Here is a 144,179-nt window from a genome sequence, read left to right on the forward strand (position 1 = left end):
ATTGTAGCCGTTGATCATCTGACGAGGTATGCAGAAACCGCCGCACTTCCATCTGCCACAGCGTCTGAAGTAGCTTCCTTCATTTTACAGCGATTTGTTCTTCGGCACGGCGCACCTCGAGAGCTGCTGAGCGACAGAGGCCGCGTTTTCTTGAGTGACGTTGTGAAAGCCTTGCTCACCAAGTGCAACATTATTCATAGAACAACCTCCGCCTATCATCCCCAGACTAATGGCCTCACTGAGCGTTTCAATCGTACCCTTGGCGACATGCTCTCTATGTACGTCTCCTCTAACCACTCAAATTGGGACCTCGTCCTTCCGTATGACACGTACGCTTACAATACCGCAACGCAGTCTGCTACTGTCTTCTCACCATTTTTCTCCTCTACTGCCGTCACCCCTCTGCTACAATCGACACCATACTCCCGTATCAGCCAGACATATCAGAGTATACTCCTGCGTCTCAAGCAGCCCAGCATTCGGAAGACTGTGGACAAATTGCCCACGCATTCACGGTTAACACCCAATACCGCCATAAATCCAACCATGACAACCAACACTCGACACCGGATATCTCGTCTGGCGCTTTTGTGTGGCTGTGGATACCTTCCAATGCTCCTGGACTGTCTTCAAAATGTCTTGCTAAATACCATGGCCCGTATCGAGTTCTGGAGCGCACCTCTCCGGTTAATTATGTGATGGAACCTCTTACGCCGTCTCATGATCTACGCCGGCGCGGACGCGAGATTGTTCACGTCCAGCGCCTTAAACCCTATTACGACCCTGCCGTCTTGCTCATGCCGTAAGTCGCCAGGATGTCTCCTCTTCGTCCCGCGGGTAATTGTGAACAGGAAGAAGTACACGAGGAACATTCTAGGCAGTGGCATCGTGATTGCTGCGCCTGTTGGACCTGACGGTGTTCGCTGTTGCTGTGCTCGCCGCTGATCTGCTCAGCCCTGCTGATCGAGTCCTGCTGATCTGATCAATAAACCCCCATCTTACAACCTTTTTTTTTGCATTCACTAACGCTAGAATAAGGTCTGCTCAGATGTGTTTTCACCCTCCTGGTACTCTCTAGTCGTTTTATATTTGGGTTGAAATGTGTTTGTAATATTGCAGTGAGTTTTTCGTACTGCTAGCGGTTTGTTATTTTTCCGTGAATCATGCATGGGAGGGTCCAAACTTATAGGCCACATTTTATACGTTCCTCGTGTTTTTATGTGTGCTTCCTCTTAATAATGCCTTTTTGTCGTGTGAACTTTATTGCATGGTTCAAAGTTTCTCACATTTCCATCCAAATCGACCATCTGGAAAGAAGTATTTGAAATATTTCTTCATTTTTAAAACTATATCCTAGTCATTTGATGTCAACAGCTCCTTTTTTTCTTTGTGAAATCTTTAGAGCTCAAAGTTTACCACTTTTTTCTCTAGAATGCTAAGGCTTGTGACAAAAAAAAATGCAGACATATTTTGCATGTGTTCTCTTAGTCAGTTTGTTGTAGTCAATGTATACATGTACGTGAGCTTCCAGATGTCTTCATTTTCTCATAATAATACTTAGTTTAATGTCTAGGAAATGTTTCATTAAATCATTGAAATGAGAAGCATTATTAACGATGCTTTATGTTCGCTTCAGTCTAGCTTCTTCTAATCTATTCATGTTGCGTTTCAGGTATTATTTCTTCCAGTTCAATGTGTGCGCGTTTATATTTTATGATGTTTTTTTTAAAGATTTGGGACACCATTTTTAGAGGCTATAAAATATATAAAAGGTAAGGACCTATCTCCAAGTTACGATGCAGTGAACTTATTTACCCAGATTTTAATTGAGCTCCATAGAGTCTGTAAATGCGCGTTCCCCCGATCAAGACCCATCGCTAGCCCCTTAATTAGTTGTGTCGTAATCTCAAATACGAAGGGACGAGCGACCTCGACCAGCCGCTGCATGTGCGGTGCTGATGGCACACGCCATATAGCTTGTATACCGACATCGGCGCCCGAGCGAAGCCTTCTCGCCGATGAGACTACGACATGACAAGCTTTTCTTTGTGCTTTCCTTGAAATACAAATAAGTAAGAAGAGACTACATTGCATACATTGACGCTTCGACCTCAACGTAAGAGAGAAAAACAAAATATGCAGCATTTCGGCATGCTCAGCTATGTCAGTTGATTAAGCATTTATTGCGAAGCTTTTCAACTATACCTAAATTGAGCAAGCAAATATAAATAACGGCGAATAAAACATTGTTCTTTCGCCTTCTTTGTTTTTTTTTATTAGGAAGGAAAATGTGTTGATCTTAAGGATTAGCACAAATTTTCAAGTTTTTTCTCTTTCAAGGGCGCCATACTCTATGAATTTTCTTGCTTTCCTTGACTGGAGAAAAAATGAAAAGTTTTTCTTTTAAGGTTTCCTGTTTTATCTCCGAGCCCTCCCATCTCTAGATGTAGCCGACGAGACACGAGGACGCCGCCGGTAGGAGCCATGCCAGAGATGCCTCCGCAGGAACCAATAGATTTGAAAGGACGACGATGTTCGCCTCTTGCCGTAGCGCCAGCTCGGCATCAGCGTATCCCGGTGCGTGCCTCCCAAGCCGAAACGCAGTCCTGTTCTCTTCACTCGCTAGAGGCATCAGCAGTATCACTCTGTCGCTGCTATCTCTTCGCCGCGCAACGTTTCTATGAGCCCACGCACTACCTCCTACGACCTCCGGATAACTTAACTGCTCTCTTCGCTCCTCCTCCAATGCACCCATGTGAGGTGGCAATCAGATCGCCGGATCGGTGGCCACGGATCTCGATATGGGCCCCGCCCAAGCCGAAACGCATAGCCGCCGCCATTCGCCACTGTAAACGGCCTGCCTAAAAGTTATCTAATTGTACATACATATGTGGCACGTAATATTATTTACCTCAATCTATTGAAAAGCTGAAACAGCTTTTCAGCTGTGCTCAAATTTTGCATTAACAAGTAACGTAATCATCGGCACTTTTTTTTTATTCAACCTATTCATATTATTTGGTCTTTTTTCTTGTTTTGGAACTTATTACTCTGGTTAAAGGTAGGTGTATCATCCCCGTGCGGGATGACAAGAATGGGTAGGCAGGTTGTCAGGAGAACAATGAACATCGTGTTTTATTCATCTCTGATATTTATACCAGGAGGGGAAAAGGGGTTAGAGTTATAAGAGGCAAGGGCAAAACACGTGGCTACGTAGCACACAAGATAGCTGGCGTGCATCGATCTAATTTGATACATCCTCCTCGACAGCTGTTCACCATCAAGCTCCATAACGCTAGCTTGTCTGCTGGAAAGGCTGGTCGTAATCCAAACGTTCTGGTGGTCGCGTTTATCGTGTTGTCCTTCGTGTGGGCTGGACCGATGACTGAGCGGTCGTCGAGGTAGCCACAGTTACCACAGTGGAGGTTGGCCCCATCCCTTTCGGCTGAAGCAATGGCTGTTGCGCTGCCGTCGGTCGAAACGCTGTAGCGGTTGACTCCGCCGCTTGTGGCGAGGCACTATACCCGTCCGTATCTTCATCGTCTGATGAGTTTTAGATCAACTTGTTCTTTCGTAGCCAAATGGTGCCGATGATTGCGGCTAAGAAGGTATCGTGCTCTGTGCGCACGTGAAAGGCCCGTGGCCCGGCCGAACCAACTACTTCGGCTTTCCGCGACCAAGTCTTTCCATTCAGACGAACCACATCATTTTGGCTGATGGGAGGTAGAGCCTGCTCGTTCTGGGCCACCTGTCGGTGCTTCTTGACCGCAGGGGGTTGAAGTCCGGCACTGGTGTGTGCAGCCGCCTTCCCTGCAGCAGCTCGCCTAGAGAACGGCCATCTTCCATAAGGCTTGCCCGTATTTCAGTATACCCAGTCAAAATCTCTTGCAACTTGCGTTTTCTTTAAGATGAGCTTCACGATTTGTACTCCGTTTTTCGCGAGCCAGTTATATGGCGGGTATATCGGACTTGATGTCACATGTTTGAAGTCGTAAAGCTGCGCAGAACAGGCTAACTCGTGACTGCTAAACTGAGGCCGTTATCTGAGCAGACCTCGGCTGGGATACCGTACCTTGAAAATATCACACCCAACCTATCGATGACCTAAATGGATGTTGTGTCGGGAAGCCGTTCTGCGTCGGGGAAATTGTACATTGATTCATACGCGCACACAATGTCTCCCGGAGTATTCGAAGATATCGACACCCACTCGGTGGCAAACATAAACAATGTGTAATAGATCAAGCCTTCACGAATAATCCAAGAACCACTAACTAGGACAGACCAGCGGCTTAGCAAGGTACTTATTTACAGGTGCATATCAGCCTCGCCAGCGGATAATAAATTGCCATGCTCTAGCTTGCATTACCCACCAAATGTTAACTTTCCGTAGGATTGAACCACACTGTGCAGCGAGTGAAGCGCGCTAACGCCATCTCGGCGCGTGTCACCAATGCTAGCACACGATGGGCTGCTCAGTAAATAAAGTGCTTCCGAGTTCTTGCAGACGACACGAAACGCCATAGGTCGCTGTGCGTCTGCGGCACTTCGCTTCGATGCGCGGCGGATGCTCTGACGCCTCGCGGATAGCGGTCACGCTGAGCAGTGTTCGAACATATTTTGGACGGCCCTGTACATCATCTATGAACATCAGCTAGGGCCTGGAAGGCCATCAAAAACTTCTTTGAGGGCCTTCTGAACCACCTTCCTAACTAATGACATGCCTAAATAAAGTCGCGACAAGGGTAACGGTCGAAGGGAGTGAAAAATGTGCATATCTGGGAAAATGGTTCGCCTCGTGGTATTTATTAAAATCAAGATGCGAGAAGAACTTTGCGCCTGCCAAGTCTGCTTCAATGTCCCATCGGCGAGGCATTTGGTGATATTCCCTCTTCAAGTTTTCATTTATGCGTCTCGAGTCCACTTTGGGTCACACTTGGGTCCTCTCGGGTCGTTCCTCCTGGCTGTAACAGCATTCAGTTCCTGTTTCTTGCATAAATTACCCAAGAGTTCGTTTTCACGAGCTGAGGTCTACGGCGCATTGCATAAGGACGCCATCTTTCCTAAGGTCAGATTTTATCCCTGAGCATCTTGTCTCGAAGTTTCGGAGAATTGGTTCCTAACACCACTTGGTCGCGAATCATGAGGTTCCGAACACCACTTTGTAGCAAACCATGTCGTCTACCATGCCCGCCAAGTTGCTGTGCTGCATGTGTCTATCTAGGGCCCACAAGAACTCCTCGAACGATTCCCCGTCCCCCGGACGCTGTGAAGGGAAGACATACCTTTCATGAATTTCATTTTGTTGCTCTACGCAGTAGTCTTCACAGTTTGCTATCAAGGTGGCGTAGTCTTCTTTGTTTTCTTCCTCTGCGAAACCGACGTTGAACACTTCCAAGGCTTCCTCTCCTGCCACGCCGAGAATAGGGCCATTTTTGTCGCCTCCGATCTTGGCTTGTCGGTGCACGCTGTGGCTTGAAGAAAACATTCTTTAGCGGAAACGGCTTCCCGTTTCTTCTTCCATCAGCTGTCAAAAGTAATGGATCAGGCGGCCTTAGGTGCTCCACGGTGCCTGTCCTCAGTTTCGGCTGGCCCTGGAACTATCGTTTCCTATCTGGTTGACTGCATCCCACTTCAGAAATCATTTATTATTCCTATGCGGGACGACATGGGTATTCAGGGCGTCAGGAGAACAATGAAGATTGTCTTTTATTCAGCGCTCATAATTACAGCTTAAGGTGGAAAGGGGTTAGTGTCAAGGACAAAACACGTGGCGACGTAGCACACACAAATATGTGGCGTGCCTCGATCTGATATGATACAGCAGGCTGAGAAGACATTTAGCGTCAATTAGAATATTTCCCATCTGTTTTCCCGTGTGCCGTAAAATTGGCCAAGAGGCCATTTCGAATTTGATGCCAGTTGCTGATTAGTCTCCAGGTCGATGACATCACAGTCCTGCTTGATCAATCTCGAAATTTTGCGAAATAAACAGTCGCCCCACAACGCCGGCTTCTCGGCTTATGCAACGTGTAAAGCTTTCAGGAATAATTTACAGAACATATGTGACAACATTCATGTCAACACCATAAAGGTGGACGAGCAAGTACGATTTAGTGCAGTAAGAAGAAAAGCTATGTAACGGTTTGAGAGTGACTATGCAAATACGAGACCAAGCCTTGAAATGGTATATACAGCCGGAGTTGTCACATTGAGTGGTTTTCCGTGAAGGCAGAAATATAGAACAAGACGCGCAAAGTGATGAGATATTATCAGTGTTATTCACTCGCAATGATGTCGACAAAAATTCTGTCCTTTTAGACACCTTGCCCTGCAGGGTTTCCCACACTTCTTCCGGCCTTGGCATATTCGCCGAGACGAGTTTCTCGTCGCCGACGGAGCTGATCTAACAGAGAAAGAACAGAGAGAGACAAGCCACAACATCATGCACAGTTATCGTACATAACAAAAAAATTGGAATATGCAAATTAGAATGGCGAAAGGGAATTATAGGGGGAGAAATTAAAACAAAAACTGAGGCAATAAAGTTGACCCTAATTTTCGACCTTTACTGACCTCATAACTGCGGAAGCGCCGTCGCCCCGGCGAGAACTCATGAAGACTGGCGAAAATATCTTTCGCACCACGCCCCCGGTCTCCTGAAGAGTAAAATAAAAAAAAACAGAGAGGAAAAATTCAGTTTTTTAGTGATGCGCTCTTGCAGTTAAGGATACCACAACATCGATCCTCTTTCAGAACAAACGGGAATTTGAAACAAATTTAGCAAAGTAGGAATAATAATTGCGACTTCAGTGCGATAATTTTAGCAAAATATAAATTATGCTAAGGCTATCAGCATCCTATCATTACCGCAGAGAAATCGATTCGAATAAGTACGTTCGCTGGGGGAAGCACTGCGATAGAGCACGACTTCTAGGATACAACTATTAGTGCGCGACGACTGACGTTGTTTTAATATTAAGAAAATATTCCAGTATATTTACCCCTAATAGCTGATGCCAGGGGACTTGTGCGGTTGCAAAGAAGGGTGCACTATTTCTAATGGTGACATGTGATCACAGAATGCTGACAGATATTCGTGCAAATATCGACTACTTTAAAAAAATCAAATTTACAAAAGTATGAACCGTCAGCTATTTAAATGGGTTCTAGTATGAAATAGTACTTTGATGGAAGCACATATTGATTGAACAGCATTTGGTATGACTGTTTTGAGTTTTGAGAAAACTGCTGAAGTAGGTCAAGTCATTTCCAAAATGGAAATGCGAATGAGCTTGCCATTTCAGGAGTAAGCAGGGAGGATACGGGGGCGACAGCCATCGAAACTGACGTTGCTTGAACTGTTTCTGGCAAATCACAGCCGTCCAGTGGCGTGGGCAACCAGGAAGACGGGTCACCACCACATTCACCTTCCTCCTTGATGCTGACCAGCCTCTTCCATTCTGCGCATTCGCAACAGTTGCCCCCTTTCGCCACAGGTTAGAGGCATCACTTGATTGGGGTGACTTGATTATGAACTGTGGTGAACTAAGAAGGGCAATGAAAGCGGAAAGATGTGAGAAATGTTCCCAAAGTGATTGGTGAACGTAGACGTCTTTAAGGTGCTTTTCCTACTCCCATTAAGCCACTATATGCGTGCAGCAGGTGTCTGCAAGGAGTAAGGTCCTAACTGCCTCTCTTTAGGTGAACGTAGGCTTGGGATGGAGGTGTGCTTTACGAAGCAAGAAAACATTGAATAAAAATAAATCAAATGTAATACCACTAAAATCAATGTTCAAGGACAGAGAGCACCACCAATGACGTCTTACATGAGGCCCCAAAGTTTCAGCACAAGGTGTCTATGTTTCCACATTCACAAAACAAATAGGTTTGACCTCTAAAGAAATAGCAAGGGCTGATTTGTAATGGTTCTGGCCAAAGTTGAAAGAGCATACATGTATAAACCAGCTAAAGAAAACTATTCTTTTATAAAACGATGGCGCAACATCTCTAAAATTTTGGTTTAGAAATTGTCAGCATGTAGATTGCATGACTAGAAAAAGGATGGTGAATAGCAACGGCAGATTCGACTGTGCGTTTGTTTTAAGCCACTCTGCGTTGCCTTGGCCACTTTGCATATAAAGAACAGCGCGCAAGCGTCCTAATAGGCTTGAAGGCGCACCTTTCGTGCCAGTATCCTTGAAAGGGAATGTCTCGTCAGACCCAGCTTAACTGGGCCACTTCAATGGCCCCAGAAAGGTCTTGCGGCATGCATAGGGAATATGCGTTGCTCAGGCTGGGCTTAAATTATTCTACTTAAACACTGCTGCCCTAAGCCTCATTGGAAGCTGTCAAAGTGAGACCATATCATCAAGCCATTGCTGGAAACCGATTCGCTCATAACGTTTATTGCATAGAATCACTTGTTATTCGCCTTCACTTGGTGCAGTCTCATGCCTATACACAAGCGTCAGCCCCTGGCTTCAATAGAGATGCTGCAGCAATGGCGATATCAATGAGTTTCCTGGTGCAGGCAAAATCCTGGCTGTCTGCTTTGAATTGTGGTGCGCTTGCTGTGTTTTAGAGCATGCTTCCCAATATTCCACCAAGCAGTTGTGCAGTCGGTTGCGCCAGAGGCACAAAAAATAAACCAAGCCCTATTTTCAAATTTTCTTCTTTTGCAGTTGAAGAGAGGTGAAAGGGAAAAAGCTGCGGCGCGGAGCGTGACAAAGGACCCTTGGGCGACGGATCTCGTTTGCGGTTAAAGTGCTAAAGGCCGTTGCATTAAAATGTGATGAGCTTGTTTGCTGCTCCTAAAATTTCGTGGCTGTTATTCAGCGCTGCGAAGAATAGCGGCAGAACAAAGGCTTGAAGATTGTGCACGTTCTTTTTTTTTGTGCAAATTTAGAGGCGATACTTCGTGTGTGCATGCGTGATATTTTACGTCGATCGGAGAGAAGTCGCGCTGTCAGATGCCATTCACCTGCGCTACCGTAAGAGCACTGCAACAACTCTTCCCGCACGGAAAAGGAGACAAAAGCCACTGCTAGTTACCTTGAGCAGTCACACCGAACCACCCAGCCCGATGTCTCCGAAAGAGCACCGTACTTGTGAAGCAGCACGCTTTTCCCTATTTGCACTTGCACGAGTTTTAACAAATGACTTTGTCATCATCCGTCCTAGAAAGCGTGTAAACGTAGCTAGGATCTCCACATAGTCTCTCAGTGTTGTTTCCATGATTACTTGAATTTTATTTATGAAGGTCATCAAGAACCTGGTGCCTACACACAACGTCTCCGTGGCAAGCGCTTTAATTTATAAGGATAAAAAGGATTTATGGATAATAGAGTTTAAGGTTTTAAAGTTAAATCGGCTACAGGGGATGCAAAATAAGCAGAATAAAATGGCGCGCCAAAAGAAACTTTCAACGTATAAAAACCATCTAAGCACAGTGAGCGTAATATTTCGCTCTAAGCTCGAGGGAAACGTTTTCATTTGCGTTTTTTCAGCCTTCCCAAGAATACAAGAGAGTACAAACGAACGCATTCTTACGGACTTCCATGCATGTACATGACAATAGACACCTTGACCAGTACCTAGCTGAAACGTCTTTTTCATCAAGCAGAATAGAACAAGCTGGCAGCGTCATCGGCGAAAATACAAAAAGTAAGAAGTCGAGCTCTTATCGAAAAAAAAACTGTATAGCAGAAGTTTCGTTAACCTACTACGTTTAGTCCAGAGTGAAGGTGCTTGCAGACGCTTAAAATCCATCAAATGGTTTCTCCTCTGAAAAAAAGAAATGTTTCCAGTTGTGCATGGGGTTGTCCAACTCCTTATATCGCTTAGTAATCGGCCCAGAAGTCGAGTGTAGACGATTAGTATTTATCATACCTTGGGCTCTATCTTTTTCGTTTAATTTATTCAGTCACCCTACAGCCACCTACCTTAACCGCGCTGTTATTGCCATGGAGAATGAAGCTGATACAACACTTTCCCGGGTAACTGCGTCTGAGGAATTCGCTTAAGAACTGCAGAACTGTTGTCCATGCAGAAAAATGAATCCTTACATAGCGCATGAGACGCGTATTCTTAAAATGTTCGCATGCGCAAGCTGGTTTCGAAACAGAGTCGATTGGCGCAGTCTATAGGACACTACGGTTCTTCACCACCACTTCGCGCCAGTCGCAGCGACACCATTGTTTACAAACATGACTCCTGTCCACGAGGTTACCATGGCTCGCGGAAAACCACTAAAGGTGCGCCCAAAAGTGATTGCATTTCTTGCTGGGCGGTGTGCAACCGGCACGGTGCAACCGACACCGCAATCTTCAGCGAGGGTTACCTACACGATAGGAGCCTTAATTGAACGCCCATCTCGAGGCAGGTGCGAATACATTTTGGCTTAGTTATGACTGCAATCATTGTGCATTTAAAAGCTTCCATATATGACGTCTTATGGTGGCTTTTTCAGGAGAATTAAGCCATCCCAAACTCTGTCAAACGCTCCCACAATAGATTTCAGATTCAACACCCCTAGTACTTCGGACACTCGACTTCTCCGCCCAAGGATATCGGATCGGATCCCAGCCGCGGCAGCCGCATATCGAAGCTGCAGAAAAGCAAAGCGCCTGTGTACTCTGCGATCTCGGCCAAGTTAAAGAATCTTACGTGGTAGAAGTTTCCTGTACCATCCACTACGGCGTTTCTCTTAGCCTGAAGCGCTTTGGGATGTTACACCTGATAATAAAACCAAAGCTAATATTCGATAATAAAAATAAGCCTACATTTCAGCTCCGCCCTTGAAAGTATAGAATATGAAGCGACATCATAGCGTTAAAAACTCCCCTCTGCGGCTCTCCTTACGGTTACTCGTAGACGTATTTGCAATTTGCTGCTGCTGGCTCATTCCATTTCTTAGTTTCGCCATTCATTATCTGATACTCGCCAGATTACAGTCGTGAGATACCGTGGATACAACGCCCCCTTTTAGCGAAACTGTAAAAACGTGCATGCTTGGCCTACTCGTATATAGTGCGTCAAACTTGGAACCAAGGGTCAAGGAGGCGGCCGAGTTCCATCTCACCATACCACCTGGAAGGAACCACTTGAGAATCTGATGTGCAATCGTGACGTGGTTGGAAATCCTGTCGCCCAATCAATTCCCGCTCGTCTTATCCTATCGAGTACCTTCTGATTACAACGTTTGATCTTCTGCAGAATAAGCCTTTAACACTAAAAGGAAGAACACCAAACCTGCATTCCTTCAGAGCATTTTATGCTTTTATTCCCCTTGTATAGTCGACTTGTTTAGTTAGCTTTGCAGGGTTTAACGTCCGAAGCATTCAGGCTTTGAGGGATACCGTAGTGAAGGGCACCGGAAATTTGGTCCATGTGGGGTTCTTTAACGCGCACTGACGTCGCGCAACACACGGGAGCATTGCTTTTCGCCTCCATCGATAAGCAGCCGCCGCGGCCGGGATTATATCCCGCATCCTTGGGTGCAGCCCTCCAGCGCACTAACCAGAGCGCCCCAGCGTCAGGGGTCCTCTGTATAATGGAATCACAACGTATTGCTTTAATCTACTTCGTGTTTAACAATTCGATATCCATTTACAAGGAAGATGTTTACAAAGGAAGAACAAAGCTGCAATTCGGTGACCGCTTTCTGTCAACCTCGCAACAAATACATACCACAATGGTCTGAGTCATGTGCATGTTATTAACAGAGCAATATGTAATGACTCGGGCATGCAAAATGCATAAATAATGTGCTACTAGATAATTTGCAAAATAGACTCACTTTAACTACAACCAGAAATTTATCAGAACTCAGGCTTCACTTTTGTGAGCATGAACGGCATCAAAAATGCTGCCCTATAATAAGTAAGGGTTGCCCATATTTGAATCTCGAAAGAGTTTTCGAACAGTTCTCCATTTTCTCTTCCATTCTCACCACATTTTCAATATTCGAATCGTTCAAACTGTAAAAGCGGTAAAGGTCGCCGCAGAACACTTGTGTGTCAGAAAACTAAGAATTGGATCGACTGACATTATCATTGCGTTCTGCTACGAGACAACAAGGTACAGTCTACCCCTTGCTGTGCATCTGATTAGCGGCAATCATAAGAGGTGCGGCGCGCAGGTAAACGGCATCCTTGCAGAGGATATAGGAAGCAGCGAAGTTGGGACCCGCTTGAGCTTCCGGTATTGTTCCGCGGCGATCGCTATCATCGTTTTCTGTATTCGTGAATTAAAATGTAGAAAATGCGTACATTGGCCTTAAATCTAGCCCGAGAACTTGCCACCTAATGGCCTCATTTTGTGCCCGCGGCTTGTTTTGCAACAGCGTTTCAGTCGATAACCAGACATGAATAATGACAATCTTTAAGCTAAAGGAAAACTGAGCTAAATAGATTCAGGAACGCTGCGCTTTTGGTGATATTCCCCAGAAGCTGCTTTATCTACAAGCACCTGTAGGGAGCGTAGGAAAAAGGTCCCATCTGCGCTACAGGCCAGGATGCCTAGGTGCATGACCCTTCTCGTTGCGTGTTTGTAATCTTGACCAGCGCTTCATTTGCCTTTTCGATAACCGAGCGCGAACGTCATCCACTTAGTAAAGAGTCATCTTCATATACCTCACGTCACTGTATAAATGCAGTGCTACTAAGCAGCATTCATCAATCTTAATAGTAATAGAGATCAAATCAAACTGTGGAAACAGTCGTATAATTTTTCCATTCAATGCTGCATTATCCTATATATTGTAAACAAGACACAATTTATTTGGTTCTGTTTGGATTGGTTTCTCTTGGCTTGATTAACGGAGGTTAATATCTCAAAGTGGCCCAGCCTGTGAGGGAGACTGTAGTGGAGGGCATCATATAAATCCCCTACCTGTGGTTATTTTACGGGCAATGACATCGCACAGCGCACTACAGCACACTGGCGGCTGGTTTTTCGCCTCGATCGAAAAGCGGCCGTCACGCTCGGCATCTTACTGAGCCCTGGGACTCAAAGTATTCTTCTGGGGAACACAATTTAACTAAGGGTGTTTTTTTACCAGTAGGCATTACAGGCGTACTAAGTTATCATTATTCGGGTTGAAAAATATTTTTTACACTATATAGTTTTTTTTAAGGCTTGGCTTTGTGAGAAAGAATTCGCATTTAGTTTGAGCGAGTTGTATTTTATTCGAAACTAATCCAAGTTATTGGATTTGATTCGTAACCAATGCTTATTACTGGTGTTGAAGCGGTTCGCAAATGTAAATTTGGTTTGTTGGTTTGATTGGTTTGTGGGGTTTAACGTCCCAAAGCAACTTAGGCTATGAGAGACGCTGTAGTGGAAGACTCCGGAAATTTCGACCACCTTGGTTTCTCTAACGTGCACTGACATCGCACAGCACACGGGCGCCTTGCTTTTCGCCTCCATCGAAAAGCTGCCGCCGAGGCCGGGATTCGATCCCGCGTACTTAGGAACAGTAGTCGAGCGCCGTAACCACTTCGCCACCCCGGCGGGGCTGTAAATTTGATATTCACGCATCTCTAATTATAAAATATCAAATCTCTACTCCATTTATAAATGCCCGACCCGTATTCAATTCTTATAATGTATTCAGTCCCTTGTCGAAATTATTGGTAATTCCCATGGCAGGCCAAACTGAATGAGAATGAGGAAGTGCTGTTGAATTTCAGGCATTGTCAAAAGTTCTAACATTGTGATTGTATTAGAAACAGTAGCTGCTTCTCTTACCTAAATATAGGCATGTGTTCAAGAGAGTACGTTCAAAGAAAGATTTCTGAGGCACAATGTGCATTTAGCCTAAATGACAAAGCACCCATAAAAGACAAAAAGATCCAACAAGGCCACTCAAGTCGAGAACATAACGGCAACATGTATCAATATCGACAGAAAGGAAGCAAACCGTACAAGCTCTATTGTCCAGTTATGAGCAAATAGAAGAGCAAATATTGCATTAAACAAAAATATGGACACAGGCTGAAACTTGACCCAGCAGGGCAAATAGCTCAAAAAGAGCGCGAGGACACCGACTACTTTGCGCCCTTTCTCAGCCAATGAACAGTACGTCGCTGTGAGTACGTAATATAAGCCCCACGATTCTCGCCGAGCATGCGTGGTGGGGGCAGGTTTGTGCCGTTCCATAATGATGAGTATGTAGCTACTATCAATTTCCCCTCGCGCAGTTGCGGGGCTTACTGCTTGCACGGAGCAATGCAACAAAAGAGAAAAATCTTACATTCCGCTACGCTCTCGACTGAACGAGAAAAGTGGATGCAAAAACTGTTGTTTAAGAGATGGCCTCGATTCCAGATAACTTACTAGAGTCAAAGCAATCAACAGGAGGCACTTCTGGACCCGCCGCCACAGTGCCGTTTCCAGCTGATTCGTCATCGCCACTTTGTAAAATGCAACTGCAATAAGACGGGAAAAAAGCGCAATAAAAAAATGGCGTCAAACGTTTTTGATTTTTTTTTTTACCACAGTCATTGCGGATGTTACAATTCTTCAGGTTCATTACAAAGGAGGTAATAAATTCAGTAGATATTGGTACACTTGCCTCGATGAAGCAAAGCCTTTTGAGTCACTCAGCTGGCCACGGTGGGGCGATGTTTCCCTTATGGGGTACCCAGAACGCCTCCGCCGGCCTAGGGATCCCAATGCAGGCTCAGCAAACTTACCTGCTGAGCATATGACACCGCCTCATTTTCAGTGAACACAGAACAAATTTCGTACAAATAAAACTTCCCCTTACACTTCATTCGCACTTCAAAAATGTAATGGATGTTTTGAATAAACATTAAATTTATAGCACAGTTTTTATCTTGTTGAAATATGCTTACGCCGAACAGAAACATGCCCACTAGCCCAGGCGCTACTAGAGATGAGGAGAACCCGGCACAGTGGCGGCACCGGCAGCTGTCATGTTGGCGCCTTCTTTTGTGGCAATAAGAATCTAGGAAAGGATTGTGTGCCTGTTTCAGGGGTGCTGAGTGAGGAAATGTAGGACAGGGTCTAACTGCTCACATTTGGAATTACGTTTATTGAAATATTTGATCTAAGCATATCACAAAACTAAAATACCTCTAGACATTCAAATTTCGAAGTACCGAGTAGCTTATTTGCCGGCCAATATCCGCTACTATATTTTTTCAAGCGTTTCCTTTCTCTGTTGAGAAGCAGTATCACCGAAGGGTCATTTTACCTCAGGGGTTCCCAAGCTGGAGATGGGCACTCAACCCCCTTCGGGTTCCTTGGAAGCTTCTTAGATTTCTCGAGCATGGAAATATATGCATGCCTCCCTCCCACCCTTCCTCTACTTACTTTCCTTTCAAGACTGTTCGCAGTCGCAGGCATACCATTAGTATTGATAGTAATATTAAGAACAAGACCAAAAGTATTAGTAGTCTGAATAATACATACATAAAAGAATGAAGAATGAAAGGGGGGGTGATAGGGGGAGCGAAAAGCAAAAGCAAAAGAATGAAGTCTGAATAATACATACATAAAAGAATGAAGAATGAAAGGGGGGGTGATAGGGGGAGCGAAAAGCAAAAGCGAACATCCGCTTAAAGGCCGGCAAATTCAATGATCTGCAGCGCTACTTGCCATGAAGCAAAATCTCCCGTTACATTGCAATGATATTTTCTTGATGTATTCTATGTTTCACCATGAATCACTGAAGGTATGGTCATCGGCAAAATACATTAAGCAGAACTTGCGCACAAACCTAATCCGCACAGTCCAAGCAGAATGGCGAACAGCCCGAGCACAAATCTGCAACCCTCGCGGAATTCTGTAATTGTCACGGTGAGGAGCTTTGATGCCTTCCGCGCAATAGCCGATAGATGATCCCCGCAGAATAGTACGCACCGAAACAGCACGTCACCTGAAAAAGGAATCAGGGAATTCTGACTGTAGGCGGCATTGAAATTCGCCACACGTTTCGAGAACGCCACATACAGATATTCGGAAGAGCTGGATCAAGCCGATGAAGGTGGTCATTGCAGCACACATCTTAAGCGCTTCGTACTCTTCGACGGTATAGCTTTGCAGATTCAGCAAAAAGCTACATATCGCGCAGTGTAGCCCGCTTTGAAAAGACGTGGCTTCAAATGGCCATCAAGCACAAGCACTAGTGCAGAAAAGAATGATGGAGAGGAAAGCCTTTCCGACATTTTCTAACTTCGTTTCCCGGTGCCGTCACCATCTGATAAGAAAAATGGGTGAGTGTGAAAGTTACGGCTGCAAGTACGTAACCCAAGTTTCAACTCTGTCGATCGCTGAATGCTGGAAATGCATTCTTTCAAACTTTTTGCGCATTGATATCTGTAGGACTAGCCACTAGTCTGCCTCTGCCATCTAGGATAGTATTCAAACCTTGCGCTCGTCCTGTCGTTGCCTCTGTTTGTTTTTTTTTTTGTCTTTTTTGCGCATAGCCTTAATGGCATTACATGATTCAAGCCAACTAGCCCGACAACAACTCTTGTTGATATTCAAACCTTGTTTATTTGGAGAAGTGTGTGATACGCCTGTTCCTCCAAAACGTCGAGTTGCGATCTAGATCTGCTTTTGAATATATTAACGCGGCACATTTAAATACCTAGTACGCTGAAAATTGGCGTAGGCGACTTGGCATTCTCGACAAGGCTTTATTCTCGCGTGTGGTTCTCGTTAGCGCAGCCGCAGTAGAAAAACAAAATAACGCAAATATATGTCCTTTCAAATGAGATGTGTGTCTACCTACCGGCGGATTACACGGATTGTTCATGCGGTTGGGTTAACCTCTCAATTGTTATGAGCAGGATATTTATCACGCACCTGCCTGACGCTATATTATAAAGCGCGGTACAAAGAAAACTACTCATCGGTTATTTTAATGTCCCATTGGGGATGGAACTGTATACCGAGACCAAGAATATTTGGAGAATTTATTAAACCTGCATGACAAACACTAACTACAGCTTTACTGCCTTAATGCTGGGACCTCTTCTAAAGATCTGTAAATTGCACTTTTTCGAAATGGATTGAGCAAGAATAAGGGGAGATTCGCAATGGAATCTAATATGAATCGAAACGATCGTTTTTTACGGCGCGAATAATGAACAGCGAATGCCCAAAAGCGAAATATGCAGATGGCCTCGCTATATATCATCAAATTAAGGAGGAGTAATACACTCAGAATGGTTTTCGAAAATTGGCTGTAAGGCATTTGTAATAAAAGCTATGAAATCGAACAACAGCCTAATACTAGGGTGCACCATCGTCTACAGCTCAATACGAAACAGAGTTGACCTGGTATGTTTGTTTCTGCGATTACGCATTTTACAATCTCCTCTGCGCATTGCCAGGAAATGTTGCATGAGAGGAGAAATTGCACATCACTAAGGTACGAATAAATGTATGCGTTTGGAACAAAAGATACGTTTACATTCTTTTTTTTTTATTGAGATATAAAATTGCCACCTATGAAGGTTTCTGTATCGCCATAAAATTGGAAGCAAAGTTATTGCGTTCATTCTATTTCCAGCCACGTAAAATAAATTGAAATCCGAGATAAATATTGCATGCTTGAGCTTTTCTTGTTCCCGAAAAAAAAAATGGATAAATACCTCTCAGAATGATACTTTGAGCACACAAAGAGGGCGATAAAACCTCGGAAAACTCCTTACGTTTCGCTCGACATGATCACAAAAAAATGCATCATAAAAAGCATTTTTAAATACAAGATAATTAAAGTGCAATACATTTTCTGAACGATGAGAATATGCTGTATCAGAAGGTAGCAAAGCCTATTCGTTTTGACAAAGTGAAGTACAGGTTCATTACGCAAAGCGATGGGCAATATGTAGCCCTAATAATAACTATGTTGTGCGCAGAGGATAATGTCCTTCTGCTGATAATGACGACCGCTAACAGTGGTTCTCAGATGGCGAGAGTGGTGACCATCAGAGCCTTGACCTCCATTATGTCAGGTATACAGTACAAGGCTGGCTGAAGCTGGCAGAACCCAGTCGTGTCACCCAGACTGGAAGGACAAAAAGTCATATGATGAAAGAAGACATGCGTATAAAGCGCGCTGCGCCGCTAAACCACGTTTGTTGTGAAGTCGCTGAAATAACTGCGGCGTGCCGTATTAAAAATTCCGACTGCATTATTCAAAGAGTTTTGTGAAACTTTGCAAAGAATTCTATTCGTAACTTATATTTTGGAACTTGCACTACTTGACTGGATCACCGAGTCGAAAAGAAGCATATTGGATTCACAAATGCATAAAAAATTTCGAACAATAACATATCCCGACCTCTGTCATACTATGCAGGAATAAACGTTAAATGAAGAAATATAATCAAGTCAAAACCAACCTGTCTTTCGCAGGTACTTTACCATGCTGTTCTGCTTGTCGATGATGTCTTCCCTCACACAATTGATGAACTGAATCACGTAATATATAGCCCTTGTGCTGATCTTCTCAAGACTTTTTAGAAAATCAAAGAATCTGTCTGCTGAAGCCCCTTCGTGGACTTTATCTGAAATGCAAATACATCAAAGGCAGAAGCACATGAATAAATGCTTCGCGGGTAGCCAGTATACATTGCCAATATAGGCCACATGCCTGAAACCTCCGGTACTTAATTGAATAGCCCTGTACAAATGTCTCTAATTGCAACGCTTTTGCTTACAAAGCTTTTATTCCAGGTCCTACCTACGGGAACGGTTTCTGTGGTGAGTTAGAAATGTGGATATGGCATTTTTAGCATGCATGGCATTTCCTGAGAGCAACACTGCGAGATGCAAAATAAAAGGTGCGACGTGAAATGCCCAGATACGTCACCGGAGAGGATACAAAATAAAATCTCCTTTTTACAGCCTTATAACATTAACATGTGCATGTACGTTGAAATGAGCCGTCGGAAAACAACAATATTTATGTTTCTGAACGCAACGAGACTAGTTCATGGGGAAAGGAGCTATACGAAAAGCATACCTAGTACTTCAAGCAAATTCTTAAGATAACCGTGCATGTATAGCTGACTGCTCTTTCAGCAATTCCGGTAATCTCCCCAGCCATGCTGCTCGCAGACAACTATCCCTACTGTTGCGATATCAGAAAAGAAAGGTCAACGCATTAGGAGTGAAACCAAAAAGACGCTGTATTTTTTTAGTACAGATAAGCGAATGCAAGGTGAAAATTTCAGTGACTATTGAGGTGGGAAAGCCGGCTTGCCAGACGGAGTGTTTATCATATGTGGGGACGCGTATGTGTATAAAGTTGCGCTCCACTCATTGTGCGCCAGGGGCATGAGTTGAAAAGAATCCCTTTTCCTGACCGTTTTGAAAAATTTCAGTGACTATTGAGGTGGGGAAGCCGGCTTGCCAGACGGAGTGTTTATCATATGTGGGGACGCGTATGTGTATAAAGTTGCGCTCCACTCATTGTGCGCCAGGGGCATGAGTTGAAAAGAATCCCTTTTCCTGACCGTTTTAAAGTTAGCAGATAGAGCAACAAACAGGTCATGGGGTCGCGGTGTGCGCACGTCGACGGCTACGTCCTCAGATTATCATACGTGTTTTCGCAGCTGTACATTTGTAACTGCATTGCTTACAGTCTAATGGATGTGTTATTAGGATACATTTACCCTCACTGGATTCCGAAGAGGAGTGCACAGTAGGGGCAGACAGAGCACCTGGGAAACCCACGCCTCGCAGCACAGGGGTGGCCCGACACCTGCATGTGCAGCCTGCATCCAGAAGAAGAAAAACAGCAGTGACACTCCGAACGCTGCCAAGGGGACAGAAACTGAGCAGGCACATTTCAAAAACCAGTCTGAACTCAGGAGTGATATTATGAGCGTCCTGGTGCAGACCGACATTGCTATCATCTGCAACAAAAAAGTTCAACGCCGTTCTGTGCTTTGAAAAATCATGCGCATCGCATTTGGAAGAGGTTTTGCGCTCAAAGGCTAGACATTACAGTCTAAACAAAAAGATCAACACGGACAGAAACATTAATGCGATAAATTTTCTTTCCTTAAAATATGGCAGTAGTTTACCTCAATTATACTTATCTCTACGAACGGAACCCTTGTTTCCAAAGCTTACACATGATTTGGCTGCTTTCTGCTCACAACCTTTCTCTCTATAGGCCCGGCCTACATCGCTGTGCGGAGCGATTACTGGAAGCGAGTGTGCTTAGAGACACTTGTTTCAGCGTCACCGCCATTGCCAGCAGGTTGACTGAAACAAAATGGTAGGGAGAAGTTAGGAGAAATAAAGGCGCCGCGTGTTGCCGAAGTCACATGAGTGCTATCTTCCTACAGTAAGGCGTCCAGAGACGTTTCTTCTAAGAAGTATGGCAGGGGCTGAAAAGCCTGTGAAGGCTTGGGGCCGCGAGGGAGAGATAGTCTTTCGAGCTTCGGAAAGGGAGACCCGGCCGCTGGGAAGCCAACCGTGGGCAAATTGCTAAGTATTGAAAAAGGACACTTACCGAGAAAATGGCCGATGGTTTCTTCGGTGTGGGAGCAGTGGCCGCTTTCCACAGTGGGCGCCATACTACTTCTGTCAATGCCAGCTATGCTCCAGGAGCTGCCCACACGAAGGCAGAGACGTAGCGATCCTTCTTGCCTGGTGACATCTCTAGAAGGCAATAATTGTGGGGCGGTGCCCCTCGCCACCCATTCGCCAAGATGGTCCCGTAGAAGCTCTTGCAACAAGCTCCCTCTAGTGACGTCCAGGAGGCGCGCACTGGTGAAACATGGGATAAAGTCGCAGTGCGCAGCTTCAGCCTTGGTGTCGGCCTCCTCGTTCCAGGAAACTACTGCTGGCCCAGGTATCCAGCCCAGACAGACTAGATAGCCCTGGGAAGCCAGGTGTTTGACTCTGGCACCCAGCACGCGGGCTATGGGCAGGCGTGAACGTCGATTCCGGAGGAGCTGGAGGGTGGACTCCATTGAGATTACAGCCTCACAGACGGTTGGTTTGTCGTTTAAAATATTGGCTGTCAGGTTAAATTCCGTAAGATCAGCCCTTGTAGAGCTAGACGTGAAAGGGAGCTTTGCCTCTCTGCTGGTCCCGAGGTATGGTGCCGGGCAGGCTGCAGAAGCCAAGGGGCAGAGACCGCAGAGGACTGACCCATTTCTGTAAATATGGTAGTCGGGCAGTTCTTCCTTTAGGGTGGCAGACACGTTTTGTCTGAGAGCATCCTGTGGATTTTTGTTCTTACACTTGCGACCCAGGTGGAGTAGAGAGATCTGAAAGCGCTGTCCAAGGTTTGAGCGTGGAGGGAGCGGAATCTCCTCGGGAGAGGCACCCACGAGCTGGTCCAACTCATGGGCCGCCATTCCCATCTGAGAGTGCGGTAGCACCAAGAGCCACTCCATGAAGAAGCGCCTATCGGTGGCAATATGGTGACACTCTATGTGCCGGAGATCTGTTCGCCTGGCAAGGAATACCAGGGACCACGCTCCTTCCTGCGCCAGGGCAGCCGGGACATGGGGATCTTTCGGATTGCCCAGGCATAAGCGGATGGCAGCTCTCTGCCACTTCTCGATCGCGAGCTGCTGTCGGTTGGTGAGGTGCACCAAAGGGAGGAGTTCATAGCGGTATTCCGCCACCGCTATAGCGTCGAAGAGGCGCACCCCGATTTGCGGGATGAGGAGACTGCCACCCGCAACAGTTTCGTTCAGGTGCTTGGCCTGGCGGCAGAAGTGCTGGACAGGGGGCTGAAAGGACAGGTCGCGTTTAATGTGGAGGCCCAGGTAAGAGACTTGCCGGCAACAGTGAAGCTCGCTCCCCACAATAGGGAGAGCTTTCTTGCCTGGCATGACCCCCGGTTGTGTTTTTAGCAGCATGGCCTCGATCTTGGATAGTCTGTCTTGGACCCGATCCAGGTAGGCGATCACCCTATTTATGATGCGCTTAACGTTCCAGATGCCTTGATGGCGCTGTCGCCATGACCCATAGCACAAGACCATAAATCTGATTCCGATATTAATAAAAATTACTTTTAAAACTATCTACTGCATCAAATGAGCTCCAACGTCGAGAATGTATACTTTAACGTGTATAGAGTGAAATGCAATTATCACTTTGTGCTTAGTTTTTAGCTGTCACGATATCTTTATAGACCCGGAGGCATTACATAAGGAGGGGGGGGGGGGGCATACATATAGGTTTGGGGTAGTGGTGGAACAAAACGAAAATGCAGAGGTTGCAAAAAGAACAAAATAATATACAATCTCAGAACAAAAGTAAAGAGTGATACAAAAGCATGTTTTCAGAAACAGAAAAAAGAAAATGGCGCAGGAAATAGGTTTCAGCAATCTAATAAGGTTTTAACACGACTAGGCTTATAGCAATTCTCAGTGATGAACAATGTGTTTCTGTGGTTACGAAAAGAGAAATCCAGTTTGTCTCAGAATGGGTGGCGAGCAGTGCATGTGGTTATATTATCAGGAAGGCTGTTCCGAAGCTCTATGGCATCAGGAAAAAACGAACTCCTCATGGCGGAGGCGGGGGCAATAATGCGTATAATGGTGCGGCTGTGGTTTATGAGAGTTGATGTTCTAGAGGATGGTATGAGCAAAGAATGTCTTGGCGAACGATAGAAGATGGTTTGGTTTGCGGGGTTTAGCGTCCCAAACCGAGTCAGGTTATGCGAGACGCCGTAGCGGAGGACTACGAAAATTTGGTTAAATTTGGTTAAAAAGTTGGGTTGGGTAACCTGGCCTGACATCGCACAGCACGTGGACGTCTGCTTTTCGCCTCCATCGAAAAGCGGCCGCAAAGGCTGGGAATCAATCAAGCATTCTTGTGAACAGTATTCGAGCGCCGTAACCCAATGATAGAAGAATAGAAGTGTCAAAACGTATACGTGTGAAATTATGCGGCGGGATGCGAGTGTTGGCCGACGGAGAGGTCGTTTTAGTAAAGTGACGCTGGTATTTTTCAGTATTGTGATTTGACGAAACGGGCGGCGCTGTATTGAATTGCTTCGATGGCTGAGGTGACGTATGCTTGCGAAGGATGTCAAACAGACTAAACTTTTACTTCGGCTGATGCAGAGTTTAGATTGCGTCAGAGGAAAGCGAGTGTGCATGATGCCTCTGAACAGAAGGAATGAATGTAGTCCATGATAGCGATGATGCCATATGCAGTCCTAGGTATTTGTAAGACACATGTTAGCAATGGGCACCAATTTTATATTGTAAGTGCAGTCAATGACGGTTGGTTTGCAAGAAAATAATATGAATTTACATTTCATTAGATTAAGAAGCATGTGCCTTTGTCATACCGCGTTGGGATAGATGTTGAAGTCCTGTTGCTGCGTTGTGTACTCGTTAGCACTAAGGGTTGGGCTGTAAATAACGCAGTCATCTGAAAATACACGTAGCATGAATTTTGTGTAAGTTGGCAGGTCATTCATGCAATTGAGTAATAAAAGAGGCGACAAGCCTGCTCCTTGCGGTAAGCCGGATATTATGTTGCTAAGAACTGAGGTGCAGTTACAGATGAAGGAAAACTGCGCCCTTTAAGGAAAGGTTCTAGCCAGGACAGGATATTGTGCGGAATTCCGAGCGATGAATATTTTAAAAGATGATTATTGGGAACATAATGGAATGCTTCTCAGATTTCTATGAAGACGGCATCAATTTGGGCGAGGATTTCTGAGGGCTGCAAAATGTCATGGATGAATTCAGCAAGGTGGGTCTCGCATGATAGCTGCTTCTGAAGGCCGTGTTTTTACAGATAGAAAATGTTACTGATTTTGAGTAGGTCATTAGATTGTAATAAATATAATACTCAAGCAATTTGAATGGCATGCTAGTGACAGAGAGAGGGCGGTAGTTTATAAGATTGGTTTTAAGGATTCAACATCCCAAAACGACTACGGCCATGAGAGACGCCACAGTGGAGGATTCCGGAAATTTCGACCACCTGGGGTTCGTTAACTTGCATTGACATCACACAGCAAAGGGGAGCCTTGCTTTTAGCCTCCATCGAAAAGCGGCTGCCGAAGCCGGGATTTGATCCCGCACCCTTGGGAACAGCAGTCGAGCGCCGTAACCACTGTGCCACCTCGGCGGGTGGTAGTTAATAAGGCACCTACGATCGTCTGCCTTAAATGTGTGTTTGGTTTGAGCTTTTCTAAAATCATCTGAAAAAACATCGGTATCTAAGGTTCGCGTGAATATTAGATGTAATATCCGGCTAGAGAACAAAAAGGCATTTTTAAGTAACTTTCTTTTAATTCAATCGCAGCCGGCAGAGGTTGATAGTTTAAGTGGAGAAATTATCTCAGATATACCTTCAAGGCTAATTTAAATTTTAGACAATATGTCGGGGTGAGATTGCAAGAGTATGTTCATATCCTGTAGTATTAGAGGCAGAGAAACTGATGTAAATTACTGCTGAGATCAGTTGCGCATTCTTCGCTTTTGATTATTTCGCCCTCAGCATCCAGGAGCTGTATATTGCGAGTTCGTGATTTGCTAGATAACATGCACCAAAAATGCTTTCGGATTGGATTGAAGGGTGGATTGTAAATTTTGTGAATAAAACTTATCTTCGGCGTTTATAAGTTCTGTAACGTACAATTGGGCACACAGACGACATTTCTGAAATGCTTAGTGACTGTTGAGCAGTTTTCTGTTCGATATAGGCATTTTTTTTTCTTAATGAGGAGAGACTTAAGTTGCTTCTGTTGAACTATTGATTGTTAGAATCTGATTTACAAGTTTTGCTGGAACATGCTTACTTTCCAAATCCAGTAAGGTGCTCTTGTACAGATTCCAATTAGAATTCGCTGAGCGGTTTAAGTAATAGCAACGAAAGGCCTTCAAATATTTCCCAAGATCATTGTTAATTGCTATAAAATCAGCCCTTTTATAGTGTTTTATAGTTTTCTGATTGACAGTTTCTTTTGTAATGGAAGTGGCATGCAGATGGGAATAAGGTTGTGGTCGCTCAGGTCAGGAAAGATAGTTAGTTTTTACATCATCCGGGTGAGTTGTGAGTAAAAAGTCTAGGATGTTGTCGCCTCTGGTGGTTCTTCTTATCCTTTGCTGAAGGTTAAAGTCAAAATTTAGGTCTTAGAAATGTTTCTGATTATTTTTAGTGAGCTTTGTATTATAGAACAGACCATTTAACATGTGGGTAATTAAAATCGCCAAAAAAGTGCAGGTGCTTTCGGATACTCATTCCTTATGCTCTTTAGTTCTTGGCGTGAGTAGTGGGAGAACGATTGTTGTGCTTCTGGAGGTCTATAACATACACCAAAAACTAGCTTCTTGGAGGCATGCATGCTTGCCCAGATAATTTACAAATTATCTTCATTACGAATGTGTGAGGATGTGAACGTGTTACGAATGGCTAATAGAACTCCCCAACCTTTCTGGTTAGTGCGTTCCTTGCGGTATGTGATGAAGTGGAGGTCTGAAAGGGGCACTTCGCAGTCTTCTTTATCTTCCTTTGGCCATGTTTGTGTTTGCACGACTATATCGGAGTCTATGATTTCAATGAAGCTGTACTATGGGGGTGTTTAAACAGAACACTGCGCATATTCATGAAGGCGGTGTTGATGTGTGATGATGAAGGGCATCTGCGGGGCAAAATCTCTTTACGCAACTTAGCGACATCGTCTTACGCTGATGCATTCTCGGGTGTTTCATTTATCTTCGTGGGATGGCGTGTAGTTTTCCATTATGGTATCCTAAGCGTGATCGTAACTGTAGTACTTCTCGCCGGCGACATGTTTATCAAACCGTAGTTTAGAGCTGCGATTTTGGTGCATAATGAATTAAATTAATTTGGAGCAGGCGAGTCGAGTTTTTGTTGTAGTGGTTATTATTGTAGGAAAAGATGTTTGCCAGACCCCGTATCTGCTATCTGATATCAGAAGCACCTGAACTGGCGAATTCAAAATCTTCACTGATTACATCAAGTGTGTTTTTAAATTTATGGCCACATGAAAGCACGCTTTCTTTTGCCCTCAAGTGAGTCATTTGAACTATTATCGAGCGCTTTTTTCGCTTGAGAATCGGCCAATGCGGAAGGCGCACTTAATCGCGTTTGATTCCAGAATCAAATCTAGTTTGTCTTTGCATAACGCGAGAACATCTTCCTCGGACTCAGTCAACGTTTCTTTGTCGAAGTCATCTAAGCCGAAAAGGAACAGATTGTTTCGGAGCTTCCTGTTTTTCTAGTCTATGCTGGCAGCTTCCAGTTCAGCTATATCTTTCTTAATATGACTGGTTTCTATCTGCTTTGAATACGGGACCGTTTTATCTTCGTTTGATTTGAGCGCTGCTACTCGGTTTGACAGTGCTGTTGTGTTTCATGAAAAATTGGGGTTGTTTTCGCTGATTAAATTCGGTACGTAAGACTGCATGGCTTTCTTCTAAATGCTTAAGGGCATCTACAGTAGAGGAAAGGTCGGGGCCTGGATTCAGCTCCATGTCACCCGAGAGCAGCAGCATGAGTTCAGATAGTAATTTCAACGCTAGCCCGTCACGAAACACACCAAGCACTGTGCGCCAGTTCAAGTCGCAGGGGATGGTGGTGAAACATTTATTGTAGATTTGGAGGTTTGACGCGGAGTTTTAGGGCCTCGGCCTTGCAATACTGGGTGGATACCCTAGTCAGGGACCCCATTGGCGGTTGCCGCCGCCTGCGCACGCCGCGTTATGGCCCTTTGGGCCTGTAGGTCGCAGCAGCCGAGCAGGGTCGACGCCCAGTCCTCCCGGGAAGGTTTAGGGATGTGGAAAGGGATGGGTTTCTTTGCCAGGCCAATATTATGTCATAGGTGTCAGCTACCTCCCCACAGTACTGGCACTTACCAGTGAATTGGTAGTCAAATTGTTGAAGTGCATGATTGCAAATTACGAGCGCTTCGACGGAGAACAACAACGAGAGAGTAATGACAAGCACAGGCGCTACTATCAACTGAACGTTTATTCGAAGAACACAGATTAAATACTCGCAGAAGACAACCAAAGGCACATGCGCTTCGCAGATTTTTCCTAGGTATTCAGATAAACAATCTCACATTCTTGGATGCTTACAGATGGTGAGCTCACGCACGTGTCACTGTTCTTATGGATATGATATGACTCTGACAGTTCTCTAGTCATTTGATCTTTGTGTCTAAACTTAATATTGGTCTTGTTAAAAAGCGGTAGGCATTTTTTCCTACTAGGCACATTTGACCCACTAGGTTTATTCAAATGACAGTCCCTGTAATGAAGGGCCAAATTGGATGAGGGGGCACTATTCAAAGAAGTGTTATGCTGGCGCAGGCGCGTATTAATACATTTGCCGGTTTGCCCTATATAATTTTTCCCGCGCGCGCGTCAAGCCCGGAAAGAAGATCAACCCAGGTGCGTTGTAGAATGTGTTGATGCCCTCAAGAAGTGTGACGGAGGGCCTATCAGAAGGTGGGGCTATGCTCCATTGATCGAATTCCTGACGTCCGCAAAAATGCGTGTGGTTGTTTCGGATAAAGAAGGTTATTTTGTTACGCTCCCAGAGAATCTTTTCCGTGAGAAGGCTATGGATTCGATCACCAAGAATTTTAAGCCTGTGCGCACCAGTGCCGTGAAACAAAAAACTGAGGCGTTAAGGCTATTAGGAGAAATGAAGTTAGACAGATTGCACACCTCCATTAAAAAGACGAAGGGAATTTTTTTAGAAGTATTTTTTTCTGCTTAAACACATAAAATTGACATTCCCTTTCGTTCCGTTGTTACTGAACGGGAAACCTGGCAACATGTTGTCTCAAGTTTTTTGCAAAGTAATTTATGTTCGCTTTCCGTAGTAGATCCATTTCTCGTTCCTAATTCAGTGGCAGTTGTAGAATTTTTGAAACGCAGTAATCCTGGTGTGTGTGGCATGTTCAGTATTGATGTGCAGGATTTATTCTATTCATTATAGCATAGTAGGCTCCTCCAGTGTGTTAAAAAATGTATAGAAGAGGAAAATGATGAGGGGGCATTCATTTCAAAGTGCGGTGTATCGGTTGGCTCCTTTTTAGAGCTTTTGTCTTTTTATCTTAAATCCACATTTGTTGAATGGGAGGGCAGACTATTTATACAAAAATTTGGGGTGTGCATTGACTCAAAAGTGGCTCCAGTTCTTAGCAACATATTTCTTTCTTACGTGGACAGATCCATTAATGACAAATTAGGTAACTATGTAAAAAAAGTCTTCTGATATGTAGACGATTATCTGGTTTTTGTTGAAGCTCAGGACTTCAATAGTCAAGTGGAAATGGTTTTAAAAACATTTGTAGACTGTAGGTATGGATTGGAATTTACGTTTGAATTACCGGAGGGAAATCAGCTTCAATTTTTGGATATAAGATTGGAAAAAAAGTTGGATCATGTTTGTTGGTCTTTTTTACAGCGGTCAGAGAAGCCCTTGCTTAGTTACCATTCAGGTCATTCGAAGATAGTAAAATGTGGCATTGCAGTGTCTTGTTTAAATTCTGCTGTTACAAAATCATGTGTTCACGCCATAGATAGTAGTTTCAAACAACAGGTCCAAAGGTTAAGGTTAGCGGGCTTCCCGATGGATGTGATAATTCTAGCTAGCAATAAAATCATAAAGAAGATTAAGGCTTTTGGTAGAGAAGATACACAAGTCCATATCAATAGCGATAGAAAGAAGTATGCAGTGATCCCGTATATCCATCGGTTATCCCACAGGCTTAAGCAAATCGGCAGTAGATATGGAGTTAAAGTGTTATTTTCGGTTCCTAATAAGCTGGGCAAAATTTGTGCGGTTGTTGACAGAAGGGCTAGAGATCAGAAACAAAAAAGTAGAACATGAAAAGGTGCGTGCCAAGTGGACCATGATTCGCGTTTTGTCGCATGTGAAGAAGGGGTTGTGTATGAAGTACCTTTTAAATGTGGGAAAAATTATATAGGGCAAACCGGCAAATGTATCAATACGCGCCTGCGCCAGCATAACACTTCTTTGAATAGTGCCCCCTCATCCAATTTGGCCCTTCATTACAGGGACTGTCATTTGAATAAACCTAGTGGGTCAAATGTGCCTAGTAGGAAGAAATGCCTACCGCTTTTTAACAAAACCAAGATTAAGTTTAGACACAAAGATCAAATGACTAGAGAACTGTCAGAGTCATATCACATCCATAAGAACAGTGACACGTGCGTGAGCTCACCATCTGTAAGCATCCAAGATTGTGAGATTTTATATCCTTATACCTAGGAAACATCTGTGAAGCGCATGTGCCTTTGGTTGTCTTCTGCGAGTATTTAATCTCTGTTCTTCGAATAAACGTTCAGTTGATAGTAGCGCCTGTCCTTGTCATTACTCTCTCGTTGTTGTTCTCCGTCGCAGCGCTCGTAATTTGCAATCATGTACCAACTAGCTCAACTTTCCGTATTGTTGAAGTGCTGCCGGGCACAGCATCGTGTTAGTGACGAGGCGCAGTAGCAGCCTCTCGTTCGCTTTTCCTAACCCTTTGCAGGGCTTAGGGTATTGGCGATGCGAGTTTTGATAAAAAATTACAATACCTTGGAATGTGAAGGCATGATTAGAATCGATGTCCTTAGCCGATTCGAGTCCCGAGGAAACTGCCCGGAGAGAAAGCGCGCGGGCGGCTGCATCAGCTGCCTCGTTCCCTTTAAGACCCTGGTGGCTAGGAGCCCAGACGAGATATCGGCACGCGCGGTCCGTGTCCCGATTGCAATTTTGATATAGTCTATAGGCTAAGGGAGTGGTGCACCATTGGGCGACGTTCCCACAAGCTTTCGTGAGTTGGTGATGATATATTTAGAAGTGTGGTCTGAGGCGGCGAGTGCAATGGCTACCTCTTCAGTGTTTGTTATAGATTTGGCCATGAATGTAAGGCCATCGACTGTGTTCCCGTTGTGAACGCCTGCGACCGTATACCAGCCCCCCAGATGGGGGCCCGAGGCATCCACGTAGAACACTCCCGATTTTGCCGTCATGGCGGGCCAAGGCTTCCGCCCGCGCCAGGCGCCGCCCATTATGGTCTTCTCATGACATTTTGGCAGGGAGTGGCCACACTCTGGGGGCGCGTCTCCACAGTTCTGGGATTCGGAGCCTCTCCTCTCTGAACTGTTTATGTTGAATGTTTAGTCCGGTAAGAAGGCGGCGGCCCAACGCTGTCTCTGTGAGGCGGGTATATTGGTTCATCATGTGTGCTTCCCGAAGCTCCCTCAAAGTGTTCACCATTACCCCAAAGTCATGAGCCGACTGTTAGAAGTGGAGATTGGGAGGTCAAGTGCGCGTTTCATGATTTTTCGGAGGATCACCTCGAGGGTATCCTCCTCGTGCTTCCGCAAGTGGAGGTAAGAAGTCGAATGCAGGATTCAACTGCTAACGAAGGCGTTTGCCGGCCGCAAGGCATCCTTACTTCGCGACCCCCCGCGTTTGTTAGGCACCCGGCCGACCATACAGCCCACCTCGGCCTCCACTTGGCGGAGCCTGGCTAGTGTTGTGTCAGGGAGTCTTTGGTGATGGGTGAAGTGATCGAGCACTCTGATCTTTTTTGATTCATGAATGGGACCGCTCGCAAGCGAGAGCGAGAAGTGTGTAGTGCATCTTGGAAAGGGGCCGAGATGCACAACATGTGATTTCTGGGGGGAACATTGAAGACCACCGCGCCGGGCATAGCGGTCCACTATGCTCGCCACTGTTTGCAGGCATGTTTAAATATCGCTCACACTGCCCTTCGTGGCCCATAGGATGATGTCATAGGCGTAGAACGCGTGCTGCATGCCTTCGACCTCAGCCAGCTGGGCCGGTAGACGCACAATGGCAATGTTAAAAAGCGGCGGGGAGGGAACTGCGCCCTGAGGTGTGCCCCGCGTGCCGCGCATGAATGGTCCATTCTCCTTGTCTTGTATTTTGATGTAGGATTGTCGGTCTGTAAGGAATTGTCTGACATAATTAAAAGCATTGCTGCAACAGGGTGTTTAACTTAGATGGGTCAGTATGACGGCGTGTACGACGTTATCGAACGCGTCTTTCAAGTCTAGGGCGAGTACAACCCGGTCATTGTGGAGGCGTTCGAATGGGTTGAGAATTTCTCTGTTAAATTGGAGAAGGACATCCTTTGCAGTTCTGTGTGGGCGAAATCCAAACATGGTGTCAGCGAAAGTGTGCCTGTGTTCAAGATACTCGGATAGCCGATCGCGCAGCATAGTTTTCCTTAGTTTGCCCACACAGGATATGAGAGAGATGGGGCGGAGGTTATCCATGTAGATTGGTTTGCCAGCTTTCGGGATAAAAGTCACAAGTGCCGTTTTCCAATTGATGGGTAAGGAGTTTCCCCTGTCCAGATACCGTTAATGTATTCGAGTAGGCAATGGTACGTCGAGTAAGGCAGGTTCGCCAAAAGCTTAATGGTGACCTTGTCCCGACCAGACGCGGTGCCTCTATTCATTTTGACTAGACTGCCCTGAAGATCGCTAAGCTGGAAAGGTTTGTATAGCTTCGAAATCTCCTTGTCTGCTTAGGAGTAGAGCGATGCTCGGGGGTCTTGAGCTATGCACAAGTAGCGGTTCCGGAACGATTGTGCCAGCGGCATAGTGCTGCCTTTAAAGGAGTGTATTGCGCGGTATAAATGTTTTTGGTTTCGGCGCGGGTGCGCTTTGGATTTATGAGAGCTCAGAAGAGCCTCCATGCATTACGGCTAGGCATTTGTCGGGCCGCTGTATTGCAAGGAACCACCCAGTTCGAGTCAGCGAGCTGGGCCGCGTACTCGGGGGCTCGGTGGTATCGACAATATGTTCTTTAGGTTTGCGGTCGTGCTTTTATCGACGCCAGTGGCGTTTAACGCTGCGGCGAGCTTCCCACAGTTGAATGAGGTGGTTGTCCACGTCCGTTATTGCCTCAGTGAGCTGGATGTGCGTTTAATATGTGCGAAGGTGCGACATCAGTGACGGGGACAAGTTGGTGTGCCCTTGCTCTGCTATGGGCGAATTGGTAGTGGCGGGAAAATGTCGGAATAGTTGTCGAAGTCCAATTAGGGATGTGGGCTTGTGTGGCAGGATGCTTGAGGGGGCGTGCGTAGATCATGGTATTAAGAAGGCAGTGGTCTCTGCCGAGGGTTTCCTCGGTGTTAACCCAGTCTGCGTGTCGTATGTTGCGAGTGAAGGTGAGACCCAGACACGTGTCCCGCGTCACGTACTTACCTATACGTGTTGGGTAAACAGGGTCGGTGTGGACGGTGAGGCCCAGTGTGGAAACAAGCTCCGCCAGTTTGCGTCCTCGCACCTCGTCTTTATGGTACCCCCACAGCTGACTGGAGGCACTGAAGTCATCCGATATCAGGAGGAGGTATCGACCCGCTGTCTTCAGCGCGCGTCTACAGATGTCTACGAACGTCACTCGCTTTAGTTAGGGGAGCAGTATATATTCACTATGTGAATAGGGGATCTGAGCGGCGGAGGGGTAAGATCGTCACCATGACATACGAATAGGGGAGTGTTAGGTCTAGATACACTTGTGTGGCCATTTTTTATTTGTGTACGAAGAGACAGGATTAGGGGTATCGCTGGAACGTCCTGTAGTGTGTTAATCTGGCCGCCGCTCCTGGCTGCTGGAGGGCGACCACGTCGGGCAAAGGTTCGAAATTTTCTAAGTAGAGGCGCAGATTCGCGCGTTTTTGCGGTTCCTGAAGCCCCTAGAGTTCCATTGCGTTACCAGTAGTGATTGACATTATTTGGGGGGGAAGGACCGCTGGTTAAGTTGTCCCGCCATGAGTGATATTTAGAGAGACTGGAGCAGATGCCGCCCCGGAGCCGGCCCCTGAAGAAGGTGCGGGGTTGGAGTCCTCGTTATCCGAATCCGTAATAATTCGGGAGTATTTTGCGAGACGGGACATATCCTTACGGTTCCCAGCTTGGCGGCCTGGTTTTGTGAGACGGGACATACTTTTAAGGTTCCCAGCTCGATGGCTCGTTCTGGGATGATCCTGCATGTATTTGGAGAGAGTTTCTGGAACCATTGACGAGCATTTGGCTGTGACGTGGTCCAAGGCGGCCTCCACCATGTTTTGCAGTTGGGAGGCGAGACGCGCCTCCATGCGGTCATAGCTGCCGCGAACGCGACCGGCAACTCCGGCTCACTCTCCATGGCGTCTGAGCTTTCGGGACTCGACTTTGCTCTGAGCTTAGCTTCCAAAGTTTGTATTCTAGCAAGCAATTGCTCGTTGTGTGCCCTGAGCAGCTCGATATTGTTTGCGGCTTTCGGCGTCTAGGCCGGGGACCGCGGGAGGGAAGGAAGGTGAGTAGGGGATAGGAGAGGAAGCAACCCCTGCCCAGCTGCTCACCTGCTTATGTTGCGGCATGGAGGCATGGGCGCCGGCAGCGCCATCTGTCTGAAGCAAGAAAGTTGTCTGAAGGGCCGGGAAGTGTCTGTCATCCCTGTCGCTTTGAGGCGGGGGGGCACCTTCTTCTTGTCTTTCGATGACATCAGGTTGCGAGGAAGAATCGTTGACGTCACTGGTATGTGAGCCGGCGGCGCAGTTGCCGCGTTCCACATTGTCATTCGCTCTGCGAGTGGCGTGACCTGCCTTTTTGCCAGGTGTGTCCGTTTTCAAGACGCCACGTAGCCGGGGCTTGTTTCTGGGCGTCCGAAGTGTTCAAAATTATGCCGTGCGATCAAGTGAGCCCGTGGGATGGGCCAAGCCGCAGATTACACACGACCGTTTACATTCATGTGGAGCTGGACCTTCTGGAGTAAGTTCCACACATTCGCCACACAGGCCGCACTTTGAGGGGTCTGGGGCAGGATAGAAATGCCTGATAGTACCGCGCCTCACGCACACCGGCACAATATGCTTGTATTCAGGCACGACAGCCAGTTCCGAATTGTAATGCACAAACGGTGGCACCATCTTCCCCACGAAAGTGAGAACCGCGCCGTTCGTCTTTCCCAGCTTGCGTACTTTTGTCAGCTCGCCCGCTTGCCACTGCACTTTCTCTTTCAGGGTGTTGCTTGTCTCCTGGTTGGCCACAGAGGTCACACCTCGGCAGATTTCGCTGGTCTGTTTCAAATGTCCACGCAAGGGAGGGGTTCCTTGTCGGTGTCCATGTTAGAGTCGCGAATTAGGCGGTCCGCTGTAGGTGGGTCCGGGTGCTCACTACTACAAGATTTTGGTCCCATGCCGGGATGATGTTGACAGTGGCTGCCGCCTGCTTACCAAGGTAGGCGGGGAGCGCCGCTCTCAGTTCGCCATATGGGAACACACTCCGCAAGTTTGCCGTGACGCGGGGCCTGAGGATTACAACAATGTCTTAGGGGTGCGGGTGTAGCATGGATCGTGGAGGCCATTGCCTGCCTGCTGCAGCTATTGGTTCGTCAGTAGTTTCGACAGGACGGGGATGGGGCTGAGCGCCACAGTCCTTGTTGGCTTGAGGTTGTGAGGCCTCGGACGTGTGGGCCGTCATCTTGCGTCCGCTTCTGGACTGGAAGCGGCGTTGTAAATGTTTGAAAAGATTCTCGTTATCAAGAAGTTGTGAGACAGAAGATCCAGTATCTTGGGCCATCGAAATGGTGGACCATAACATTTCGGACGGTTCAAAGCCGCGTTGCAAGGTAGAAGTCATATTAGAGAAAACGGGGTGAGCAAACCAGCTGCGGGGAGCGCACGACACCGTGAACAGACAAGAGGTCGCTACTGCGAGCCTCTTTAGCTAAGTAGAGGTAACTAATCTGGAAAGCCAATACCGGCGCAACCATCTGGCCGGAATAGGTGTCGTGGCTTGTTTTATTTCAATAGGGTGTGGCCCTCATCCCCACTTTGAAAGAAATCGACCCCGCAGCGAAAAGTAACCAACAAGAAGGCGTTACCGGCCGTCGTCCTGTCTTCAATCTTCTCCGATATCATTGCGTTTTTTTTCATTCAGAATGTAGAAACAGGTCAAACTCTTGCTTTTGCTGTAATGTGCTTTTCATCCTGATAATATACTAGAGACGACGACCTGAACCAGGGTCATACAAGAAATGTTTTCTTTCATCCTCTATCCAAAAGAAAGGTACCGCTCCTATTGATCTTACAAGGAGCCCGTTACACAATTCATGCAAAAAGCCATCGGCTTCATCGCCTTGACAAAGGTTGTACGTGCCTCCTTCGGGCTGGATACATGGATCCCTACAAAAACAAGCGCCTAAAGCTTTGAAATAGCTTGAAACCAAATTTGATCTCGCATGTTTTGTTTAAACTAGTTGAACACAACCTGCTACCTAAATGTACTGTAGGTGTCATGCAGGTCATAAAAGAATTGATATTAGTCCCTGCTTCAACAATTTAATTCCGTACAACACAGAAGCTGCCTGTATCACTTTCCAGGATAACAATGAGTTGTGAAGCCGCAATAACAACTCCGTTTCGTCATAACTCTAATGTCCTGCATAGCCTCTGTTCGGTCAGTCAGACTGAAACAGTAGCAATGAGGACACTCAATTAAGTATTTTTCTGCTGCAGGCGAACAAAATTGCAGGATGTCAAGCAAATCCCCTTTAGCTATCCCCCACAGGGACAGAGGGAAGGAAGGAGTAGGGAGCAAGGATAAATATATCAGAGCGCAAAAAGGCCCTTTTGAAAGACAACGTAGGCGTTGGGAAAAAAAGGAAGCATGGCCTTCTCAATAACACGGATATCATTTGCCTTAACTCTTGCTAGTGCCGCGATTGAGGTTTATACTAGTCCGTTCATCAGTTCTTGTGAATAATTGTGACAAACTTTCTGTTAGCAACGAATCGTTTTTGTTTTTGTAATCTGTTAGTGGAAGGACCTGTCTTATAAATGCTGTCATAAAATCTGCGCAATATAAGAGGTAGAGTATCGCAAAAAATTCGCAACGCACGAAATTACAGATGTACGAAAGCCCACGCAAGATATGATTCACCTATATGGACCGTAAGGAATCTGCCTAATGCGTTCAATAACATTCGTTCAGCAAAATGAGACTCTAGCGCAATAATTAATTAGCGCCTTGTGTTTAAAGACAGCTCAGATTCTCCATTTAGTTGGCGCATGGGAACGCGGCTCGTCTTTCACGCGTTGACTGACAGTTCCTCAGCCTAATGCTCAAGTTCCAAAGTTCCTCTTCGGTGGGGCCTGGGAAAGAGGTCCTGAGGCCTTAGAAACACGTATCTGACGATGTAATTAGTACCCATAAGTCTGGAGCAGGCAGCAAGAGAACACAATTATATGTGCATTGTAATAAATGTACTAATTGATTCCAAACACTTCGCCTTTAACAGTGGCAAAGAATTGACGATAGCTGTACCACATACCTACAGAGAAAGCTCGCTTTCAAACCCTGTGCAGCCGATACCTATGCGGCTTACACTGGCTAATGCGGTCGCTGAAAACACATTCAATGCAAGCTCTTCGCCAAGAAGAAATATTTGCATTTCACACGGTGAATCACAAGGCATCCAGTGCCCAGCTTGTATCATCCTTCTGTTATTTACTGCTTTCCAAATATGCAATATTGTCCCCAGGTAAATAAATCCACAATTTATGCATATAGCACCGCAGAGAAATAGCCTAACACGCAAGGAACTATTTACTGCTCTCATTATTCCTACGTCCACGCCGCTTACCTGCCCCGAGTCGAAAAGGCTCGAGTGTTTTCCCCAAGCGTCACTCACGTCAGGTCGGCAGCCGTCAAACGTAGAGGGTCCGCGAACGTCGACGCCCGGCGTGTTACCTCGGGCAGGGGCAACAGCGACCGCTGCGGTTGTCACCATCCCGGCAAGGAAGCTCAAAACAAAGCACAATGGAAGCATTGCGACTTCATGGAATCTCGTGAGGTATCACTGCGGGTGAGAGACGGGAACAATTTGGCGAGGTTACGATAAGCGTTAGAGGAAAAATCGAGGCTGTCTATGCGCGAGACTTCAATTTTCTCGCGAGCATGGTTTTTTTTTTATTTGAATATGCCGTTGTGATGATGCTGATAATAATTTGCTTGAAATGTTAGCTAGTATCACCACCCCAAGCTCTTTATCTTGCCGGTAGACAGACTCTGCTTCACACGACAACTAGTTCCAGTGGCCACTCTGTTTACTCACGGATGTCGGCGCAATAGGACAATCGACATTATATTCTCACAAACGCTTCTTTTCTTTCGTTTTCTTTTTCTATCCTACAAGGAGTTTCATCTATATGTTTATGTTAGTATGTTGGTTCCATGAGTTTTCTGCCGGGTGGAGGGGAGTATATCGGCAATCTCAAAATTTTCTGTTGAACACAGTTTTATTCAACGATCCCAGGCGTCGCGACAATCCAGGAACTCAATAATTTCAGATGGATAGCCATTCTTTTGTTCATGTACGTGTGAGAATAATGGCAAACGATGATGTCAATGACCAACGACCACGTGACGAGTTGCCGCTTTGTCGCTCTCTGAGGCGCGCATGATAGAACCCCGATGAGCTGGGCAACCACGGTCAATCTCAATTCAGATGCTTGCCTTTGTCGTGCGTTCCTTCTAATTTTTTTGCGGCGTTTTTCAGCAGAATTTCACGCTTCATGCACTACAATCTGTCCTGAGACATGAAAGCGCAATACACGCGACTGGGACTTCGTTTGGCGCTTTACGACAGCTTTTAAAGGTGCTCGCCTTTCTCCACCAATTACTGGTGTCCAGGCAACTAGCGCAGATGAAACATGAACGACCTGCAGCCACAGCCGCCTCCCGCTCTATGAGCGACGCCATTTGAGCTTCTGTAGCCTTCATACTCATGTCTTCATAGATCATATGAAAATTTGGTTGTTTTTAGCCGTTCATATGATGTGAGTTACCAGTAACTGCGTACAAATTTTAAATGCTGTAATGAATTTTATATGCATTTAAATGAAATCATGCAAGATATTTTATGAGAACGCATGAAGGCCTGGGTGTGAGACTTGCGTGTATTTGTTATGATGGCAAAGTACGCTCCCGTGGCCACCAGCATTGCCGACTCTCCTCTCGCTCGCAGCTACACCTAAGCCGTGGGGCGCATTCATATAAGAGAAACCAGTTCGCGCTCTCAGATCCGTGTAACGTCAGGCGGAGCTCGGTCACTGCCGGTCGACAGAAGCGTCGAGTAGGGGCCCGTGGCACAGGCCGCCAGATTTCGGGGAACAACCATCTGATTGACTCCCGCCTAAGTCAAAAGCCGGCGGCACGATGGCGACTGAATAGTGGAAAGCCGGTTGTGAGAATCAGGCCTTAGACATCAGGAGTCTAGCGCTATTGCATGTGGTCGGCATGTCTACTTTGCAGTGGCCCGCCGTAATGCACCGAGACCGCAAAACAACACTGGCCAATTTTCTAGTGACGCTGGCAGCCAATCAATTCGTAGAGCCGGCGAATTTGGGAACGAAGGATGGTTGCCTTCACAGAGGGGAAATACCGCAGCGGAAATGGTTTCGCCTCCTGTAGCCGGTGAACTTATAGGATAAAGCAAACCTAAGGTTCTTACGTGTCGTCCAAACATAAGCTTGCCACCAGTGTGCTGAATAGTCGCACTGGCACCTTAGAAGTCGATATGTATTGCTTCAATCCTGAAGTTTCTGTAGCGACACTTTAGTCCCCTTCAACATTTTCTTGTTCTCTCCGTTCCTCGACTGGGGATACGGATCGCTTGTGATATGTCTTGTGGTTGTTACAATTCGGGCTCGCGGCCCCTCGGTAGTGTTGGCCTGGCTGATCCGTGGCTCAGCGGACATCAACGGTCCCAGTAAAGACGAGGCGTCGACCAACCAAACAACCGTTCAATACAACATCATGAAGGAACGGGCAGAGAAGCTGACCCGGAGAGACTACTGACACGCTTTACACAGTTGGTGTCTAGCGTCGTCTCTGCGATGCTTCAAGTAGTCTCTGTCGCAGCAGAGTCTGCGCTGCGGAGTCGCAGCGGAGTCTGGCGCGACAAAATCTCATCCACATCCAGCAGACGGGCGAGGGCGACGCACTCTCTCTCGAGCGCCGGGTTTGGCCAGCATTTGCACACACACGCACACACACACACAGGCACGTGTGACTTCGGCATGTCAGAGCACGCCGCGGGAGGAAGCGTTGGCGGCTGGCCGGACGGCCCTGAAATGGCCGAGGCGCTCGCTGCTTTGCCTGTTGCTATGCAGTAGCCGCGTCAACTGGCACACTTGTCGATGGCGAAACGTAACAGACTGCCCTGCCGGGGGAGGGAGATCCCGAAGGGCATTGGACTGCATCCGCTGTCTGGAGGGATCAGGATTTTGCTGCTAGCCGTGCTCGTCCGACTCTGCTGCTCTTGAGCCCAATTAGCCAGAAGGCTTACTTGGCAAGTCCTGGTTCCCAAAGCACTCTGCAGCTTGTCTTCTGGAGAGTTTCGGACAACCCACAACGTCACGACCACGCTAAAAACTCAACCGTTCAGCCAGCAAGCACGGCACAAGCTTAACTAAGTTATGCCTGATTATTTTCCTCTTATGCCCCATCTATAATAAAGGGTAGCTCAGTAGCACTTGGAACGCGTCCACAAATTTGAAAATTGCGCTTTCAAAAACATCAGTTTAAACAAAGATCATCAGTACAAATGTTTAAAATCTTATGTCAGGAAGAAACACACCAAGGGAAAACAGGCTTCTTCTCATGTTAGGGGCTCCGACTTAAGCCATCGGTGTTACCATTGAGATCAGCCTTTTCACTGCAGCTCCGGCTGTCCATTTCCCAGAAGAACCTTACCCTCCTGTTTCAATGCAAAGAAACATAAGAGCACCAGTCACTCGCTTTTCTAAACAACCTATCCCTCACTTTACGATTTGCGCACAAGTCACACATTTTCTCGGCACGGGCGCATTTGTGCCTTTGGGATAGTCGCTTTCTTTTCCGCGATAGCTTTAACTTCCTCCATTCTTTCTCTCGGGTGCGTTTCCGCTTTTTTCTACGGCAGCACTGGAACACAGGCTTTCTGCTTTCTTTTCGCAGTCGTTTGAGTTTCCTCCCCTTATGATGGCAGCATGCTTTCTCGCACCCGCCTTTCCGCGTTCTTCGTCAACAGCACTTTAATACCGGCTTTCTGCTTTCTTTTCGCAAACGTTTGATTTTGCTCTTGCCGCCAAACCTTCAATACTGTATTTGTTGTTTTTTAACAGCCGCCGACATGCGGCCTTATCACTGTGATTCTAGCAGCCTCTCAAGTCTGTATCCCGTGCTTGTTCTTGCTCGTTGTCGCGATACGACGCGTTATCATTTTCTTTGTCGCGAACGATACACCGAGATCTGTCTCGAAGATTCCGATCACTTGAGTATGTTTCTACTATGTTCCAGTTTGTGCTAGTAGCAGTTTGCGACGTTATCTAGATTGTTCTGAGCAGCCTTTTAATTGAGCATTGACGAGTGTGACGGGAATTCTTTTCTCGATGATCGACCAGGACGCTTGTTGCTATCGCCGCCGCCGAGTTGCTTAGTTCTTTTGCGGGTGCAAGTAAGCCCAATAAAGAGTTAATTTCAGTATCATCAAGCATGTGTCTTCTTTTGTTGTCTACGGCCTTGTCACAACTATGTGACACCTAGTGGAGGTGCTACCTTTGATCCTTCAAGCGAAGACCCCAGCCTTGTTCCTGTCACCCTGGAAGACCAGCCTACAGGTCACCAAACCAGCCGCCGACTCCAAGGTATACAACCTGAACACGGCCTGCTGCCTGACCCCGTTCTACGCCGGAAGGCATCAACTTTCGAAATGGCCCAGTCAACAGCACCAGTTGTCTTCGTGCAGCCCCGGGAGCCCCCATCTTCCAAGGGCTGCCTAGTGAAGATGCGGAAGACTGGAATGACCTTTTTGGACTGTGTGGCAGAAATCAACGGGTGGAACGACGCTGCGAAACTCCGGCAAGCCTACTTCGTTCTTCAAGGACATGCCCGAGTTTGGTTCGAAAATCACTAGACTTCTTTAAAGGAATGGGAGATATTCAAAGCAGAGGTTTTGATACCATTTGCAGGTTCAGTGCGAAAAGACAGAGCTCAGGCCCTCCTCTAATCGAGACTTAACTCCCAAACGAGCCCGTTCTGGTCTACGTAGAAGAGATAAAGCGCCTGTTTCGCCGCGCCGACCCTAACAGGATCGAAGGTGAGAGAGCGAAATGTTTATTGTGAGGCGTTAAAAATTCGCTTCTTGCAGGGCTTGTCCGGAACCCACCGAAAGCTGGACGAATTTGGAAGTGAGGCATTGACCATCGAGAAGACGTTGGACACCCGGATGAGCCACTATGAGCGGCCACTTCAACCGGACTACTCAAGCCACTACTCGAGCGCATCTGGAAGCAGAAAGAACCTTCGGGACCTCATCCGGGAGATCGTGCGAGAGGAGCTCCGCCGATTGCTGCCATCATCGCAACTACCCCAGGTGGCGACGCTCACGGGTGTCGTCCGTGAAAAAGTCCAGCAGGTGCTGGGCGTTCCTAAAGCGACGGCTGCGACAGTAGCAGCACAAGAGGCAACAGCGATGAACTACGCGGCTGCATTACGTCGCCCTGCGCCCTGACATAACTTTCCAAGCCCTCGCCGCTACCGTCCAGTTCCTAAACGCTGCCCCTTAGCCCCACCTTCTAAGCCTACTAACGACCCCCAAGCCCCAGGAAGTGCGGCGCCTGGAGGACAGCGAATAACCGGCCATTATGCCTCCACTGCTGTGAGGCCGCCCACATTCTGCGCCACTACCCACACCAACGAATCGGTCTCTGCGGATTTTCAGTCGACGCTCCACGACTACGCCCTGGTGAACGACCGCGGAAATCGAGGACTATCTCCGTAGCGGTGAGTTTGTGCCACCAAGCCATCGGTTCAGGTCTCCATCGCCGTATAGGGCCCGCTTTGCGTCGCCAGGCCGTAACTACAGTGAGAGTGTGCGCGGAAGATCCCCAAGCCCGCGCAAGGGGAACTAAATAGAGCAACCTTTGGAGGTGAGGTTGCTTCATGACGAAAACACGAAGATCCTCCATCGCCGACAATGAGTGAGGACGACGCAGCCTATAAATCGTCAATCCACAACACAACGATGACGAGATCACGACCAGACTTCAAGTTGACATCGCCGCCCAGCGACGTTACGATGATGTGCTCCGGCCGTGACCTCAGCACAAGACGAAGCAGAGATCGAACACCGAAGCCAACGTGCAATACAAGGACGCAAAAAGCGACTTTCAGGTTGCTGTCGACGGACGCACGGTTACCGCCCTAGTGGACACCGGTGCCGACTTCTCTCATCAGTGGAGCTTTCGGCGCCCAGCTAAAGAAAGTGACGACCACTTGTGATGGCCCGCTAATCTGCACCGCTGGTGGTAACCTTATTACGCCGTCGGGGCGATGCACCGCAAGGGTTACAGTAAATAAACGTACCTCCCTTACCAGCTTCGTCGTCCTACAGCACTGTTCCCGCGATGTGATTCTGGCAAGAATTTTCTGAATGAACATCGAGGAATCATCGACCTCCGATCCAAACTCATCACGTTCTTCACCGACAAAGCCACACCTGCTACGAGAACTTCGACGCATCACGTCGCTCTCAATGTCCTCAATGGACAATTTATCGTACCGCCCCGATCATGCGTCATCATCTCTGTAGTTACAACAGAAGTCGAAATCACGGAAGGGTTTGTTGAACGAAATACTCAGTAGTTACTGGACAAAGGACTTGGCATCGCAAGAAGCATCGTCCGTTTCCGTCATGGACAAGCTGATTTGCTCGTCACGAGCTTCACCGACGAATACCGGCACCTGAACAAGGGCATGACGATTGCTTTCCTTGACGAGCTAGCGGACACCAAAGAAGTCTTCGCCCTCCCCAGCCAACTTGAAGACGATGCACCCAACCAAGTTAAGCAGCCCAATTTCGACATTAATACAGCGCTCCCCCAAGAGCGACAATACCGGATTCGCACTTTTCGTGAAAACTACAGCGAGTGCTTTACTTCAGCGTCGAAGGTGCGGCCAACTCTGTTGACAAAGCATCGCATCATCACGGACGAAAACGCTCGACCGCTACGTCAAAGCCCCTACCATGTATTGCCGCGAAAATGCCAGGCCGTACACGATCAAGTTGAAGAAATGCTGCGTGATGACGTCCCCCAGCCTTACAACAGCCGCTGGGCGGCACCAGCCGTTGTGGTGAAGACAGCACACTTCGCTTCTGCGTTGATTACCGCCACCTGAATGGCACAACTAAGAAGGATGTCTACCCGCTTCCCCGCATCGACGACACACTGGACCGGCTCTGTAACGCTAAGTACTTCTCGTCGATGGACCTGAAGAGCGGGTACTGGCAAATTGAGGTCGACGAAAGGGACCGCGAGAAGACGGCTTTCATAACACCATACAGCCTCTTCGAATTCAAGGTAATGTCATTTGGCTTGTGCTCCACGCTAGCCACATTTCAACGGGTAATGCACAGTGTCCTGGCGGCCTTAAAGTTGCAGATTGCTTTGGTATACTTGGACGATGTCTTTGTGTTCTCGTAAAACTTTGTAAAATACAACTAAGAAGGCTTTGAACAGTACTTGACGCAATCAAGTCCACAGGTTTAACGTTGAAAGCAGATAAATGTCACTTCGCCTACAACGGGTTGTTGTTTCTTGGTCATATTGTCAGCAAGAAAGGAGGAGGTTTCCCTACCCACGGAAAACAGCTGCGATCGCACAGTTTTCATAGCCAGGTGACAAGAAAGCTACGTGCCGATTCCTCGGACTGCGCGCATATTACCGACCATTCGTCAAGAACGTTTCGCGACTCGCCGAACGTTTGACGTAGCTTACGAAGGCAGAGGCGCCATTTCAATTAGAGGCACCGCAAGCGGAAGCTTTCGAGGAACTTAAGCTCCGCCTACAGTCTCCTCCTGTGCTAGGCCACTTTAATGAGAACGCCGCAAGTGAGATACATACCGACGCGAGCAGTCTGGGCCTAGGTGCCGTTCTCATTCAGAATGCTGGACCAAGAAAGTAATCACCTACTCTAGCAGGTCCCTCTTGAAAGCCACCGAGAAGTGCCTTCCGATCATCTGGGCCACTTCTAAGTTCCGCCCGTACATATACGGCCGTCCATTCAAGGTGGTAATCGATCACCTCGCGCTCTGCTGGCTGGCAAATTTGAAGGACCCCTCCGGCCGATTTGCCTGATGGAGCCTACGTCTTCAAGAATTCGACATCACAGTCGTCTGCAAGTCAGCCCGCAAGCACTCTAATGCAGACTGCTTGTGACGAACCCCCGTTGATGTGCCGGCGAAAGAAGACGACGAAGACGCCTTTTTGGGACCGGTAAGCGCTAGCAGTTTCGCAGAATAGCGATCAGACCCTGAGCTGAAAGAGCCAGCCAATTACTTAGAAGAAAAGACCGATTCTCCTTCTGCTGTGTTCAGGCGACATTTATCCTCGTTCGCGTTAAGCAATGGCCTCTCCGTTAAGAACTTCGCACCCGGCAAGACCGCGCAGCTTCTATTTCTGCCCAAAAACCTCCGGCAGGAAATTCTGCAGGCATTGCACGATGAGCCCACAGCAGGCCATCTCGGCTTTGCACTCACGTTTCGCCGAATCCAGAAGTACTACTGACAGAAATTGCCTGCCGAAGTTCCCCACTACGTGAAGACATGTCGTGAGTGCCAACAACGCAAGATGCCACCGATCAGACCAGCAGGACTATTAAACCCGATTTCGCCCCCAGACCTGCCCTTTCAACGAATTTGGACGGATGTCCTCCCTCCCTTTCCAGCTTCTTTTATGGGTAACAAGTGGATAATGGTGGCCACTGACTACCTTACCCGTTACGCCGAAGCAAAAGCACTGCCCAATGGTACCGCGAATGAAGTTGCCAAATGTTTTGTCGAGCAAATTTTCTTGCGACACAGGGCGCCAGAAGTGCTCATCACGGACAGGGGACTGACGTTTACGGCAGAGTTGACGCAAGCCATCCTGGAGAACAGTCATACAAGCCATCGACGAAGAACTGTATACCATCCCCAGACCAATTGTCATGCGGAGCGCCTGACCAAAACGATCGCTGCCATGATCGCTATGTATGTCGACGCTGAACACAAGACCTGGAACGCCATCTTACCGAACATGATCTTCGCGTATAACACGGCAGTCCAGGAGACGACTAGAGCGACCCCGGTTAAGCTTGTGTACGGCAGGGAGCCCACGACGACGCTCGACGCAATGCTGCCGCATGTAACCAACGAGGACAGCTGTGGCTTCGCCGCCTACCTGCTGCGTGCAGAAGAAGCCCGACGACTCGCACGGCTGCGTATTAACGACCAACAGCGCACTGACACCCGACGATACAACTTACAACGACGCCGCGCAGAGTAGAATCCAGGAGACCAAGTGTGGGTTTGGACTCCAATTCGCCGCTGAGTGCAAAGTGAAAAGCTGCTGCGTCGATACTTTGGGCCATACAAAATTCTTCGCCGCGTCGGACAACAGGACTATGTAGTCATTCCCAATGGTACGACAGCATCCCAACGGCGACGCGCGCGCCCAGAAATTGTGCATGTTCGTCTGAAGCCCAATTACGCGAGTAAAACTATCCTTGGTGTTGAAACTTTGTAATGTTTCTATATAAGTTGCTTTGTTTATTTTGGAACATCGAGGCGACGTTTTTTAAGGGGGGAGTAATGCCTCGAAGCCTTCTAAACTGTATTTGTTGTTTTTTTAACAGCCGCCAGCATGCGGCCTTATAACTGATTTTCTCACGCGTATCAATTCTGTATCATTTTCTTTGTTGCAAACGATACACTGACATCTGCCTCGAAGATTCCGATCATTTGCGTATGTTTCTACAATGTTCCAGTTTGTGCTAGTAGCAGTTTGCGACGTTATCTAGATTGTCCTGAGCAGCCTTTAAATTGAGCGTCGACGAGTGTGTCGGGAATTCTTTGCTCGACGACCGACGAGCACGTTTGTTGCTATCACCGTCGCCGAGTTACTTAGTTCTTTTGCGGGCACATGTCAGCCCAATAAAGAGGTAATTTCAGTACCATCAAGCCTGTGTCTTCTTTTGGTGTCTACGGCCTTGTCACCACTACATGACACTCTCCTTACGATGGCAGCATCCTTTCTCGCGCCTGCGTTTCCGCGTTTTTCGTCGGCAGCACTTGAATATTAGCTATCTGCTTTCGTTTGACGCCAGCTATGACAACCCTACTGGAAAACTTGTACAAGATTTGTATGTGACTGCTGTACGCAATTATTGCCGCTTACACCTACGTGATTGTACGCCTCAGTGAACGTACAACCGACAAGAACGTACAGCCTACGCGAACGTACAGGCTACGCTAACGTACAGCCTACGCGAACGTACACCCAGCGTGGCCATACAACCTACGTGAAGTGTACGACATACATGACGTGCACGACTGCGTAATCCCATCAATCCCATCACAAAACTAAACGAGTAATGATGTAGAGCTGTATGTTAAAGGTACACTGTCCAGGAGAGGACATTTTAAGCAAAGGAGCCCAGTGTTTCGATCAGGTAGCGGAGATAGTCTGTGCAAAATGCTACAGTGACACGCGCGCCGCAAAGCAACGAAAACACAAATCAAAGCTCTCATGTTCTCCTTAGGGAAGCCAGCTCCCCATTCCCTGCGCTGGCCCGTCGAGCCGAAGCTATGACGTCTTAGTCGAAAACGACGTCCATTGGTCCCCCTTGCTGTCCGAGGGTGAATAATGGGTGTCCACCGCTCACTGCACGCTTTTCCCTCGCCACGGCCGAACTGAATCCAGCGGCGCGGGCTCCCTCGCCAGCTTTTTTTTTCGCGCATGCGGAGTGCCACGCCCAACCTCCCGCCAAACGTGGAGGAGGAAGAGGAATTTGTCATGCGGAGGCTAGACGACCGGACAGGAGAGTGAAAAACCTTTGCGAGGGAATAGGAGGAGAGAAACACGACAGAATTGGGCGATTGCGGGGGCTGTAACTGCATTATTAGTTACTCTTCTCAAAAACATTTGCGGCCTTGCGTTCTGGGGACGAAGTCTCAGTATATTTTCGACCGGAGGGTGGACAGTGGGCCTTTAAGAGCTATCACTGGTCTGTGGGCCAGATGTTTCACGTCCTATTTTCTTCTGCTCCTTGAGGTCTGCTGCATGCCAAAATTTAATCAGTTTCTCACCACCTGATCTGGCAGTCACCTTCTCAGGCTGAATTGGGAAGTTCCGCTTTCTTGTCATGTATTTGACATCGGCGATCGAATGCAAACCTTAATACGTAGCAGGAGTGTAATGTCACACAATTTATGTTTGAAGACTCTTCAGTGTGCGTTACGATTCTTGCATTTGCATCAATATGTTTTGAAAATATGTATCGTAGTACTGTTGCATGACAGGTATGGAAAAAATTAGAGCTCTGCAGAATCTGGATTGGAGTAATACGAAAGCACGAATGCTGCGGTTGGTTGCTTAATTCACTTCTTGTTTACCCATTTTAGTCTTTTGTACTTTCAAATTGCACGTCCAGTCACATCCTATGCCCTTTTTGGGCTCTACTTCAGGTTGCGTGAAGTCGGTTTGACTGATTTAATTAACTATTTAGAATTTTGATACATCTTTGCCGCACCCTAATTGACTGACTTAACTATATTTTAGTATTTGATACATTCAAATGTGGCGTCAAGCAATTGGATCACGTTAGACAAATGTAATTATGAACAGTGTTTAACGATCTGGGGCGTGGCACAGTGGTAAAGCGCTCGGCTGGGGATCCAAGGGATGGAGGTTAGATTCCCGGTAGAGACAATGTTTTGTTTTTTGAGGAGGATTCGCACACCTCTTAAGCGTTGCTAGGCAATGCTGGCAAAGCTTGGTGAGGAGGCTGCACAGATGGCCGTGGCTGGGACGTCACACGCATACACAGAACTAGGCTATGTGGAGCCACGCGAAGCTGCAGTCTGATACGCGTAGAGCTTTCGCTTCAAAAGATACTGCATGCAAAAATCTGTGCGTGGTTACTGACCTGCACAGCGTGAGGACGTGCACACAGCGTGAGGATTGTGAGGATCATGATGAGGGTCAGGATGCACACAGCGTGAGGATCAGGACTCAAAAGATGCAAGAGAGCAGTGTGATCTCAGAGGACAAGAGACATTGACATAGGAATGCTACCATGCTATAGTGACACTGCATGGTTGCAAGGCTCCTACACCACTCCTCATCTTTGTGTTGCATATAATACTAATATCCCGGCTTTAGGTCTTGTGCAATACCTCAATCAGTGTTTGCTGCAGTTGTGACAAAATGTTTTGCAGAAATGATGCTCTCCATGAGATATGCCTCATATGTAATGCATGCATGCTTGGAAAAGACACATGTGGTCGGATTGGTTTATTCATGCCATGTCTCAGCATGGCTGATACACCGCGGTCACAAAACATCTGCTTTCGGTCCACCAGGTTTGAGCTTGGATATAGGTTCCCTTGTTCAGCTGCTCTGGACCTGTTGGGTTCGGGCTTGGATACAAGTTTTCACTGTGCGACGTCTGCAAAATGTAAAAACAACAAGGCTATATCCCAGATCCAAAAATTCAGCTCATGTCTTTTCTAACATTTTGGGAAAGGGACAAGTAGGTGCTATACTATTCTTTGACAACAATTCAAAAAGTTTCGATTCTGAACTACAGAAATCTGGGGAACTGACACATGCATACAGACCATTCAGCATCAGACCCCCACAAAATGTAATACTTCAGTCGAACAGATATTCAAGGGCCTTCGAACCATATCCTACCAATCATTGACATTCGAACACCATTTCATGAAAAGCTACAATAACTACCAAGTCAAGAGAGCAGTGCAAAACTGGAGATTTAAACGGCCTTCTAGAAGTAGAAGTGTGCACTCTTGGATATGGCTCAGCATACACAGCTAAAGAATAAAACCAAACCTGAAAGATTATGCAATCCTACATATACGCTGATATGAAGATGTACCTCGACTCAACCTTCTGCCTCCACTCCAGAGTGAAGGAAATAGCTGTTCCTCTACTGAAGGCTTGGTTAGAATTCATGATGGCCCCCGAGCGTTCCTTCCAACAGTCTCTTGAGAAATACCATGCGGAAAGAATGCATGGAGACCTTGACTGAAACCTTTACTCCCAGCGATCCTCGAGGCATTTCTTTTTAGAAATGAAGCTTTACTTCAATCGCTCCTCGAGTGCAGGAGAAAACTAGCGTTTTCTCACAAATTTCAAAGTGGCAATGACACTTATATAGGGCCACTTCGACCTCCACATGCAAACATGGGGCATTGTAACGTTCACACGTTGTGCAGACTTCATTCTACTGCATACAAAGCCTTTCATTAAAACGGATACAATAAGAGTCACAGACCCACTCTCTGAAGCATTGGCTCTGTGGGAACCTCAATCTGACTCGAAAATACTGAAACATCGTTTCAAATACGACCAAGACAAGTCTCCTGAAGTCCATGCAGCTGACGATGAGCATGGATAACTGTTGTTAGGTGCAGCTTTCAATGCTCTTGTTGATCATCGCACTATGCTGCTGTGGTATAGGCATATTTCAAGTTGTCACCGGATGCCTCAGCAACATTTCAGAGAGTGCCGAGTGCCAAATTGCAACAAGCATTTGACGGCTAACAGCAAACAAAGCTTGTGCGGGGGTTTCTATGAACCACTGTGAACAGTGGTGCAATTGTAAGGAATGGCATATTGTAAATAGAAAGAGGGAGGTACCGTAGGTACAGTTGTACCATAGAACACCTGTGCTGCACACATCAATGGCTTGCTGATTGCCTCGGTGTATAATGTCTTTAGACGCGCGGTGCTGTGGGGAGGGGGGTCAATTCTGTCTTCTGAGTGGCTCAAGTATATCCGCAGTAGGTGAAAAGCATGGCTTTTAAGTACATTTACAATTACAGCTCCTAGCTTGCTTGGAAACAAGCGGCATTTGATTCTGCAAAGTCAAATTTGTTAGCTGGGGTGCATGCGCTGCAACATGCTTCTTTGCCCCTCACATGTGCTCAACGCTCACCGCCAAGCACTCCGAGGGCAAACACGACACTAGGTCACTAGATTTCACAGCAATTCTAGCAGTTGTTAATGCCTACATCCTGTTCTACACGAGCTTTATGTCAACGACAGAAAAAGTTGCCAGACGTGAATTGTTTACAGCCATTTTTCACAGCTGCCTTGTTCATGCAGTTTGCAAAACATATTTTTGTTCAGCTGTGGCCGAAGAAAGACACAAACGCAGGCAGCCAGGAACGTGAGTTTTATTCACGAGTGCCTTGGCTTATATAGCCCTCGTCTTGCTCATGCGCCTAAACTGACATCTGATATTGCTCAAAACAAGGGCTATATAGGCCGAGACGTTCGTGAATAAAACTCACCACCATTCCCGGCTGCCTGCGTTCGTGTCTTTCATCGGCCACGACAGAGCAGTTTTACTGGGCTGGGATGTTTTTTAGGCCCCAAAGCAACTCAGGCTATAAGAGACACTGTAGTGGAGGACTCCAGAAATTTCAATCACCTGGGGTTCTTTATTGTGCATTGATGTTGCATAGCAAACGGACGCCTTACTTTTCGTCGCCATCAAAAAGCGGCTGCAGCGACCTATTAGGCTGTGACAATTGTGGCAGCTTGTTGATGTTGTTCAGAAGGACTTGACATTAGAAAATGACCATGTCACACGTAGTGGCAAGCACTTTCCGGGCCAAATTTTGCCTTTGTCTTGTCCCTGTAAGCCATCTGTGCTGCCCAGAGTGGAGGGATATTTCTAGAGGATACGAAGTCATAAGAAATGCTGAAAAGCATTCAAGAATCTCAACTGAACCTTAAGTAGAGAAGACGGTTTTCCTGACTTTATGGAGCTGAGGTAGTGTCAAGTCGAGACATGTTTTTGAATTCGACCACAAGGGCAAAGTTTGAATTAAAAACTATTCCACAGGCATAACAGACTTAAGTCCTAATGTCAAGTCATCTCAACATTCAGAAGCAACCTCGATATTCACAAGCTAGCTGAACTTGTTTCCCAGGATGCATGAAAAGGCAGCTATGAAAAACAGCTGAAAACACTTTAATGTCAGGCAATCTCACTGCCGCTGTGATACAGTTCATGTAGAACATGACTTACGGATTGAGAAATGTGAAATTTAGTGACCGCATTTGTTTAATAAGGTTTGGTTTGAAGTTTCTGCTACACTTGCTCTTTGACCTTGCAGGGCTCAGGGGCAAGGGAAGAAAACATGCATGCTACTTTGCAACATATACACCAAAACAAACGAATAGAACTCCCTGATTTGTTTCGAAACAAAGCTGGGAGCCACAATGGTCACTGTGCTTGAAAAGCCATGCCTTCTGCCTATCGTGAATGTGTCTCCACAAAACGAGTGATCCAGCCGCTTAGACAGCACCGCGTGTCTGGAGACCTATATACTACCCTGATATGACACCCAAGCCATTGATGCCTCTAGCACAAATGTTCACATTGTTACAAAGACTCAACTGCGCTGCTAGTGGCCCCCAGCTTCCTTTATACGTGTGTGCTAAGACCAAAAATGCGAAGACTGCCCAACTGGGGGCGATGGAGAGGGCATGTTTGATGTTTCGATGTCCGAAAAGGGGGGGGGGGGGGGGGGACTGCCACTCTCAGGCAGTGTCCGATGAGTCCTAATCTAAACATCCTGAGCATACACACATACAGCAGCAAGCGTGCAATGCATGTCTAAAGGTGTGCGCTGATATATCTACAGGCTGTCACCGAGTATTCTCGCTATGTCTCCATAGCTAACGCAAAACTGATCTGCGTGCCCACCACCGCAATTTTCTCTCAGAACCATCGGAGCGCTGTTTTTAATGCAAAACCGTTACTAGCCCTTTTACACGTAATGTCGTCTGCGACCGTTGTTGGATGCGATGGTTCTGAAAGAAGAGCAATCACGCCACTGTTGTGCACAGAGCAGCTCGGTAACATGAGGCATGCGGCTGAGCTCAATACAAGAGGATCAGATGGCGTGACATTTGGGAAAACCCTTTAACATGAAGTGAACCGAGCAGCTGCCCTTAGCTCAGATCGAAAGCGAAGCCAGCAAAGCATCTATATTTATGTGGCTGCATTAGCTGCACACCGCTGCCTGCAAGAAACGCAGTATACCAATTGTGTGTGCGGCCAGCCACACCTACTCTCGCTCAGCTAAAGTCTGCTTTGATTGATTTCCTGCTTAGCCAATGATTCTAATAGTGCTAGTGCATGCATCTGATGGAGATGCTGGCAGTTATGACGTGGCTGCTGATACCGCAGCGCCGGTTTTGCAAAAGCCATTCTTTGCAGGCAGAAGCCCCTTATCGGAACATTTAGGGCAATGATAGTGCAATCAGAAAGTTCGGTCAAAAATCTAGTTTTCTGGAAAATCAAAGGGTTGGAAGGTATGTACGCAACATGCCTTTCCCCACAAGTGCGTCCCTGTTTCTATAACCCAAGTAGCACACATTACGTGACCCACCTGGGGCCCGTCTGGGCAAGTTGGGCTTGGGTAACCACAATGACACCCATGAGGGCCCCCTTTAGAGAACAAGCGGGCAAGCCCAAATTGGGCTTGCCCCTGCTTTTTCTATCTGGGCATCATATAGGCGCGGAAAGGGCTAGCTGATTACATATTCCCACATCTGGCCCTCAAGGGTCCCGCTTGGAAAATTTTAGGGCCGATGCAAATAAAATTTGGGCTCTGTGTAGGAAAAGCCTGGGCTAATTTAATTGGGGCTGCCCACTCAAAAGCCGAATAGGTCCCGCATGGGTCGTGGCGGGGCTAAATACGGGTATGCCCGCACATTGCCTACATGGGACCCTTAAGGCGTACTTGAGGGAAGGTCAGACGAAAATGTGGAATTCATGCAGAAAATTCCTGGGCTGCCCCAAATAGGGCTGCCCACCAAAAACCTAGATAATTTACGCATGGCCGTTAGCAGGGCAGGCAAGTACTCCTTCCCGCTTCTGCCCGCATCGGTCTCTTGCGGGGCAATTTAGGGCATATGCGATGCAAGTGTGGGCCTAAAGCAAATAGATGACGGGCTAGTCCGATTGGGGCTGCCCACGCAAAAACCGAATAGGTTCCACATGGTTTGCGGCCGGGCTGAAAAGCGGAGCACACCACCACGCTGCCCACACGGGTATTTCTTGGGGTACATGCGGGAAAATGCAACATATATTCGTAGTCTATACGGTAAAAATAAGGTCAACCCAATTGGGGCGGCCCATGAAAGACCGCAGTGGGCCCCAAATTGGCCGTAGGCGTGCATGGCTCTGAAACGTCTCCACCCTAACTTTAACGCACCATTTTATTTATGTAAATCATGTTATACCGGCCACTAATTGCCTCTTCTGGAGGTTTCACATGACTGTCCTAAGCATATCTATGCAATAAATAAAGACTATCTATGTTTACTCTACAAACTACGTTAATTATGCTGTATCGACAGAAAATATGCAACAGTAACTATTCCGCTTTACGAGTATGTACTGAACGACCTCCAAATGTTTCCTACGGCATTACTATTCTGCACGCAGCACCGAAATAAATATTCAGACCAACATATTGGGGTGATGTGGGCCAGCCCACATTACTGTAGTGTTGGGAATAAATTTCTCGCATGTTACTGAGTGCAGCATACAAGCAAAAAAAAATAGTGCTTATTGTTTCACACTTGATTATTGGAACTTGGGCAGCCCTGAAAATTCCCGATTCAACCGATGAGGGTAGCACGTGGGTCAGCCCGAAACAGACTGGCTTTCGCAAATCCCGCGCCTGTACAATTCAGGTATTGGAGGGATTAATCGACTTAAAAATTAAAACCTTGATCAATGGGATGTCACTGTGTGCACAAACGTGGGACAAATTAATGGTTGTGGTGTGCTGCCCACATTCGTCTACCTGGGCTGAATGCGGGCAGCCCTATTTGGGCTGAATGCGGGCAGCCCCATTTGGGCTGCCCACACGGATACAGTTTGGGACCGATCGCGGCGAAATTGGGCAGCCCACGCGGGGCCCCTCTGGGTACGTGTTGCAAATCACGCATGGGGCCCGTATGGGCTGCCCTCACGGACCCAACGCGGGCGCCCACGTCATAGCCCACTTTGTGCTACTTGGGAAGTCACCATGCAGAGAAAACTTGCTATTACTCCTCAAATGTGTATCATAGCTCGGCATCAAGTAGGTTCTGAAACATTGTTCCTATATAGTGACAATTTCAAACGTGCAGCACCACAAAAGTATGTGATGATCAATTACAGCACTGCAGTTTGTGATAGGCCATGGTTATGCATACTTGGATGGGATGTCAGGAGTGTAGCCAAAGCTATACACACGAAACAATATGCCAGAAGTTCTGGGTTCAAGAGCGTTGACCTGGGCCGTCACTCAGCCAATGCTTCACAGAACAGATCTGTGCATACTCACTGCATCCACTTTTGTAAAGAGCTTGATAAACTCACAGAACAAAGCCCAAATTGCGAGCAAGTGATATAATGTCCCGTGTTTACAAGTTGAGTGGCAGTCGATGAGCCCTCAAGGTCACCTAACTGCCAACAAATGAAATGCAGGCATTGAGGGCTGCATGGAGTTGAAGTTCAAGTGAAAGTTTTTTTGTGAAGTGTCGATTTCCTGTCACTATACTCAATCTCACAAGCTGTACGCTGCCCTGCGAATGGCACAGGAGCCTGGCCCATTTAGGATCATAGAGATTATAATAGGTAATTGTGCTCCTACGTGCCTCTTGCCCCTTGAACTGACCAGAGTGAAAGTGGGAGCACAATTACCTACAAAGACTCTGCAAAACTCACGAGTATCAGCTATCCTGCATAGCGCAATTCCTGTGGGAACACATTTTTTCAGATCCTGGGTGCACCGTCACGTGACACGTTGATGACGTAGCCTATACGACACATATATGTATCTCCTAGATTTTTTTTTTTGACAGACGCGTACTGCTCAGTCAAGACGAGATGCACGGGAATGTAGTGAGCACTGATTCTGTGCATTTGCAATTTTTTGCTTTCGTTCTGTTTCTTTCGATAGTTTAATGAGGCGGCTGGTATGCAAAGCGACGCGGGAGCTCGGGAGTTTAGTCGGCTTTTTCGCATCATGTCACAGGGATGTTGCATTTGTTTCCGCAGTGTAATGAATATGTTCAAGAGTACTTGTCGTATGTGGGGCTGCATATATTCAGTACCATAGCGTGAGTTATTTGCGGACACGCCCATACACATGAGGTCTTGTACTGGCGCAACAAATTCTGTCAAAACAGAGTATCTTCTAAACGGTGCGTAAACATTGATGTTTGGATTAAGCCATGAAATTGTATACAATATGTTTCACATTAGGTTTCGTTTATGGGGTTTAACGCCTGTTACGTTTCTCCACCGAAAAGTGTGACAGCTGACGCGGCCACCGCGTAGCAACAGGCAGAACCGCGAGCGGATCGGCCATTTCGGCGCCGTTCATCGGCCGCGCAACGCTTCCTCCCGCGGGCAAGTCTCGACGTGATCCTACCACGTGCCAAATGTGTGTGCGTGCGTGTGTGTGCCATAGCTGGCCAAGCCTGGAGCTCGAGGGAGAGTGCGTCGCCCTCGCCCGTCTGCAGGAGGTGAAGGAGATGCGGTCGGACCACCTGCGTTTGCGTCATCCCGTCGTGCTCAGACTTGTCGAGTTCTCCATTTCCTGTGAGGGCTTTCCCTTTCCCTGTGAACTGGCATGCCTATAAAAAGCAGCGGCAGACTCCGCTGAGACAGAGACTACTTTGACGCGCCGTGGAGACGACGCGAGACACCAGCTGTGTGAACGTGTCTGCATTCTATCCGGGTCAGCTTCTCTGCCCGTTCCTTCACGACGTTGTAGTAAAGGTTGTTTCGTTAGAAGACGCCTCTTCTTTTGTAGGACCGTTGTTGCCGTCCGCCGTCCACGGAGCCGCCAGGCCAACGCTACCGAGGGGCCGCGCGCCGCATGTAACAACTTGCGTCAGCGGTGGTCTGAGACGCGAGCCACAAACCTAATAACTGGTGGGAGCGGTGGGGTACTCAGGCGCACGAGCCCCAAACCTAATAACGGGTGGCAGCGGTTCGATACCACAGGCGCGCGAGCCGCATGTAATAACTGGTTGGCAATGGTGGGACGACGACGACCAAGCCGTAACCGTGGTCGGAGGGACGAGCCAGGCGATACCGTCGTCCAACATCTGATGAACAGCGGAGGGACGAGGACGACCAAGCAGTGACCGTGGTCGGTGAAACGAGCCAGGCCCGACCGAGGTGCAACATCTAGTGGGAAGAGCGGAGACGTTCCAGGCACGACCCATGAAACAAGCAGCTCAGCGAAAAGCAGGGAGCAGTGCAACGAGCCCTGTGTGATGACTGGTTGCCTGCAGCGGAACGACTGCGTTGGATTCTTGGCTGCGAGGTTTGGTGAGTGCGGGACTTCCTTCTACTGAGTTTTGCCAGGCTTTTGTTAAGTAGAGAACAGAGCTGGTAATTGTGTTGTCGTTGTTGCTGGGTTACTTGCAACAAGGCAATAGTGGGCAGTAGAGAAGGCAGCACTCGGAACAGCCGTGAGTTTCGATTTGAAGTCGTTGCGCAAACCGAAAGTGCTGGAGCTTGCGGAGGAGTTGGATCTGAATTTGTCAGACACACTCAGAAAACCAGAAGTGTTAAAGGCTATTCTTGCGTTGGAAGCTGAAGGTGACGAGCTTTTGGAATGCCTTGAGATCATTGACGAACGTCAAGAGGAACGTGAACGTAGAGAACGTCACGAGAAAAAGGCTCGTGAACGTAAGCAACGTCACGAGAAAGAGATTCGTGAACGTAGAGAACGTCACGAGAAAGAGATTCGTGAACGTAGAGAACGTCACGAGAAAGAGATGCGTGAACGTAGAGAACGTCACGAGAAAGAGGAACGTGAACGTACAGAACGTCACGAGAAAGATGAACGTGAACGTCACGAGAAAGAGGAACGTGAACGTCACGAGAAAGAGGATCGTGAACGTAGAGAACGTCACGAGAAAAAGGCTCGTGAACGTAAGCAACGTCACGAGAAAGAGATTCGTGAACGTAGAGAACGTCACGAGAAAGAGATGCGTGAACGTAGGGAACGTTACAAGAAAGAGGACGCCCACGTAAGGAAACTGATGCAGCTGGAGATATCAGCACATAGAATGAGCGTGGAAAGGATTAAAGCTTGCAATGTCATTCAGTGTAACGGTTCAACACCGCGAGATGGTCCGCCACCATTCCTCATTGCCGAGGATGTGGCCGAGTATTTGGCAGACTTCGAGAATATCTGCAGAAGTAAACGTTTCGAGCGAGATAGTTGGGCGCAGAAGTTGGTAGCTCTTCTCTCCGCTGAAGCGTGGGAAGAAATCAAGCGATTGGTTGGCGACCGCTTGAAAAATTACGATGAACTAAAAGAGTCATTGCTGATACGATATCAGATAACGCCTCATGATCTTCGGAAAAGATATGAGAGCGAGAAACATTCTGACGAGTCGTACTTTGATTTGGCGTATCAGTTGAAAGCCGCTGTAAGCGAATGGCTAGACAGTGCGGACGTTTTGGAGCAAATCGAAGCACCGGAGTGTGAGACACACCTTGGGGAAGCAGCTGAGCAACGTGACCGCAGTAGCGAGCCGACCGAGCCTCTAACAGAAGAGCATCGTGTTACCTTGGTCGAGCCACCAGCTGAGACGGTTAGCAGTCTTTATCGGCGAGAAATCCGAAGTGACGCCGTTAAGTGAGGTGAACTGCATGCCGACCCACGTAGTTGTAGGAGATACAGTTCCATCAAACGAGTGTGGGGAACTGGCAATAACTCAACCGCCTCTCGGGTCAGAAGCAGAAGCTTGTGTAGAGCGTGGCGGAGAAGGAAACCAGCTAGGAAATGACGGAATTTTGGTTTCCGAAATAGACTGTGTTGTAGAGCAGGGCACGCAGAAAAACGAAGTGCCGATCAGGGCAACTGCGCAGCCCACGAGTTGTGATCAGCCAGGGCAGACCGACGAGGAGTGCGCGTATGCTGTAGAGAGCGAGACTTGCGAAGGCGACAGCGAGCGACCAGAGCAGAGTCAGAATCGTTCGTGCCCCGATACCACGCTAGGTTGTAGTCGCGAAAGCAACCGCAGTGCGAACACGGACGTGGCACAAATGGCCCTCACACAATCCGAAGCGGCCCAGCTGTCGGAGGAGCTCGACCGTGCGCCGGTTAGCTCTGAGCGAGACGACACACTGAGTGGCGAGCCGCCAGAGCAAATGCCTAGCAGTGGGACTGACGCGACTGACGTCAGCCGTTATTGTTGTTCGGACTTGACTGAAAATAAGTCATGTGCTGCTGGCCGCGAATCAGACGCGGCGCCGCATTTTGACCGCTTCGACGACACCCGTACCCTACTAGCTCCGGTTACCGCTAGAACGTTGACCGCTAGCTTGTCAGAGATGGCTCAGAAAGAAGCAGAAGGCTAGTGTTCCAGTGCTGCCGACGAAAAACGCGGAAAGGCAGGCGCGAGAAAGAATGCTATCATCGTAAGGAGAGCAAATTCATACGGTTGCGAAAAGGAAGCAGAAAGCATGTGTTCTAGTGCTGCCGCAGAAAAAAACGGAAAGGCAGGCGCGAGAAAGAATGGAGCAAATTGAAGCTATCGCGAAAAAGAAAGCGACTATCCCAAAGGCACAAATGCGCCCGTGCCGAGAAATCGCGTGACTGGTGCACCAACCGTAAGGAGAGGGATAGGTTGTTTAGAATAGTGAGCGACTCAGGCCCATGCGTTTCATTGCACAGAAACAGGAAGGTACGGTTGTTCCGTGAAACGGACAACCGAAGCTTTCGTGAAAAGGGTGATCTCAATGGTAACGCCGACGGCTTAAGTCGAAGCCCATAACGTGAGAAAAAGCCTTTATTCACTAGTTGGTCTTTTTCTTCCTGACATAGGATTTTGAACATTTGTATTGATTACCTTTGGTTGAAATGATGTTTTTGAAAGCGCAATTTTCAAATTTGCAGACGCCTTCCAAGTGCTGGTTAGCTGCTCTTTAATATAGATGGGGGCATAAGAGGGAAATAGTCTGGCATAACTTAGTGAAGTTTGTGCCGTGCTTGCTGGCTGAACGGTTGAGTTTTTAGCGTGGTTGTGACGTTGTGGGTTGTCAGAAATCTCTCCTGAAGACAAGTGCAGAGTGCCTTGGAAACCGGACTTGCCAAGGACTTCTTCAGGCTGACTGGCTCAAGAGAAGCAGAGTCGGACGACCCCGGCTAGCAGCAACATCCCGATCCCTCCGGACAGCGGATGCAGTCCCCAGCCCTTCGGGATCTCCCTTCTTCGGCGGGGCAGTCTGTTACGTTTCTCCACCGACAAGTGTGACAGCTAACGCGGCCACCGCATAGCAACAAGCAGAACCACGAGCGGATTGGCCATTTCGGCGCCGTTCATCGGCCGTGCAACGCTTCCTCCCGCTGGCAAGTCTCGACGTGATCCTGCCACGCGCCAAATGTGTGTGCGTGCGTGTGTGTGCAATAGCTGGCCAAGCCTGGAGCTCGAGGGCGAGTGCGTCGCCCTCGTCCGTCTGCAGGAGGTGGAAGAGATGCGGTCGGACCACCTGCGTTTGCGTCATCCCGTCGTGCTCAGACTTGTCGGGCTCTCCATTTCCTGTGAGGGCTTTCCCTTTCCCTGTGAACTGGCATGCCTATAAAAACAGCGGCAGACTCCGCTGAGACAGAGACTACTTTGACGCGCCGTGGAGACGACGCTAAACACCAGCTGTGTGAACGTGTCTGTATTCTCTCCGGGTCAGCTTCTCTGTCCGCTCTTTCACGATGTTGTGGCAAAGGTTGTTTCGTTAGAAGACGCCTCTTCTTTTGTAGGACCGTTGTTGCCGTCCGCCGTCCACGGAGCCGCCAGGCCAACGCTACCGAGAGGCCGCGCGCCGCATGTAACAACTTGCGTCAGCGGTGGGCTGAGACGCGAGCCACAAACCTAATAACTGGTGGCAGCGGCGGAGTACTCAGGCGCACGAGCCCCAAACCTAATAACCGGTGGCAGCGGTGCGATACCACAGGCGCGCGACCCAAACGTAATACGCCCCAAAGTGATTCAGGCTTGTATCACATAGCGGGCTTAACATAAGGTACAAAACCTGCCCCAGTGCACGGGCGCATAATCAGCCAAACCTTCAGTGCTCCCTCCACTGCCACTCAAGCCATCGCAGTGCACAACTCACTGCTGCGGTAAAAAAAGCAAGCGCGCATACTGCTTTGTGCTTTGCCAAGGACAGCCCCCCCCCCCCCCTCGCCCCCATTCTTTTATCCTTTCCGCACTTCTGAGGAAAAAAAAGAAGAAGCATGCATGCTGCTGTGCGCGTAGCTAGGAGAACCGCTAGACCCCTCCCACTACCTCCACTCCCCTTTCCCACCCACCCACAATTTATCGAGCGACCAGGGCAGCTTGAAGCAGTCACTCGTTTTAAAGCACTTTGACAGCCAACCACCCAGCACCCTGTCGTCCTTCCCGCATAGACAAGAAAGACCTTGAAGCCTTTTTCTCACTCCCTCCCAGCAGAATGAAAAAGAAAAAAAACGCCACGCAGGATATGCAGGAATAACACAGACACGTCACTTATGTGCAACAAGGTATGGGTTGCTTTGGACTGAGCAGTAGATGGGGAGCACTAAAGATTTGACTGCTTCGGTGCACAGCATGTTAGAGCACAGGGCTCAATCGGCCACCCTTGTACCTTCAGTTAAACCCGTTATGTGAAGCAACTATAGTGCTGAAAAATTACTTGTTCATAAACTAAGGCACATTGTGTATAAATTCACAGCTTAATTTCAAACATCAACATTTATGTGCGCTTAAAAGATGCTCTCAGTCTTGATAGTTATTTCTTTTCCGCCACTACAAAACTGCATGTGTGTGGTGTGCATGTGTGCAAATAACTCATGTACTATAAATATGCTCGCAGCCCCAGATAGGGTTAGTACCCTTGCCCATTTTCATAACAATGAGGAAAGCAAACGCACAATTCCTGCTGCACACTGCGAAGAAGCAGACTCATGACTCAGTTCTTGTGTCGCTCGAGTATCAGCAACCCTGCCAAACCACCAGAAGAAAAAGAACGAAAGCTAAGCAAACATTGCGAACACACAAAATCAGTGCTCACTCCACATTCCCCCACATAGTGCCTTTTGACCTAGCAGCGCTTTTCTCTTAAAAAAAAGAATACAAACTCCACGAGTAATGTGTACGTGACATATAGTAGGCTATGTCAATGACGTATCATGTGATTGTGCACTGAGGACCTGCAAAAATATTCTCCCAGTCCCCGTTGCGGCAGAAGTTGGGTGCAATGCTGAATATTTCTGTATTGAGCCGCATGTTATGCCCGAATCTCGGGAGGAGCATGCCTTCTCTATTGAAAACCAGAAGGGAAGGGAGGGGAGTTATGAATGGTACCTGTGAGGTTAAGGTGCTCTTAAGCGCTTAATACCCTTAACAGTGAAAGCAAACCAAGGCAGAGTGGAGCAGGTAATGGATGTGGTCATTGCCACAAGAGATGTCTCCTGGCAGCACCCTATTTAGGCCCCCAAAATAGGTTTTGCCACCACAGTGAAGGGGTTTTCGCTGAGGAGAGAAGCACTGCAGAATTATTCTGCCAGGACAACCCCATACCGCCATTTACATTAGCTGAAACTTGTGAGTTCTCCCTCCTCACTCACAAATCATGAGGATGTGCTTTGGTCTACTCTCCATGGAAGGGGTATGGTATCGGTTACCTTTAAGCCTCAAAACAATGCTTTTCACAAACACACACATATTTCAAGGTGGAAGCAAGGCCACCTGTTTCTTGCCACATTTGTTATCATCAACAGCTCCATTTCAATGGGGACAGAAACCAGCAACACTTTCATCAGTAGTTTGCAACACCTACGCCGCCAATACAGCTAGCCGAGAAGTAATAACTGCTCGACATAATTCCACATGCATAAATTACATCAGCCTAATGCTTAAAAGTACAGATAACACTGAATTTTCCCATTCAATTAAATGCTCAACAAGTTCCTTCTCAGTTGCCGCAATGCTACTGGCATCCCGGTACGTGGCATCCCAGCCATGGCGGTATGGTGAAAATCTGCAACCAGTAAGCACTCAAGACTCTGATCACATTTGGCCGGCCTGCTACCACTTAGAATACTGTCACTCATTATCAAATGAAAGATGGCAGTACTTATGCGAAAGCAGTGCAATGCCAAGACCACTGAAACCTATATCGACTGCACTGCCACTGCTGTGTTCAGCTAATTTAATTTGCAGTCAGAAGAATATAACTAGCCCAACAACTGCAGCAACCAGAGTGAAGGTGCATAAGCCTTCACTTCGAGGTGTACTATCCTCACATCTTATGAAATCAGCTGGTAATGAGATTTGTTTCAAAACTTTTGGCTTTTCCTAACCTAAAAAGAAACTCGCATTTTCAGTAAAATATTTTATTGAATAGAATGCAGAAATTTATAACACAAGACAGCTTCAGCTCGTCCTGAATGTCCTTTTATTACCCTAAAGCTGAACATGAGATATGAGAGACATCATGAAAGAGGGCTTCTGGGCTAAATTCCAGAGCCCAGCATGTTTAGTTTCTTCCACAAAAAGTTCTTTAAACTGTGCACTGGCACTGCCCAACATGTAGGCAAATTTGCATTTTGCCTGTATCGGCAGGCCACAGGCACCATTCCATTCCCTATTCTCAGGCTCAGCAGCCAAATGTCACAGCCAGTCAGCAACGGCAGCAAGCAAACACTGAAGAAACCTAAACCTCAAAATAAACATGAGGGGTCAAAAATGCAGTAGTAGGTTAGGCAAATAAGAAACTACACATGCTGAAAAATGTCTTCAGCACTTACATCAATGTCATACTCCTTGCCCATCATAGCACTGTGCGATTCCGGCAAAGGGTGTTGCAGATCTTGGAGAAGCCATTGCTTATGAAGTCACATGGAACTTGCTGTAAGGTAAATAGTACCACGAACCAACAAATTAAAGCATAATATAGTGCAAGACCTACATGCAGAGGCTTTGTGAGCAAGAAATAAAGGCACAGAGTAGGAACACCATAATGCTTTTTTTTTCTTGAAATGATGCTTGGCAGGCTGATGTAAGTCACTGTATGAATTCGCCTCTGCCTGCTAAAAAATCTTAAATTATTATTTCTTTTAATCGAACTTTCACTTTAGGATTGAATTAGTTGAAGGGTGACTGCCTATAAAGCCAGAGAAAAAACAATTTTGACATCACCCGAGACATACCAACACTGAAATAAAATTACTCCTTTCATTCCTTCTCGTCACCAGGCTGGCAAACGAGAAGGTCAAGCATCACAGTGCCCCTAGTTACAAATAACAAAGCATTTACTTGATTATAACTGCAAGTGCATTTTAAAATCAACCTATCCATAATCCATTATTGGCCACTAGGCCCAAGATCAGGCAAGCTCTCCCTTTCTTTATGCTTTATATTGAGTGAGACTTAATTTGTAGTGCAGGACCTTAATACATGCCTGCAACTACAATACTACTTTTCTAAGAGATGCGCAACTTCATTAGAATTGATTTTATGACAGAAGTATCAGAAATTGTATTTTATCTTGAAACAAACAGCACGAAAAAACAAGGCTGTGAAAGGAGACAAGACAGGCGCTAACTTGCAACATATAAAGGAGTCAAGCAACAATGCAAATCACTCAAGCACTTATAAGCAGAAAGCAAAACATGAGTCACTAAAATTTAAGAACACCTCCCTAATCTAGATATCCCAACTCACTGCCTGTTAACACGATGGACGGCTCACTAGCACATTCATTACTTAGTCGTGAAATGCCTTCAGATTCAATGATTTCCCGGCTGATTTGCAATGGATGCCAGCCAGAATGTGCGCAGCTGGAAGAAACTAAAAGCAACCAGTGCATTCTTTACAATGCACAGCCAAGTTGGCCCCTCTACCTATATCTACGCAAATGGAACCGTTCGGATATTTTAGTGATTCATGTTTTTCTGCCTTCTTATCAGTGATTGAGCAGTTTGCGGTGTTGCTTGGCTTTATATATTTCATGTTTGCATCAATAAAATTCAGTTGCGAGTTATTGCCTGCTTGCCTCCTTTCACGTCCTTGTTTTTTCGTGCTGCTACCTTCAAGATGATGCTTTACCAACTCATGCAAATTGCCATCCTTCTCAAAGTATGTTAGTCAAAGAAATTGACTTCATTTGGTACTGACCAACACACATGACCAGGTTTGATGAAACTTAAAGGCAATCAAAGAGAGCATCATCATAAAGCATGAAAGTTGGCTCTGAAATGCACCTCTCCATGGCAGTGTATTTTTCACAGACATGAATTCTGTGGGAAACAAAACACTGGACTGCTGCAAGGGTGGTACAGTGGATGCAGAGGGTGCTCCGACAGTAAGAGGAAATATGGTATTGAATCTTGCTATACACGGAGAGCATGTTGTGTGCTATTCAGCCAAGGTACGAAAGGAAAGGAGACAAGTTTCAGTCTCTTTTCCGAGGAGAGTGATTTGCTCACTATTTGGGCTAGGCATGTGCAGGGTTGAAGTGAAGGGAGAAAGTTGGAGAGTTAATGCAAGGTAACTAGGGCTCAAGTAACCCACTCTACATGGCAAGGGAAGAGAGGTATGTTGCCTTCGCTTTCTTGCATAGCTTCAGCGGTATAGCCAGACATTTAACCCCGAGTATAGTGAGGTGCTACCGTGATCAAGACTTGTAGAATTGAACACTGAAAGTAGCACCGGAGTACAGCACCATTAATCTATCCATGATATACAGGTAATAAAGGCAAAGAGCACGCTGTGCTCTAAGGTTGCTGACGGCGTATTTACTTATCTTATATTAAAAAAAGATGCCAGTGACCAATAAATATGATACCTCTGCTATTATGAGAACTGCACAGCTATGTGAATTGCATGAAGAAAGTGAACCTATGGATGGCTTGCACTGACGACTCACCAGGCACCCACTGGTGAACCAAAAGTAGAGCAAACATCTGTCTAATCTGCATCCACCACCTTCCTCATGAAGGTATTAAAGACACTAAGCACAGTTCACCACCATAGCACTTATGATATCATGTCCAAGCCATCTATAAAAGCTACCCAGATTGTCACATGAACATTTCAGCAGAGATATGACTTTTCAAGGGTCATATTATGACAGTGACCAAATTCTCATGAAAAAAACATTTATGAACAAATCTGCACCTTTCCCGGAGTTCAGTGCATGAGCGTGAGATATGCTTTTAAACTTCTTTTCGTCAACTGCTACTGTTTCAGGAAAAGGGGTCATCAAGCTGTAAGTGACCTGAGTAGAGTTGCAAACAACAAAATTTAGGAGTGTCGTGAGGGGCAGACTTTGTGGCATTGCAAAGGTACCCTACTAATGCTAACAGTAGGCACCCTTGATTTCATCATGGGGTTCAGCACGCCAAAGAAACTTTGACTTCGAGGGTCAGCCATTGTAGATAGCTCTGGATAATTTCGACCATCTACGCTTCTTTAATGTGCACTGACACTATAAAGCACATGGGCACCTAGCGTTTTTCCACCTTTGAAATGTAACCACCCCAGCTCGAACCGAGCGCGCGTCATCACCCAACTCACTAGTCAAATGTCCTAAACGCTGAAGCTGCCACGGTAGGGTGTAGGCAGCCTTGAGTCAGGGTTACATTTGCAGGCATATTTTGTACAAACCAAGCTTATATAAGCTAGGTATGCCCAAGCTGCGGCTCATGGGTAGCACGAGGCTCCTTGCAAGGTCCAAGTGCAGCTCACGACTGCTCGGCACCTGTCCACCTCTCACCATTCACAGTATTTCTGCATCTACAGTCAGCTTCCCTGTTATTTCCCCTTTAAGTTCCAGACCACCTATTGTTTAGAATTCTTTTGCACAATGAAACAACGTGCCACCCTTACGGACACACATCTAACAGACCCGCTCACGACTGTATACATGCTCATTCGAGAACTTCAATCTTGCTTTACAAATGGGGCAGCAGAGGCATATTAACAGTCGTGGCATGAGTTCTTCACTCTGACCACCTGCTTTGTTAAATGAAAAAAGTCATTGTCATCATTTACTTTGCTCTTTGTAAAATTTTGCCTTTTTAGTCACGAGTGCTCGCTAAAGGTATGGCAACTGTTGCTGTAGGCCCATAGCTAACCAGCTGTCTGACATATGCCCGCATTGTACTAGCTTACTCGTACATGGAGTTGAGCCTTAGCAACCTTCGTGGTGATGCAAAGAGATGTTTGCCCATGCTAACATCTTGGCATTTCCATAATGGTGCAGATCGGTGTCTCCACTCCCACTTGTGCTGTGAACATTCCTGTCACTAGCACATATTGAAACCAAAAGCGATGGCAGCAGGCAATGTGGCATATGCCAGCAGAGAGACATGTTCACTTGCTTTTCCTCCGCACATAGTGAATTACAATCCCAGAACTTAAGTGGATTGCCTGCTTCACAACAGAGCACCTGAATCCAGCACAGATTGTGTCCCGACTGCGTTTGGAACTCATGCTAGCGCAAGTAGGTAGTGCCCATGGACTGACAGAGGAATTACCCGTCATTTTGTGGGCTAGCCTGTGCTTCGTGTACACATGCCGTCTGTTTTCAAACCTGTAATAGGTCTGCATTTCTCCTGCTGCTTCTTAGAATGGTGTTGACCTCAACAGTTTATGTCATTCTTTCGGATAGTCGAGTATGGGCAAGCATGGTAAGATTTCTTTCGCACTATTCTCAAATAAAACAAAGACGCAGATCACCGTTTTCACTGTTTCAGAGTTGAGGAATGGCTTCGAGTTCACAAATAGCACATAAAGATTGTTTCCGCACGTAGTTTTCCAGTCGCACTCTGAGCTGAGGTCTTTAAAAAAGATTATTGCAGAATACTGCTGCTCTCAGACTTGCTGATCTCAAAAGTGAGCACTAGTTCATGACAGCAATTTGCATTCGTAGCAGCAACAAGTACCAATAGTCCATTATTGCAGAGGGCACAGCCAGTGCTGCAGAGACAATCTACTGGAAATGGTAGGTGCAGCTGAACAAATACTCAAGTAAACTTCCAGCCCCTCCTGTTGATTTCGGCAGAGCAATCCAGACTGCTCCAAGGAGCTATCTTGGCTCAGCAATCGCTCCCCATCTGCATTTGGAAGATGAAACCTGTGTTCCAGATCTGCATATGGAATACAGTTGGTCCAAAAAGAGCAGAAAAGAATGTTCTGTAAGTGACCACAGTCAATTATTGGAATTCACGATTAGCAGAATTTTACTATCTACCACCTTGATCTGCTCATAAATTAAGTAGCATTATAAAAGTCTGCGATCCTGCAGGGACCTCCGACTTCACACAAAGAATTTAGTGCCCGTATCAGGCACAATACATATCAAGAGGTGCCAGATAGTGTAACTTGTAAGAAATTTTATGCTAACTCTTCATTACCTGCTAACAGAGCAAACAGTATGTCCGTCATCAAACCTTCTTTTAAACCCTACTTCATGGCAATGGCAAAAGGCATTTCGAGTCCACTTGAGGTCTAACCTAGTAGAGTAGCGATGAACAAGCCCCTGAGCCTGCCATGTACCAAGGCGTAAATGCGCTTCACTGTATTGCACGAGTGAACAACCAGAAGGCTGGAAGCCTAAACAATCTGTTTCCAGAAAACGGTGACGTTGTTTGGGCAATTAGGTTTGAATAATAACCAAGCGCTCTGCCCGTAGCTTCATCTACTAGATTTCCTCTCAAAGGTATGTATGCCTAGCAAACAATGTTTGCAACTTAATCCAGAAGTAAAATCACAGCATGTTATGAGGACTTCGATCATAACATTTTTTTATCATTCCAGTCACCTCAACATCAAATCCAAGCCATATATGTGGCAGCTTATGGAACACTCGCACATACAAAACACACCGAGAAATGCATGCCAGTCAGTCGAAAGGCAGCCTATCATCCTCATATTGTTCATAGCCTTCCCAGTACCACCAAGTTTGCTTCCCTACCACCCTCTGGAGATGCAGTGTTCGCCCCCCAACTCTGCTTACACACAAGCAGTGCACCAAGAAAGGCAAAAGTTCATCCCTAGCTCCCACTACGTCAACGCTGAAGAATGTGCCGCGTCGGACCAGATATATAAATTTTCAGAAGAGAATTCAGTCAAGTGCCATGTTTCCACCTTTCAACTTTACTTGCTCTCTAGCAGATCTAACTGGGATTCATTTTGCACTCAAAGCTCAAGTTATGTTTCAACAACTTCAACATATTTATCAGGACTGCAGTGCAACTGTCTCTATTATCCAACCTTTTTTTTTTTTGCTAAAATTGGCATGGCGTGTGAGTAGTCTAGTTATACAAAAAATTTTCCCAGCTGTAAGAGCCAACTAGAGAAATCAATTTTGTGAGTTTTCCTTTTTAAAGCTAATTTGCTGACAAGTTCCAGCCTGCAAGCCAGTGAAGAAAATGTGGGATTATAGCTATCTGCACACTTCCATTAAATGATCTCAACACTGACATGATGATCAAGTGATATCTAGGAAGATATTGGCACCAGCGCAGCAAGCAGTCTGCCGCTTGTGCATCATGAAGGGCCAATGCTCTTGAACTGCCAAACCTTTTATCATGTCAAAACACTCACCTGATCAATTATGAATTGTTTAAGGCTACGCACTCAAAAGTGAAAACACATCCATTTAAAAAAGTAAAAAGAAGCCAATTGCAGAACGTAACGTGACTGTTCAAACCATGTATGGAAATGCATGCGGCCAACAAGCGATTCATAAATGTGGTAGCCATTCATAAGCTAGATCCAGACACACCACTTGTTGTTGCGACTAAAGGAAGAAGAAAACGAAAATGCACAGGTCTGCTACTGGCTCTGTAGCTGAGCCACCTCCACTGCCTCGTGCAGACAGAAGAGAAAATAGAGAAGAAAAAAGAGGGAGAGAGAGACGCGTCGCAACAGCCGTCGTCCACCACCGAAACGGTAGTAGGTGCGAAGACGGCTTGCAACAGATAGAAATCCAGTGGCAGGCTAGCCCCCGCCGCAAGCGGCGGTGACCTACCAATCCCAGCACCGTAGGGCCAGGAGCAGCCACTCCCCGAAACCACTTCCTTACCAACATCTACAGTTGTTTCTACAAAACATGCATAAATTAAACAAAAACACCACAATGAAATGATACCTTAAGCACAGGCTTGTTTTGCTTGAAATTCTGCATGCACTCCTCAATTTAAAACCTGCATGAATTTCATACACTGAATACAAAAAAGCCTGCAATCATTTTGATTCACATTTAATATCAGGGAAGATGTCGATGGGGCATCTCAGCACAATTAGTTCAGATTTTTGCTTCAATTGTAAATAATTACAGAAGAAATTCAATACTATTGGTACTGTTCAATGCATAATTAACTTTACACCTTACTGCCATTTCTGGACTGAAGGCCTGAGTTGGGTGTCTGTCATTTATATGCACTTTGTTGTTTTTGTTGATTACTTCAGTCAAAACATAAATTATACAAAAGAAAATGTCAAGCCAATACAGGTGAAAAAATTCAAAATATCTAAAAAACTTTTTTTACCTTCTACTTACACCCAAGGCTCGACAATGTAGCTTTAAGTATGGTTGCAGCTGAATCATACTGCCGGCGCGTGTTCGCCGGCTCCTTATCTCATAATCCGATATCTTTTGGAACATTTGAATAATGAGCTAGCCCTGTCGTAACACAGGTAGGTTTTACCGCTTATTCAGTCCGTGTAAATTCAATTGCACAAGCGCCGGAGCTTCAACTGCAGCGCAACATAAGGACCGGGTCGAGGCACGTACGAAGTGGTCTATTCTAAATTCTAGCCGAAGGCTGAATCGCAGTACGGCGCCGGCATCATGCCCCCCGCAATGAGCTTACGAATGATGATTTGCACGGCATATTCTGCTCCAATTGTGCAGCCCATGACACTGTCTCCTTTCCAAGACACTGCAAAAGCATTAACCCCTCCCTTACTTTGTCAAAACCAAACAACTGTTTGTTATGACATACGCGTCTTGTTTACGAACTTACGAACTAGCATTGTGTTGGCATGCATGACCAGTTCTGCGCTGTTTTCAGGAGAATGTGCAGGACAGAAGGAAATTCACTTACATCTGAGATGCCAAAAGTGTCCCGGGTGGTGACCGCCCTCCAATAGTCCCGCCGTCAGCGTGGTGTTTCCAGTGAAAGTGCACAAATGAAGACGCACTATCTGTTGAACACCCGGCACACTTTGTGCACAGGTTTACACAGAACCTGAAGACGCTTCTGCACATCGCACGAGCTATTTTGCTGCGCTCTGTGCCTCGCAAATCTCGAGAGCATGACGCCGCCAGCAGCACAAAAGAAAGTGCGACGCCTCCATCAATGGCCACCAACTCATATTGGCTATGACTAGCACTTCGATCAGCTTCGGCTGCTTCGGCCGATTTCGACTTGTTTTGGTTTCGGAAGTCGCCGACTTCAACGGCTTTGCTGTTCGCCTAACAGCGGCAAGCACGATGTCGGGTGTCGACGCGCTAACTCTACATGCGTGTCGTGTATGCGCGCCTGTAGTTTGCGCATTCAGAAATATGGCGGTGCTAGGGAACGCTAGCAGTGGTGGAAAAGACCACCGCGAGTTTCGCTTCTTTTTTGCGATGCTGGACAAACTATCTACGCGCTTGTCATGGACGTCGGGTTGACAGATTAGAAATGCGTTGCGGTGGTTCAGTAAATCGGAGCATTGGCCCAATGCATCGCCAAGTTCCTTGCGAAAATTCCTGATCATAAACAGCGACAGTGGCCATTGTTTTAGTTGTGTGTTTATATTGGAAGGTCAAGTGATTTGTTTGGAAACAGAAGACGCCGAATCGTGTTCGTACACTGTTCCACTGGTCACCTGCGAGCGATACTTTCTTTTGTCATGTATTCATCACTACTACCAGTGTTTAACTTTTAAATGATGACGAAATTTTATTGGCTCTAGCTTATACCAAAAGCAAAATCTGTTGCGTGAAATCAAGACGCCTGCATTCAGGCAAGATATGCGACATGAAAAAATTGCTTACCGCGGTCAAGCTTCAAGTAAAGACAGTGTAGTGGTATCTGCGTGGGGATCCGATAAAAACGTCCCCGGAAAAAATGTCCCTATTGACGAAGTAGGAAAAAATATCCTCGAACGGGGCTGGAGTCTTGCGCTATAGGACGTAGATTATTTTTCCCCGTGGCGAGCTGCAATGATGAATGATGCATGTTAACCTTGTTACAGCGGTTTAACCTGTCGGCTTGGAATTGGCCGCGAACATCGAACTGATGCGGGCATTCGTGACCAAAAAAAAATTATGACAGCGGTAATGCAGTGACAGTGACATGCTTTATTTACGCAGTTCTTGTAAACATTTCGGGCCCCCAGAGGACGCAGGTTCCAAATAATGATCACATTTAACTTAAAGCCAAGAAAGAATGACATAAACTGTGTTTTTTTTATGTGTGTCTTGGAAGAAATCTTTTTTAGGGCCGGTTTTGGCCTTGGGGACGTTTTTCCTAGTTCCCGCTTCTTCAGGCGACGTTTCTTCCGGGGACGTTTCTTCCGGGGACCTTTTTTTTCGGGGACGTTTTTACCTACACCCGTTCGCGTGCACGTTATTTTACTTCAGCACTAATGAAACTGACCATACAAGTATCTCAACTTGTCTCTGTGTCCTACAGCACACATGCAGTAAAGAAGCTAAAAAAACTGATTTATTTATAGGAAGGGAAAGGCGCGATAACTGTCTCACTTGTTTTCTGTGGACACCGCAACCGAGCCTTGAGGGAAGGGAGCAAGGTGGGAGTGAAAGTGGAAAGAGAGAAAGAGGAGCCGTAGTGGAGAACTGCGGAGTAATCTCAACCACCTGGGGATCTTTAACGTGTGCTGACATCGCACAGCACACGGACGCCTCTTCGTTTCGCCTCCACCGAAACGCAGCCTCCGAGGTCGGGTTCAAACCCAGGTACTTCGGCACAGTAGTCGGGTGTCTTACCACTGCACCACCCCGGCGGGGCATTATCAGCCAAGCTGCTTGTTCCATGCAGCATAAATAAGTATGCACTGCTGTTGGAAACTGCACAGCATATATTGGTGGAGTTGCACGTGCAACTTTCTTCAATAGGTTACGCATCTCGCATGACGCAGCCTACAGTGACACTGAAAAATATGCCATCTTAAAGACATTTCCTTGCAATATTATGCTGCAGCATATATGTGTATAGTATGCATAGCTTCGAGATGCAACACATATACTGTTGGTATTGCCTCTCATAAAGTACTATTATTTCTGCATCTCTTCATCAGTCTAAGATCACCGATTCAATTGTTTCTTTTTTTTTTTCAATTGACAATGAGACGGACAGCATTTGCAAGCGTCATTATGCAGCAGAAAGGGTCAATTCAGAATAGTTCAGTTCAGCAAGGGATTGTTATAGTCTCAGGAAACTTAAAAATTGTGTATAGATGTAGATGTTCAAGTCAAAACTCAAAAGGCTGTAGCAGCTTTTTTGCTCGGCATATCCTTCTGCTGAAAAAGAGAGTCAGTCCGGTTGTTTAGAATAAGTCAAAAGAGTAATGTAGAAAAAGAAGCAGAATTGTTGTCATCTTCTCTCCCATCCCACCTGTTAGTGCTGTTCAGTCATTTGAGAATTGTGTTTCTGTGGTCTTTGCAAGGAATTATGAGCTCATGAAGTTCAGTACTGGAGTTGGCTTTCACATTACTGCTATCGCACTTACGTTTCCTTCTACAGATGAAACTTCAACCAAATTCTTCATACAAACTTGTGATGCCTGATGGTGTTAATACTGTGCAGTTATAGCGCGTCACCTCCATTTATATGCAAAACACAACATAAGGGTGATTTTGACTGCCAGTTTGACTATCGTCTACATAGCAGGCAACACTTCAACATTGTGCACACAGCATAGTGGCAGATACAATGAACGAATGGCAGTGCTAGTAGTCAAGGTGTGCAGCAAGAACATCATTTACTAAACTTTGAGAACAGTGAGCGGGTGCAGCGGTGGCGTAGCGGTAGAACATCCGCCTCGCATGCAAGAGGACCGGGGCTCAAATCCCGGTGCCGCGCAATTCTCCACCGGATGAAAAAAAAAAACGTCCGCGTGTCGATGGAATTGCATATACAGGTTTGGGGTGCGACCTGATACCGGCGAACACCTCCGGCAAAGCACTCCCTCACCAGAACAGGAGTTGGCCACCCTGGTGCAGTAATTGGCCACAACCTCCTATGATAAGCTCCATAAAACCCCGGCCCTCAGTCACCAGCGGCTGCGGAACAACTGATCACGGCGCCGGTCAGACCTGTGACGCAGCAGGGGGTGCTAAGAAAGCCTGGCTCCGCTGGACAGGCCGCCATTGGAAACTGACCCTGGCAACGTTTAATGCTAGAACCCTAGCTAGTGAAGCTAGTTTAGCAGTGCTGTTAGAGGAACTAGAGGGCATGAAATGGGATGTCATAGGGCTTAGTGAGGTTAGGAGGCCGAATGAGGCATATACTGTTCTGAAGGATGGGCATGTACTGTGTTATCGAGGTTTACCAGAGAGGCGACAACTAGGTGTAGGTTTTCTTGTCAATAAGTATATAGCCGGTAATATAGATGAATTCTATAGTATTAATGAGAGGGTTGCAGGCATCGTAATTAGGCTTAATAAGCGGTATAAACTGAAGGTTGTACAGGCCTATGCACCTACATGTAGTTATGATGGCCAGGCAGTTGAAAGCTTCTATGAAGATGTAGAATCGGCAATGCGAAAAGTAAAGACGCAGTATACTGTACTAATGGGCGACTTCAATGCCAAGGTAGGGAAAAAACAGGCAGGAGACACGGCAGTAGGTGACTATGGCATTGGTTCTAGGAATAGCAGGGGGGAGTTACTAGTTGAGTTTGCAGAGCGCAATAACTTACGAATCATGAATACCTTCTTCAGCAAACAGAAGAACCGGAAATGGACATGGAAAAGTCCTAACGGAGAGACTAAAAATGAAATCGACTTCATAATGTGTTCAACCCCCGCCATTGTGCAGGATGTAGAGGTAATCGGGAAAGTGCGATGTAGTGACCACAGGTTGGTGAGGTCCCGAATTAGCCTAAATCTGAAGAAGGAAGGCAATAGATTAGTAAGAAAGAAACCCATCATCGAATTAGCGGTGAGGGGGAGGGCCGAAGAGTTCAGGATCTCGCTACAGAATAGGTATTCAGCTCTAACTGAGGATGGCGACATTACCCTAGAGGCAAGGAACAATGACTTCAGAGATATCATTACTGAGTGCGCGGTAGAAGTAGGCGGTAGGATAGTTAGAGAGGATACCGGTAAGCTGTCTAAGGAGACGAAAGATTTGATTAAGAAACGCCAGAGTATGAAAGCTTCCAATCCAACAGACTAGATCGAATTGGCCGAGATATCAAAGCTAATCAATAAGCGCAAGGTGGCCGATATAAGGAAGTATAACATGGAGAAAATTGAGCACGCTTTAAAGAACGGGGGAAGCCTTAAAGCGGTAAAGACGAAATTGGGCATAGGCAAAAACCAGATGTATGCGATAAGGGACAAGGCGGGCAACGTCATTACTAATATGGACAAGATAGTCAAAGTAGCCGAGGAGTTCTATACAGATCTCTACAGTAGCCAAAGTAGTCAGGACAGTAATGAGATTGGCGGCAGGGAAAAACAGTCAGACGTTCCCCCAGTGACGAAGGACGAGGTCAACAAAGCACTAGAAACTATGAAAATGGGGAAATCAGCTGGAGAGGATCAGATAACTACAGATTTGCTGAAGGACGGGGGGGATATCGTGCTAGAAAAACTGGCCACCCTGTATACGCAGTGCTTGGTGTCATCGACGGTACCGGAACCATGGAAGAATGCAAACATTATCCTCATTCACAAGAAAGGGGACTCTAAGGACCTTAAAAATTACAGACCAATCAGCTTACTGTCTGTTACGTATAAGGTATTTACTAAGGTAATCGCTAATAGAATCAGGGCAACCTTAGACTGCAATCAAGCAAAGGATCAAGCAGGGTTTCGGAAACGGTACTCTACTATCGATCATATTCATACCATCAATCAGGTGATAGAAAAATTCTCGGAATATAACCAGTCCCTATACATAGCATTCATTGATTACGAAAAAGCATTTGACTCAGTTGAAACCTCGGCGGTGATGCAGGCATTGCGAAATCAGGGGGTAGACGAGCCGTACGTGAAAGTGCTGGAAGATATATATAGTGGCTACACAGCAACCATAGTTCTGCATAAAGAAAGCAAGAAAATTCCCATAAAGAAAGGTGTTAGGCAAGGAGACGCAATCTCCCCAGTACTATTCACAGCTTGTTTAGAGGAAGTATTTAGAGACTTGGAATGGGAGCAGTTAGGGATAAGGGTAGATGGAGAATACCTCAGTAATCTGCGATTTGCTGATGACATTGCCTTGCTAAGCAACTCGGGGGATGAACTGCAAATAATGATTGATGATCTAGACAGAAAAAGTAGAAATGTAGGCTTGAAAATCAATATGCAGAAGACTAAGGTAATGTTCAACAGCCTCGGGAAGGAACAGCAATTTACATTAGGTAGCGAATTACTGGAAGTAGTAGGCGAATATGTTTACTTAGGACAGGTAGTAACCGCAGATCCGGACCATGAAAAGGAAATAACAAGTAGAATAAGATTGGGATGGAGCGCATTTGGCAAGCACGCGCAGATTATGACTAGCAGCTTACCGGTATCGCTCAAGAGGAAAGTATACAACAGTTGCATCTTGCCTGTACTCACCTATGGGGCTGAAACGTGGAGGCTAACCAAGAGAGTTCTACTTAAGTTGAGGACAACCCAGAGGGCTATGGAACGAAAAATGGTAGGGGTAACATTAAGAGATAGAAAGCGTGCAGAGGGGGTCAGAGAAATAACTCAAGTTACCGACATTCTAGTGGAAATTAAGAAGAAGAAATGGACATGGGCAGGACATGTAGTGCGAAGAGAGGATAACCGATGGTCGCTGAGGGTAACAAACTGGATTCCAAGGGAAGGAAAGCGTAGCAGAGGGCGGCAGAAAGTTAGGTGGGCGGATGAGATTAAGAAGTTCGCAGGGGTCAAGTGGATGCTGCTAGCACAGAACCGGGTTAAGTGGAGAAATATGGGAGAGGCCTTCGCCCTGCAGTGGGTATAATCAGGCTGATGATGATGATGAAGAGAACAGTTCTCGTTCGACTGAAAAGATTCTGCAGAATAAATACTGAAACGATCCTGGTTAGTCGACATATTGGTCATGACATCACAGTTACATGACCTCGCGTGAGAATTTCAAAGCATCCCTCAGTGAAATAAAGCTACCAAAATAGGGGAGGGTGCAATTGAAGCCAAATATTAAGGAAGCTCTTCTAATGAGGGCATTTCAGAAAATAGTAGTTTAATAAAATAAATACGTTGATACTGAAGCTCGAAGCCATGTGTGCCCTCTGCATGCAATGTCTATAGCCACGTAGGGTCAAAGGTGTGTTAGTGGGGCATTTAGTGAATACTGTTACATTGGTAATAATTTTGCAAAGTAGATAACCTTAAACGAGAAAAATTATATAAAAATTTGCGGAATGAAAATGCAGTTCATGTTTAAGATGCTGTCATGTCTATTATTGAGGTAAACTAGCTGAAGCTCCCAAATTATTTTAACTTTGTGTAACTACTTTCTCTTCTTATATTTTGCACTGATAATTATAGTTATTCCTTGATCTTCTGCATGTTATGCCACTGACGTGCGTTCAAGGGATTAAGTTACAATGCTCAAATCTTGTCTTAGTTAATCTTATTTCTTCTGTATTTCTTTCATGTCATGATATATATTGCGGATACATTTTTGTTTTCTGATATGGTCATGCTGAACTCTGTATATTATTAAAGAATATGTATTTTATTGCTTATATTTTGCATTCAATATAAGCAGCACGCCCCTGTAGATATACGAAAGCATTAAACTTAAAAGTATATATGACATATATATCAATGATTATTAAGGAATTAACATGTAAATACAATATAGTTCGCCAACCAGATGAAGGAAATTGGTATGAACTGTCTAACTCGGTGATAAACTGTAAAACTACCACACAAACTTTAATTCTCTTAATAATCTTTTATATTTAACTGTTAAATATGAGGAAATATACCTATGAATTTTCCAAACCAACTAGAACATCCAATTGAGAAATACATCCATTAAAGCTACAGATATATCATGAAGTGCCATTTAGAATCCCGGGGACCAATTCAAATTTCAAAGCCAATTTGAATATCCAATAGGATAGGACGTATATGAATTGGAATCTTGTATAATATGGAAAATCCAGTTCGGATTCCAAATGACCATTATGAACATGGGAACAATTGGGAGTGTTCATTGTTTGCAAAACCATTTGGGTAATTTCATTAGCTGCCAAATTGATCGTAATTTTGTGTCCATTTGAGTTCATATATGGCTGTATCTAATTGGGTCAGTGTGGGGCCGAATGGAACCGTGTTATGACAACTTGCTTAATTTTTTTTACAGGGAGGCTTAGTGAGCCAACTGAACTCGCATGGACCCTGAATGAGCACTGCGAAATTGAGTGCTGGTGCTGTACGAGCATCGTGATTTCACGCGAGCGGTACGATATGTCTCCTACAACTGAGCGTACGAGCTCTACGAGACCGCGTACAGTGTCTGCGGTGTTTTACGACAACTGTACGAGATCTCCTTCAAGCTGCTTGAGCCCTCGTACATGTGCACGAGAAATCCTACAACCCTCGTACAACCCTACGAGACATCGTACACGCCCTAGGAGATACCGTAGACGCTCTACGAGACATCGTACAATCCTTGTATAACTCTACGAGACATCGTAGACACTCTAGAAGACCTCATAGAATTCTTGTACAAATCGCATAGCTCTTAGAAATCTCCCACATTTCTCGTACACATCGTAGCAATCTCGCACATTTCGCATAAACTTTTTCAGTAGGGAAGCTAGTGGTAACCGTAGCTAGTAGGGCACCGGTGTTGTCAAAGTGGTCAAAGTGTGGCGCCGAGTCTGCATCGCGGCCAGCAGCTTATGACTCACTTTCAGTCAAGTGCGAACAACTGCTCACATCAGTCCCCTTGCTAGGAATTTGATCTGGCGGCTCGCCACTCAGTGTGTCGCCTCTTTCAGCGCTAACCGGCGCACGATCAAGCTTCGTCGACAGCTGGGACTCTTCGGACTGCGTTAGGGGTATGTGTGCCGCATCCGCGTTCGCGCTGGGGTTGCTGCTCTCGTGAATAGAACCTAGCGCGGTATCGGGGCACGAACAATACTGACTCTGCTCTGGTCGCTCGCTGTCGCCTTCGCAAGCCTCGCTCTCTACAGCAGACGCGCACTCATCGTGGGTCTGCCCTGGCTGATCACAAATCGTGGGCTGCGCAGATTCCCTGATCGGCAATTCGCTTTTCTGCGTGTCCTGCTCTTCCACACAGTCGATTTCGGAAACCGCAATTCTGTCATTTCCTAGCTGGTTTTCATCTCCGTCGCGCTCTACACAAGCTTCTGCTTTCGAATCTAGAGGCGGTTCATTTACTGATAGTTCCCCACACTCATTGGATGAAACCGTATCACATACATCTACTTGGGTCGGCGTGCAGTTCACTTCGCTTAACGGCGTCACTTCGGACTTCTCGCCTTTCAAGCCGGCGATAACCGCCTCAGCTAGTGGCTCGACCAAGGTAACACGATACTATTCTGTTCGAGGCTTGGTCGGCGCGCTATTGCGGTCACGTTACTCAGCCGCTTCCCCAAGCTGTGTCTCACACTCCGGAACAAGTTCGATTTACTCCGAAACTTCCGCTCTGTCTAGCCATTCGCTTACAGCGGCTTTTAACTGATACGCCAAATCAAAGTGCGACTTGGTACAATTTTTCTCACACCCATTCTTCTTCCGAAGATCGTGAGGCGTTATCTGATATCGTATCAGCAATGACGCTCTTAGTTCATCGCAATTTTTCAAGTGGTCGCCAAACAAGCGCTTGATTTCTTCCGACGGTTCAACGGAGAGATGCGCTACCAACTTCTGCGCCTAACTATCTCGCTCGAAGCGTTTACTTCTGCAGACACTCTCGAAGTCTGTCAAATACTCTGCCATATCCTCGGCGATGAGGAATGATGGTGGACCGTCTAATGGTGTTGAACCGTTACACTGAATGGCATTGAAAGCTTTAAGCTTTTCCACGCTCATTCCATGTACTGAAATCTCCAGCTGCATCAGTTTCTTTACGCGGGCGTCCTCTTTCTCGTGACGTTCCCTACGTTTACGTTCCTTTTTCTCGTTACGTTGCCTACGTTTACGTTCCTCTATCTCGTGACGTTCCCTACATTCACAATTCTTTTTCTCGTGACGTTCACTTTCACATTCCTCTTTCTCGTGATGTTCGCCAGTGCACTCAAGGCATTCCAAAAGCTCGTCATCTTCAGCTTCCAACGCAAAAATAGCCTTTAACACTTCTGGTTTTCTGATTTTGACAAAATCAGACCGAACTCCTTCGCAAGCTCCAGCAATTTCGGTTTGCGCAACGACTTCAAATCCAAATCCATGGCTGTTCTGAGTGCTGCCTTTTCTTCTTCCCACTGTTAAGTTCAGTTCGGTCGTTCAGTCATGTGCGACTCTTCGTGACCCTATAAACCATGTCACGCCACGCTTTCCGGTCTCTCACTATCTTCCTAACATCACATAACTACATCTGCAGCGCCTCGAGGATGCCATCTAACCATCGCATTCGCTACCTACCCCTTCTCCAGCGATTCCTCTCTTCTCATCAGATGACCAAAGCAGCTGAGCTTTAACTTTAGAATTTGACCCTCCAATGAGCAGTCAGGGTTTATGGTCGACAATATCGACTGACTGCCCACTATTGCCTTGCTGCAAATTCACCCAGCAACAATGACAAAACAATTACCAGCTCTGTTTTCTACTTACCAAAAGCCTGGCAAAACTCAGTAGACGAAAGTCCCGCACTCACCAAACTTCGCAGCCGAGAATTCAGCGCAGTCGTTAATCTGCGGGCAACCATTCATCACACAGGGGTCGTTGCACTGATCCCGGCTTTCCGCTGAGCTGCTTGTTGCACGGGTCACGCCTGGGACTTCTCAGCTCTTCCTACCGGATGTCGCACCTGGCTCATTTCACCGACCACGGTCACGGCTTGGTCGTCGTCATACCACCGCTCATCACCAGTTGTTGGAGACTCTCTCACCTGGCTCGTCCCACCGCTGACGCCGGTTGTTACCTACGGCTCGCGGCTCCATCTGTGGCGTTGGCCTGGCGGCTCCGTGGCTCGGCGGACGACATCAACGGTGCCAGCAAAGACGAGGAGTCAACCAACAAAACAACCGTTTAATACAACATCATGAAGGAACGGGCAGCGAAGCTGACCCGGAGAGAATACTGACACGATCACACAGCTGGTGTCTAGCGTCGTCTCTGCGACGCTTCAAGTAGTCTCTGTCGCAGCGGAGTCGGCCGCTGCTTTTTATAGGCTTGTAAGTTCAGAGGGAAAGGGAGAGCCCGCAAGTCCGAACAAGACGAGATGACTCAATTGTCGTTGGCACGACAGAATCTCCTCGCCCTCCTGCAGACGGGCGTGGGCGACGCACTCTCCCTCGATCGCCGGGTTCGGCCAGCGTTTGCACAGACACGCACGCGCACTCACAGACACGTGTGACTTCGGCCTGTCAGAGAACGCCCGCGGGAGGAAGCGCTGGCGGCCGGCCGGACGGCGCTGAAATGGCCGAACCGCTCGCTGCTTTGCCTGTTGCTACGCGGTGGCCGCGTCAGCTGTCACACTTGTCGGTGGCGAAACGTAACATGGTGTTCCCCTTAAAAAATTATTTGTGCTCGATCGATAAATTTTGAGCGTCACTCTCGCTGACGAATATCTCCGAAATGCGATGTGTGGCTGACATAGAACGCAACTCTTTGATGAGAGTAGTTGAGTTTAATTTTTGTAACTGCGAACTTGAACATAATTTATGACTGCTTCAACCACAAACAATTTGCACTTTCTATTGACACGGCCTGTAAAATCAAGACGAAGCATGAGCAGTGCGTTTCAGGTCTATTCCATTTCTGCGCAGGTGCCACTAATCTGGCTTTGGAATAACAGTGACATAAATGGCACTTAAAAGGACATTCTGATGGCCAGGAAGATTTTCTGTGAACGACTTCTTTCATAGCCACCATGCATCGATGAGCCACGCCTGAGTGTCGATTTCCGCAGATTACCTGGCATTAGTGGATCTTCAGATTACAGTTCTTTGTGCGCTGACAGCTCAGTTTCGGCGCTCTCTAGCAACGAACGCTGTATACTCGCCAGCCTGAACACTGCGGGATCCGGAGTCGAGCACGAGTCTCCTCTGGAGAGGTGCACAACTTGAACGGCCGTCAAGGGCCATGCGCCGCTGCCTCAGTTGTTAGGACATCTCCCAGTGCGGTTGCCTCGTCTTCTAAGTAGGAAGCTCCAGGAAACTCTGGGGTCACGTGTTTCATACAAGAACGATACCAACTCTAGCCACCAGCGCACAGTGTGATGCAGAGGCGCAATATTCATACAAGTAATATAACAGGAATATGATGATACTGTCCTTCTTTATGTTACCTCCACGTGGCCCCCACTTAGATAAAACAAGAAGAGGCTATACGTTTTAACGCACTCTCATCGCATTAGGAATTGTCCACCCAAATAAATATTTCGTTAGTATCTTCAGACATCTCAACATTTTCTGGTTATAAATTGACTCGAGGCTGCATGGGTCATCGCTTAATTTATGGTGCTAGCGTCTGAGTGCTTCGTTCGGCTGTAGAATTTAAGTTCCAGAGAAAGTGCAATTGCATAATCTAAGTTATTGATATCATTCAAGTGAACACTCTGTAACGAGCGCTGAGAAAGTTAGGAGAGTAGTAGCTAAGCGCCCTCGGCTGCGAAGAGAAATGACCTGTGGGTCGTTAAACTGTCATGGGGCTCGTGTTACTTCAAGGGTTCCATGAGGAGAAGCATTTAGTTTTTAAATAATATGCACTTTGGTATAGTCACAGGAAACGTTCAGATTATATTCTTCTGAATTCCACCAAAATTGATGTCCCGGTCAGAGGAATTATGATATTGCTTGCCGAAAATGACTCTCGTGTACACGGAAAAGCAAAGCAGAACCTAAAATGCAGACATAGCCACAAATGAAACTAGAAACAGAAACAACACCAGGCTACATAAGTTTGGTTACTTTGGCCAAATGAAGCATTACATTGTGGCAGACTTTGCCCACACCCATTCTCAAAAAGCACGCACCATCAGAATAAGCTGCTTCTTATTGCCGTTCTGGTTTCGTTATCACGTGCTCCTAGCCATTTAAAGCCTGCTAGAACCCTCGGGATATGGGCCGTCATGTGATTCATATGACACAGTCAGACTCGGGACTAATATAGCTATAACTACCCTCTCAACAAAATGTACCCCCAAAAATTCAAAACTTTGTAATTAATTTCTTCGTTATCACTCATTGCAACGTCTAGGTTATGGCGTCTAGCCAGTAACATTAACACGAGTAGAGGGCGGACCATACCATGCACTGATATCTTACTTTAAAGTGAGCATGGACGGACAGGAGCTAAGAAAAATCTAAAATCAGAGAGGCTGCAACGAAACCTACAGCAATTATTATCGCGTCATAATCAACAAAATTAAGGCATTCTTTGGCCAGATAATTTTTTATCGGGCTTTGATGCCGGCGGTTTGTGGTCACACAAAAATCGGCTAGCGGCACACTAAACAATGCCACGTTGCGCGATGCGCATGAATCCATCAAGAACTATACGGGACGGACAGTTCCTTCCCTATCTTCTATGGGCTCATTCCTGACAGATAAACTTTGCGCAATGTTTTAATAATGTAGGACGTCTCAGGCCACATCAGCTATAAGAGGCGGCGTTGTGTAGGACTCCGGAAAGTTAACATGCATTAACATTGTAGAGTAAACGGGTGTCTTCCGTCTCACTTGAAACACGGCTGCCGCAGCAGAAATGGACCCGGCGCCTTCGGAATACCCGCCGGTGTGTTCAGTGATTAAGGCGCTCTCGCGTTATGCCCAAAAAAGCGCAATCGAATCTCCGCCACGGCGGCCGATTTTCGATGGAGGCGGGAAGTATTGCGCCCGTGTGCTGTGCGATGACAGCGCACGTAAAGAATCTCAAGTGGTCGACATTTCTGGAACTCTACACCACAGCGTCTATCATTTCCTGACTCGCTTGCAGACATTTAATCCTATAAACCTAACCAAATAAGCCTTCTGGATCAGATTTAGAAGCGGCAGGGCACCGATTCGTTTCGTAGGCGCTGACAAGAGTTATTGGTGCACACAGCCTTGGGGTGGGCGCATCGTTGAGCGTGTTCACAGCTCCCGGAACGCACATAGCCAACACTGAATGCAAGTTAATTTTTTCTTGGTCCTCATTGTGGTGCGTGAGCCCGTAAAAGCGTGATCACTTTAACAAAGAACTGCCTATAACGAAGAAACAATATGGGCCCTTCTAATTTCAGGTGTAAGCTTGGTGACGCAAGAAGTGAATTTAGAATTACTGGCCAATGAAAAGGTAGAAAGAAAAGCAGGAGTAATGTAAGCAGAAGATTCAGATGTTTGCAATAAAATGATAAGAAATAAAATTTGAGCTTTTTCGCACTTATTTTGAGTTTCTTGAGTGTACTGGCAGCAGTCGGCGCTATCTCTAAACTTCGGAAAGGCGGAAGGCTACTACGTGCTACCACGCCCGTGAAACAACGTCCCTGCGTTTCTGGGCGGCCACTAAATCGTTCACTTACCATTTGCTGTGCAGCGCTCGACGATTAGGCAAAGATCAGAACCAGATACGAATTGGAAGGAGCAAAACATAGATCCCTGCGAATTTAGGGGCAAGCCTTCTTTCATCGATTCTGGCAGTGCGCCCTAAATAACTCTGAGTACTCTGCCGCACCAGTAGCTGCCTAAGACACAGCTGTCACATTTAGTGGTACCAGCATGACGAGTTCACGCCCTGAACTCATGTGAGGTATCTGGATATTGCTACATTGTGACATGATAGTGACAGATAATCTGCTGTACGTAAATGAGAGAGATATACAACATATTGCCGCATTCTTAATCACTCGTGTGGCGCCGTCATGCGGCCGGACTGAATTACCGACTTTTTAGCTGGCCTTAGCCATGCTAGGGAGCCCGGTGTTCTTCGTTTTCCTTGCTCGAGCTCTCGTAAGCCCTTGCCACGTCCCAATGCTGCGTCACTGTTATTAAACCTACTTTCCTAACCTACGTTGGCTGCTCTGGCTGTTTGACGGTGACATATGGTGGAGCCGTGCGGAGTATCGTCACATGCACGCCGACTTCAAAGGCACCTTTGAAGCCAGTTCCGAGTGTGTGGATAAAACACCTGTCCACTAGGCGAGTCGTCGTCTGCGAGGCCTACAGCCTGAGTTCAGCGGTGTGAGACTACCTCCAAGAACCATGACATCTACCTCGGGCGGCCAACCTCCTCAGCAGACTGGAGCGGTGCCGCCGTTTGTCCAGCACACACCTCGGCCACCACCTTGGTTCCATGGTGATAGGTTCGACTTGGACGTTGAAGATTGGTTGGCCAGGTTCAATCGTGTAGCGGGCTTCAACCAGTGGGACGGTGAGCGCAAGCTACAAAACGTCTACTTCGCATTGCTGGATTCGGCCAAAACGTGGCACGAGAATCACGAAGCTTCTTTTATCACCTGAGAAGCTTTTCGTCGAGAGTTGTTGGCGACATTTCATACCGACGAGAGGAAACAGAAAGCCGAGCTCGCCCTGCACTCAAGATCGCAGCAGCAAAATGAAAGTGTTGCCATGTTCATTGAAGACATGACGCGACTCTTCAGTCGGGCTGATGCAGCTATGCCCGAGGCCAACAAGGTGCGCCACCTAATGCGGGCGTAAAGGAGCAGTTGTTTTCCCATCTTGTCCGCAACCCTCCGACAACTGTGGCGGAATTACAAAAGAGGCAACAAGTATAAAGCGCTCCTTGCAAGAGCGGAGCGCGCAGTATGGCCGACTTGCTTCTGCAGCAACCGCCTATCACTGCCCGCCTACGCCTCTGCCCGCTGAGGAACTTCGAGAGTTTGTGCGGAACATTGTGCGCGAAGAGCTCTAGAAACTACGCTTTGAAGCTCCACAGGCAAGCGTCGCTGCACTAGCGGACGTGGTTCGGGATGAAATCCGGCGAGTGGTGCAGCCAGCTCCGGTAACGCCGCCACCAGAGCCCTACATAATGACTTACAGTGACGTGCTGCGAAACCTTGCGCCAGTACCACAAGCCTTTCCTCTTGTTGCTTCTGTGCAGTACCAAGTCCTAGCTGTGCCCGTTCCACAGCAGGAATTCGGGCCCACCATCCGTAAAACACACGTGTGGCGAACGCGAAACAACCGACCATTGTGCTACCACTGCTGGGAGCCCGGCCACGTTCGGCGCAACTGCCCTTACCGCCAGATGGGCCACAGGGGTTTTTCTCCCGAAGCACCTCGAACGCGCTACGGTGAGCGACCTTAGGAGATTGAGGACTACTTGGCCGCTAACGTGCAGCCCCCTACTGCACAACGACGCCAGTCCAGTCTCCCAACCGCCCTTCGACCTCTGGCCAATTCAGAGGCACGTCCCCAGGGCGGGAAAACTAAAGACGGCGTCCTCCGGGGGTAGGACCGCCGCAGCTGTACAGAGTCAAGAGCCTCCACCCGACGATTTACTGCGACGTGCCGACCGACGGCGACTCGACAAGACGAACCGCGAAAAATTAATTTCCGCCGACATTACCATGACCGCCGACAACCGTAACGCGAATGCACTCGTGGACACTGAGGCTGATGTTTCGGTAATGAGCAGTCGGCTAGCCACAACCCTCAGAAAGGTTTTGAAGCCTTGTACTGGGCCGCAGATAGGAACAGTTGGCGGCCATATGGTTATACTGATTGGTGTCTGTACCTCGCGAATACAGATCCGAGGAGTAACTTTCCCAGGCTGCTTCGCTGTGCTTCCCGAGTGCTCCAAGGACCTGATACTCGGTTTAGATTTCCTCCGGGAGTATAGCGCTGTGATTGACCTTATGAACCTAATCGTGTCGTTTGCCGCCCACCGCACTGTTGACGCCGAACCCCAGCAACACATGCCGAAGCTGCGAGTCTGTGACGACCACGTTATGATACCGCAAAGATCCACCATGTTTCTGACTGTAGAGTGCGATAGCCACCCCGGAACTTGTGGCGTCGCCGAGGCCAACATGTCACTGCTCCTGGGTTGACAAGTCTGTGTAGCTCGAGGACTTATTGAACTGAAGGACAGGCGAACCGAACTTTTGGTGACGAACTTCGGTTGTGAACCGCAATGTTTGGCGAGAAAAACAACGATTGCGTACTTTGAAGAGCTCCCGGAATGCGCAGGACAGTATTCGTTGTCTGAAATCATGAAGTCATTAGAAACGTCGACTACTCCGCTTAAAATCGACGTCAACTCGGATCTCCTGCCTAATCAAAAACGCTGCTTAGAGACCACTATCGACTCTTTCCGACTCATGTGGCGCTGTCATACGGCTGGACTGGATTACCGACGTTTTAGCTAGCCTTAGCCATGCTAGGGAGCCCGGTGTTCTTCGTCTTCCTCGCTCGAGCTCTCGCCAGCCCTTTCCGCGTCCCAGTGCCGCGTCACTGTTATTAAACCTACTTTCCTAACCTACGTTGGCTGCTCTGGCTGTTTGACGTTGACAATATCACAAGTGAGACCATATAAACAGAGTGAGATGGTCAGAAGTTAAAATTGTTCCTGCTTTTCTCCACATGGCAGAGGGCTACTAAAGAGATGCCTTTAAACATGTTGTTGGTGATAAATAATATATTGTAATGCGTTTTTTCTATCCAAGCTTAAATATTTCTAAATTTCATTTGCGTTACACAAGGTCCCGTAAGAGAATAACAAAAAAACAAATTTAATTTTCCCTCGCCCGCTTTGTCTGCCCACTGATCTGGAGAAGCTCAGCAAGAATAAGATGCAGGTATGATCTGCAATTTTTCTATAGAGAATAGCCCTGGTTTAAAGCCAAAAAAGTAACTGTTTTATAAAGTATACAATAAACTACATACTTGTGTGTGTGTGGAAACAGCAAAAAACACATCGCACAAGAAAGAATACAGGACGAGCGCACATCTCGTCGTCTTTCTTGTCCTCTGGATTTCGCACAATGTCTTACCAACTAACAATGCTCGCTGTGTTATACTACAAGGCTATGTATTTGATGCGAAACACGGCTTCTTGTTCACAGAGAAAAGTCTGGAAGACGATTAGACTCCGCTGTTAAGAATACAACGCGACAGCGTTAACGGCATCCGTCAACGGCTCCCCTTGCAGATGTTCGTTCAAGTACATTCCCTCGCTCATTTACTTATCCCTTAATTTGTGCTTCTATTATTCCCACGCATACCCGCTAGCATGCAGTCGTAAGATACCACATTTCGTGAAAGACCACCCGAGAAAGTTATGAAGCCCAAACCAAAACGTACGATGTACCTCCAAGCTAGACACCAAGCATTACGGCTTGATTGGAGATGGCGTTGGCCTAAGGTGTAGCGAGTCTGAAGCGGATCCAGGGTCCCAAATGGTTCAAATTTAATCTCGGCAGTCCACACCTCCTTTCATGTCATGTGGCTTCGTGACGTCACGCAACAAGGCGAGAATTCCCCAGCAATGCCACCTGCCGACTGCCGCAGGCAGACCCGCGACCTTTTGCTCAAAACGACGATGCCGTATATCCTCGAGCAGGGCACCTTTACAGCTATGGCGTTTAAATTCAAAATGAATATATTTAAACAAGCGTGAAAGGGTGCTGAAGATAAAGATACTTAACAGTGAATAATAAGTATACCGCTTACTCTCCACCAGTTCACCTCTTTTTCGTGGCTTCTTCACTATCGCAAAAGCGGGAGCGAAACGAATCTAGAATGGCCCTTTCCGGCGCTGTCAGAGGCGGACATGAGGACGAATAAAATGCTTGACAAAGTTGCCGTGCTTCCTGTTTGACATCAGCTTGGTCTACGACCTGTTAAATGTGGCTTGCGGCTCCATCTGTAGCGTTGGTTGGCCCTGCGGCTCGGCGGAAGGCATCAGCGGTCCCGGCAAAGACAAGGCATCGACTAGCAAAAACAACGTTTAATACAGCATCACGTAGGATCGGCCAGAGAAGCAAACCCGGAGAGAAAACTGACACGCTCGCTAAGCAGCTGTCTAGCGCCATCTCGGCGAAGTCTCTCTTAAGTCTCTATCGCAGCGTAAACAGCCGCTACTTTTTATAAGCTCGGCAGTTGAGATGGAAGGGAGAATTCATGGCAGAGCAAGCTCTGGTGACTGTCACGGGGGCACGACAGAACCTCCTCCAGTTCCTGCTAATGGGCGATGGTGACTCTCTCTCCCACGAGCGTAGGGCTTGGCCAGCACTTGCACACACATGACGGCACGTGTAGTTCCACATGTCGGAGCATGTACGCGGGAGGAAGCGTTGGGCGGCCGATTGCACGGCGCTGAAATGCTCGCTGCTTTGACTGATGCGTTCGCTACCTTACGCTGCGGTCGCGTCGGCTGTCACACATGACGGTGACGAATCTTAATTTACCGTCCTTCCAATCATTACTAGACTGGTTGTATCTGGTTTGTAAAGCAGCCAACCAGCCAAGCGTCTTCTCTCAATCCATAATAACAAGTTTGAGTAAACTGGCATACAGTGTAGGGCCAGCGTCTGTAGAACATGGAATCATTTGTGCAGATATTGGTGTTTGTTTTTGGGGCAGGCTTTGTTATACATATCCACAAAAACTTAAAAACTAGATCACAGCGAAAAACTGCGCACCTCACGACTCTATACTGTCATCACTCAACAGCTCATCCTCACGCGTAGCCTTTCCTATTTGCGGTAGCCACGGGGGGTCAGAAACACTGAAACAGAATTCGGAAAACGTTGGTTATGAGTATTCAGCATAGCCCCATACGAACAATACCAACGTTATTACGCGGCTAGAAATGCAGCTGCTAGCGTTACAAGACTTGCAAACGAATGTCTAGTTCCAAGCGAATCTTGTAGAAAATGTTCCGCTGACTTGCTCCCTAGAAATATAACATTCGAAAAAGACAGCATCGAGTGTGACTGGCGCCCGATGTAAGAATACTATGCTATGGAGCTGACACTCCCCTCTTCGCGCGCGCAGGTCTGCCTGCCGATCACGATCACAATTTCTTCTATGGCGCTGCCACTCCCACCATCAAGTCCGGCGCGACATTCAGGGCGCTGGGAAGCGTGGGCTCAGAGTAGGTGGCCCTGTCCGGCGTGCTGCGCTACTGCGCTTCCGTTTTTCCCCGGTTTTGCTGGTTCGGCTTCATTCGTGTTGCTGTAAACGCGTTATTTGTGTTTTGTTTTAAAACATTTGTTTCCCTATAGTCGGCACAGTAGTCGGAACCTTACGAGCGCCGCATAGACGAAGGTAGCAGCTCGGTTTTTAGTTTGTTTCTTTGTTTATCAGACGTGCTTGCAATGGGAAGAAAGTGCTTGTCTCGAACTGGAATTCGGGCTACAGACATTGTACAAAGTGTGTTCCTGTATTCAGTGCTTCTTCCTAGAGTGTTGGTTTAGATACTCGGCACAATGTTTTTTTTTGAGAACAGGCCAGACCTTAGTGCCTACCGACCCCATTTGTCCTAGCATATTTTCAGGGTGTGCAAAGTCCTGGGGAAATCATGCGGAGCTCATTGAAAAAGGGCTGCTTAAAGCGAAAAAATACCTTTGCATTGTGTGCACATGCAGTTCCTACATTTTGTGCGAACTGTCTAAGTTACCTCCAAACGATTTGTCCTTCTTTTTGTACGATATATCAAACTAATGCTACCGTTACGGTCGCATGGTGCGCATTTCTCTCAATAATTCTACCCAATTACTGCATTTTCGTTTGCCCTGCGCATATGGTGCGTACTTAATGTGGGAATGTTTTGTTTTCTTTTTCCATTGTGTAGGTCCGTGACAAAGTAAGCTTCTGAGATCATCATCGAGTAATAGATATTGTTAAGTCAGCGCCTGTTTTGAAAATGGATTTGATTGCACGCTGAACACTTATGTCCTTCCACAGCATTGAAGAGCCGTTTGATCTCCAGTAGAGGAAATCTTTATGTGCAATATACCAGTTCCATGGCAATTTGCATCGGCATAAAAATGCCGTCTACTTACGAGGCTGTCCCGTGAAAACATTATTAGTCACGTTATGATCTATGGTGTAAAGCTTCCTTTTTCCCTCTCTCTCATATATTCCGCGAGTGAAAGATTTTGCAAATCGTGTACACCCTTCTCACAACGTCGAGCCATGAATGGCTGCGTTGTTGTAGTGCGTTGCATCTTGAAAATTCGTCCACTTAAAGAAGCAATGCGTGATAAGGTTTAAAAAAGCATTCAGGCTCAAGAAGCGAAGATAACCATGAAGTGCAAAAGTTTTCCGGCGCAGTAGTTTTTTGCTGCTTCATAATGCGGGAGGATGGAGTCACGGGAGTACCAACTTGCATTATATTTGCTTAGATATTTGGCTAGATCGTACAAAACTTGAAATTTTGCCTAGGAGCGTTCCGTGAGTAGGCTTTGAGTTCCGCTTGGTTCTTGTTAACATCACTGACTGCTTGGCTAGGCTTCTATACTTCCGATTTTAAGTTCAAAACAAAACTTTTCTTAGTGCCTTGGGTTATACGGACAACACTAAAAGCGAAAATTGAGCATAGACAGTGCTGTTTTAAACCTGCAGCATCGCTGAATTGGACCGCTGAAATAGGCGCCAGCTACCGACTGAGCATTAGAGAGCCGTGAAATCCGGGCGAAACACGTGCACTCAAAACAGCGCGGAGCTCAGTTGTTATATTAGAAAAGGTCGCCTTCACAACTTGCGGTACGTCGCAGAGAGTCGAACGCGGCATCTTCGGGAGCGGGAGTGTTGTGCAGTCGCTTGTACATATACACGCTAGATGGAGCCTATATTGAATCGGAGCTCAGAAAAATTATGAGGGCGTCTAAATGTCACCTTAACAGTAATGTTCGTTTCGTTCATTTATATTTTAGCTACTAAATACTACGACGCTATCGCTCAGCATTTATAATTTTTCTTTATGAACGAGCTATGAGATAACTCCTCCATATATATTGTTTAAATATATAGTTTATTCTACAACCTATGTAATTTTGATTATTGACAATTAATCATTCACCACACTGATACATTCCGAAGACTTGCGACAACTCCCGAAAATATTGGAGGTAAATGTGGGGAACGGCGACGCCTTTTCGACGGAACGAGCTGCATATAGGCTTCGTAGCATACCTCAACGATGCTGACTTAGTCTTTTAAAAGACCTTGTAGACTGGCTGGATAGTTTTCACCTTCCCGTGTGTACGTATTTGCTTAGCGCTAAATGTGAAGTGTGAAGATGATGTTATTTTGATTTCTGCATTCATGTGTGCAGACGTGATAGCGCGCGTTCTTTCGGAATGTTGAAATAACCGGAACTCGGTAACCTGCGAATGAAACCACCCGCGTGAACATATGTAAGCGCCGCCACAAGAGAGGCTGCTGCTTCGAACAAGGCCTCAAAGCGCCTGCAATATATGGCTCTCCGTACGAGGGGGCGCATGCGCGATCGTGTTTCTACGTGTAGCACCCTACGTTTCCTGGATATTCGAAATGATCGGCCTGCACCGATGAGCGCGTCACAGCGGCGCCTGGACCACCAAGAAGAGAGGCCATCGTTGCAAGCCTTTCGCGGTCCTAAGCTGGTATTCTTCATATGCAGATGGCGCTCAAACACACGCTAGGAATGAGTCCAATATAAGTCGTAAACTGCTCGGCGACCAACATATATGCAGACGGCTCGTCCCAGCTCCTTCACCGTTAAAAAAAATCCCTCATTTTGGTGCTCAAATAAATCTACCTACCGCTTTGAGTCGCGACCGCTAGAAAAGGGGAGATTTGTTCAGCCTCGATCACCGTGGACGCGATACTAAGCGACGTTGTCATTATTTTTTTGCACTTGCCTGAAAGGGCCACCCCATATCGTATTCATCTCTGCACAACACTAGCACGCTGGAGAAAGCTAACGGCGCGCTGATGTGAACGAACGCCGCGTTTACAAGCTAGCGATAGCAGTTTTTTATGTTAGTGCGAACACTATCTGTCGAATGTAAACGCGGTATGGCTCAACAGTGTCATATATTTCGCAGCTATCCTTCTCGGTAGCTTTTTTACCAGCACGCACTGTTCTTGCGTTTGAGGTTATTTAGGCCTCTTAGTTTTGTCTCACAGAAAAAAAAAATTGTGAATCTCTTCCCCGACTATGTTCTTTTTTATGCTATATGTTAATATGGATGTCTAGAGAAAGCAGATCCCACCACACCACACCGGGAAAAAGCAGAATGAGTATCATTGCTTTTTCGTCAACTGCCCTCGGCAAACAACCTCCCCTGGTGCTGAAAACGGTAAAAAAGCTCTCGGCACCTCGCCGCGGAGGCTGTGTTGCAATGGCGGACAAATTTCAGAGCATTTAAAAAAAAACACACTATGCGGCCTCATTGACACGGAATCATACGAAAAATTGGCGGACAAAAGGTACTGAAGTCCTCACCGATCACAAGGATCTCATCCAGTGGAGCAGTACCAGCTTAGCTGCCGTCCGCTGCTTTACTGCAGTTGGTGGGCACCGTCAGACACCTCGATGTAGGGCGATGCTACTGCTGGTTGACCCCAAGTAAGACGGACAAACATAAAGAGAGTTACTGCCGGCGCTATTGCATAAAACCCTCGGGGAGACTTTGAGATGTTGCCACTCCTACGCTGAAGCGAGAATTTCGTTTGGAAATACGACACTTGTACAGCGGGGATTGACAGGAGGGGAAACAAGTCCCTCTTAATCAGCAATTTTTGAATAAACAAGAGGGGAGAAATTTTTTCTTGACTAGGATTCCAGGAACAGTGATTTACTATGGTCGGATACAACTCAAGAATGCAGCGGTGAGTGTAGCAAAAAGGGAGCCCTCTACCCAACGCCTTTGGTTGTTTCTCATGACGTCGCAATTTATTCCTCACCGTGAATAGCAGGCACGCCTGTTAATTCCACTCTCTTCTGAAGAAGCTCTTTGAGGGGTATTTCCGCTTCTTCCTTCAGTTGTATCCGACTACAGCCGCCTTCCCTCTCATATACACTCCCTCCGATAAATTAACCTCTCATAGGCCTAATCACCCCCCATTCCCCAAATTAAAAACAAAAATCGGTCTACTATTGCTCACTTTTTTTATTTCCAGGAGAAGGAATGTCAAAATGCGCCATGGAAAAAGCTCGGTCTCATAGACCCGCCCTCTCTAATGGTCGCCGCCACCGGCCGTCTTCGTGCAGTTGCGAGCACATTTTTGCTAATATTGTCAAAAGAAGCGCTTCATATGGCATCAAACATCATGTTTCTGATGCAGTCTAACCAAATCTACGTTCGAAGCTAGCCCTTCAGAATGCCGCGGCAGCGACATCGATTGGAAAAGCAGCCGATACCGATCAAACCGCGCCGGTGGCGTATCATGTGAAGCGAGTGCAAATGTTTACTTCGTGCAGTGATTCAGGGGCTCACAATTTTTAATTGAATTAACATATCTTAAAATCCTTAATATCACTCATCTCGCGTCGGCTACAATGAGGGAAAGTTACAGTGTGTCCACAGACGACTCAAGCGTCTGTCCACAGGCTAGGCTAGACCTGCTCTGCTTTGAACTACGGCTTCAAGAATAAGCCCACCCCACAAGAATAAGCCCACCCCCAGGTAGTCCCGTAAGCCGTCCCGTCAAACGTACTTCGCCTGTCGTTCGCAATAAGAATACGCTACGAGTAAAAGGTCCATTGAGCGCAGCCACTTAGTAACGCACTGCAGCCGCAGTGGCGGCGAGGTAATAAACATACGGCTGTACGGTCGTTGCGCAATAATCTCAAAAAATTTGTTAGGCTTATTACAAACGTGGCGTTAACTCGCCAAGCCCATGAACGCCAAAATGTGCCGCGCAGTGTTTAACCGCCCGAGTGAGACCACGCCGCCCAGTTGACCCCCAAAAATTTAGGCTTTCCTGGTGGTCGTTAAAACAGGAGTCTCTGATGCGGCATAGGCGGACACACGTTTTACATTTGTCGTTGCTTGCAACCCTGTCTTTGCCTAAGGCAAGCGGATGCGGGTAAAGATGTGTTAAAAACAATAGTTTGGATAGGTTTGCTCTTCAAAAAAACCATGACAGCTTCTTCGCTTTAAAAATAAATGCAGTGTGCAGGCTATTACTAGCAATCAACGACTATGGTGCGCTGCAATAAATCTGCCAGAGGGTATATTAAGATTGGCGTGTGATTCGTATTGGAGGTTAAGTAGACTTGAATACAATACCGAGACGTTTATTGATTGATACAGCTGAGAGGACATATCAATAAGAGAATAAAATCCGATTCTCGAATCCTTGTCTCTCTCTAGCTCGGTACTTTGTGGGCCAGCCTTGATCATGCGGACCCAGTGCACAAATTCCTGATAATAGTGATCCTGCGTTACTGTTAGGTGTTTCCAAAAAAAAATCAGTGTACCGTATCAGTCTCCTCTATGCTGTGGGCGTGGAAGACGTATGACGACCGGAGCCTAACGATGTCAATATCGCGAAACTTGACATTTGCAGAGAATTCCCATAAAAAAGCTGATAAGACCTGCATACATGCGCTAGGCATTCCTTGAAGAAGCTACGCCGGAAACAGAGGGCGTGATTGTTGGGCAGGGTAGACCTAAACAGTTACTCACCAGCAAATGTTGTTGCCGAAATAGCAGGTGGAGTCCGCAGTTCAGGGTCGCTTTTCCCCTGGCGCGGGCAAGGGCCGAAGCGACGGGTGGCCTGGATTTGCATAAGAGAAAAACAATGGAAGCAAAGGCAATGGTGCAGAACACCAAAAATGACGTTTTGCGGTCATGTTCTCGAATATCGAGATGGTTGTTCGGAAACAACGGGACAGTAACATATCTGTAGAAAAAACAAGAGGTCTGTGAAGACTATTGCATGCAAATAAAAACTGCCATGATCCACAACAAAATCGGCTTGCACACCGATTAGGTGCAGCAGTTGCGCAACTGAGGTAAGTACACTTAAGATTGAGTATCGTTATGTCTAATAGTTACGAGAGCTTACAGGTCCCGCGCAGAAAAAAAAAATAAGCGACGGGCTGCTCTCTCCAGCTCGGCTCTTTTGTGTCAGCCATGAACATGTGATACGTTACGAAGCATTTTTGAGAACGCTAACCCGCCCCTGGTTAAATTCTGAGGGCAGATTTTCCAAGTGCCGCTTTCGTTCCACTCGTCCCGCCGGGAGCAAAGTATATGATGGCAGTTGCCCAAAATTGCGATGATAGAAAACGACAGCATTTCAACTCGATTTACTCAAAACGAAGGTCTTCCAAATATTCTGCCCTATAGAACCTTCATACGCGCGCTAGACACTGTTCGAACCAAGTAGGAAAATACCTTCTTCAACTTTTTTATTGTTCGTTCATGATATGTCCTAAACTTGCCGTACAATGTGCACAGTTTATATTGCCCCTTATAATAATGACGTCACGAGAACAGCGACTCAGGCACCACAGTCACGATTGTTGTCACGTAATAGAGGAAACGCTAATTTCACAATAAATTATGTTGCCGGTTCCACTGTTCGGGCCTTAGATCAAGACACCCTCTAGCTCGTGATGCTGCCTTCTTAGGTTTTGGCTCCGTATACATATCTTAGAAATCCTGTGGCGGAGAAAGGAGTACTATAACTCTGGAAAAGATTGCAGTGACCAGCCGCTTATAGTCCTTACACGGCTTGGTTGCGATGTATATGCAGTTCAGCCTGTATTAGGACGCTCATAAAAGCCAAACCAAATGCATAGTTATGACGTCATCATGCAAGGCGTTGGAGATTGTTGTAAACGGGATGATGGAGCTGGCACTGGTCTCGCTGCGTAAGGCGCCACAAAATTCCAAGGCACACCGCCGGCCGGAGCTAGAGCACAGGTCAATGGCTGCCGTTACTGCTTACCAGTAAAGGACTGCCATGGACTTACCTCGTGCAGGCAGACAGCCGCGAGCGTAAAATACCAAGGTCGACCTTGCCGGTGCTGTGTTACTCGCGTGCCGCTCGCAAAAGGTACTGGGGTTCGTGCGATACCGCTCAATTTCTTCTTCTTCTCGCCTCTGTGAATGAGGCACATGCCACAGCTGAAGGCAGCCTAGAGCGCAATGCAATGTTGCTGCTGTTGTGGCTCTTGAGAATGAAAAAGGACTACGAGGGGATCGGGTACAATTCTAAGCAGAAAAACTGCATACATTTTTTGGGATTTTAGTTTAAATTTCTTATAACAGGAGAGACTCCCCCCCCCCCCCCCCCCCAAGTCAATCTTACCAAACAAAAACAAACAGAATAAATTAAGAAAGCCAAGCATATGAATGAGAGCACTTGAATGGATGCATCCAGCAGAGAAGTCGTTCGAGAGGGAGTAATATTAATCAGATTCTGAACAACAAAGCTAACTGCTGCATTTATGAACCCCAGTCGAGTGGCTGCAAATGGCTAACTTAGAAAATCATAGACAAAGTTTGAGAGCCATTTCTTGAAGTCTTTGGAGAGTGGCGAAACGGTCACAAGATAGGAACAAATGACCCGCCATTTTATGTTTATTGCACAATGAGCACACGCATAAGTGAGGGAGAACACCCGGGCCCGCTTGCACGATAAAGTCCGCGCTAAGTCGAGACTTAAACAGTGTCTTTAGTCAGACCAGACTTTTTCAAGACCGGAGTTATTCAGGGCTGTCTTAACATACCCATAGAGACAGTGGATACCTAGTTTGAGGACAGCGGGTACCTATACATGGGAAATCTTGCCCCTGCTTAGGGAACGCGCCGTGGCACCTGACGGTGCTTTCAGTCTGTCACGGCGTGGTGAGGGTGAAAAACTTTATTGAAGAAAAAAAAAAGAGTGCAGGTTAAGGGTCCTTTGCATGAGTGGAACGCCTAGTATGGGAGGCCACTGGACAAAGCTATCACCATTGCCCGTTGGCCAGGGCCAGTTGGGACTCTAGCGATGAGCAGCTAAGCAAGGCCGCCTCCAAAGTCGAATATTTTCCTGCATGTCTAATCTCTTAGGGGGCATGATGCGAGCGCACGTTAAAGCGTGCTGCAGTCGTTGTGTCTAAAACAGAGCTCAACTTCGCATGCATATGACGCGACTTTCACGTCTTAAGCAGCAGAAACCGTAGCCGTCGTGCGTGCTTCATTGGCAATCAGAATGTTCATTCTAGCAATGACAATTAAAATGTTAAGCCGCTAGTTTTTCTCAAGCATTTGCCTCATTTTGATTAATTACCACGTCTTTGCTAGGGTTTTTTTTTTCCTCTCATAAAATGTCTACAGGAACGCGCCACGCCCTTCCACAACACGTTTTCGGGATGACTTCAAAAAGCCTCTTAGGGCAGCGGTTATATGCATTTGGGTAAGCACTGTAAGTACGTGCGCGTACTGGTGCTGGTGTGTGAGGGGGGGGGGGGGGGGGGGGCAGACAGGCTGCGGATATCAGACTTGTACGTAGCAGCGCTTTTAGGGAGCTTTAATTAACTGCAGTCCTCAAAAGCAAGTATTGTGCTGACGTCAGTGCCGGTTGAATCGCTACTGAGGCATATTATAGGAATCGACCAGTTACATTTAGACGCTGTCCTAACAGCTATCAAAAGCTGAGAGTTGTCTCCCACAAATTTAGAGCACTATACGCACTGCAGCTACAATTGAGGTTATGTGCGCCGCAAATGTGACCTAAAATCAGGTTGTGACAAAAGATGCCGTATTGGAAGGCTCACAGAATTTTGACCTCTCTAAAGGTCGCTCATTCACGGATCGTGCGTTTTATCTCGACGCAAGATTCACCAATCATGCATTTTATCTTGACGCGAAACTGTCGAGTCGCTCATTCACCAATATCAATCCAATATTCAAGATCATTCCGTTTTTAGAAAACGCCTCACTAGCTGCCACGCTCACACATGCCAATTTTTGGAGCCGTCACCACATCCTTTCTTCGACACGGTTTCCTTACCCACTGCTGGCACAGGCTCGTCGCTCGGAACGTTGCCTGTAAACCTATTTACCAGCGGTATACAAAACGGACCGCAATAGCACTAAAAGAATAACTTGCGCTTAGCAGCGGCACAGGTTGGAACACATGCCTGCAACACCCCTGAATAGAAAACGGGGACGTATTGACGAACTTCAAGATATGCGGTTTTCGTTTTAGAGGGGCTTCGCGAAAAAATCTATACGATTGAAATATGCTTGTTAATCTATCCGTCTTCCGAAAAGTTGATTTGAATTTGTGACTAGTGTAAAAATACCAAATATACCGTTAATTTCTCAATCACCTTACTTTGAAAGCTTCCACGCTTCACCGTGATCGCGTGGACCACGCAGTGAAGTATTGTCAAAACGCGACGGGGCCGTTTCATAAAGAGGGCCATTGCGACGGTGTCCCAATAAAGCGCTTTACGAAAACCGATAATAACGTCGTTCTCAATACGCTTTCATTTAAAAAGCAGACAAAATCGCGCAAGTGCACGTCAGGTACAAATGATTTCTGTCAATTTATTCAGGCCCCTTAAATAAATAATGCTTTCTTATAAAGCACAGATTTTTCTGGATCCTTAAAGGCTGATATAGGTATATGGAAGTTTACTGCATTCTGCCACGATATGACAGCTCCCACTAGTTTTATGCAGGGCCTTATTGAAAAAAAAATTGTATGTCCAAAGCTGTGTAACATTTGTAATGTACTTTTAGTTTCGGTGTATGCCTATGCACAATATCAGTCATGTGCAAATGTTAGGCAAAAATGACAAAATTTTATTTTTATTAATTTTTATTAATTTTTATTATTTTTGCACCAGTTTGTAGAATATTTATTCTAATGCATTCTTCCCCACAAATGTACTCGATTTGTATATCAAAATGTCAGTACTCCACACCCCAATTTCTGAAACACAAATGAACACAAATATGTTACAGTATTGTTGACAAATACAGCTGTTCATATGACTACAGCAGTTGCCACCAATGACAGTAATGTGGTATACTTGTGCAACCACAGCATTTGCTCTCACCGTTTTTTCCTGCAGATAAACAAAAACGACCAGGTACTTTTCTTCCAGTCATATAATTTTGGCCTGTTCTGGGTGTTGGATGTGCACAGGTTACGAGTGGTATTGCAACCATATACAGATATGCAAGATCAGTAGCCCTTGAGGTGATTTAATGCAAGCATGTGACCAGCACCAGCACGACATTGAGCAAAATCATTTGCACATACTGTTCTCACAGCATACAATTGAGGAAATGGTGGCCCACATTGGCAAGAAATATTATCATACAAGCAAAACAGCATATACTTGAGAAAAGTACAAAATGACAGTTGTAGATGCCTTACACACACCAGACATGCTGATATTTGTTCTGCAGGTCATGCTACATAGTGAGCAGCAGAGAATAAATAACAAACAACAGTTTGTAATGGTTACAGGTATTGGTCTCAAAGGGTGGAATTAATACTTTTGAAGCACTTGCAAGAGTATAATGCAGAAAAGCTTAGTTGACATAAAAACTTGACACAACAAAACATGCACATGATTTGAATCACGGTGGGTTAGGAGTGCTACAAAAGGCTATAAACATTCTAATACAAAGTTAACCAAAATGTTGTTGAATATTGTACCTGCAAATAATAAGACAGTTTTCTGTGGCCCTATATATACTCTTTAGTTTTGGCAACTATAATTGCAATGTAAGCACTGCCAATAATACAGGTGTGATCACTGAAAGTTGATGGCAAAATTACTCGTTACACTTTGAGCAGGTAGTTCGCATTTTATTTTTATGCCACATGGCTTGTCCGAGCATTGCTGCCATGGATGCCATACGAGACAATTTATACAAAACCTGGGGCTGTGAACACCTACCACAATATGGTAGCCCGCGCTTCTACTTTTGCATACATTCACCAAGTCTCCCAGAGTTTACCATTGCACTCTGATGCCATGCAAGTATTTGACAAAATGGCAATCTTTGAGTGATGGAAAAACATATTGCATGTTTAACAATTTACTGCACAGACTGTAACAAAATATATATCGTAGGTATTAAAATAACAAATTCGCAGCTTAAAAACATATCTGTAATCTGTTAAGTACCATACTTTACCACACTGAACCTACTCTTGGTGTAATCGATGTTAAGGTTACGCTTGGTTTCATTTATTGGGCTTAACATCCCACAGTGACTCAAGCTATGAGAGATGCAGTAGTGGAGAAGTAGGAAAATTTCGACCATCTCGGATCTTTTAACAATCACTGACATTGCACAGCAGACGGGCGCCTATGTTTTTGTCTCCATCGAAATGTGGCCACCATGGCCAGGATTCAATCCTTCACCTTCGGGTGCAGTAGTTGAGCACCCTAACCACTGTAACTCCACTGCAGGTAGACATTAAGCTTAGTGCTCAAATATAATCTCCTGTTTACATGTCTCGAATTGGGTGTTACAACCAAAATGAAGTAAAAAGAAGATGTTTATGCTCCATCTGTTATGCTCTATATGTACTGCAATGTTAAACAGCTCAACAGAAAATACTTCAATGCGCACTCTTGCGTAGGCTTCAGAATGTCAATACAAGACTGACGTAGCACATAGTGAAATAAGCGCATTTGCATAGTTATCCGGTCATGAGAAGTCACCCAGTGAAAACATTAAACTCAGTGACTAGCACAGGCATAATTCATTTCACATAACTGTACTTAAAGCAGGAGAAATCTTGCTGCACCATGCCTTTGCGCAGCATAAATCTATAACCCCAGTGAGGATAAGCATGTACAGACACTTCATCTTGCACTTCCATTTGTTTGCCTATGCTGCACGCATACTCCTTGGACACGTTGTGGAGTTAGCACCTCGTCATGATGCTGGTCCACACATGGTCCAGTGACATGTGCTGCTGATCATGGAGGGAATGGAAGCAGCGTTTCAGCTGCCCTATTGTCCTACAAAAAAAAAACATCGTGAGTGGGCTATGCAATGCCACTATAAAGTTGGTGACGCGCGTAACGCAAGTTGCTGCAGTAAAAGTGAATGCATATGCAGAATAATAAAAATTTTCTCTCCATCATGATGCATTTCAAATAACGCCACATCTGCTCTGAGTAACCTGTGGTTTATGGAACTGACAGCTTCGTAATATGCTGTACATGGAATGTATGTTTTGAGCATTTGTTCTTCCAGGCTATCACACAACCTGTAAACGTGTCCGGTGAAATTTATTGCAGTAAATACCCTTGCATCAATAATGAATGGAAATATTTCGATACCTTCATTTAAGGAAATATATATCATGCTCAAATGACAAAATAATGCTATGATTTTTGAACAAATCTAATTGCTAAGTAAATATTGATATGTGTCATTCAACAAATATAACTTGACTGACACCCAACCATAATTTGTTTGTTTGCTGAAAAGCTTCCCCCCCCCCCCCACAGGCTTGGCCAAAGTTATTTGACTGTAGTGTTATTTAACTAGTAAACAAATGCGACATCAAAGTTAATTTCTTTCAGCATACATTGTTTGCTCAACAACACTTGCAACTGTACCAAGCTGTTCGAACAACACGGACATCCACAACCAGTCAGTGTCCGGGATACCATGCAATCCAATATTTAGAATGTGCTGCGCACCTACCTATCAATCACTGCTCTGGTGGTGCCGTGAGCTGCACTGTATCGCTTTTTGCCGCACATGTCCGCATTCTGGAGCCAAAGTCTGCATGGATAGCCACTGCAGCAGGATGCCGGTGTAAGTGCTCGGTTTGAAGAGCTGAGCGAGGTCGCGGTGTGCGAGCACTCGTGCGTCATATGTGCCACCGGGCCACTTTGCGACCACATCGAGGATCTGGCACTTGCTGTCCACCACAAGCTGCACGAAGATGGAGTGGTAGAAATGCCTATTTATATGTACGCTCCCTCGTACAGCTCATGGGCCTGGATCTTGACATGAGTGGCATCGATGGTGCCCACGATGCCAGGGAAACCTCCAGCAGCACAGAAGTCGCTCATGCAGCCCGGCAGCTCATCCTGGGATGGCCAGCTGTAAAGCAGGAAACCTGTATCACTTCTTGTGCGCATATTCATCGGTTACAGTTGCAGGTAATCATGTGGCGGCACAAAACCGAGATTGAATTCCACGCTGATGCTATTGCGTAGCAAGACTTGTCGTCCCTTACTCCATCGGCGACGTGCCGATGAGGCTCTGAAGAGGATGCAGTGCAGAGCACATGCCCTAAGTGTCCAAGGCCAGCTGCCGAGATGGATCTTCGCCACATTTTATGGACATGCCCAGGAATGCAGCCGTCAAGAATAAGACGACTACAAGAAGTTGGATCGGCTGTCGGCTACACAGGAGGAACATTTACACTTGTGGCTAATGGACAAATAAGAGCCGGAGCTTGCTCCGATTCCTTGAATAAAATAGACTGCATGATACCCTTTAAGTTAAAAAACAGCCTCATTCTATGCCACATGACAAGCCTTAAAAAAAAGAAAAAAGAAAAAAAACTTGTCGTAGACCCCGTATGATGCAAACCCCGTCAAGGTGCGCAATCGGTACCATTGTGCTCGATCAAGGCAATAAACGCTTATGACCGTAATAGGTGAAAAAAATAAACGTTCCTGAAAATATTGCTGCGCTGTTGCTAACGTCCGCTATGGGCCCTGTATATCACAACAACCGCTAAATAAAGGTACACGATTTAAGCACTTTCTTCTATTTCTTCCTGCCTTGACTCTACTGGTCAAGAAACATCCCAATAGGCAAAATGGGTGAAATGACAACGGCGGCTCTTACCGTGTCCAGGCAGCGGCGTTCCGTTTCAGTGCGACAACGACTCTTCTTACTGCCCGGCTTGCCGTCGACTCGTCCGCGCCGACCGGTTCACTAGCCTTTATGAGAAAGCCGCCGGTGGCAAAAACTTCAACGCCAGTAGCACCAGGCAGTATGAAGTTACCGCATGACTGCGATGAGTCGGGCTCGGTTAACGGATGCTGACCCTGCCGAAGCCAGATCGCAGCTGCAGCTCAAACTCGCAGGGATATTTCCTGTCCCTGAAAGCACGTTCACAACACAAGTGGAGATCTACAACGGGCAGCACGCGATACTGACGCTCCGCAGGCATTCGACGAACGAGAAAACGTGAGCGAACGCACACCACGCCGATCAACACACAACGAGTGACCATCTATTTAGTTTTACGGCCTCCCAAAACATGACGAGGGGATTTAGTGCAGTTTCAGTTATTTTGTAAAGCTACCGAGAAGCGGCGCGCACATCCTTATTTGACAAAACAACGCAAGAAAGGCAATGGGTTAAAACAAAAACAAAAACGCGTATATGAGCGTCAAGCCAAGGGCTACTTTTAAGGTGTTGCCACCTCTCGGTGAAATATTGCGGCAAACGTCGTGACTGTCCAGCTCGTTCATAGGCTTTGTGCAGGCATCAAGTCTATCTCGGTTGGCTCTGTATGTCCCTATGGCCAGCGTTCTTAGCTTAGATTTCCCTACGGCTTAAGTCGCTTGCACAAAACTTTCAGTGCGCGTTTAAGACTGCGGTTAAGACGGAGCTTAAAGACAGCGTTCAGGCAGTCTTAACTGCGAACTTTATTAAGATTCAAAATGGCTGCAGTGCGGCTGCTACGGCTGGATACACATGATAGACCCCTTCGAGCGTGGAAAACGTGCAACTAAGTTTTTCTGTTCCCCTTCGTGTTGATGCAGAGGTGACACGCGTCCTTTCGGAGTTGTTTGTGACTGGGAACTTGTGTCGAGTTCTTCCGTTGCTCTTTGGACTGCCATGCGAGTCGCGCTGGCTTCGTCGGCTTGAGGTGAGCTTGAACATTTTCGCCATTCTTTTGCGCGGGTACTTTGCTATGATACGTCTCTCGTGTATTAAACGGTGAATGCAGTAAAAAAAAAATAATAATAGTACGCGAAACGTAGTGATGCTCTTCATCACCGTTTTGTTTGTGCTATGACACCGGGCGATGCAGAATAATTGATGGTGCGTTTCCGAAGCCATTTCTTGGTTGCCGTATTTGTCGTCGTAGTTGTTGCGACGCACATATTTATTTTCTTTTTTCGTTTTCCCTGTTGTGTGTACTGGCATCGTATATCCCACGGGGGCCTTTAGTGGTGTGACTATACGGCTAAACGCGGCACGAGCTGCCGGTTTCAAACCTCGCATGAGTCTCGCTTGCTAATCGCCTCTTTCTTTCCGCCCAGTGTGTAAAATGGGGCGTGCAGCTCAAACATGCGTTCGTACCGCTACATGTAGGTTCCAAATCAAGAGCAATTGAAACATGTGTCACAAGTGAAACACGTACGTCTTGTTTCCAGCCGTCATTCACCGGAGGATGGGCCTGGCGTGAATACATCAAAGCTTTGGGAGGCTTCCAACGTGTCGTGGGCGCCATCCATTGCACTCTCTTCAAGATCCTAGTGCTGGGCTGCATCTGAGAGCGTGCACAAACCAACTGATCGTCTTCGCATTAGTGCTTCAGTGATTTTGCGGTGTTCAAACAGCGCTTGTTCTGCCATCTCAGGTAGCAGCTCGCAAGTAGCTCGTTGATGGTTGGATGTTTATACGTCCCCGCTGCTTTTGGTGTCAACGCTGCGTGCTTATTGTGTGGAGCCCTTCACAGCGTCACCAGAAGTGAGACCAGCTGCAGATCGTTTTGATTGCTCATGTGTGCTTGGTGTCAGCACTATGTGTTCAGTGTGTGCAACTTGGATGTTCACCGTGCCGCTAGAGAAGTGAGACCCGTTGCATCTGTGCTGTTGGTGTCAGCCTTGTCAGCTTTGTGTGGTGTCGAAATCAGTGTCAACACATGTGAAGCTGCAGCTGCCAATGTTGGACTTCTCACATATCTAGCAAACCTCAAAAGTTGCTGTATCAGGCTCCAGCATATTTAAGCACTCACTTTTGTGGAGACAATTGGTGGAGTCCGACCGGCCTGCTTTTAAAGTGTGATTCACAAGAATGCAGATGTTTGCAAAGTGTTTATGCAATTAAAAAGGCAATTGCATTCATTTATAGCAAAGTATCAATACACTGTTTAAAATGTATTACTGCATATGCAACTTTTGGAACCCTTTCATTATCCCACAGAGTTCACATACTCATACTCCTGTATCCAATGTGAGCAATGTGTTTTGAATACTGATACTACCTGTTGCTGCAGGCAGGTACGTTATGTGTTTGCCAAGAATGTGAGAGATGTTTCCAACTCCCTTGAATATTCTGTCCCATGTCTCGAAGACCTTTTTCTCAGGCTGCATTACCACGATAAAAATGTGTTGTAGCAAAATCCAGCTCTGAACCAAGGCTTGTCCTTTATGCATTATTTATATATGTATTATGTTACTGTGAAAGCTACTGTGGCAATCAGCAAAAGACGCTAAAGACGCAGGCACAAAAGTTAAACTTATCGGTGACAAACTGACAGTAAATGGTGTAGCCTATACCTGGAACATGGAAACTAGCAGTCGTGTTAAGCTGAGCAGCACTCACGGCAGCTCATGCGATAAAGACCATTGACAAATATTCAATAAGGAACTCAATTTGCTAAATGTTAATGCCCGCAGTATTGTTTATAAGCCTGAACTATTCGAATTTTTGTCAGTGTTGTACGAACCGCACTTAATTGCTGGCACAAAAACTTAGTTACTACGACGTACAGAACGCTGAAAACCGTCTCATCTTTATTTGCCGTTGGCTCAGGCTTTTTCAGATAGTAGCATCACAATATTTTACATGACAAACTACAATCCTTCAACATTCAACCCTTTAAGGCTCATGATGTTTTTAAATTGCTTAGTTTTTCTTTAGGTTATTGAGCAGGCTGAGTGCATGGAAACAATGTGCACAACAGGCTATTTTGCTAAGATTCTGCATCATGATATATTAATTGTTTGCACACATTTCCTTGTGGTTGTGTTATGCCGCACTCCACTTCCAAATGGTCATCATTGAAATATTCGTGTGAATCACAAAAGGCCAACAATTGAGTGTAATGATTGCAATATGCCAAGTTTGAAAGCATTTTGTTCCAACACATTCCTGCTTACAAAAATTTGAATATTTCAGCAGAGAAATAGCTCGATTGTGGTACAGCAGAACAAAATTGCATACTGCTCGTCACGTCAGCTCTATAAGTGCAGTATCGTCACTTGTCTAGCATCTTAATCTTTGCTTTTGCTGTTAAGTGAAAGCCTCCAGGCATGAGGTTTTCAGTGGTTTTTAGCCTCCAGGCAGAGGTTTTCAATACCTTTAATGATTACAGCAGACAAAGTAGGTCACGGTCACAACACCCAGCACCAATAAATGGTTGTTGACATATTTATGCACTCTCCTTCGTACCTGATTTCATAAGGGACGTTAAATACCGTTAATGAAAGTATGTCCTTTGTCCTCGCTAATATCCGAACACTGTGATTCTTTAACTGCATGTGCACTAGCAGCTCATATTGACAATGGTTAACCTATTATTTGAAAGTAGATGGGATGCTACAATTTTAATGGGGTGTTTGGCTGGGTTTAAACGAAACTTCAGGGAAAAAAATAAGGGGGGGGGGGGGGACATGCCCACCAATATGGTATACAGAGAAATACCGTAAAACAGTCTTTTAGGCCCCCTTCTTTTCATTCTCTACAGTAATGATCTTGTTTCCATAGATTCATCTGCAAAACACATTTACGCTGATGATACAAGTCTGTTTTTCTCTGTCACTCGGGCATAGAGCTATCCAGTCGGGCTAACATAACCTTGGAAAAAAACTGAACACTGAGCGTGTCAAAACAGTCTAAAACTCACTGACAATAAAACAAAAGCAGTTCTCTTCCATCCCAGAAATAAAGCAATCGAGCTTTATCAATACACTCAGTGGCACTAAAACAGAAATTGCTCACTCTGTGAAAACGTTAGGCGTGTACTTCTCAGGGCACATGACATGGGAAGTTCACATAGAATATTTAGTCAACAAACTACCACACACAATAGGTTCTCTACGCCGACATTTCCCAGTATTTTACTTACCATTAACATTATGCTTTATAATTCACTCTTTTCGTCAGTTCTGAACTACTCCTTGCTAGTATGGGCAACGACAACAGCAGAAAAACGTACAATAAGAAATATTGCTAAAGCTTCTTACCTCGAACATACAGGACCAATATTTAAGCAGCTAAAAATGGGTAAAGTAACATCTTTGTATACCTACAGGCTTTTGTGATTATATAAGCAAGACATCAATAAAAAGGACAACACACTAACACTCATAGCAACGCTCCAAGACAACACACACATACGACACCCATAACCCGGAGCATTGGCACGTTACAGCATGCCGGACGAACTATGTCAAGCAGATGCTTCGCTTCAGGCTTTCTACCATATTAAATCAATAATTCCCTTATAGTGGTCAAGGTTTCTCTCTTCCTCCCATTAAATTAATCCGTAAAATGTTCAATGAATACATATTTTTAAATTAAATGTTCTATTGTGCAGCATGTCTCTGTATTATTTTCATGTATTTTTCCTAATTTACCTTGTGCTTTTTTGTAATCTAATTTAATTATTTCTCCATTCATTATTTATTCATTGTGTAAGCGTGACTTCTCTGCTGTTAAATGCCATCACATACAGGGGCAGCCGGGGAGTCAAGCTGCTCTTCGAAGCAGCTTTTTAGCGGCTGCTCCTTTCCTTGTATTAAAGGAAAAATAAAGTATATTATAATATTATTATTATTAAATTGCTGTTTTGTATTTCACAATGTGATGCATAGTGCACTGAATTTTTCAAGAGGTACCTGTGTAACATTTAGAATATTACAATGCAATTTTTATTAAATACATTAAATATTAAATAAAATTACATATACATGCAACATTCCTATTCAGTGGTCCTTGTTTGGAAATGCTGACAGTTATTATTAAGACTGTTGGGGGGGGGGGGTCACTGATTTCAGTCTACTGCATGTTTCTTTTTTTCAGCCGTTCTATGAACATCTTTGCCGATGTCATTGTGCAAGTGCATGCAAAATGTTTTCAGCCAGCAGCAATAGGCTCATGCTAGTTGGTCACTGTCTAATAAGGCCAGTGCCCAGCAAGCATTTGCATGCCTGTTGCTTATGAGTTTCTTTGTTGTTGTTTTTTTCAAGAATAATTTTTCTCAGTAATTTCCTCTTGCAAAATAAACTGTTTCCTTCATTAGTTGCCTTGTTTTCAGCCTCAATAATTTCTCATTACCAAGCCTTTGTGTTGTTCCTAGGCCCTAAATTACATCATTCACATCACAGCTTGCAGCTCGGTGGCCTATGGGTACTAATGTTGTCTCAGCACAACGCAGTGGCCCAGTTTATGGAACTTCACTGTTAGATTTGGAGAACCCTACTTCGAACTGCCTTGGTGTCTGCGTTTCGATGGTGACTTAACACAAAGCTGGCCGTGCACTGGGCAATCTCAGTGTATGTTAAAAAAAAGGCACAGTAAGCTTGTGCACATCCCGACTATGACATTGCTTAAAACTTGACATGTTAAATCCTGTAAACAAAAAAAAATCATGTTCTCAAAACGTATGGGCAGAGGATGTACAGACAGCACTAAATGGGTGCTTGAATGAAGACCTAGTCGATTTGTTAATTTTCAGTAGGTGAGCGGCGGACCGGTCACCGGGAAGTGTCTGTCATATGAGAACAGGTGAAAGGAAAAATAATAGTGGTATTGATTATTAGAGGTTATAACTTGTGATGACCCACATGTGTACCGACGACCTGTAATTGCAATTGATTAGAAATGAATAAAATGACTTGTAATGACCAAATGTCTAGCAATGACTTGTTACGACTACAATTGATGTATGAGTGCTTGGTATTCCAGCCAAGCGGCAACAATTGTCCTGTCATTGACACCGCTTAGTAAGAGTCGCTTAAGCACTTGATGTTTTATGTGCATGCGCTGTTATGTGTATGCATGTGTATGCCCTGTTCACAAATGTGGAGCACCACCAAATCGTCTGACAGCTGTTCCGATTTTTGAAGACATGTGCCACACAAAAAGTCCTGTCTGTCAAGCTTACTATATTTAATCAACATCAAGCAACACAGGTAATGAATATACCCCTTGTTAGCTATCAAACTAGACTGTTTTCTGCAGTGCAACACACCATACCGCAATTCCTATTATGTCAAAAGGTAAAAATACGGCCAGCAAAAACAAAGATAATAGCAAGGTTGAGTCTTTCCCAATCTTCATACTAAGAACATATCTGTACTAAAGCGGGGGGAAAAATGGTAGCACATCTGTGGCGCACATTGCAAAAATAAAGGAATAAAATAAAATGCGATAGCAGCAACTAGTGAAAACGTGGTCTGTGCGCGTCTCTTCCCGATTTTTCCTCACATCCAACTTCATAAAACCTTTCTTGCCATTTGTGCGTTAATTGCAGCGCGAATGTTACTGCAATTCACGCCAATCGCAGCCCAAATGCTTTGTGAACACAAACACGACCCAAGGACGAAAGTTTGTGCTGATCACCGGTAGTTTACAGTACGGAGACAGTAAAATGGAGGCATGTAGAGAGCACAGCATTGCATTAAAGCCACCGACGACCACAGACGTGACACAGATGTGATCACGCGCACAACTCATCACTTCGCCACGAGACGTATGCACACGGTGCACAGCGCGCACACATAAGCGCGCACACACACATACGTCGAATAAAATTACACATCACAGCATGCGCGTTGGACGCGGAAGCTCTTCGGCCATCACCGGAGACGCACTTAGTCACAAGGACGATTTTATTGCACATTCTATTTTTTTCTTTCTTTTCACTGAACGCTCACTGATTAACGATGTGCTTGGCTGCCTTACTGCGCCGCGAAAGGGGCCCAAATGCTTCGTACGCTTGCAGCCGGATGCCGAAACGCAGAACCAGTGATTTCAACAGTTGCAGAGAAATAGACTGCTGGAGAACCAATGCTGACAGAGGAAAAAACGAACTAGTGAGCGCACAGGCCAAACAGCAAAACACCCGACTGCAATCTTCGTTGCTCACTTCGGCTCGGCCCGTGTTCACCAGAGTAGCTTCCATGAACACCCTCAACAACCACGTTGGTCATTTGACCTCATGACACAATCTTAAGCCGCAAAAAAGCAACGGCACGGTTCTAGCACAACGCAAGGATGGCAATGTTTACATCTGAAAGCTGGGACGGGGCCAGCACGTCCCTGCTTTCCCCTGTTTCGCTACTTAGGTACCTGCCGTCCTTGTGTCTTAGCTAAGACGGCACTAGAGTCGTAATCTTGCAAGCGACTTATTCAAGTCAAGACTGAAGCCCAGTCTTGGCTCCAGTCTTAAGCAGCCATGCTAACGGCCTATCCTTAAGACTGCAGTTAAGTCTGGACTTAGCTAAGACAGTCTTAAGATCGTTTGTGCAAGCGGGCCCCGGATTTGTGCAGATAAAAAGTTTGGAGGCGTACCTTTCACTTAAGGCTAGTCAGGGACACCTCGCATTTATGACAACAGCAGTGGCTTGAAATCCACCTATATTGTTCATGCCGTAACTTATCAAACGAAATAAGTTATAATTGGAGTGTTTCAGCAAAAGAAATTAGTATAAAAATGCTCCCAACCACGAATGAAAGCAGAAAATTAGGGCAAGAAAAGCCAAGTCACGACGACGGGAAAGTCCACCAACTGAATCATTGATATTCAACTGCACCCATTAACTCACACAAGCGTGATCTCTACGGATATGAGTCCTAACCAGAGAAGTGGCTGAACAAAGTATACCGAATATCAGATATTAACAAATGAAAACAGAAATAACATCCGTTCCCTGTTGAGTACATTCACTGTACGTGTCTAGTACCCCCCCCCCATACTCAAATACCCCCATTAAAAATGGCGGTGTAGTGAGGCACGCAGAGACAGAAAGCCTAATCAAACTGAGATGAGGCAATAGCAACCCCAGCTATTTTCACATGTTCTGCCTCATTGTCAGCAATTAAAGTATGCTATGGAAAATTTTCTAAGTGTTCTTGCGAGGAATTAACCAAAGTAGATATCAATAACATTTCTATGGTTGGGAAAAGCAAAGACCGCCGTATTTGGGGGTAGTACTTGAAACATTTTCTGGAGATAAAATGCTTGCGTTTCAGAACACAAATGTCACGCACAATGTGGCATGTCAATGCGCAGCATTCCTTGTCCCATGCTCGCGGCGTGCAAAACGTGTGTATGGAACGTGTGTACGCAATGTTTGTCGTGAATGTGCGCACAAATATTGTCCGCGCGGGCTGTGTATCTTATGTAGAGTATCACAGCCAGCAGTGTTGTTTCGTCGGATAGCTTATATCGAGTGTTCTTGCACTGAGATAAGTTTCAATTAATTGTCTTTGTTGTGACGAAGATGACCAAGTGGCTGCTTTCTGTGACTAGTGAAGGAACAGGGGGTAGAAGCCGAAAATTTTTATTGGGTTAGAAACCGGGTTGCTGAGCAGTCGGATCCTAGACCCCTATAAATGAATCCACTCTTAGAATTCGTTATACTTATTCATTATACTAGCCTGGAACTTGGCACCCACAATTTACCACCGCAAAGAAACTAGTATGATCACGCCGTATCAAGTGCCAGCGGCCCGGTGCCTTCGGTTGTCTCTGCTGGGCCCAAGGGTCTATTTGATGCCCTATCATAGCGGCACCACTGATCCGGATGTTGAAGATTGAATCTTGTTGTCCGGGCGCGTGAGTACTCACAACAGAAGGAACGACGTCCTGAAATTCAAAAACGTTACTTTGTATTTACCTCAAGTTGCCAAGCTGTGGCACAGAAACCGCGAAGCAGACCTACCCAACAGGACCGCTTTCAAGACACCCTTTACGGACGTCTTTTCGAATTTGATGCCAGTTGCTGATTAGTCTACAGGTCGGTGACGTCACAGTCCTGCTTGATCAATCTCGAAATTTTGCGAAAAAAAAAACAGTTGCCCCACATTGCCGGCTTCTGGGCTTATGCAATGTGCAAAGCTTTCAGGAATAATTTACAGAAAATATGTGACAACATTCATGTCAACCCCATAAAGGTGGACGAGCAAGTACGCTTTAGTGCAGTAAGAAGAAAAGCTATGTAACGGTTTGAGAGTGACTATGCAAATACGAGACCAAGCCTTGAAACGGTATATACAGCCGGAGTGGTCACATTGAGTGGTCTTCAGTGAAGGCAGAAATATAGAACAAGACGCGCAAAGTGATGAGATATTATCAGTGTTATTCACTCGCAATGATGTCGGCAAAAATTCTGTCCTTTTAGACAGCTTGCCCTGCAGGGTTTCCCACACTTCTTCCGGCCTTGGCATATTCGCCGAGACGAGTTGCTCGTCGCCGACGGAGCTGATCTAACAGCGAAAGAACAGAGAGAGACAAGCCACAACATCATGCACTGTTATCGTTCATAACAAAAAAAAATTGGAGTATGCAAATTAGAATCGCCAAAGAGAATAATAGGGGGAGAAATTAAAACAAAAACTGGAGCAGTAAAGTTGACCCTAATTTTCGACCTTTACTGACCTCATAACTGCGGAAGCGCCGTCGCCCCGGCGAGAACTCATGAAGACTGGCGAGAATATCTTTTGCACCACACCCCCGATCTCCTGAAGAGTAAAATGCAAAAAAAAAAGAGGAAAAATTCTGTTTTTTTAGTGATGCGCTTTTGCAGCTAAGGATACCACAACATCGATCATCTTGGAGAACAAACGGGAATTTGAAACAAATTTAGTGAAGTAGAAATATTAATGGCGACTTCAGTGCGATATTTCTAGCAAAATATAAATTATGCTAAGGCTATCAGCATGCTATCATTACCGCAGAAAAATCTATTGAATAAGTACGTTCGATGAGGGAAGCACTGCGATAGAGCACGACTTCTAGGGTACGACTATTAGTGTGCGACGAATGATGTTGTTTTAATATTAATGAAATATTCCAGTATATTTACCCCTAATAGCTGATGCCAGGGGACTTGTGCGGTTGCAAAGAAGGGTGCACTATTTCTAATGGTGACATGTGATCACAGACTGCTGACAGAAATTCGTGCAAATATCGTCTACTTTGAAAAAAATTAAAGTTTACAAAACTACGAACCGTCGGCTATTTAAATGGGTTCTAGTATGACATAGCACTTTGATGGAAGCACATGTTGATTGAACAGCATTTGGTATGGCAGTTTTGACTTTTGAGAAAACTGCTGAAGTAGGTCAAGTCATTTCCAAAATGGAAAAGCGAATGAGCTTGCCATTTTAAGCAGTAAGCAGGGAGGATACGGGGGCGACAGCCATCGAAACTGATCTTGCTTGAACTGTTTCTGGCAAATCACAGCCGTCCAGTGGCGTGGGCAACCAGGAAGACGGGTCACCACCACATTCACCTTCCTCCCTGATGCTGACCAGCCTCTTCAATTCTGCGCATTCGCAACAGTTGCCCCCTTTCGCCACAGTTTAGAGGCATCACTTGATTGGGATGACTTTATTATGCACTCTGGTGAACTAAGAAGGGCAATGAAAGCGGAAAGATGTGAGAAATGTTCCCAAAGCGATTGGTGAACGTAGACGTCTTTAAGGTGCTTTTTCTACTCCTGTTAAGTCACTATATGCGTGCAGCACGTGTCTGCAAGGAGTAAGGTCCTAATTGCCTCTCTTTAGGTGAACGTACGCTGGGGATGGAGGTGTGCTTTACGAAGCAAGAAAACATTGAATAAAAATAAATCAAATGTAATACCACTAAAATCAATGTTCAAGGACAGAGAACACCACCAATGACGTCTTACATCAGGCCCCAAAATTTCAGCACAAGGTGTCTATGTTTCAACATTCAAAAAACAAATAGGTTTGACCTCTAAAGAAAAAGCAAGGGCTGATTTGTAATGGTCCTGGCCAAAGTTGAAAGAGCATACATGTATAAACCAGCTAAAGAAAACGATTCTTTTACAAAACGATGGCGTAACATCTCTAAAATTTTGGTTTAGAAATTGTCAGCAGGTAGATTGCATGACTAGAAAAAGGATGATGAATAGCAACGGCAGATTCGACTGTGCGTTTGTTTTAAGCCACTTTGCGTTGCCTTGGCCACTTTGCATATAAAGAACAGCGCGCAGGCGTCCTAATAGGGTTGAAGGCGCACCTTTCGTGCCAGTGTGCTTGAAAGGAAATGTCTCGTCAGACCCAGCTTAACTGGGCCACTTCAATGGCCCCAGAAAGGTCTTGCGGCGTGCATAGGGAATATGCGTTGCTCAGGCTGGGCTTAAATTATTCTACTTGAACACTGCTGCCCTAAGCCACATTAGAAGCTGTCAAAGTGAGACCATATCAAGCCATTGCTGGAAACCGATTCGCTCATAACGTTGATTCCATATAATCACTTGTTATTCGCCTTCACTTGGTGCAGTCTCATGCCTATACACAAGCGTCAACCCCTGGCTTCAATAGAGATGCGGCAGCACTGGCGATATAAATGAGTTTCCTGGTGCAGGCAAAATCCTGGCTGTCTGCTTTGAATTGTGGTGCGCTTGCTGTGTTTTAGAGCATGCTTCCCGATATTCCACCAAGCAGTTGTGCAGTCGGTTGCGCCAGAGGCACAAGAAAGAAAACAAGCCCTATTTTCAAATTTTCTTTTTTTGCAGTTGAAGAGAGGTGAAAGGGAAAAAGCTGCGGCGCGGAGCGTGACAAAGGACCCTCGGGCGACGGATCTCGTTTGCGGTTAAAGTGCTAAAGGGCGTTGCATTAAAATGTGATGAGTTTGTTTGCGGCTGTTATTCAGCGCTGCGAAGAATAGCGGCAGAACTAAAGCTTGAAGATTGTGCACGTTCTTTATTTGTGCAAATTTAGAGGCGATACTTCATGTGTGTATGCGTGATATTTTACGTCGATCGGAGAGAAGTCGCGCTGTCAGATGCCATTCACCTGCGCTACCGTAAGAGCGCTGCAACAACTCTTTCCGCACAGAATAGGAGACAAAAGCTACTGCTAGTTACCTTGAGCAGTCTCGCCGAACCACCCAGCCCGATGTCTCCGAAAGAGCACCGTACTTGTGAAGCAGCACGCTTTTCGCTGTTTGCACTTGCACGAGTTTTAACAAATGACTTTGTCATCATCCGTCCTAGAAAGCGTGTAAACGTAGCTAGGATCTCCACATAGTCTTTCAGTGTTGTTTACATGATTACTTGAATTTTATTTATGAAGGTCATCAAGAACCTGATGCCTACGAAGAACGTCTACGTGGCAAGCGCTTTAATTTATAACGATAAAAGGTATTTATGGATAATAGAGTTTAAAGTTTTAAAGTTAAATCGGCTACAGGGGATGCAAAATAAGCAGAGAAAATTGGCGCGCCAAAAGAAACTTTCAACGTATACAAACCATCTAAGCACAGTGAGCGTAACATTTCGCGGTAAGCTCGAGGGAAACATTTTCATTTGCGCTTTTTCAGCCTTCTCAAGAATACAAGAGAGTAAAAACGAACGCAATCTTACGGACTTCCATACATGTACATGACAATAGACACCTTGACCAGTACCTAGCTGAAACGTCTTTTTCATCAAGCAGAATAGAACAAGCTGGCAGCGTAATCGGCGAAAATACAAAAAATAAGTCGAGCTCCTATCGAAAAAAAACTGTATAGCTAAAGTTTCGCTAACTTTCTACGTTTTGTCCAGAGTGAAGGACCTTGCAGACGCTTAAAATCAATCAAATGGTTTGTCCTCTGAAAAAAAAATGTTTGCAGTGTGCATGGGGTTGTCGAACTCCTTATATCTCTTATTATTATCGTTTCTTGGGCTAGTTGGTTCATATTTGTACTGAGAAAAACTGCGCCGAAATCAACACACCACAAACCTCGCACAACCTGAGGAAAGTGGCCAACAGGCATGGCGTGAGTGTAGCTTTTTCGGCTCCTAACAGGTTGGGAAAGTTGTGCCCCCGAATTTGCAACCCAAGAAAAGGGTGTTGCCAGATAAAGCACGACTCTCCGCTTACAAAGTGTTCTGTTGGAGTGGTCTATGCTATTTCCTTGACGTGTGGAAAGTTCTACGTAGGCCAAACTGGCCGATGCATCAACGAGCGTTTGGGGGAACATGCACGAAAATTGTCAGAGTTAAAAGACAAGTACGCACATTTGGTTGCGCACGTAATCAACTGCAACGGATGCGGGGCCAGGTTGAATGAGACGAAGATTCTTGGAAAGAGTAAGGATAAAACGACACGTGTTAGTTTGGAGGCTTTCTACATTAAGACGTTTGACAGCAGGTGTATCAGCATCCCCTCAATATCTCTTCTGGCCTCCGAAATTAGGTTTTTAGATTCTGTTATTCATTAACCGAGCTTTTTTTCCTTGCGTTCTCGATGGTCGTTTGATGATCTCCCCTATCTTTCTCCCCATCCTTCTTTCCCTTTGGAAACTTCGCCTATATAAGATCACTCGTGGGTTTCAATAAATTCAGTTGTGAGTAGCGCCTTTGTCCCGTCTTCTTTCTTGTGATGTGTTTATTTCGGCGCAGTTTTTCACAGTACTTATATGTCTTAGTAATCGGCCCAGAAGTCGAGTGTATACGATTAGTATTTATCATACCTTGGGCTCTATTTTTTTCGTTTAATTTATTCAGTCACTCTACAGTCACCTACCGTAACCGCGCTGTTATTGCCATGGAGGATGAAGCTGATACAACACTTTCCCTGGTAACTGTGTCTAAGGAATTGGCTTAAGAACTGCAGAACTATTGTCCATGTAGAAAAATGAAGCCTTACATAGCGCATGAGATGCGTATGCTTTAAAATGTTCGCATGCGCAAGTTGGTTTCGAAACAGAGTCGATTAGCGCAGTCTATAGGACACTACGGTTCTTCATCACCACTACGCGCCAGTCACAGCGACACCATTGTTTACAAACATGACTCCTGTCCACGAGGTTAGCATGGCTCGCGGAAAAACACTAAAGGTGCGCCTAGAAGTGATTGCATTTCTTGCTGGGCGGTGTGCAACCGACACGGTGCAACCGACACCGCAATCTTCAGCGAGGATTACCTACACGATAGGAGCCTTAATTGAACGCCCATTTCGAGGCAGGTGCGAATAAATTTTGGCTTAGTTATTACTGCAATCAATGTGCGTTTAAAAGCTTCTATGTATGACCTCTTATGGTGGCTTTTTCAGGAGAAGCCATCCCAATAACTGTCAAACGCTCCCACAATAGATTTCAGATTCAACACCCCGCCGCTGTGGTACAGTACTTCGCACACTCGCCTTCTCCGCCCAAGGATATCGGATCGGATCCCAGCCGCGGCAGCTGCATCTCGAAGCTGCAGAAAAGCAAAGCGCCCGTGTACTGTGCGATCTCGCTCATGTTAAAGAAACTTAGGTGGCAGAATTTTCCTGTACCATCCACTACGGCGTTTCTCTTAGCCTGAAGCGCTTTGGGATGTTACACCTGATAACAAAACCAAAGCTAATATTCGATAATAAAAATAAGCCTACATTTCAGCTCCGCCCTTGAAAGTATAGAATATGAAGCGACATCATAGCGTTAAAAACTCCCCTCTGCGGCTCTCCTTACGGTTACTCGTAGACGTATATGCAATTTGCTGCTGCTGGCTCATTCCATTTCTTAGTTTCGCCATTCATTATCTGATACTCGCCAGATTACAGTCGTGAGATACCGTGGATACAACGCCCCCTTTTAGCGAAACTGTAAAAACGTGCATGCTTGGCCTACTCGTATATAGTGCGTCTGAATTTGGAACCAAGGTTCAAGGAGGCGCCCGAGTTCCATCTCGCCATACCACCTGGAAGGAACCACTTGACAAACTGATGTGCAACCGTGGCGTGGTTGGAAATCCTGTCGCCCAATCAATTCCCGCTCGTGTTATCCAATCGAGTACCATCAGATCACAACGCTTGATCTTCTACAGAATAAGCCTTTAACACTAAAAGGAAGAACACCAAACCCGCATTCCTCCGGAGCATTTTATGCTTTTATTCCCCTTGTATACTCGACTTGTTCAGTTAGCTTTGCAGGGTTTAACGTCCGAAAGCACTCAGGCTTTGAGGGATGCCGTAGTGAAGGGCACCGGAACTTTGGTCCATATGGGGTTCTTTAACGCGCACTGACGTCGCGCAACACATGGGAGCATTGCTTTTCGCCTCCATCGATAAGCAGCCACCGCGGCCGGGATTATACTCCGCATCCTTGGGTGCAGCCCTCCAGCGCACTAACCAGAGCGCCCCAGCGCCAGGGGTCCTCTGTATAATGGAATCACAACGTATTGCTTTAATCTACTTCGTGTTTAACAATTCGATATCCATTTACAAGGAAGATGTTTACAAAGGAAGAACAAAGCTGCAATTCGGTGACCGCTCTCTGTCAACCTCGCATTAAATACATACCACAATGGTCTTAGTCATGCGCATGTTGTTAACAGAGCAATATGTAATGACTCGGGCAAGCAAAATGCGTACATTATGTGCTACTAGATAATTTGCAAAATAGACTCACTTTAACTACAACCACAAATTTATCAGAACTCAGGCTTCACTTTTGTGAGCATGAACGGCTTCAAAAATGCTGCCCTATCATAAGTAAGGGTTCCCCATATTTGAATCTCGAAAGAGTTTTCGTACAGTTCTCCATTTTCTCTCCAATTCTCACCCCATTTTCAATATTCGAATCGTTCAAACTGTAAAAGCGGTAAAGGTCGCCGCAGAACACTTGTGTGGCTGACAACTAAGAATTGGATCGACTGACATTATCATTGCGTTCTGCTACGATACAGCCAGGTACAGTCTACAGCTTGCTGTGCATCTGATTAACGGCGGTCACAAGAGATGCGGCGCGCAGTTAAACGGCAACCTTGCAGAGGATATCGGAAGCGGCGAAGTTGGGACCCGCGTGCGCTTCTGGTGTTGTTCCGCGGCGATTGCTATCATCGTTTTCTGTATTTGTGAATTAAAACGTAGAAACTGCGTTCATTGGCCTTAAGTCTAGCCTGAGAGCTTGCCACCTAATGGCCTCATTTTGTGCCCGCGGCTTGTTTTGCAGCAGCGTTTCAGTCGATAACCAGACATGAATAATGACAATCTTTAAGCTAAAGGAAAAGTGAGCTAAATAGATTCAGGAACGCTGCGCTTTTGGTGATATTCCCCAGAAGCTGCTTTATCTACAAGCGCCTGTAGGGAGCGTAGAAAAAAGATCCCATCTGCGCTACAGGTCAGGATGCGTAGGTGTATGACCCTTCTCGTTGCGTGTTTGTAGTCTTGACCAACACTTCAGTTGCCTTTTCGATAACCGAGCGCTAACTTCATCCACTTAGTAAAGAGTCATCTTTATATACCTCATGTCACTGTGTAAATGCAGTGCTACTAAGCAGCATTCATCAAGCTTAATAGTAATGGGGATCAATTCAAACTGTGAAAACTGTGGTATAATTTTTCCATTCAATGCTGCGTTATCCTACGTATTGTAAGCAAGATACAATTTAATTGGTTCTGTTTGGATTGGTTTCTCTTGGCTTGATTAACGGAGGATAATATCTCAAAGTGGCCCAACCTGTGAGGGAGACTGTAGTGGAGGGCATCATATAAATCCCCTACCTGTGGTTATTTCACGGGCAATGACATCGCACAGCGCACTACAGCACACTGGCGGCTGGTTTTTCGCCTCCATCGAAAAGCGGCCGTCACGCTCGGCATCTTACTGAGCCCTGGGGCTCAAAGTATTCTTCTGGAGAACACAATTTAACTAAGGGTGTTTTTTTACCAGTAGGCATTACAGGCGTACTAAGTTATCCTTATTCCGATTGAAAAATATTTTTTTACACTACATAGTTTTTTTAAGGCTTGGCTTTGTGAGAAAGAATTCGCATTTAGTTTGACCGAGTTGTATTTTATTCGAAACTAATCCACGTTATTGGATTTGATTCGTAACCAATGCTTATTACTGGTGTTGAAGCGGTTCGCAAATGTAAATTTTAAATTCACGCATCTCTAACTATAAAACCTCAAATCTCTACTTCATTTATAAATATCCTACCCGTATTCAATTCTTATAATGTATTCAGTGCCTTGTTGAAATTATTGGTAATTCCCATGGCAGGCCAAACTGAATGAGAATGAGGAAGTGCAGTTGAATTTCAGGCATTGTCAAAAGTTCTAAAATTGTGATTGTATTCGAAAGAGTAGCTGCTTCTCTTACCTAAATATAGGCATGTGTTCAAGACAGTACGTTCAAAGAAAGATTTCTTAGGCACAATGTGCATTTAGCCTAAATGACAAAGCACCCATCAAAGAAAGAAAAAGATCCAAGAAGGCCACTCAAGTCGAGAACATAACGGCAACATGTATCAATATCGACAGAAAGGACGCAAACAGTACAAGCTGTATTGTCCAGTTATGAGCAAATAGAAGAGCAAATATCGCATTATACAAAAATATGGACACAGGCTGAAACTTGACCCAGCATGGGCAAATAGCTCAAACAGAGCGCGAGGACACCGACTACTTTGCGCCCTTTCTCCGCCAATGAACAGTACGTCGCTGTGAGTACGTAATATAAGCCCCACGATTCTCGCCGAGCATGCGTGGTGGGGGCAGGTTTGTGCCGTTCCATAATTATGAGTATGCAGCTACTATCAATTTGCCCTCGCGCAGTTGCGGGGCTCACTGCTTGCACGGAGCGATGCGAGAAAAGAGAAAAACCTTACATTCCGCTATCCTCTCTACTGAACGAGAAAAGTGGATGCAAAAACTGTTGTTTAAGAGAAGGCCTCGATTCCAAATAACCTACTAGAGTGAAAGCAATCAACAGGAGGCACTTCTGGACGCGCCGCCACAGTGCCGTTTCCAGCTGATTCGTCATCGCCACTTTGTAAAATGCAACTGCAATAACACGGGAAAAAAGCGCTATAAAAATGGCGTCAATCGTTTTTTTTTTTACTACAGTCGTTGCGGATGTTACAATTCTTCAGGTTCATTACAAAGGAGGTAATAAATTCAGTAGATATATGTACACTTGCCTCGAAGTATCAAAGCCTTTTGAGTCACTGAGCTTGACACGGTGAGGGGATGCTTCCTTTATGGGGTACGCAGAACGCCTCCGCCGGCCTAGGGATCCCAATTCAGGCTCAGCAAACTCACCTACAGAGCATATGACACCGCCTCATTTTCAGTGAACACAGAACGAATTTCGTACAAATAAAACTTCCCCTTACACTTCATTCGCACTTCAAAAATGTGGTGGATTTTTTTAATTAACTTTAAATTCATAGGACAGTTTTTATCTTGTTGAAATATGCTTACGCCGAACAGAAACATGCCCACTAGCCCAGGCGCTACTAGAGATGAGGAGAACCCGGCACAGTGGCGGCACCGGCAGCTGTCATGTTGGCGCCTTCTTTATGGCAATAAGAATCTAGGAAAGGATTGTGTGCCTGTTTCAGGGGTGCTGAGAGAGGAAATATAGAACAGGCTCTAACTGCACACATTTGGAATTATGTTTATTGAAATATTTTATCTCAGCATATCACAAATCTAAAATACCTCTAGACATTCAAATTTCGAAGTACCGAGTAGCTTATTTGCCGGCCAATATCCGCTACTATATTTTTTTAAGCGTTTGCTTTATCTATGGAGAAGCAGTATCACCGAAGGGTCATTTTACCTCAGGGGTTCCCAAGCTGGAGATGGGTACTCAACCCCCTTCGGGTTCCTCGGAGGGCTTCTTAGATTCCTCGAGCATGGAAATATATGCATGCCTCCGTCCCACCCTTCCTTTACTTACTTTCCTTTCAAGACTGTTCGCAGTCGCAGGCATACCATTAGTAATGATAGTAATGTTAAGAACAAGACCAAAAGTATTAGTAGTCTGAATAATACATACATAAAAGAATGACTGCCGACATTTTGGGGAACTATGCGTCTGCGTGGTTTTCCTGGGAATGGGAGACAGAAATGGCAGCCAAGAAACGCGTGATTACCTTGATATGAACCATTTTTAGAGCAACTGTTCTATATAGGACGCTGAAAAGATCGAGAACATGTGTTCTGCTTTATAGATCTAGAGGGTACTCTCACTGTTGCGACAGACTTCACTCTCTCTGTAAAGATAGTTATAATCACTTCATAATAGCTCCCAACGACGGTGCTGATTTTAAACAGGCAATGCTTAGAAGAAACAAAAAGGGGGAGGGGTGAGAGGGGGAGCGAGAAGCAAGAGAAACATCCGCGTAAAGGCCAGCAAATTCAATGATCTGCCGCACTACTGGCCATGAAGCGAAATGTCCCGTTACTTTGCAACAATATTTTCTTGATGTATTCTATGTTTACCTTGAATCACTGAATGTATGGTCATCGGCAAAAAACATTAAGCACAACTTGGGCACAAACCCATTCCGCAGAGTCCAAGCAGAGCGGCGAGCAGCCCGAGCACAAATCTGCAACCCTCGCGGAATTCTGTAACTGTCACGGTGACGCGGGACACGTGTCTGGATCTCACCTTCACTCGCAACATACGACACGCAGACTGGGTTAACACCGAGGAAGCCCTCGGCAGCGACCACTGCCTTCTTAATACCACGATCTCCACACGCCCCCTCAAGCATCCTGCCACACAAGCCCACATCCCTAATTGGACTACCTTCCGACAACATTTTCCCGCCACTACCAACACACCCATAGCCGAGCAAGGACACACCAACTGGTCCCCGTCATTGATGTCGCACCTTCGCACACATGAAACGCACATCCAGCTCACTGATGCAATAACGGACATGGATAACCACCTCATTCAACTCTGGGAAGCTCTCCGCACCCTTCCCAAGCGGCAAACCTATGGTTGGCCCGCGCTCGGCCCTTGGCAATATGGCCGACTGAAACTCACCGGGCCAACCTAGGCGACCAACCTCAGCCCGAGGTCGGGGATTGACAATGGCCTAAGAATGGCCAATCATTGGCAATCGACCTCGGGCCAACGAGTATGGCCGACTTGGCCAGCCTACCGCCGCGCTAGGGTCATGCATGGGCCATGGCTTGCAGACTTGGCCAACCTACTGCCGCACTTGGGTCATGCATGGGCCATGGCTTACCCACACATGGCCCAACCTTGTTGGTGGTACCCGCTGGCAGGTGGTTTATCCACCATCGGCAGTAGACCTCGGGCCAATGAGTATTGCCGACTTGACCAGCCTACTGCCACGCTAGGGTCATGCATGGGCGCTGGCTTACCCACATGGCCCAACTACTTCGGCACTACACGCTGCCCAGTGGCCTATCCATGTGTAATTAGTGATCTACTCATCCATGGCCTATCGTTTACCCATTAAAGCGTGCGCAGTGCTATTGTTGCTGAAAATTAGCGCTGCGGCAGCATTTTGAGATGCGCATCTTCTCCTCCAAGCGGGCTCTAACTTTGTGGCATCAGCAGTGCTGTTCTCCGGGCAGGTGAAAAGCAACCCATACGTATGTAGCTTAAAAAAGCCTGTGCATCGACAAATGTAGGTTTAAACAGCACTTTTTATTGGTCTTTCTTAAATATTCGAAAGGCTCAAAGCCCTCCGAATAAAAAAATGGCACTTACAGCTTACTAAGTTTGTGAGGCTTCACAGCAATTTATTCTGGCATTCAGCTTCTAGGCTGAGTTGAAGATGTCACGTTTCCCTGCTCATTGTGCCTGCAGTCCCATTACTTCACTGTTACGAGCCATCGCTTGACTGCTGCCGCGGTCTTCCTGGAGAGGACGTCACTCAGGTACACGCTGCCTCTCCTCAGGCATCCTAGAAAATATACGAAAGAAAATATCAGCCTTCATTCCGTATTCATGTGAATTTTCTAGCCTGTTAAAGTGATAAAAGGCTGTCACTCAAGCAAATATAAGGACCTTCAGTGGGATCAGTGGTGATGTAGTCATCGGATGATATATTTTTACACATATACTGCTTGTGTAAGCAAATTTGATCCAAGGGGGAAAAAAGACATTTCTGAGGCAGGGGAAGGAAACCAGATACATATCGCTGGAAGCTACCTTGAGCGCCACAGAAAAGGTTTTCTTTGGAATCCTTAATTGACATTATTTACCTAAGTTACTGATTAATGACTTACACATTAAATGGTGTTGCTACTTTGAAGAGTACCGGCACAAACCACGTTTCATTATTTGCGATAAAGAACCCTCACGTCTGTATTTTGTTCCCCAGTACAATAGGAAACCCCGAAAATACATCCCTCGTTCCCCATCGTCCTGACGCTTCCCCTCCTTTGGTTCCAAAGTTGCAGCAGGTCATCCGCGAACAGGTCACAGTACTTCCCACGCTTCCTGAAGCTCCTGCTGTCGCTCCCTTGACATACGTCGGAGCACCACTACAATATAGCCAACCTTCTGTCCCAGCCCCTTTGACCTACGCGGCCTCCGCCTGAGCCGTTACCACCCGTGCAGCCTGTCCTACGCTATACACCGCTTCATCCTGCGACTCCGCGCTATTACAACCCGTAGCACACTTCGGACAATCGCCCAAGTTACTACTGTGGTTGCCCTGGACACGTGGCCCGTCGGCGCCGTCGCCGCATGGCTGCGCGTCCCGAGCCTGCGTCTTCGAAGTACTCCCCACCGCTGCTTCATTCTGCTCCGTCTTCACCTGCATACGCCGCCGAACAGCGTTCGTACACGACCCATCGTTCTCCTTCTCCACGTCGCAGGTCACTGTCACCAATGTGCCGGCGACCACCCCCTGCTGATGAGGGAAACTAAGTTCCGCGGTTCTTGAGGCGAGAACTGCTTGCTCTGCGAAAAGCTCAAGGCCTCATATTTCGCCCCCGAACGTTATAGTCATCTCTAGCGATGGTCTGCCTGTACATGCGCTGGTCGATACAGGTGCTGCAGTGTCTGTGATTCATGAGCGACTTTGCCGACGATTACGAAAAGTTACAACGCCATTTAACGGTTTTTCGCTCCGCACTGCCAGCGAAGAGAGGATTGCACCTTTAGCAGCATGTACAGCGCGTGTCGTCATTGAAGGTCTTTTATACAGTGTCGAGTTCGCAGTTTTGTCGTCTTGTTCTCACGATGTGATCCTTAGATGGGACTTCGTCTAAAAATAACGCCGTGATCGATTGCGCCCGAGCTGAAGTGGAATTTTCTGCACTGTGCGACGTACTGCACGACGACAACCGTTCAGTGTGTCCTCAAAAGCTTACCATCGCTGAAGATGTCGACATAGCTCCAGAAGCTTGTGCCCTTGTGCCTCTTTCGTGTCCTGCCGTGTCAGCCGTTAGTGTTCTATTTACGCCGTCTGCATCCTTCATCCACCGCAAGCACCTGCCGCTGTCGTCTGCTGTTCTCAATGTTCACGGTGGCTTCACGAAGCTACTCATCTACAATCCGTCTCCGCACCTGATTACTTTGCTACGGGGGAATCTCCCAGTTCCATTGAACCAGCCCACCTTCTGTCTGACCTGGATGCCTCCAAGACCAAATGTAACTACATCGATGCTCTGCAGTCTGATCGACGCCTGATTCGTTGCCAGACGACTTCTTCCGAACCGCCATCGATGACGCCCTTCCTTCCACCTACCGAACGCAGCTTGCGGCCCTTTTACAGACGGTTTGCTCCGCGTCCGACGCCGCCCACACACCTCTCGGCCGCACTTCCACAGTCGCACATCATATTTAGACTGGCTCTAACGCCTTTTCGACAGCGCCCCTATCGTGTGTCAGCGGCAGAGCGTCGCGTGATCAATGAGCAAGTTGAGGACATGCTACAACGTGGTGTGATCCGTCCATCTCAAAGCCCCTGGTCTTCACCAGTGGTGCTAGTAAAGAAGAAAGATGGCTCAGTTCGCTTTTGTGTTGACTACCGGTGCCTGAACAAAATTACCCACAAGGACAATTACCCCCTGCCGCGTATAGACGAGCTCTTGATTCCCTCCAAGGTGCCGAGTACTTTTCACCCCTTGATTTACGTTCCGGTTACTGGCAAGTACCGATGGCCGCCTGTGACAGAGATTAAGACCGCATTTGTGATGCTGGATGGCCTTTATGAATTTAATGTGATGCCCTACGGCCTGTGCAATGTGCCCGCCACATTCGAGAGAATGATGGATAACATCTTGCGGAAGTTCAAGTGGCACATCTGCCTCTGCTACTTGGACGACATTGTTGTCTTTTCCACTGACTTCGCTACGCACCTAGAGCGCTTGCGGCAAGTTTTGGTTTGTCTTACTGACGCTGGCCTACAATTGAATCTTAAGAAGTGGCACTTCGGTGCCCAGCAGTTGACAATTTCGGGTCACATCGTCTCTAAGGAAGGTGTTCGTCCTGATCCGGCCAAGCTGCGCGCAGTCGCAGAGTTTCCTAAACCGTTCTTATTCAAGCAACTTCGAAGCTTCATAGGTCTGTGCTCGTATTTTCGACGCTTCATACGGAACTTTGCTTCTATTATTGCACCCCTGACGAAGCTACTCGGGAGAAACAGTGAGTTAAGTGATTCGTCAGCCAAGTGCGACGAACGTTCACCGCATTGCGCCATCTTTTGACATCGCCACCAATCCTTCGCCACTACGACCCGACAGCACCCACTGAGGTCCATAGTGATGCGAGTGGCATTGGCCTCGGAGCTGTCTTGGCTCAACGAAAAAACGGCTTTCACAAATACGTCGTCGCCTACGCGAGTCGTGTTCTCTCTAAAGCTGAATGCAACTACTCAGTTACAGAAAAAGAGTGTTTGGCAATTGTGTGGGCACTAACGAAATTCAGACCCTACCTGTACGGTCGCCAGTTTGAGTCGTCACGGACCACCACGCGTTATGTTGGCTGTCCTCTCTTAAAGACCCGTCCGGCCGCCTCGCAAGATGGGCCCTCCGCCTTCAGGAATTTGACATTCGAGTTGTATATCGTTCTGGCCGTAAACACATGGACGCTGACACTCTGTCTCGTTCTCCCCTATCCAACGAACCTGCTTGCTCCACGGCGGCTGATCCCGTCCTCTCGACTCTAACCATCGCCGATATGCCTGTGGAGCAGCGCAAAGACCCGTGGCTCGCATCTCTTATCGACATCGTGTCCACTTCTCCCAATGCTGCGCCTTCTCGGACTTTACGCCGTCAAGCACCACACTTTGCCCTACGAGACGGTCTTCTCTACCGCCGCAATGATATGACTGATGGTCGACGGTGGGTTCTCGTCATTCCCCGCCATTTACGACATGAAATTTGCGCCTCTTTCCATGCCGACCCTCAGTGTGCCCATCCTGGTGTAGTCACGACGTTTCAAAGAATTTCTCAACGCTACTATTGGCGCGGAATGTACGGTTATATTCGCGAATACGTCCGCTCCTGCATCGCCTGTCAGCGCCGCAAGCCATCCACACCTCGTGCTTCTGGCCTCTTACAACCCCTTCCATGCCCGGCCCGTCCATTTGATCGCATTGGCGTTGATCTTTACGGGCCACTTCCCCGCACGGTCTCTGGGAACCGCTGGATTATGGTCGGCATCGACCACCTCACCCGATATGCGGAGACCGCTGCCCTTCCTGCCGCTACTGCCCGTGAGGTTGCCCTGTTCTTGCTTCATCATTTTATCCTTTGCCACGGCGTGCCGCGTGAGCTGCTTAGTGACAGAGGCCGAGTCTTCCTTTCCAATGTCGTTGAAGCTCTACTGGCCGAATGTCGCATCATACATCGAACCACCACAGCCTATCACCCTCAAACTAACGGGCTGACAGCGCTTCAATCGTACTCTCGGAAATATGCTCACGATGTACGTTGCTGCCGATCAGACTAACTAGGACGCTGTTCTTCCTTTAGTGACGTACGCTTACAACACCGCCACGCAGTCAACCACTGGATTTAGCCCTTTCTTCCTCCTTTATGGGCGTGAGGCTTTGTCCACGATGGACACTATATTACCATATCGACCAGACTCCTCCGAGTGGACTCCACTTTCTGACGCTGCAAAGTATGCGGAGGAATGTCGCCAGCTGGCCCGCAGTTTAACATTGGAATCTCAAGACCACCAAAAGCATCGTCACGACAAAGATCAGACGCCACATGTTTTCCCTACAGGGTCCCTCGTTTGGCTCTGGGTTCCTGGCACCCCACCGGGATTGTCATCGAAATTTCGAACTGAATACCACGGCCCCTACCGCATCGTTCACCAAACCTCCCCTGTAAATTATATCGTGGAGCCACTCACTCCCTCTTCGGACATGCGTCATTGCGGCCGCGAAACTGTGCACGTGAGTCGCCTCAAAACATACTACGACCCGCTCGTCTTGCCCTCGCCATAGGTCGCCAGGGTGGCTCCTCTTCGCTCCCGGGGAAATTGTAGTAAACGAAGAGCAGATGTCACGAAGCACGAGGAAGAGAACAACGACGTGCCGCTGCGCTGCTCGAGCTCGCTGGTTTGTGCCTAGACGGACTGTGTTCCTGTGCTATCGCCGTGCAGCTTACAGAGGACTATATTCCGTTGAACCCTCAGTAAAACCCATTTCACACTCATTTATATCCTTACCGCTTTGTAGTCATTATCCGCATTGCAAAGTTCAGCGCGCTCACTGTAACTCGCACCTTCATGTGTGCCAAAGGGCCGACGTGAAGCGACCATTGCCAGCATATCGCCCTTACTCATGCATGGGGCCAGCCATCATAGCGGCAGGTTGTTTCGTCCGCTCAAAATCATGTTGAGAGCAGCGCAATTGAGGTGCGCGAATGGGCTGGTAACGGTTTCGGTATCTACATAACCCGGAATTTTTCTGCAGACGGAAAAAAAGGTACACATGAGGTTTCTAACCGCAAATATCAAAACGGGTTTCCGAATGTGCTCACCGACTCTAAGTCCTATTTATTGTCTAAAGTGAATATTTAGTACTTGGAGCAAATAACCTCACTTTCCTATGCAGAAAATAAAAATGTACTGCGCTGTGCAAAGTGGCTGCCAGCAATGCACCCCCGGTTTCCATCGCCTGTTTCCAATGGTTTATTTCTAACCCTTGTCTCAAGCTATCGGGCACAGCAGGTGTAATGTACTGTGCATAAAACCTGCATGAGAGCATATTAATGGGTAGATTTGTAAGCTTTACAGATTTCACTTACAAATACTACGAGAATCGCGTCACTGCAGCCTATCTTAAAATTGACATGCAACAGCGCAATATACGTGGCTAAAATAAAGTACTCAACGTATTAATTCAGCTTCGCAAGTGCAGCTGTAACAGAAAGTGAGGGCTGGAGACACCGAAGGTGCGCCTAGCTTTCAAATTTTCTTAGATGGCACAACCGTTCGAAATATGTAATTTTAAAAATAAGCCCTTGATAGCGGCTTTCCCACAGCGTATATATGGGTGCCTTAGATAAGAATTATAATCGAGGTCCCATGACCATCTTTAGTTTCCAATTAAATTTTTGTATGTGATGGGCAAATATCAGAAACAAAGGAATTAACCTTAGCTTTGCAAGATATGGCGTAGTTTCCTTGAAAACAAAAAAATTGTACGGTATATCTTTAGAGGTAGAAAATAAACGCTGTTTTTGCCATTTCAAAATGTTGCAAGTTTGGATACCACGATTTTGTCATCTACTATGTTTTACTCACTAAATATATGCAGGTTTTACATTTACAAACACTATTAGAAACCAGTCTTGTTTTTGAAGTTGAGTTATTAAAAAATCGCAAACTTTGCTTCAAGAGCAATGGGCTGCAAAAATATTCATTTTGAATCTTATATACTGGAATATGATGCTTAGGTTGGTTGCACTAAATGTTTTCACTTCCTAACACATGTTCTTAATTCCAAGCAATTTTTGGAGCTCCAGACCGCTAGGTGTGTTCTCCACAACTTATCAAAATTGCCCAAAATTCGAAAACAGCAGTAAAGTGTAAATTTGCTGCAAATAAAAAAAGGATCATATTCGATTTTCATTCAAATCTCGGTCAAGAATCTTCAGTGCCTCAAAAATATCACGGACTAAAATGTGTTGCGTTATATTGTTTAAAAATATAACGTTGAATACTAAACCGAGTGCTTGTCCTGATAATGGCCAAATTCAGTCTGCATTCTTGCAAGATCCAATAATATTGTGGCACTGAAACTATCTCTAGATTATCTAGGTTCCATTCTTTATTTCTAAAAAAATTTTAAGCTCTAGATTTGTTTTTTTCTGCATATTATATTAAAATCGGGCAAAATTTTAAAAAATGGTAAAATAAGGAAAACTGATTAGAATTGAAGAAACTGCCGCAACATCGATTTGTATCAAAATCTCTGGAAACAATGCAAACTACTTTGTTAATACGAGTCAGTAAATATATTCAATTCTGCAAAATGAATTATTAGAAACATAAAAATGCCTGTTTTTATTCTATAAATGTGCTTATATGGCTCCCTCATGGAGTAGGCATCAAATCTTCAATTTAGTATTTGCTGAATTTAGTTACATTTTACCTTAAGTAAAATTTAAAGCCTTGTCAGAGCTTATAAACCCTTTTTCTGCTTGTCGGCAAAGACTTAATATAGCTTAAAATTGAATTATTCGCTATTTCTGTCAAATTCATGACAGAACGCAAGTGAAGGCTGAACTTTTTCTCTGTCCTGCACTCTTTTTTTATTGCTAGGTGCAGTAGTATTCAATCAAGTTTATTAATATTGTATTCCATTCCTCTGCTTTGACCATAACTAACAATACTATAATCTTGAAGGGGAAATGAGGGTGCTCGTTATAATACATGAAGGAAAGAAGCCAACAGTCGGCGAGGCCGAGGAAAGCGTTGGGGATGGTACTTTTATGTATTTTTTTTTTAATGTTTACTCGGATAATCACAGAAATTATTAATGTAATCTGATTAGGGGAAAGATAATTAAACACGAAGTAGAAGAAAAAACAACGTGCCGATGGTGCGAACTGAACCCAACACCTCCAAATATTGCGTCCGGTGCTCTTCCAACTGAGCTACATCGGCCGCTGTCCCCCCTGCTACTTTCTTGGGTATTTATGTTGTCTGTATACGAACCTTGAGAGTGTTCACCAGCGCCACCCTCAACCATAGCGGCGGACGTGGAACGTCCTTTGTTACCGCCAGCGTCACATAGAACGTGATCAAGAGCGAGGGCGAAAGCTGTGCTAGAACCCTCTTACGCTACCTATGGCTTCAAGACTGCCAGAACCGAGACCCCTGTACGCTACAAGCAGATCAATTAAAGGGGAATGAGGGTGCTCGTTATAATACATGAAGGAAAGAAGCCAACAGTCGGCGAGGCCGAGGAAAGCGTTGGGGATGGTACTTTTATGTCTTCTATTTTTTTAATGTTTACTTGGATAATTGCGATATTCGGAGGTCGTGGGTTCGGTTCCCACCATCGGCACATTGTTTTTTCTTCTACTTTGTGTTTAATTATCTTTCCCCTAATCAGATTACATTAATAATTTCTGTGATTATCCAAGTAAGCATTAAAAAAAAAAAAAAAGACATAAAAGTACCATCCCCAACGCTTTCCTCGGCCTCGCCGACTGTTGGCTTCTTTCCTTCATGTATTATAATGAGCACCCTCATTTCCCCTTAATTGATCTGCTTGTAGCGTACGGGGGTCTCGGTTCTGGCAGTCTTGAAGCCATAGGTAACGTAACAGGGTTCTAGCACAGCTTTCGCCCTTGCTCTTGATCACGTTCTATGTGACGCTGGCGGTAACAAAGGATGTTCCACGTCCACCGCTATGGTTGAGGTTGGCGCCGGTGAACACTCTCAAGGTTCGTATACAGAAAACATAAATACCCAAGAAAGTAGCAGGGGGGACAGCGGCCGATGTAGCTCAGTTGGAAGAGCACCGGACGCGATATTCGGAGGTCGTGGGTTCGGTTCCCACCATCGGCACGTTGTTTTTTCTTCTACTTTGTGTTTAATTATCTTTCCCCTAATCAGATTACATTAATAATTTCTGTGATTATCCAAGTAAACATAAAAAAAAAAGACATAAAAGTACCAGCCCCAACGCTTTCCTCGGCCTCGCCGACTGTTGGCTTCTTTCCTTCATATAATTTTGAAGGTCATTTTTCAATGTGTAATTTTTTATAATTATAATCATAAGCAAATCTCTTTCCAGCATAATAATTTTGGAGGCGTTACAAAGAACACACATACCAGCATAGAGCTCCAGATTCTGCCTTAAATTAACAATATAACCTGCGTAATAAACACAGAATGTTTTAGTGCAAATAACGTAACGCATTACGCCAGTATGTAAGGCCGAAAATTAACATTTTTGTAGCGCGTTAGTCCTGAAGCAAAGTTTGCAATTTTTTACTAAATCAACTGAATCAATGAAACAAGCTTTTAATACTTCTTATATCGTCAAGCGAGAAATGGACAGATTGAACATTGATATCTTGGGTATCAGCGAGCTCAAGTGGACCGGAATAGGAGAATTTAACTCCGGCGACCATTATGTCTTTTATTGTGGGCACGAATCCAAGAGAAGGAATGGGGTCGCTCTCATAGTAAACAGAAGAATGGGCAAAGCAGTGCTAGGGTACAACCCCAAAAACGACCGAATGATTTCACTTCGGATCCAAGGTCACCCTTTCAACATAACAGTTATCCAAGTCTATGCACCGACCACTACTGCTGAAGAAGCTGACGTTGAGAGATTTTATGCGGACCTACAATGCCTTTTAGACCGCACCCCATCATCAGACGTCATTTTTCTCATAGGAGACTGGAATGCTAAGGTAGGGAGTGAAGAAATATCCGGAATTACAGGCAAGTTCGGTCTTGGTGAGCCAAATGAAGCCGGGCAGAGGCTAGTAGAGTTTTGTCAAGAAAACAACCTGACCATAGCGAATACTCATTTTCAACAGCACAAGAGGCGCCTGTACACATGGACTTCACCGGACGGTCTGTACAGGAATCAGATCGATTATATTATTTGCCGGCAGAGATGGAGAAGCGCTATACAAGCAGTAAAAACAAGGCCTGGGGCCGATTGTGGCACCGATCATCAGCTTCTTGTTGCCAAGATTAAGCTTCGATTGAGGAAAACGCAGAAAACTAGAAGGCCTTTCAGGTATAATCTGGATCAAGTTCCATTAGAATATGCTGTGGAAGTGAGGAATCAATTTCAAGAATTAGACCTAGAAGACAAAGAGCCCGAAGAGATGTGGACTGATGTTCGCGATATAGTACAAGAAGTTGCTACTAAGGTAGTTACAAAGCAAAAGAAGTGCAAGAAAGCAATCTGGTTATCTGAGGAGGCTTTGCAAATAGCTGAGGAAAGGAGGATGGCAAAAGTTATAGGGGAAAGAGAAAGATACAAGGTTCTCAATGCGGATTTTCAGAAAATAGCAAGGAGAGATAAGAATGCCTTCCTGAACATACAGTGCCAAGCAGTTGAGGACAACAGCCAATTAAGGAACACAAGAGCTCTGTATAAGACAATCAAAGATATCAAAGGAAGCTTCTGTGCTAAGCTGGGCGTGATAAAGGACAAACAAGGCAAGGACCTCACTGAAGCCGCAGAGATAAATAAGAGGTGGCAAGAATACACAGAAGAACTGTACAAGAAGGACCCGAATGTGAAAACCCAACATAAGACTGTTGTGATCACTGATCTCGAGCCGGGCATCCTGAAGAGTGAAGTTGAATGGGCCTTAGCCAGCCTTGCTAAGAACAAAGCTAGCGGAATTGATGGCATTCCAGCTGAGTTGCTTCAAAACCTCAACCATGACGCTGTTAACATTCTGCATACATTATGTCAGAAGATTTGGACAACCCTGCAGTGGCCACAGGATTGGAGGAGGTCAGTTTACATCCCCATTCCAAAGAAAGGCAGTGCCAAAGATTGTTCCAACTACCGCACGATCGCGCTTATTTCGCATGCTAGCAAGGTGATGTTGAAAATCCTCCAAGGTAGGCTGCAGCAGTATGTGGATCGGGAGCTTCCGGACGTGCAAGCTGGGTTTCGCAAGGGCAGAGGAACTAGAGACCAAGTTGCCAACCTTCGCTGGATCATGGAAAAAGCAAGAGAGTTCCAGAAACCCATCTACTTCTGCTTTATTGATTATGCGAAAGCGTTTGACTGCGTAGATCACAGCAGATTGTGGCAAGCTCTCCAAGAGATGGGAATTCCAATTCACCTCATCTGTCTCCTCAGGAACCTGTATGAAAGGCAAGAGGCCGCAGTCAGAACTGGGCATGGTCTTACTGATTGGTTTCCGATTGAGAAAGGAGTGAGGCAAGGCTGCATACTGTCGCCCTGCCTATTTAACCTATATGCAGAGTGCATCATGAGGAAAGCCGGTCTGGACGAGTCTTCAGCTGGAGTGAAGATTGCTGGAAAATGTATCAACAACCTTAGATATGCGGATGATACCACTTTAATGGCAGAAAGTGAAGCGGAACTCAAGAGACTTCTGATGCGCGTACAAGAAGAGAGTGAGAAGTTTGGGCTTAAACTGAACATTAAAAAGACAAAGATCATGGCGTCTTGCCCTATCAAGTCCTGGAGCATCAAGGGACAAGAAGTGGAAGCTGTGTCAGATTTTCTTTTCTTGGGCTCCAAGATTACCTCGGAAGGAGACTGCAGCCATGAAATTAGGAGACGCCTGCTTCTGGGAAAGAGAGCAATGGTTAGCCTTGACCGCCTAGTAAAGAGCAGAGACATTAGTCTGTCAACCAAGATCCGTATAACTCGTGCTATGGTCTTTCCAGTTGTGATGTATGGATGCGAGAGCTGGACTGTGAAAAAGGCTGACCGCCGAAGAATTGACGCGTTTGAATTGTGGTGCTGGCGAAGACTCTTGAGAGTTCCTTGGACTGCCAGAAGATCAAATCAGTCGATACTGTCGACCATAAACCCTGACTGCTCATTGGAGGGTCAAATTCTAAAGTTAAAGCTCAGCTACTTTGGTCATCTGATGAGAAGAGAGGAGTCGCTGGAGAAAGATTTGATGTTGGGAAAGGTTGAGGGTCGCCGGAGAAGGGGTAGGCAGCGAACGCGATGGTTAGATGGCATCCTCGAGGCACTGCAGACTAAGTTATGTGATGCTAGGAAGATAGTGAGAGACCGGAAAGCGTGGCGTGACATGGTCAATAGGGTCACGAAGAGTCGGACACGACTGAACGACTGAACTGAACTGAACTGAACTGATACAAATAAAAGTTATGTTGATTTGGTGAGTAAAAAAACAATGGATGACAAAATTTTAGTGCGCAAGCAGGAGGCCGCCAAATGTGCAACTTTTTGAGATGACAAAAAACGGTGTTTTCTTTAGTGATAGGCGTTTTTTTTTTTTCTTTTTTCAGGAAAACTACGCCGCATCTTGCAAACCTAAGGGCCTTTCCTTTATGTCGAGAGATTAGCCCACGACATAGGAAAACTTAATTAAAATAAAATGGTGATGGCACCACGATTACTGTTCGTGTCCGAAGACATGCATATTTGTTTTCATTTCGTCTCTTTAAACAGGCTCGTTTAGGCAATGCGGTGAATAAAAATATCATCGCATATATTAAAGATTTCTGCGCTACACGTTATACCTAAAGCCACCTATATTGTCACAACTGTTATTTGTTATTTGTAGCTGAAACAACATCATAAAAGGAATTCGATCGCAAATTGTTCGCGAGTTAAATAGATGTACAAGATGACACACGTATACTTTGTAGAATGCAATTTAAGAAAGAGCAGTTACAAACTATAGGCAAATAATGCTATGATATGGAGCATATGTATTACTCCGGTTAACAGTAAAAAAGGCGACTTTTAATATATTAATATATTCGACAAACTATTGCATGAACACAATTATGGGGTCATCCACGTATGTAATGTCTATGGGCATTAGATGTGCGGATGACTTCGTTTTAATCCAATTTGTGCGTCACTCAAAATAATTGAACAAGGAAAAATTTAGTGTCTACACAATTTTCAGCGAGTATACCACAAAATATACTAAGGTGCTTCATATACAGTCACATCACATAGCAAGTGAAGTGGGATACCAGAAGTAATCACTCACTCTGATCAGCATTTCGCTTTTGCGTCATCTTTGTAACTTTTTAGGCAGGCTTTTTCACTGATTAACCTCTTCTTTATTCCCCTTCCAACCCCAGGACACAGATCTTTTGGGGGTGCCAAACTGTCTGTTTTCGCGCCAGTCATACAACTCAATCGATTCATTTCTATGTAGAAAACACTCCCGATGCGCATCTAAAAAAAAAAAAGCATCTATGTATAGGCTAAATCCTTCACATGTGATAAAACAATACGATTTGAACAATGAAATCACATGATCACACCCGGAGCAACAAGAAAGTGGTGGAGATAGAAATTGAAGCAATGAAAGACGATTGCTTACTGAACAAAGCAATAGCAAGAGGTCATGTGTCCATAAGAATAGGCAATAAAATTAAGGCACGTTTAAAGGTGCATGCAGCAGTTACAGTGATGCAGTGTTACCTTTTTTTTTTTCACTGCAGTAGTTGGTATAAATATTACAGCAATCGCTAGGTATCAGAGGTAACCCCATTGAAAACCTTATCCAAGGTACCAAGCAGCAGTGGCACGTTTGTACCTTAAATGAAAGCGACTGAACAGTGGGTGTTGTAAGAGGTGCAGCGTCCCTAGGAATAGGGACCAAAATTAAGTTTGCTTGTAATAACCAAGTACAAAAAGGAGCAAATATGCTTGCAATAATATCATGATGGCCTATGTTTTCATGAACAGCTGTAAGCAACCTGTCACTACCAGTCGGTTCTTTGGATAGAGTTGTCAATGCCAGAGCTTAAAGCTAAGAGCAATATGAGTAATATTTATTGCGGTCACGGCTGTAAAGAATTCTAGCACAACACTTTATTACTGTAACTATTCAACCGTCCATTTGTATACATATTGTTCATTTAAGAACCATGCACATCTTATTAAGTTGCTCTTTTCTACTCCCAAATGGTTTCCTACAGAATTAGAATACGTAGATCGCTGCTTCGGTTTCAAAATTTTTGTACGATGGCTATGATGTGCACTTCATGCATACAGTACGTTCATTATTTCCTATTCTTCTCCCATACTCATTCTATCCTTCTCGGCCGCTCAACTCTCCGCAGCTTTCTTTTTTTTTTTTTCCCGCAACCACCCTAGCTAGGGACGTTCTAGGTTGGCCTTTGTGAAGCTGTGCCACACTTGAGAGGAAGGGTGTTCGCCACAAATGTTTTTTGTATTTATCTTCATTTTTACCATGTCTTTTACGGCTCGGCTGCCATCGTCTATCGACTTTCGCCAGAGCTAACAAAGGTTCCACACGTGGCTGCACTACAATAGACGCTATCTCCCTTGGTTCATTCGGGGACACGGTGCCCGATTCCCTGCCTTCTAAGTCCTCTCTGTCACTGACCTGAGCCACTCCACCAGAATCTGACACTACCTTGGTTTGCCACTGCCTGGCCCATCGCGAGAGAAAGCTCATTCTTCTTTCGGCTGAGTTCAGCTGCAATTTCGCGGGCTTTCAATCAAGTGAGCGCTTGGACGGCTCGGTCACCGAAGCTACGACCTTCCTCCTGCAGCATCTGCTCTGACCTGTTCGAAAAGAGGTACGGAAACTGCTCTGGCAGGTTCCGTGATACCGCTGCCTCTATTTCCAGAATGCCAAATGGGCCTATTCACGTGCGACCGGCACACATGGGCTATTCTTTACGGGAACCTGTTTAATACATGCACAATCCCCCGTTAAGTCAGCTGCCTTCACGTATGCTGGGTGGATTACGTCCATGATGGCCGCGGAATCTCTCAGAACCCGACAATGCTTCCCATTAACCTGCATCTTTTAGGTATGGCTCTAGCAGGCGCATACTTTTTTCATCTGCATCTGCCAAAGAGAACAAAACCAACTTCCTATGTGTTGGCAAAGTGAACGGGTTCGTTGCATCGGAAACAGACTGATTTTTCTCTCTGTTTCCTTCCCTTTGTCGGCTGTCACTTTAGGGTAGTTACTCGATACTGCCCTGTGGCTTTCGTCTCGCTCCAAGGTGCCGCTTGCTAGGTTTCCAGTCTGGGTTCGCGGAAACTTTTAGTTTGCTTTAGGGTTTCCCCGAGAACGCGATCACTCTGTTTCCCACCTAGCACGAAATTCTTCGGCCAGCTCTGCTGCACGTTCTAAGCTTTTATTTCCCAGCCTGTCTTGCACCCACACACACGTTTCTGCTCCTAGACAGCTATAGAATTGTTCCAGGAAGATCACTTCTATTAAGGAATTGAACGGCGGCACAACACGGAAACGGACACAGACAAGAAGGGGACACCACATGCGCACACTACCAACTATTTATTAAACGGAAAGGTGGCATATTTATACGTCCATCTCAAGCATCAGACTCATCGCCACAGTCCGCTCCAAACCCAACACGTGAATGCCGAGCACCACCAACAGGAAATCAGACAAGATATTTCTGACCTCAGTAGATAAACTATCAAAAACGGGGAAAAAAAAAAAACTTTTTTTTTTTTTTAAACGGAAGGCAGGCCATATCTCATAGCAAATGCAGTGTGGACCGAAAACAGCATAGTAAGACATAAGAAGCGACCAGCCCGAACCCTAACAAATAAAAAATAAAACGATAAAACAATCGTAGCAAAAGCAGAGTCAAAACAGTTAAGCAAAAGCAGTCAGAACCCTAAGCCAACAACAAAAGACGATCGTAGCAAAAGCAGAGTCAAAACAAAAGAAGCAAAAGCAGTAAAAAGAAAAAAAAAACTAGGCCAACAACAACAAAAGACGATCATAGCAAAAGCCGAGTCAAACAAAGGAAGCAAAAGCAGTCAAAAACCTCAACCAACACCAACATTCGTAGCTCAAGGAGAGTCAAAGAAATGAAGCAATTCTATACCAAAGGCATAGTCAAAAAAAGGGGGAGCAAGAACAGCCAGGAACCTAAAAGCAAATAAAACGATAGTAGCAAAAGCAGAGTCAAAACAAAAGAAACAACAGCGGTCAAACCTAAAACAACAGCCTAAAACAACAATTTCCTGACTGTTTTTGCTCCCCCTTTTTTTGACTTTGGTATACGATTGTGTTTGACTGCTTTTGCTTCATTTCTTTGACTCTGCTTGAGCTACGAATGTTGGTGTTGGTTGAGGATTTTGACCGCTTTTGCTTCCTTTGTTTGACTCGGCTTTTGCTATGATCGTCTTTTGTTGTTGTTGGCCTAGTTTTTTTTTTTGACTGCTTTTGCTTCTTTTGTTTTGACTCTGCTTTTGCTACGATCGTCTTTTGTTGTTGGCTTAGGGTTCTGACTGCTTTTGCTTAACTGCTTTGACTGCTTTTGCTACGATTGTTTTATTGTTTTATTTTTTATTTGTTAAGGTTCGGGCTGGTCGCTTCTCATGTCTTACTCTGCTGTTTTCGGTCCACACTGCATTTGCTATGAGATATGGCCTGCCTTCTGTTTAAAAAAAAAAAAATGTTTTTTTTTTTTTTTTTTTTCCCCGTTTTTGATAGTTTATCTACTGAGGTTAGAAATATCTTGTCTGATTTCCTGTTGGTGGTGCTCGGCGTTCACGTGTTGGGTTTGGAGCGGACTGTGGCGATGAGTCTGATGCTTGAGATGGACGTATAAATATGCCACCTTTCCGTTTAATAAATAGTTGGTAGTGTGCGCATGTGGTGTCCCCTTCTTGTCTGTGTCCGTTTCCGTGCTGCGCCGCCGTTCAATTCCATCATGCACCAACTCGCCCCCCAGGCCGTTATTCATTTCTATTACTTTGTCATGAGTTCCGAAAGCCTGTTCTCCTCTTTTACCATTCTGTCAGGTCTGCCTTTAGATTGTAAGCGAAATGCGGAAACAACTGATTACGTTGTTACCTGGTTTCCCTGAAACGGCGGCAAAACGCATCTGAGGGATAGGCGGTACTTTTTGAGAAGCGCTGCCTTTGCTTTATAATAGTCGGCTGCTTCTTCTTTTGTCAGCCGAGCAGGCACTTGGGCTGCCTCACATGGGATGGTCAGCAGTTTCTGGGGCCAAAACTCGGATGATAACTCAACATTTTCACACGCCCACTCGAACTTTCCGAGAAAAAGCCCTATGTCTTCTCCTAGTTTGTACGGTAGCAAGAGGTTTTTTGTTTTAACACTTGATGCTTCCTGACTCACAACGGAGTTTGGTGTGTATCTCCCAGTGTATTTTGCCTCTGCTAACTGCAGATCGAGCTGTTTTTTTCTCGATCCCCCTTTCATTCTACTCGTCTTCAAGATCCTTTTTGAGTTTCTCCTGTTCCTCAGCCTTCTTTAACTCTTCTTGAATAAGCTACCAACATTCTGCTATCTCCTCCGCGTCCGCACCGATGTCCTCAATTGCCCTAATCAGTTCTGGTTTTCTGCGGATGGGCCCACAGTCAATGCCCAATTCCCCAAAGATTAAAACCAGCTCCGGTTTGTGCAACTTTTTTCAGTCCATGACTACTGCAGCAATGGCAAGTCCCTGCACTATGTGGTTAGAGGAAACCAATCTGCCTCTAAAACCACCCTTCATTTGCCGAAGCTTACAAATATCTACAAGTTGTAAAACCTGGCAATGTTCCAAGAGAAGGACCGTGCACTTACTGTACCAGAGTCAGGACTGGAGGTGCAGACCATTACACCGCAGCCATCCACTTGATACGATCAGGTTCGGGGCCAAGGTTCTGGGTAGCGTGATCAGGCGGACAAGACATCGGACGGGGAGCAGCAGGTAGAGCTGGCAAAGAAGTTTTATATACATTATTTACATGTCAAAACAGGAAGAAAAACTCAGACGAGGAGAGCAGAGCCGAGCTGAACTCCTTAGCTACCGTGGATAGCTCCACACATTAATAAAGCGTCCGCAATCTCCAGTTCCCTAGCTGGGGAAATGAAGGTCAATTGGGCCAGTCAGGGGGAGTACAATTATGCTATATCCAGCTTTTAACACTAAACAGCATGACGTATGGTAAAACGGTGATGAATGTTTTTGTAACGCATCGCGTGTAAAAAAAAAAATAAAAAGGTCACAGCTCAGCGGTGCGCTACTACACTGCGATGGAAGCAATGACTTCCTCTTGCTCCTTTAGAAAATTAATATGCTATTCTTTAGAAAATTAATATCTACCCACACTAGCATATTTATTTTCCTTTACTACCCTACCAAGCTTTTACTGAATTGTCTCGATGCACTCATATATGCACGGATCAGACGAAGTGAGCGTCTGCAGGTTCTTCACTCAAATCGGACTAGGAAAACCAACTTCGCTCACAAAAAAGAAAAAAGAACTAGGACGGAAATTGAGTAGCCCAAAGCCTTCTGCAATTGGCTGCCTAGCGAGCTGCTTCTGGGTGATACGCGAAATTTTCTACAAACCCAGAACCTGAGCGCGACAGCGCGGAGCGGAATGCTTTGGCGGCCCTCGGCCTGTCACGCCTGTCAACGCTCCACTGCACTAAGGGAGCTTTTGTAATAAACGGAAAAGAACTCTCAGGAAAAACTTAACTTTATGATTTTTGAAGGAAGAACTGGGTAATGCTTGCCCGCTTCGCGTTGGCATTCTGCCCGACAAAAGCGTCCTCTAGCTGCTAAACGCATCGCATAAGCCGTTGGTTGCCGCCGCTGCATTCAACTTTGTTGCTGACACCACATATACAACAAAAATCAGTCAACGCTTCGTGAATATGGCGCAACAAAACAGAACCACACAATCACTAAATTGCTCTTGCCGGTATGCACATGCGGAGGGCAGCTGAACGAACCACGCCCAATAAGACCCATCAGCCCCCGTGTGCGATCGGTGCTTACGTGACTGCTCCCAAGGTGAAAAACGGCTGCGTCTGCGGGAATTTCGTATTCGCTCTTTAAACGTGACTGCGTTCAGCACTTAATATAAGAACAAAGCACTCGCTTGGAGCCCCTATCACTTTTCGGTAATGACCTCTGTCTTCGATCTTTGCGGTCGAAATTTCGACATATTCGCATTATGCCCGAAAAATGCTTCGATATAAACTTTTTACTCACATACCTCACAGGCTCCAACTGGAGTATTATGTGAGGGGGGTTACATAAAAACCTGGGGTGCGAAAAGAAGCAAATAGAACACAGTTACTAGAAGATTATTATACAAATAGTTAAAAGCCAACCAGAAAGTTGAATGCAGTTAGAAAAGCTTCAGATCAAGAAATGAGCACCCCAAAAATCAGCCACTCAAATAACACACTAAGCAATGCATCTTTAGCAAATAGAGTCACTAGCCGCTATTTACAACACTGAAATTAAGAAGTGAAGCTCTCATTTCCTATTTCTGTTGATTTATTTGGCCGTGCAATGCAAAAGAAAATACTCTTGGTAATGATATTTTTACTTCCATGACCACAAGCTATATAAACAGGTAATAAAAGGAAGTGAAGGAAAAGCCCTATGCTTATGTGTAGCAGACTGCACAAAATATCATGCAGTGGAATGTTTACTTCATGTGCCTACACTATGTACAAAGGTACTGTCCATGTCTACCTTCTGGCTTGTTAAGTGTTACGGACAGAAGTCTGCCATCAAGGACAAAATTTACTGGACCACTCCACAGCAGCATATCATGCACACACTCATGGTAACACACCAGGTGACGAGACTGGCTCTAGGACCATGCGTGTCCTTCGTTACCAACAAGCATGCTATTTTTCTGTCACTGAGTAGCTGCTTATTGATTGCCAGGGGCATGCTGCAAGGCACTGTTGCAGCAGTGGCATTCTGCTGACTCACCAGTGCGAGCAGGTGCCTATTGTTCCCTTGCTCGGCCACTTGCACACCATTGTGATAATGCACATCTTCGGTACTGTGCATTAGCATAAATACACTGTCCCATGCAACGCATTCATTACAAAAAGTTCCAGTCTGCACGTCGCTGCTTCTTTATATTTGCACAGGCAGACAAGATGTTGCAAACTTGAGCATGCACTGGGGAGCACCTATACACAATAGCAATGAATCAGTAATATTGTAGATGAAAACAAAATATAGAAAACTAGCTGTGTGGGTATTGCTCATACTTGCTAGAGATATCAATTGCATATGTCCATGAGTTATCACTTATGCAAACACCTGGTGCCGAATTCTCTAAGGTGCTGTATGTTTGGTGACGACCCCTTAACTGATGCAATAAATATACCAACCATTTTCCTTGTTGGTAGATCATTTAATATGTAGCTCTATTGCAAAACTACATTCATGAGAACTGTGGCAGTGTCCATTCATATTGATACGCATGGAGTGTGGTGGCTCATAAAGGCACAACTGCTTTTTGCGACATTTGAATCAAATTAGCAGATAAGGAAGCTTGGGCAAGTTGGTGACAGTATTCTTGGTACCAGTGGCCTAGCCAGAAATATTTTTCGGGGGTGTTATACAACAGAATACAACAGACAAAACAGACCAACCGGAAGGGGAGAGCGGGGAAAGGAATGTGGGTGCAATGTTCAGAGAATTTCTCTATTGTTCTCCTCAACGTTACACTAACTTATGGTTTCTGCTTGTATATAGATCCCAAGTACTAAATCGAGACCACAGTTCTCACCTGGCCCTTAAAATGTAAGGAGACAGTAAATTACCATTTTAGAAATGCGCTGTTTACAGCACTGCATTTGTTGTTTTATTTCCTAATATGGCCTTTTAATAAGATGCGGTTAAAAGTGCTAAAGGCAGCATAATCATAATTGCATAA

The sequence above is a fragment of the Amblyomma maculatum genome, chromosome 7 (genome assembly GCF_055883805.1).
Source record: "Amblyomma maculatum isolate TAMU_Amacu chromosome 7, ASM5588380v1, whole genome shotgun sequence".
Taxonomy (NCBI): Eukaryota; Metazoa; Arthropoda; class Arachnida; order Ixodida; family Ixodidae; genus Amblyomma; species Amblyomma maculatum.